Source organism: Elaeis guineensis, chromosome 15 (assembly GCF_000442705.2).
Source record: "Elaeis guineensis isolate ETL-2024a chromosome 15, EG11, whole genome shotgun sequence".
NCBI classification, from domain to species: domain Eukaryota; kingdom Viridiplantae; phylum Streptophyta; class Magnoliopsida; order Arecales; family Arecaceae; genus Elaeis; species Elaeis guineensis.
Window position 1 is genome coordinate 42,880,816 of NC_026007.2, and position 144,179 is coordinate 43,024,994.

General features: G+C 36.3%; 2 protein-coding genes and 1 long non-coding RNA gene across 10 annotated transcripts; all 3 read left to right on the plus strand.

Moving 5' to 3' along the window:
- The first annotated feature begins 34,704 nt into the window (after positions 1–34,704).
- LOC105061485 (OBERON-like protein) lies at positions 34,705–55,169 on the plus strand. 2 transcript variants are annotated; one of them, XM_010945546.4, is made up of 3 exons: positions 34,705–34,897; positions 35,407–36,531; positions 54,380–55,169. In XM_010945546.4, exons 2-3 carry the CDS (start codon positions 35,439–35,441, stop codon positions 54,976–54,978), a joined length of 1,692 nt encoding a protein of 563 aa, XP_010943848.1. In that variant the 5' UTR covers positions 34,705–34,897; positions 35,407–35,438; the 3' UTR covers positions 54,979–55,169. The 2 variants fall into 2 exon arrangements, with proteins under 2 accessions (XP_010943848.1, XP_010943847.1); XM_010945545.2 differs by having other exon boundaries at positions 34,710–34,897; positions 35,376–36,531.
- LOC105061484 (uncharacterized) lies at positions 36,547–51,244 on the plus strand. The gene is made up of 2 exons (XR_012137101.1): positions 36,547–43,656; positions 43,772–51,244. It is a non-coding gene; the product is annotated as an uncharacterized lncRNA (long non-coding RNA).
- A 16,312-nt stretch (positions 55,170–71,481) lies between the features above and the next one.
- Positions 71,482–104,070, plus strand: LOC105061482 (probable histidine kinase 5). Of its 7 annotated transcripts, XM_073249309.1 has the most exons (15): positions 71,484–71,779; positions 71,934–72,006; positions 73,919–74,199; positions 86,304–86,740; positions 87,373–87,651; positions 96,045–96,214; positions 96,330–96,542; positions 96,628–96,814; positions 97,154–97,205; positions 97,338–97,567; positions 97,680–97,778; positions 98,936–99,582; positions 100,259–100,762; positions 101,737–102,157; positions 103,465–104,070. In XM_073249309.1, the coding sequence occupies exons 4-14, from the start codon at positions 86,393–86,395 to the stop codon at positions 102,002–102,004; spliced, it is 2,997 nt and encodes a 998-aa protein (XP_073105410.1). In that variant the 5' UTR covers positions 71,484–71,779; positions 71,934–72,006; positions 73,919–74,199; positions 86,304–86,392; the 3' UTR covers positions 102,005–102,157; positions 103,465–104,070. The 7 variants fall into 7 exon arrangements, with proteins under 7 accessions (XP_073105412.1, XP_019701661.1, XP_073105411.1 ...); XM_073249308.1 differs by having other exon boundaries at positions 71,484–72,006; XM_019846099.3 differs by lacking the exon at positions 73,919–74,199.
- Positions 104,071–144,179: the final 40,109 nt, after the last annotated feature.

The window sequence follows — 144,179 nt, forward strand, 5'->3', positions numbered from 1 at the left end:
CTCCCTTGTTGGTCCAGTTTTGCTCTACTGTGACAGCTCTGGAGCCATTGCTCAGGCGAAGGAACCAAAGGCACACCAGCAGATGAAGCATATTCTGCGCCGCTACCATCTCATCCAAGAAATTATGGATCGAGGTGACATCGATCTTCAGAAGATTGATGAAAAGGAGAACCTGGCTGACCCATTCACTAAAGCCACTGCGGTGAAGGAGTTCGACGACTACAAGTCGAAGATGGGTATTAGATACTACACCGATTGGCTTTAGGACAAGTGGAAGATTGTTGGAAATAGTGTCCCAAAGCCAATCGTCAGCCTGTTGACGGTTGTGCTCATTTTTTGTATTTATACATGAATTATAAATTAATAAAAATTATTTTGATATTTTTTCATCGCAAAATATTTCATCTTCTAATGAACTTCTATGTTATGGTGAAGTCCTTAGGACTATTTAGACTCGACAAAGGAGGATTTATCGTTTAGTCCTTAAATCTGTTTGCGATCAAATGATACGTTGTTACCAAGGACGACAATGTTTATCAAGCATAGGTCGTTGTGTGCCATATAAGTTGGTTGTCCTCTTAACCAATGAGTGTGGAGACACTGGTATGGCATACAAATGAGATGTAAGGGTACATCTGTACTGAACGTGACCGACTCCGGAGCTATTTCTGCTATCAAGATTTGCTCCGATGGAATATGGGTATAAATATTCCTCCAACCTGAGACCGCCACGGTGACTTGCAAGCAACTCACTGCACTTAGGCACTGGACTACCTGAATTTTTAATTCAGTGACGGAAGGCTGCTGGGTGTAGTCAAGTACTTGACTTGTCGGTGCGTGTGTCAAGATGGGATTGACCACTCCAGTTTAGGAGCTGTATACAGTCGTATTTCAATTTAGCAAAATCTTGGCCAGGGTAGTCCTTGTGATGAGTCACAGGACTGTTTGAGTTGAGCACGATTCGGATGATCTGATCAGGGTTGACAGTTTAACCCTAAGTCATCCTAAACACAGGGGTCAAAAGGATGAATTATACAGTAACCATATTCATATAGGTTCTGAGTGTTGCGATTGTGACTATTTGATCTATTCGAACATCGGGTACCATTGCTAGATGGTCACTTCGATTAGTACAGAAATTGGTTCCTGTGCTACCGGCTTAGGTTCGAACCTGCGGGATCACACACATTAGAGATTCCTATCTGATCTGATAGCTGATGTAGAATCCTACATGTTTGGGACTCAGTGATCGAGAATCAGGATTCTCTAATCACGAGTTTCACACATTATGGGTACCGGGGTCAAGAGTCCCATTGGTTGGGACTTTTCGATCAGGGTTACATATCGATGAATTCTGATGTCCGGTTGCCCATCGGATTTGGACTCAGTATTTATGAGAGATTTAATTAGTAATTTGATCATTAATTAACTTAATTTAATTGAGTAATTATTTTTGGATCAAGTCCAATTGAATTGGATTCAGTTGGGTTTGACCCGATTAGGTTAAGAGTTGACCTAATCGTCGAGATGGTTTGATCCCTGATTTGATCAGGAGTTGGGCTTAGTCAATTTCTGATTTGATTAGAATTTTATTGAGCCTAATTAAGTCTAATTAAGTTAGGTTTAAATTAGTTTAATTGGACCTAACTTATTTGGTTCAATTAGGTTGGTTTAAATAATTAAACCACCTTGACCCAATCTCCATGCGCCACCTCACTTCCATTGCACCCATTTGAATTCATGAGAAGAAACTTCTCATGAATTTTTTTCTCATGCCAAGCCCTCTCTACGCCCCACTTTAATGTGCCAAATGAATAGATAAGGATGATTGGTTGGCCATTCAAATTCAAAATAAAGTTTGAATTTGAATGGGCAATCAATCTTTGCACCTTATCCTTTTTTTACGCCCCATTTATTACATGAGAAAAAGTTTCTCATGAAATCACTCCATGCATAATTTTAGCCATGCCTCACATCTTTAGTGGATAAGGGATGAGTTGGTATCTATTTGAATTCAAAATTTGATTTGAATTCAAATGTGCAATTACTCATCTTTATCTTTTCTTTTGGATAAGATATTTGACGTTGTTATAAAAGGAGGAGAAGAGTGGGGCATGCAAGAAGAAGATTTTTGAAGAAAAATTTTGGGGCATGAGAAGTCTTGTGCATGAGAAGGAAGTCTATATCTTTCCAAGAGAAAAAGAAAGAAAAGAAAGAAAAGTGGGTGCAAGGTTTCCAGTGAGTTCCCTAGAGCTTTAGCCTGGGGTTCGGGAAGTGAGAAAGTGAGCTACGAGTGTCGTGAGCCCACAAAATCTCAGGAAGATCTTCAACATCCTCTCAAGCATGTCTGTTGATGATCCAGAGCATCCGAAGAATCGACAGACATCGATCGAAGGAGTTCGATCAGCACCAGCCATCAAAAGGGCTCTACAACGAGCTAGCACTCGTGAGGAGTCGATCAGATCGGGAGCTTTGTGTGGATGATCCGCAGAGGTCAGACATGCTGTGTGGCTGTATCGTGATGATCAAACTCTCCCGATGGTGATCAGATTACGACGATCTACTATCCGCACAAAGGTATTGTGTTCTGAACATATTACAGTAAAGTGTTTACTGTTCGAATTTAAATTTTAAATTTAAATACATGCATGCTATATATCATATTTAGATCCTAGTGTAGGATAAATTTATATTAATTAATTAGATTAATTAATATTTTTTTACTGTAAAATCATAATTTTGAAAAAAATTTAAAATTATCATTTTAGCCCTGCACTGAATTTCCCCACAGGGATAGCACAGGCGGGCGCATAGCCCATGCAGTGGCCTCGTGGTGCTGCCCTATGCACGCAGTTGGTGCAGTTCATGGTGGACCACATGGGATGGCACGATCCACGCAGCCGCCGTTGATCAAAGTGGTGCAGGGATGAAAAATTATGGTGTATAGAGCTTTTGTTAATGATCCAACAGCCCAAGAAGCTCCACGGGGCGATCCTACAGTTCTTAGTATGATCAAGCTTGATCTGGTGGGCAGGAGCGCGATCTGACTGCTAGGAAGACCTGAGTTTTCTGGTCTACAAAAGGGGACTGATGGCCCTATGGAACAGATGTAGCCAGCTGGAGTCGGCAGAGAGCACCTTAGAGGCAGAGGAGCTGCAGAGAGAGCTAGAGCAGCGACCAGAGCCTTAGGTGAAGTTGGCAGAAAGTCTTCTTAGATTTTTTATGAGAGCTTTTGTAAGGAATGAGAGGTGAGAGCTTTTTTTTGAAAGTGAGAGATTTATGAGAGTTAAGAGTGTATGATCTCTTTTTGTAATTATTTTCTTTCATAGTGAAGCCGTTGCATGCCCCGTGAAAATAGACCTTAGTCTAATCCATATATTTTATTATCTCTTTTATTTCTTCTTTCTTTCTGCTGCAATAATTGGTGAGAGGGCCATAATAATTGGTACCAGATCTCCAATAATTGATATCAGAGTCAGGTGGTACCAGAGTGCGCAATTATCCAGGTTGCAGCAATGTTGATTAAGATTGAAGAAGATGGAAAAGAGAGGCTCAATCAAGGTGGAGATCAATCGGTATGATGGAAAGAGTAATTTCTCCCTATGGCAAGCGAGGGTGAAGGATGTGCTCATCTAACAGGTGTTGATCGATGCTCTCTTGTGCGAGAAAAAGTCGACTATCATGAAAGTAAAGGAGTGGAGGTGGCTCCAGATATAGGCAGTGAGTATGATCCGCTTATACTTGATGGATGATGTAGTGATCTATGTGCTTGGTGAGACTTCTCCGACGACGATGTGAATGAAACTCCAGGAGATGTACATGACGAAGTCACTCACCAATGCGCTCTTGCTCTGAAAGTAGTTCTACCAGCTGCAGATGAGCAAGAGACAGAGCGTGCAAGAGTATCTCGACAACTTTTAGAAGATTTTCACCGATCTCCTCAGTGTTGGCGAGAAGGTTGTAGAGAAGACCAAGACGTTGGTCTTGCTTTCGTCGCTTCTCTCTTCTTTTGAGTCTTTAGTGACTGCTTTTCTTGTGGAAAAGAACACCATCCAGATGAAGAAGGTTTTTTTTGCACTACTCTAGAATGAGGTTCTCAGGTGGGAGAGCCGAGCTTCGAGTTCAGATGACGACTCAGCTTTGGCGATGACTAGAAGTGGTAGTGGTAGAAGATGAAGCAGTAGAGGATCGTAATGTGGATGGTCCAGGTCCAGGTCAAAGGACTCAAGCAAGATCAGATGCTACCGGTGTGATGAGTTGGGGCATCGAGTTAAAGATGGCCCGCAGCTCAGAGATTAGATAAAGGCTATTATGGCGATGGCGAGTAGCGATACAGAAGACAGTAATGATGTTCCTCCAGTGACTGACGAGGTATCTACTTCTTTTTCTCAGTGAATTTTAGATTCTGCTTATTCACATCATGTATATTGCAGAGAGGAACCGTTTGAAATCCTAGAGAGCAGTGAGAGCACTGTTCACTTGCCGGATGGATCGAGCTGTGAGATCAAGGACAGTGGAATGGTCATCTTACAGACACATGATGGAGCAGTGAGGAAGTTAGATGAGGTCTGCTATATATCCAGCATCAGAAATAATCTAATTTCATTGAGCAAACTGAATTCAAACGACAACAGGTAGAGAGCTGATAATAGAATCCTGAAGGTCATGCACGGTAGTAGGATTGTAATGAAGGAAAGAGAGTATGAAGGACACTATCACTTGGCAGGAAGCTCAGCATGAGGTGAGCTTCAGGAGATGGTGAGAGCCCAGTATGAGGTAGAGCTTGATAAGTCATATATTTTTATATTTATTTTAGATATTTTTTGATAATTAATGGTGCTAATATCTCTTAAAAATCCTATTTTCATAAATAAATTAGATTTTTTTATAAAAATAAATAATTTTAAAAAATATAAAATTATAGCATATTTATAAAAAATAGATATCAAGCTAATTGAGCAATTTAAGCATCAAAATAATTGAAGAATTAATAAAAAATTTAATTCATATTTTTTTTTATTTTTCAGGTATAAAATCCAAGAAAAATCAAGCAAAAATATCAAAAAAATTATTTTAAAAAGCCTTCGGTGCATGATGGACCGATCGATCGGTCCACAGAACCTGGGTCGTGGTTCACAGCACAGTTTCGTAGTCTTTGTCGTGATCCATGGGAGAGCGACTGAGTTTTGCATGATCGAATGGGTGGGATTGATTTTTGCACACGATCGGACGGTCCAGAATACGCTATCCCATATCAAGCGGTGGTGGCCCACAACTTTTGCACGATCCAACAGTTCCAAGCAATCCTGAGTGAGATCGAACGATCATAGTTTCTTTGCCAATGGAAAAATTAAACAGAGAAGGATTTTTTAAGCGCCATCCAACTGTTGAAATAAAATCCATTGCTTGATCCAACGGTTTGTGTTCGATCCAGCTGAAAACATAAATAGAGAAGAGATCTGGTGTGTTGATCGATGATCCAAATTCAATCTATCACAAGATCCAATGGCTGGCATCGAATATGACTGATAAAAAGCTTCATGCGGTGATTTTTTGGGCTGATCTCATGCGTTGGATCAAAATCCGATGGTCAAAATGCAGGGACACGGGTTGGATACGTTTTGGAGGACTTTTGGGACTCCATTTTCTATCAAAAAAAGATAAAAAAATTTATCTATAAATAAGGAGGTCTGAGTACAAGAGAAAAGAGTAGGAAAATAGTGAAAAAAATAAGAAAAAAATAAAAAAAATAAAAGAAATGTAGAGATCCAATTAAAAAAGAAGAAAAGTCAGTTCGTTCCATGAAGTACGAAGAAAGAAGGAGAGGTCGTCAACTATCTTTCTGACGAAGCTACATCGATCAATTTCAGATCTTTATTACAATTTTATTTTATTTTATTTTATTATTTTTTTAAATTTTTTATAATTAGACTTCACTTTTAATTAATATAAAATTTATTTTATTGTACTTTAAATTTTTATTATTTATTTTTATTGCAAGTAGAAGCTAAGATCTAAATAGTAGATCTTAGTATCAAGTTTATTTTTTATATTTTTTAATTTTTAATTTTTAATTTAAATTACTTTCTCAAATTTTTTTCTTTAAAAATTCAAAGATTTTACATCAAAATACTATCTTCTCTGTAAATTCGACCCGACTTACTACTTTCTATATATTTTTAATTTTTTTAAAAAATAAAATTAATTTGATAATTACGATGTCCTAACGACAACATCGCAAGCTATCAATTTTTGATACCATTGCCAAAGAAAGCACCAATTTTAATGTTTGATTTCTTTAATTTTCTTATGAATATAGCTTAATAATTTTTCTAATTTTTTATCTTTTTTTGTAGAAAAAGAATAAAAAAAAGAGAAGAAAAGAAGGATGAAATGCTTCAAGTTGGTGAGATCAATCCTAACCCTAAACTACTTTTTTTTAGTATCAATTGCTATTTTTTTTAAATTAATATAAAATTCACCCACATAAACCTAATAAAAATCACATGACCAGAGTAGAAACTTAATTGTTTAGAAGCATCCATCATCTTAAATTTACTTTTGATGATCGTTGGAGACAAGGTAAGCTTTTAAGTTTGATTAATTTCATGCATATAATTTAGTTGCATAGAACCCCTTGTTTGAAATTGGTTGTGCATATTTATCTTAAATCAACTTAAGGGCAACACCCATTAACAAGATAAGGTGAAAATTTCATCACTCTTTCTTAGCCTAAAAACAACCAACCAGCATCCATTATTAACCCAAGCCTAATTAAAATTTAGTAGACGTTGACCCCTAGGATCAATTGAGTTCAGTTTGAGTATTGTAGTGAAGTCAAGTACAAAGTAAGTTTAGACTCACCTCTGAAACTGGTGTCTAAGACAAGAAGTTACAAAGACTAAGCCTAAGTGAACTCGTGGTTATTTAATTGACTCCATTAGCTTACTTGGCCAATCTAATTGGTGTCTAAGGCAAGCAACGGGAGAACTCCCACAACCCCACCTCTTATTTGGCTAGTTGTAGGAAGTGAGAATAAGACCCAACTTGTATCTAGACCAAGCCATTCTATATCAAATTGTTAGGTCTAAGAAATCCGTAGGTGTCCTAGATTTAATTGCTTGCTAACTTGATTGCAATTAATACATAACCATAACTAATTCTTCTCATCTATCGTCTCTAGATCTAGAGCATTCTTAAGATTCTCACCTTTAGAACTTCTCTCTTTCTTTCTCTTCTCTTTCCTTTCTCCCACTTCTTAAAAAAAAAATCTGAACCACACACATTAGGATTTGCACTGGAACATGCACAGTAGGAGATCTCTTTATCCTGACTTAGTTGAATCTAATCCTGAAATTGAACGGCTGATCTATATTAAACCTGAAAATCAAATGGTTGGAAATCCTAAAGAACCACCTAGGTAGATGAAGGAATATTTTATTTCTTCCACTTATAACCCATCGACTTGTATCCACTTATCTGATATTCTTGCAAGTCATTATAAGATCAAATCGACCACAATCCAAATGCTTCCATCTTTTTATGGGAACACCAATGAAGATCCTTACAAACATCTAGATGAGTTCTTAAAAATTTGTTCCACGATGAAGATTCAAAATTTTACTGATGATGCACTTAGACTGGCCCTATTCCTCTTCTTACTTAAAGACAAAGCCAAGTACTGGCTTGGCACAATAGGGAGACCGATCCAAACTTGGCAGCATGAGTTTCTTAAGAAATTCTATCCCATAGATCGAACCAACACCATGAGATGAGCCATCACTAGATTTGCTCAGCTTCTAGGGGAACAAATTCATTAGTTATGGAAGAGACTTAAGAAACTTCTTAGAAAATGCTCACACTATAGTCTATCTAAGTGACAAATTGTTCAAGCTTTCTATGAGAGTTTAGGTGACCAGTATAGACAGATGGTTGATGCATCTTGTGGAGGTACTTTGATGAGTAAGAGTGAGGAAGAAGTCTATACCTTGTTTAAAATTTTGAGTGAAAACTTGATCAACCATTCTTCATTATCTTCTTATGAAAGATCGATCTCTCACCAAAAGTGAATGAGAATTTTTGAGATCCAACAAATAGACTCTAATTCTAAGGCTGACTTGAACTTAATAGCTCAAAAATTAGATAAAGTTAACCTTCTTGTCCAGAAGTTAGATCAGTTCCTAACTCTTAGGTCAATAATCTCCTGCGCAATACACACCACCTCTCAATTATCAGGAGATCTATTCTATTTGTTCTAGTCTAGCCCATCATGTGAGTGAATATTTCATGGCTGCACAGTTTTCATCTTTCATTCAAGAACAAGTTCAAACTGCCCAAGGTTACTCCAAACATGTCAATGATCTATTCTCAAATACATATAATCCAGGTTGGAGGAACCACCCTAATTTTTTTTTGAAAACCCCAACAGACTCAAGCTCAGATCCAAATTTCTCCTATATCAAACTTTCAAAATAGGTCCCAATACTAGAATTATGTCTATAATAAAGGTTAGCCTAATCAGCCTACCCAGCTATCATATCACAATCAGCCATCGTACCCACCTCTTCAGTAGACCAATCTAGCCGATGATAAATTTAATCAACTCCAACAATTGATTGACCCAACAGTAATCCATCACCAGGCTAGAAGCACAAATAGGACAGTTAGCTGAGCTTACCATGAGGAGATAATCAGGTCAATTGCCAAGCCAACCGATATCAAATCTCAGAAATAATCCATCCACCCACCAACCACCTGGACCTAGTCATCAATCTAATGTCCCACCTAAGAATCTCTAATTTGAGAATGCCAAAATAATTTTTGAGCTTAAAAGTGGTAGGATTCTTAAGAATCCATATCAAAACTAGGTGAGAGAGACTAGTACTGATGCTAGTCGAAATGAGAACTTGAAAGAAGAGGTTAGTACAGAGACTAACCCAATAGAAGAACTTAAGTTCGAAACTAGTACTGATGCTGATTCTAATCTGAGTGAGAAAGACAAAGAAAAGAAGAGAGCAAATGAGTAATCCGAGACATATAAATCAAGAGTCCCATTTTCTTCAATCCTAGAAGTCGGTTCTTTCCATAAAAAGCAAGGAGCATGCAAGGAGGAACTAATGGAATTATTTAAGCAAGTTCATATTAATCTACTCTTCCTTGATGTGATTCAACATGTTCTGACTTATGCTAAATTTTTTAAAAAATTTTGCACCCAAAAGCGTAAGTCGCAAATCACAAAGAGAATTGTACTATCTAAGGATGTAAGTATAATTCTGTTGAATCCATTGCCTCAGAAAATAAAAGATCTTGGTGCTCCTTTGATTTTATGTATTATAAGAGGCATCATCTTTGATCGAGTCTTGTTAGATTTAGGAGCTAGTGTTAACCTACTTCCAACCTTGATCTACGAAAAATTTAGGATAGGAGAACTAAAACCCACGTCGGTTATTTTGTAATTAGCTGATAGATCTGTAAAGATGCCATGTGGTCTGATTGAGGATGTCATAGTCAAAGTAAACACATGCTATTTTCTAGTAGATTTCCTCATAATTCATATGGAACCATCCCAAGAGCTAAATCAAAATTCTAGAATTCTAGGTCATCTATTCCTAGCCACTGCCAAGGCCAATATCAATTATAAAATAGGATCCATAGATATTTCTTTTAGAGATCAAAAGGTGAGAATTAATGTTTTTAATGCCTCGAAGTATGCTCAAAAGGAGGAAAGCTATTCGGTAATTGATCTGATGGATGAGATAGTTGAAACTGATTCCTCCTTAGATTTGATGGAAGATGATTTTCTGGATGAGCCCAAAATCCAAAATCAGGAGGTGAACACCTTGCTTGATTCACCTCACCTATTACATTCTGTTGCCCAGCTATGCAACCCAAGAGGGGGGGGTGAATTGGGTTTTTAAAAAATTTAAGCTTAACTAATTACTTATGAAAAGTATTTGTTAAAAGCTTGATGAATGAGGAGAAAGACTTTAGTTCAAGATTAATTACCTAAAGTAAGAATGCAAGGATATAATAAAGAAATAAAGAGAGCAATAAAGCACACCACAAACACAAGGATTTATAGTGGTTCGGTGCCAACCTTGCACCTACATCCACTCTCCAAGCTCCTACTTGGGAATTCCAATCCACTATATTTGTATTCAACCCGAATACAAACGTTGGAACCTCCGACACTAGCTATCCCAAGCTAGTCCACTTGTTTCTCGGATACAAGCCAACCCAATACACTCCGATTTCAGGTTCGGATCAACCTTCTCTTGTTTGGGAAACCCTCCAAAAACAAGAATAATTACTCACAAAGAGTAAGACAGTTTAGAGCATAAATAAGTACAAGAATAACTCCTTAAATGAGCGAATATAACATTAAATGTACTTTACTCAAATGAAGAATTCCCTTTTTGATTTCCTCAAGGTGGATGAAGAGTTGAATGAACGCTTGAGGAATAGGTGAGCTTTGATTGAAGGCTTCTTGAAGGCTTTGAAAGAGCTCTTGATCAAGGTTGAAAAGTTGGCTTGAAAAACCCTCTCTTTGAATGCTCTTGAATGCCCTTTTGAACGCTCTTGCTTTTCTCTTTCAAAATCTCTTGTATCTCTCGTGTATATTGTAGATCCCCTTCTTGTTTTTCACCTTTTGAAACCTTTTATAGCTTTAAGAAATAAGGAAAAACATTTTAGGCAGAAAAAGAGCCGTTAGAGTATTTAACGTGAGCATTAAAGGTAACTAAAATGGACAAAAAAACTAGCCATTGTGGATAATTCCCGTCGCAGGGGTCGACTCATGAGTCGACTCATGCTTTAGGGGTCGACTCATGAGTCGACCTCTGTTGCAAAAATCAGAGATTTGGGTTTCTGGATATTTTGGCCCAAAACAGCAGAAGTCGACTCATGAGTCGACTCATGCCTTGTGGGTCGACTCATGAGTCGACTCACAGGTCGTGCCAAGCCAGAAAACCAGCGTGCCAAGGAAAATTTTAGCGTGCCAAGCAGCTCATTGTGCCATGAGTTGACTCATGAGTCGACTCATGCACTTCAAACATTCATAACTTCAAAAGTATAAGTCCAAAAATAATGAAATTTTCACCAATAGATTACAAATCATTTGTTCTACCAAATGATACTATCAAATCAGGGTTTTAGTAAAATTATGATTTTGCCCCTGAAGAGCATAAAGATTTTTTCAAATAAAAATATTTATATCCCTTCAATCTGCTTTGTAATCATCAAAATCAATCTAGGAGCAACAATCTCCCCCTTTTTGTTGATGACAAAACACTTGAACAAAAGCATTTATGTGAATGCATTATAGGTTTATATGCTTGAAAAGAGTATGATTCTTTTGGCATGTGATATAAATGGTCATATACAAAAATAGTCTGTCCATTTTCTTAAAGATTTGAAGATATGCTCATTGGATTATGTGATTTTGGTGTTAGAGCAGAAAACTTGTTTTTGTTATCAGAGCAAGCTGTATTTTGAAAATTTGCTCATTCTCATTTGATTTTAGTTTTAGCATTAGAGCAAAAATAATTATGTGTGCCAAAGCATGTTTAAGAGTTGATTTGGAAAGTGTATTAGAGCATTTTGAGTTTAAGATGTATCAGAGCAAGAGAAAAATAAATTTTGCAATGTATCAGAGCAAGAAAAATAATTTTACAATGTTATCAGAAAAAAAATTTTACAATGTATCAGAGCAAGTTAAAAATTTTAAGATGTATCAGAGTAAGTTAAATTTCTTAAGATGTATCAAGGTAAATAAAATTTCAAAAGATGTATCAGAGCAAGTTGGAATTTTAAAGTATATCAGAGCATATTTAAATTTTTAAAATAAATCAGAGCATATGTAAAGAAGTAATTTAAAAGTTACTTATTTGCATTATACTTAGCATTGTATTTTTGATATTGTTCTTTAAATTCTCCAATTCATTCATTAATTTCTCATAATTTGTAGTTTTGCTTTTGATGGGTTGTTTTTTTTTTTTTTTTTAATTGCTCATAATTTGTGGTTTTGCTTTTGATGGAATTTTTTTTTTTTTTGTTTAATTTCTCCCCCTTTTTGACATCATCAAACATGGTTAACTCCTCCTTTTTCTGAAACATTCTTTAATTTCTCCCCCTTTAGAGTTTATCACAGATGTTTGCTCCCCCTTAATACAGCAATTATTAACAGCAAACAACAACAAAGAGAAGACAATATTTCAACAAGGAGAATATATATAACCAAAATATGATCGACATCATTACAAAAGGTAGAAATATAAGTAAAAGATGATACCATAAAACCATAATTGTTTCAATACATAGTTCATAATATAAAAGTCAACCAGCTAATTGTCAATACATGGCCCCAAAATACAGATCCTAGAACAAGACACTAACACCTAGGATCTAGTAATGATCATGAGAAGTCATGGATCGGAGTCATCAGATATGGGATGAGAAGCTGATGGATCTCGATCAGAAGTGCGTCCTCTACCCCGTCTGCCTCTGGCATGAGCAGGAGAGCGAGATGAACTGGGTGGCTGAGAATGCTGAGAGGCTAAGGACTGAACAGAAAGGGTGAGTCTGATGGAATCAAGTACGTTCAGTGCTCTGGAAACAGACTGAAGTAGAGCAGTGAACTGAGTGGATGCATGCTCACTCGATCCTTGGATCTCTTTCTTCAGTAACTCATATCCACCCTCCAGTGCTCCTCTGAGCCTGCCAGCCTCTGCAGTGAGGTCTGTGACCTCAATAGTGGACTCCTGTGGCTGAGGATGGGCCAAAGCAAGGATTTGCCCCTGCAAGTCAAGAACTCTACCAGTCAGTCTCCAGACGGTGTCCTCAAGCTGCTGAATCCAGATGGACTGATCTGATATCATCTGAAGCACAGTGGATATGTGGGGAGTCATGGTCTGATCAGAAGAAGTGGCTCCTGGTGCAAAAGTAGTATTGCTCCACTGACTAGATAGCAAAGAGGCCACACGCTGTGATATCTGCTCGATCTGATCGTCAGCCAGTCTGAACTCTGATTGAGATGCTCTGCTCTCTGGCTGATACACTGGTGTGGGCATCCTAGTAAACTCTGAAGGGCCAGCCTCTGTATCAGGAATGAACTGGATATTTGGTGATGCTGCCCTGAAGTCATGGATAGGAGATGATGGACTTTCTTCTTCAGCTCTGTCTTCAATTCTCTCCCCAGCTCTCTCCTCAGCTCTCTCCTCAGATCCCTTGATCCAACCACCATTAGTCTTTGTAAATCCCATTCGGTGCAGGGTGTGTTGGTTGAAAGTGTCCACATGAGAGAGCTTAGTAGATACCTCCCCCTCACAGCTAACTCCAAACCTCCTAAATACTCGAGTAAGGGCCATACCAAAAGGCAAGTGTGCCTTGGATCTGTTCAAAGTCTCTCTCATGGCCTCTATCATAAGTGCAGGGAGGTTCAGGGGGGTCTGAGTGATGACATGAAACATGATACATACATCTCTGCTGGAAAGTAAATCATGCCTACCACTCCTAGGAAAGAAGAGCTTCGTTACCATCTGATGTAGGATCCTCATCTCAATAGACAAAATCTTTGCTTCCAATTTATTTAAACTCCCTGAATAAGTTCCTCCTAGAATAACACTGATCCCCTCTTCTTTTACTGGGAGTTCCATATAAGAGTAACCCTCACTAGGCAAATGAAGTATTTCTCCCAATATACTAGAATCCAAGCAAATATCAATACCCTTGACTGTTGAAGTCACTGACCCATTTCCATAATGTAGATTCTGGTAGAATTCTCTAACTAGGTCAACATAGGTGACTTCCTTAAGGGAGCAGTAGAAACCCCATCCTTGGTTTTTAATCTTGGTTGCAAATGTAAAATCCTCTTTTTCAAAGAACCGAAAATCTATATTCTTCCCGGTTTCAACTTTTCTATCAGATAGAGGATTCTTACTAGGGCTTAGGGAGGATTGAGGGGGACCTTGAGCAGATACTGAAGCTGGAGTGGGAGCAGTGGAAGACTGAGCAGCTTGCCTTTTCTTTCGGACATTTTCTTCAAGCTCACGGATTGACTTTCTTCTTTGGGGAAGCTTCATCTTCGGAGCCATATTCACTACAGTAGCAGGCAAGGAGACTTGGAGGAACAAGTGAATGAGTGGAGGAGGGATCACAAGAGAGTGAAGAGGGATTTTGGTGGAGAAAAGAGGTGGATTTGGGAAGAACGGTGGAGTGCTAGGGCACGCTCCAACCGTGCCAAACAATGGGAGAAAGCACAAAAATCCCTTTCCAAGGTGGCGATTTTTGGTGGAGAGGAGGAGGGAGAAGTGCCTCGAGCTAGATCCTTGGATTTGGACCAAATGGAAATGGGGAAGTCGGCTTTTGGAAGGAGGAAGATGAAAGGATGAGTCGGCTCACGAACAGGATCCCGTATAAAAACAATGAGCCCGTGGGAAGTTTGAGGAAATAACAAGTTTGCCATTGAGTCGACTCGTGGGGGTCGACTCATGAAGTTCAGAAATTCAGAAAAAATATGAATAAATTTTAAAAAAATTTAAAATTTTGAGAGAAGGAGTTTTGCTTAAAGATAAGTTTTTAGAATGATAAATTTGAGCTTTTGGGATCAGGATAGATGTTGAAAATTGAGCTCTAAGAATTTTTGACATCAATTCTTGGAAATTGAGAAAAATTTAGGCATATGGATCTAGAATTCCTAAATTTCTCCTAATTTCACAGAATCTATCCTCACTAAGGGCCTTTATAAAGATATCAGCTGATTGATTTTCAGTGCAAACATATTCAAGAATTATATTTTTATTTTGAACATGTTCTCTTATAAAATGATGTCTTATTTCAATATGTTTGGATCTTGAGTGTTGAATTAGATTTTTAGATAGATTTATGGCACTTGTGTTATCACATCTTATTGGTGTTTTATTAAGTTTGATTCCAAAATCTTCAAGTTGTTGCTTAATCCACAAGATTTGAGCACAACAACTTCCGGCTGCAATGTATTCGGCCTCAGCCGGAGACAGTGCCACCGAATTTTGTTTCTTGCTAAACCATGAGATTAGGTTAACTCCAAGAAATTGGCAAGTTCTACTTGTGCTTTTTCTATCTAATTTACATCCAGCAAAATCAGCATCTGAATATCCTAATAAATCAATTTGTGAGTCCTTAGAGTACCATAACCCTAAAGTTTGAGTACCATTTAAGTATCTAAGGATTCTTTTAACAGCATTCAAATGAGATTCTTTAGGATTAGATTGATATCTAGCACATAAACAAACACTAAACATGATATCAGGCCTACTTGCAGTTAAATATAATAATGAGCCAATCATACCTCTATAGTATTTTAAGTCTACACATTTACCTTCATCATCCTTGTCAAGCTTACATGAGGGACTCATTGGTGTGCCAATTGGTTTGGAGTTCTCCATTCCAAATCTTTTGAGTAGTTCCTTGGTGTACTTGCTTTGGGTGATGGAGATTTCCTCTTTTGATTGTTTGATTTGGAGTCCGAGGAAGAAGGTGAGTTCTCCCATCATGCTCATCTCAAACTCCCCCTGCATAAGCTTAGCAAAGTCTTGACAAAGGGATTCATTAGTAGACCCAAAAATTATGTCATCAACATAAATTTGTATAACTAGCATATCATTTTGATTTCTTTTAATAAAGAGGGTTGTATCTACATTACCTCTTGAAAAACTATTATTTAGTAGAAATTTGCTTAGCCTATCATACCATGCTCTAGGTACTTGTTTTAATCCATATAAAGCTTTATTTAATCTAAAGACATGATTAGGAAAAGCATGATTTTCAAATCCAGGGGGTTGTTCTACATATACTTCTTCAGCAATATATCCATTTAAAAATACACTTTTAACATCCATTTGAAATAATTTGAATTTCATAAAGCAAGCATATGCAAGTAGAAGTCTAATAGCTTCTAATCTAGCAACAGGTGCAAAGGTTTCATCAAAATCAATTCCTTCTTCTTGATTATATCCCTTAGCAACCAGTCTTGCTTTATTTCTAATTACATTACCATGCTCATCTAATTTGTTTCTAAAGACCCATTTTGTGCCAATTATTGAATAATTTTTAGGTCTTGATACTAAGGTCCAAACATTATTTCTTTCAAATTGATTAAGTTCCTCTTGCATTGTATTAATCCAATTATGATCATTTTCAGCTTCTTCAAAAGTTTTAGGTTCAAGATGAGATACAAAAGCACAATGATTAACTACATCTCTAAGTAAAGAACGGGTTTTTACCCCATGCATAGGATCACCAATAATTAACTCCTTAGGGTGGTTGTGAACATACCTCCATTCTTTGGGTAGGTCATTTGTACCTTGAGGTTATTCTTGAATTTCTTCACCTCTCTCATCTTATTTGTCTTCTTGATCCTTATCTTCTGGAGTTGCTAAATCTTTCAGAGTGATCTCCTTCATACCTTCTATTAGTGGATCTGCATCATCAACACCCTCATTCTTCCTTGAAGGAAGATCGTTAGATTCATCAAAAACAACATGTATGGACTCCTCAACTACTAAAGTTCTTTTGTTGAAAACTCTAAATGCTTTACTAGTGGAGGAGTAACCTAGAAAGATTGCTTCATCTGATTTTGCATCAAATTTACTAAGTCTTTCTTTGCCATTATTTAATACAAAATATCGGCAACCAAAAACATGAAAATATGCAATATTTGGTTTTCTTCCTTTCCAAAGTTCATAGGGGGTTTTCTTTAAAAATTGTCTAATCAAAGCACGATTTAAAATGTAACATACTGTGTTAATTGCTTTCGCCCAAAAATATCTTGGAAGGTTGCTTTCACAAAGCATGGTACGGGCCATTTCTTCTAAGGTTCTGTTTTTCCTTTCAACTACCCCATTCTGTTGGGGTATCCTAGGAGCAGAGAAGTTATGGCCAATTTCATTTTCATCACAAAAATTTTCAAAGTCTTGATTTTCAAATTCAGTTCCATGATCACTTCTAATATTTTGAATTGAAAACCCTTTTTCATTAGTGACTTTTTGGTGAAATTTAGTGAAAATATGAAAAGTTTCATCTTTGTGTGCCAAAAAGAAAACCCAAGTAAAACGAGAGTAATCATCTATAATTACAAAACCATATCATTTTTCTCCTAGACTAGTAGTTCTAGTTGGTCCAAATAAGTCCATATGCAAGAGCTCTAAAGGTCTAGAAGTTGAAACAATATTTTTGGATTTAAATGAAACTCTAGTTTGTTTACCTAATTGGCATGCATCACAAATTCTATCCTTTTCAAAATTCAATTTTGGCAAACCAAGAACTAATTCTTTCTTAATTAATTTTGAAAGAGAATGCATGCTAATATGTGCAAGTCTACGATGCCACAGCTAACTAGTCTCATTAACTTTAGCATTCAAGGATACTAGGCATTGCATGTCTAATTTGGCTAAATCATTCAAATCTACCATATAAACATTGCCATGCCTATGTCCTATAAATTTAATGCCATCGTTAATAGGACTAGTCACAATGCAAACAAATGATTCAAAAATAATTTTATACCCTTTATCACAAAATTGACTAATGCTAAGTAAGTTATGCTTTAAACCTTTAACTAACAAAATATTTTCAATGTATTTGGAGGGAGTGATACCAATGTTACCTATCCCGATGATCTTTCCTTTGCCATTATCTCCAAAGGTGACCATCCCTCCATCCTTAGAATCAAGCGTGATGAATTGTAATTCATCACCAGTCATGTGTCTCGAGCATCCACTGTCAAGATACCATTTTCTATTTCCTCCTTGGGATGCTAGACACACCTGCAAGCAAAAGTCAAGTCTTAGGTACCCAAGCTTTCTTGGGTCCTTTTAGGTTAGTCAAAATGGTTCCTTTTGGAACCCATATTTTCTTTATAGTTGTGTTTGCAGATTTGTTAATAAGGCATGTGTATGATTTATGTCCTATTCTATCACATTTGAAACAAGTAATATTTGTAGACTTGTTGCTTGAATAATTTACATAAATATTCTTCAGAAATTTTTGTTTCTTCAAGGGGTTATAGCCAAGTCCAGCCTTATCATATACAGCTTTTTGATTATCAAGAATCATATTTAGTTTGTTTGAACTTAAGGTGAACTTATCTACTATAGGTTTCAGCTTGTTAATTTCATTCTTTAAGCTTTGATTTTCTTGAATCAAGGTGGATTTTTCAATTGAAAGGTTTTCAGCTTGTTTCACTAAGGACTGATTTTCCAATTTTAGTTCTTTGTTTTTCATCCCTAGTTTCTTAATTCATCAATTAAATCATAGAATGCTTCATGCAATTCTTCAAAAGTAAATTCACTAGGAAATTCAGAAGTTACCTCATTTTCGTGTGCCATAAGGCACAGGTTGGCTTGTTCTGTTGAGGTTTTCTCATCGGAGCTTGAGTCATCACTCGCACTCCAAGTCACCATCATTGCTTTCTTTTTGAACTTTTTGGGACCTTTCTTCAGTTGTGGACATTCGGATTTGAAATATCCCAGCTTCTTGCACTCGTAGCATGTAAGGGGTTGATCTTTCTCTTTCTCTTTGTTTTGTTCTCCTTTTGTGAATGACTTCTTTCTCATCCCCTGTTTTTTTTTTCTTAGAAACTTCTTAAATCTCTGGGTGATGAGTGCCATCTCTTCATCCTGTTCTTCATCTTCAGTGTCATCCATTTCATCATCAGGCGAAGCTGTGGATTTGAGGGCAATGGTTCTTTTCTTTTTGACTTCATCCTCTTGATGTTGCTTCATGCTAAGTTCATGAGTCATCAAGGATCCAAGAAGCTCTTCTAGAGGTAGAGTGTTCAAGTCCTTTGCTTCTTGGATGGCAGTCACCTTGGCTTCCCAAGTTCTTGGCAATGACCTGAGAATCTTCCTTACAAGCTCACTGTTAGTATAAGATTTGCCAAGACTCTTCAAACCATTAATTATATCAGTAAAACGAGTAAACATAACAGTTATGGACTCATCATGCTCCATTTTAAACAATTCATATTTATGCACAAGCATGTTTATTTTAGACTCTTTTACTTGATTTGTTCCCTCATGGGTTACTTCTAACCTATCCCATATTTCTTTAGCAGATGCACAAGTAGAAATGCGATTAAATTCATTTGCATCAAGTGCACAATAAAGAACATTCATAGCTTTAGCATTTAATTGTGCCAATTTCTTATCAACCTCATCCCATTCTTTCTCGGGTTTGGTTGACTCCTCACCATCTATAATCTTGGTGTGTGTGTGTGAGGACCGTTCACTATGATACTCCACATATCATAGTCGAGTGCTTGTATGAATATCTTCATCCGAGCTTTCCAATAGGTGTAATTAGACCCATTAAAAAGTGGAGGTCGGTTGGTAGATTGCCCCTCGGCTAGAGAAGTACCGACATGGGTTGCCATAGATCTTTGGCTCTTTGATTGTTAGATCAAAGAAGGGCTAGAGCACCGGGCTCTGATACCACTTGTTGCCCAGCTATGCAACCCAAGAGGGGGGTGAATTAGATTTTTAAAAAATTTAAGCTTAACTAATTACTTATGAAAAGTATTTGTTAAAAGCTTGATGAATGAGGAGAAAGACTTTAGTTCAAGATTAATTACCTAAAGCAAGAATGCAAGGATATAATAAAGAAATAAAGAGAACAATAAAGCACACCACAAACACAAGGATTTATAGTGGTTCGGTGCCAACCTTGCACCTACATCCACTCCCCAAGCTCCTACTTGGGAATTCCAATCCACTATACTTGTATTCAACCCGAATACAAACGTCGGAACCTCCGACACTAGCTATCCCAAGCTAGTCCACTTATTTTTCGGGTACAAGCCAACCCAATACACTCCGATTTCAGGTTCGGATCAACCTTCCCTTATTTTGGAAACCCTCCAAAAACAAGAACAATTACTCACAAAGAGTAAGACAGTTTAGAACATAAATAAGTACAAGAATAGCTCCTTAAATGAGCGAATATAACATTAAATGCACTTTACTCAAATGAAGAATCCCCTTTTTGATTTCCTCAAGGTGGATGAAGAGTTGAATGAACGCTTGAGGAATAGGTGAGCTTTGATTGAAGGCTTCTTGAAGGCTTTGAAAGAGCTCTTGATCAAGGTTGAAAAGTTGGCTTGAAAAACCCTCTCTTTGAATGCTCTTGAATGCCCTTTTGAACGCTCTTGCTTTTCTCTTTCAAAATCTCTTGTATCTCTCGTGTATATTGTAGATCCCCTTCTTGTTTTTCACCTTTTGAAACCTTTTATAGCTTTAAGAAACAAGGAAAAATATTTTAGGCAGAAAAAGAGCCGTTAGAGCATTTAACGTGAGCATTAAAGGTAACTAAAACGGGCAAAAAACTAGCCGTTGCGGATAATTCCCGTCGCAGGGGTCGACTCATGAGTCGACTCATGCTTCAGGGGTCGACTCATGAGTCGACCTCTGTTGCAAAAACCAGAGATTTGAGTTTCTGGATATTTTGGCCCAAAACAGCAGAAGTCGACTCATGAGTCGACTCACAGGTCGTGCCAAGCCAGAAAACCAGCGTGCCAAGGGAAATTTTAGCGTGCCAAGCAGCTCATTGTGCCATGAGTGGACTCATGAGTCGACTCATGCACTTCAAACATTCATAACTTCAAAAGTATAAGTCCAAAAATAATGAAATTTTTACCAATAGATTACAAATCATTTGTTCTACCAAATGATACTATCAAATCAGGGTTTTAGTAAAATTACGATTTTGCCCCTGAAGAGCATAAAGACTTTTTCAAATAAAAATATTTGTATCCCTTCAATCTGCTTTGTAATCATCAAAATCAATCTAGGAGCAACACATTCACTACCTTGGTCAATAAGAATTGAGCCCTTACGTAAGCTAGAAACTGAACCACTACGTCCTTCAATTCAGACCCCATTGTAACTTGAACTGAAACCTTTGTCTAAATCACTAAAGTACATATTTTTAGGATCTAAGAAAATTCTGTCAGTAATCATTGCTTTTAACCTAACCCCTGAGCAGGAAGATCAATTGTTGGATGTATTGAAAACACACAGAGAGGTAATAGATTGGACCATTGCTGATTTGAAAGGTATTAGTCCATCAATATCCATGCACCATATTTATACAGAGGATAATGCCAAACCCATCTGAGAAATGGAAAGACGACTCAACCTGAATATGCAGGATATAGTCAAAAAGGAGATAATTAAATGGTTAGAGATTGGTATCATTTATCTTATTTCTGACATCCACTGGGTGAGTCCCACTTAAGTTGTTTCAAAAAAATCTGGACTCATAGTTGTCCGCACCGACCATGGGGATTTAGTACCAACATGACTTTTCACTGGATGGTATGTCTGTATAGATTATAGAAAACTCAATGCAGCCACATGTAAAGATCATTTTTTCTTACCCTTTATTGACCAAATCTTGAAAAAACTAGCTAACCAATAATATTTCTATTTTTTTATGGATATTCAGAATATAATCAGATAGAATCTACCCAGGAGATCAGGAAAAGACCACCTTCACATGCCCCTATGGAATCTTTGCTTTTCGGAGAATGCCTTTTGAACTGTGTAATGCACCCACAACCTTTCAAAGGTGCATGATGTCAATATTTTTGAATATGATAGAAGATTTCTTAGAGATTTTCATGGATGATTTTTCAGTCTTCAAAGAATCCTTTGAAAGTTGTCTCAATAATTTGAAGAGAATGTTAAAACGATGTATTAAGGTCAATCTAGTTTTAAGCTGGGAGAAGAGTCATTTCATAGTTCAAGAGGGGATCGTCTTAGGGCATATTGTGTCAAAAAGAGGGATTGAGGTTGATAGAGTAAAGGTTGAACTAATTTCTAAACTTTCTCAACCCACTTCTGTCAAACAAATCTGATCTTTCCTTGGCCATGTAGGATTCTACCGTCACTTTATCAAAGACTTTTCCAAAACATCCCATCCTTTGTGTAATCTGCTCGCTAAGAATATTTCTTTTAATTTTGATGAAGAATATCTTAAGTCTTATGAGTTCCTAAAAGAAGCTGTAACCAAGCTCTAATCATCCAACCTTCAGACTGATCACTACCTTTTGAGATCATGTGCGATGCTTTAGATTTTACCATAGGAGCTGTCTTAGATCAAAGGGTAAACAAATATCCCGTAGTGATTTATCATGCCAGCAAAACTCTTAATGAAACTTAAATGAATTATACCACAACTGAGAAAAAATTACTAGCTTTAGTATTTGTCCTGAAAAAATTTTGATCATATCTGTTAGGATCAAAGATCGTGATTTATTTGGATCATGCAGCTTTGAGATATCTGCTCTCAAAGAAAGATACTAAACCACGATTAATTAGATGGATCTTACTGCTACAAAAATTTGATATTAAAATTTGAGATAAAAAAAAATTTGAAAATATTGTAGCAGACCACCTATCTAGGATTCTAATTGAAGATTGTGAACTTGCATTAATTAGAGAATCTTTTTCAGATGAGCAACTTCTAGTAGTTTCACACACAAAGTGTTGGGAATAGTGTCCCAAAGTCAATCATCAGCCTGTTGATGGTTGTGCTTATTTTTTATATTTATACATAAATTATGAATTAATAAAAATTATTTTGATATTTTTTTATCACAAAATGTTTCATCTTCTAATGAACTCCTATGTTGTGGTGAAGTGCTTAGGACTATTTAGACTCGACAAAGGAGGAATTATCATTTAGTCCTTAAATCTGTTCGCGACCAAATGATATGTTGTTACCAAGGACGATAATATTTATCAAGCATAGGTCATTGTGTGCTATATAGGTTGGTTGTCCTCTTAACCAATGAGTGTAGGACACTGATATGGCATAAAGGTGAGATGTAAGAGTACATCTGCACTGAACGTGACCGACTTTGGAGCTATTTCTACTGTCAAGATTTGCTCTGATGAAATATGGGTATAAATATCCCTCCGACCTGAGACCATCACGGTGACTTGTAAGCAACTCACTGCACTTAGGCACTGGACTTTCTGAATTTTTAATTCAGTGACGGAAGGCTGCTGGGTGCAGTCAAGTACTTGACTTGTCGGTGCGTGTGTCAAGATGGGATTGACCACTCCAATTTAGGAGCTGTGTACAGTCGTGTTTCAATTTAGCAAAACCTTGGCCAGGGTAGTCCTTGTGAGGAGTCACAGGACTGTTTGAGTTGAGCACGATTCGGATGATCTGATCAGGGTTGACAGTTTAACCCTGAGTCGTCCTAAACACAGGAGTCAAAAAGATGAATTATACAGTAACCATATTCATGTAGATTCTGAATATTGTGATTGCAACTCTTCGACCTATCTGAATGTCGGGTACCATTGCTAGATGGTCATTTCGATTAGTACAGAAATTGATTCCTGTGCTACCGGCTTAGGTTCGAACCTGCGGGGTCACACACATTAGAGGTTCCTATCTGATCTGATGGCTGATGTAGAATTCTACATGTTTGGGACTCAGTGATCGAGAATCAAGATTCTCTGATCACGAGTTCCACATATTATGAGTACCGGGGTCAAGAGTCCCACTGGTTGGGACTTTTCGATCAGGGTTACATATCGATGAATTCTGATGCCCGATTGTCTATCGAATTTAGACTCAGTATTTATGAGAGGTTTAATTAATGATTTGATCACTAATTAACTCAATTTGATTGAGTAATTATTTTTGGATCAAGTCCAATTGAATTGGATTCAGTTGGGTTTGACTCGATTAGGTTAAGAGTTGACCTAATCGTCGAGATGGTTTGGTCCCTGATTTGATCAGGAGTTGAGCTTAGTCAATTTCTGATTTGATTAGGATTTTATTGAACCTAATTAAACCTAATTAAATTAGGTTTAAATTAGTCTAATTGGACCTAACTTATTTGGTTCAATTAGGTTGGTTTAAATAATTAAACCACCTTGACCCAATCTCCATGTGCCACCTCACTTCCATTGCACCCATTTGAATTCATGAGAAGGAACTTCTCATGAATTTTTTCCTCATGCCAAGCCCTCTCCACGCCCTACTTTAATGTGCCAAATGAATGGATAAGGATGATTGGTTGGCCATTCAAATTCAAAATAAAATTTGAATTTGAATGGGCAATCAATCTTTACACCTTATCCCTTTTTTTACATCCTATTTATTACATGAAAAAAGGTTTCTCATAAAATTACTTCATGCACAATTTAAGCCACGCCTCACGCCTTTAGTAGATAAGGGATGAGTTGGTGTCCATTTGAATTTAAAATTTGATTTGAATTCAAATGTGCAATTACTCATCTTTATCCTTTCTTTTGGATAAGACGTTTGACGTTGTTATAAAAGGAGGAGAAGAGTGGGGCATGCAAGAAGAAGATTTTTGGAGAAAAATTTTGGAGCATGAGAAGTCTTGTGCGTGAGAAGAAAGTCTATATCCTTCCAAGAGAAAAAGAAAGAAAAGAAAGAAAAGTGGGTGCAAGGTTTCCAGTGAGTTCCCTAGAGTTTTAGCCTGGGGTTCGAAAAGTGAGAAAGTGAGCTACGAGTGTCGTGAGCTCACAAAATCTCAAGAAGATCTTCAACATCCTCTCAAGCACGTCTGTTGATGATCTGAAGTATCCAAAGAATCGACAGACATCGATCGAAGGAGTTCGATCAGCATCAGCCGTCAAAAGGACTCTACAACGAGCTAGCACTCGTGAGGAGTCGATCAGATCAGGATCTTCGTGTGGATGATCTACAGAGGTCAGACATGCTGTGTGGCTGCATCGTGATGATCAGACTCTTCCGACAGTGATCAAATTGTAGCGATCTACTACACGTACAAAGGTATTGTGTTCTGAACACATTACAGTAAAGTGTTTACTGTTCGAATTTGAATTTCAAATTTAAATGCATGCATGCTATATATCATATTTAGATCCTAGTGTAGGATAAATTTATATTAATTAATTAGATTAATTAATATTTTTTCACTGTAAAATCATAATTTTGAAAAAGTTTTAAAATTACCATTTTACCCCTGCACTCAATTTCTCCACACAAAGGTCCCTTGATTTGTCGATATTGTGAATTACTTAGTAGTTGGATAAATTTCTGATGGCTGGTCTAAGAATGAAAAAGATTGATTCTTTACTCAAATCAAGTATTATTTTTGAGAAGATCCTGAATTTTTTTGAATTTATGCTGATCAGATCATTCGTAGGTGTATTCCTAAATCTGAACAATTGAATATCTTACAATTTTGTTACACTCTTGCTTATGGAGGATATTTTTCTAGATAAAAAATTATGGCCAAAGTATTACAAAGTGATTTTTACTAGCCCATATTATTTAAGGATGCTTATACTTTTAGCGAGAAATATCTTAAGTGTCAAGCTTTAAAAAATATTTCAAAGAAAGACATGATGCCTTTGAACCCCATCTTGGTATTTAAAATTTTTGATATTTGGAGAATTGATTTCATGGGACCCTTTCCACCTTCTAATGGTTTTGAATACATTTTGGTGGCTATTGATTATGTTTCTAAATAGATTGAGGTAATGGCAACATGAATCAATGATCAGAAGGTAGTCATAAAATTTGTTCAAAAATATATCTTTTCTAGGTTCAAATTTCTATGTGCTATCATTAGCGACGGAGGTATCCACTTTATAAACTACTAATTTTGAACACTGCTGTAAAAATATGGAGTCACACATAAGATAGCTACACCATACCATCCGCAAATAAGTGGCCAAGTAGAAGTATCCAACAGAAAGATCAAGAACATCCTGCAAAAGACTGTTAGGCCCGATCGTAGAGATTGGTCAGATCAATTAGATAATGCATTATGGGTCTATAGGATAGCTTATAAAAATTCTATTAGAATGTCTCCCTACAGATTGATCTATGAAAAAATATGTCATCTTCCGATAGAACTGGAACACAAAGCATATTGGGCAATCAAGCAACTGAATTTTGATTTGAAATAAGCTGATTCCAATTGGATGTTGCAACTGAATGAATTAGATGAATTGAGATGAGAGGCTTATAAAAATTTACGGAGTTATAAAGAGAAAATAAAAGCCTTTCATGACAAACACATTTTAAGAAAAACTTTCGAGCCAAATCAACAAGTCTGGTTATTTAATCCAAGGCTAAAATTATTTTCAGAAAAATTAAAATCTAGATGGGATGGACCTTACATAGTAAATCAAGTATTTTCATATGGTGCAATCAAACTTTATGATCCTAAATCTGAAATTTTCTTTAAGGTAATGGTCAAAGATTGAAACCATATATTGAAAGAATGTCACTAAATCGAACCATTGATCAAGTCGTATTAACAGACCCATATTGAACTAAGCTGCATTGTATCTGGTTGAAGACGATAAATTTAGCACTTGTTGGGAGGCAACCCAATATTTATTTTTTCTTTTACTTAAAAAAAATACAATCTTTATATCGATGATGAGCACCTCTTTTCAAGTTGCTTCTCTCCCTATACCTTTCATTTCATTCTCATGATTTAAATTTATTTCTTTAATTTATTTATACCATTAGGGATAATGGCATTTAAGTTGGGGGTAGAAAAATCTCTTGAAATTTTTTTTTTTAAAAAAAAAATTGAAAGTATTTTGGAAATTTTTTTGAATAAACCATGTGTCAAGAAAGAAAATCTTAAGCTAAATAGACTAAGAAAAAATAATTAAGTATTTGCTAATTATTATAGTGAGTTAAGGAGTAGATTAGTTGGTCAGACTTTTAGCAACCTACTTAAGCCACTTAAAGGCTATAGTACTTTCAATTGCACATGTACACTAACAAGACAAAATAAGTATTGATTTTAAGGTCAACTAAAGATTCAATTATCATTTAAAATTGATGGTTAATATACATTCCAATTAAAAAAATTTGAATTTGAGAAAAAAATTATTTGTTTAAAATAAAAGTGTAAAATACATAGTATATGTGGATTGTCTTAAGCTTAGTAACTGGGTCTCTGCACCTAAGTCAAGTATAGAGATTCACATCAAATGGTGGAGGGAAGGCCAAGATACTCAGCACTGCTAAAAAAAAGAAAGAGAGAGAAGCAATGTGAAAGCTACTTTAGTTCATGAGCTTAATTTGGGAGTGTATAAAAAATTAACCTAAATAGATGATAAGAGAAGATACATTTATCCTTTACAAGCTAGCATCTAAATGTTAAAATAGCCATCACAAGCACAAGTGCTGTATATGTTTAGATGAATTCTAAAAAAAATTTTAATTGTATTGACTACGAAATTTACTTTCAAAACTTAATATTTAGTTGGCAATACTTGTTAAACAATTTTTAATCCTAAATTTATTTTTGCAAAGGAGGATCTTAATGAAATATGATGATATTTTTATTGCATTGCTAAGGAACTAGCAATGAGTAAGTTGGAGGGTGTGATAAGTCATATATTTTTACAATTATTTTAGATATTTTTTGATAATTAATGGTGCTAACATCTCTTAAAAATCTTAATTTCATAAATAAATTAAATTTTCTTACAAAAATAAATAATTTTGAAAAATATGAAATTAGAGCATATTTATAAAAATAGATATCAAGCTAATTGAGCAATTTAAGCATCAAAATAATTAAAAAATTAATAAAAAATTTTAATTCATATTTTTTTATTTTTTAGGCACAAAATTCAAGAAAAATCAAGTAAAAATATCAAAAAGTTTATTTTAAAAAGTCTTCAATGCATGATGGACCGATCGATCGGCCCACAGAACCTGGGTCGCGATCCAAAGCACAGTTTCATAATCTTTGTCACGATTCATGGGAGAGCGGCTGAGTTTTACGCAAATCGAATGGCTGGGATTGATTTTTGCACGTGATCGGATAGTCCAAAACGTGCTATCCTATATCACGTGGTGATGGCCCACATCCTTTGCACGATCCGACATTTCCAAGCAATCCTAAGCGAGATCGGACGGTCCTAGTTCATTGTTGATGGAAAAACTAAACAGAGAAGGATTTTTTAAGTGCCATCCAATGGTTGAAATCAAATTCATCGCCCAATCCAACGGTCCGTGTTTGATCCGACTGAAAACTTAAACAAAGAAGAGATTTGCTGCGTTGATCGACGATCCAAATTCAATCCATCAAAAGATCTAATGGCTGGCATCGAATCCGACTGATAAAAGGCTTGATGGGGTGATTTTTTGGGATGATCTCATGCGTTGGATCAAAATCTGATAGCCAGAACACAGGGACATGGGTTGGACATATTTTGGAGGGCTTTTGGGACTCTATTTTCTATCAGAAAAAGATAAAAAAATTCACTTATAAGTAAGGGGGTCCACGAGCAAGAGAAAAGAGCAGAAAAATAATGGAAAAAATAAGAAAAAAAATTAAAAAAAATATAGAAATCCAAGGAGAAGAAGGAGAGAAGCCAGTTTACTCCAGGAGTATCAAAGAAGAAGGAGAAGTCACTAACCATCCTTCCGACGAGGCTACATCGATCAACTTCAGATCTTTATTAGAGTTTTATTTTATTTTAATTTATTATTTTTTTAAAATTTTTTATAATTGAACTTCACTTTTAATTAATGCAAAATTTATTTTATTATATTTTAAATTTTTATTATTTATTTTTATTGTAAGTAGATGCTAAGATCTAGTTAGTAGATCTTAGTACCAATTTATTTTTATGCTCTTTAAAATTTTATTATTTATTTTTATTACAAGTAGAAGCGAGGATCTAAATAGTAGATCTTAGTATCAAATTTATTTTTTATATTTTTAAATTTTTATTTTTTAATTTAAATTGCTTTCTCAAATTTTTTTCTTTAAAAAATTCAAAGATTTCACATCAAAATATTTTCTTCTATGGAGATTCGACTCGACTTACTATTTTTTATATATTTTTAATATTTTTAAAAGTCAAAATTAATTTGATAATCATGATGTCCTAACAATAACATCGCGAGCTATCAGAGCTCCAGGAGCGGGTGGATCGGGTATGAAATGGGAGACTCGGAAGGATAACGAGCGATATCATAAAGTGAAGTTCTTATTGCCGCAAAAGGCTACCCCGAGCAGATCTTAGGTCAGGCTGGTCACAGCATACGATAGAGATGGGATCGAGCAGCCTAGTTTGACTTTTATATTTGTCCATTCATGAGCAGTCAAGCGTTTGCCCCAGGATATGGGGGTGAGATTATTCAGAAGCTCTCAGAGTTAGATAGATGTTGAATATTGAGTCGAGATAGAGATTGTTGAGATTTGGTATCTCAAATTTAATCGATCCACAGGAGAAAAACTCAAGACAAAGAAGTCCGATTCAAAGAGCATGTCACAAGAAGCTCGAAAACATAGCACAGTGGGGCCGACAGCATGTGGTACAGTGGGACCCACAGCATGCGATCTAGTAGGGCCTGTAGGCTGGCCCACGGATGTGCAAGGCCTGTAGTAGTGCAGCCCAAGCATGGGCACGCGGCCCAAGAGCGCACGCACCCATGCAACGGCCACGCGGTGCTGCCCTGTGCGTGCAATTGGCATGGTCCATGGTGGACCATATGGGATGGTGCAGTCCACATGGCCGTCGAGGATCGAAGAGGTGCAGGGATAAAAAATCACCGTGTATAGAGCTTTTGTGTGCAATCTAATGGTTCAAGAAGCTCCAGGGCCTGATCCGACGGTTCTGGGCATGATTAGGCTTGATCTGGTGGGTAGAAGCGCATTCTCATGGCCAAGAAGGCCTACAATCAAGATCCAATGGATAGAAAGATTCACAAGTCCTTTTTAAAGTAGGATTTCAACCCAGATTGAGTTTTTTGGTCTACAAAAAGGGCTTGATGGCCCTGTGGAATAGATGTAGTTGGTTGGAGTCGGCAGAGAGCACCTGAGAGGCAAAGGAGCTGCAAAGAGAGTCAGAGCAGCGACCAAAGCCTCAGGTGGAGTTGGAAGAGGGTCTCTTGGGTTTTCTGTAAGAGCTTTTGTAAGGAGTGAGAGATGAGAGCTTCTCGTTGAAAGAAAAAGGTTTGTGAGAATTGAGAGTGTGTGATCTCCTCTTGTAATTATTTTCTTTCATAGTGAAGCCTTTACATGCCCTGTGAAGGTAGATCTTGATCTAATCTATATATTTGATTGTGTCTCTTTTATTTCTTTTTTCTTTTTGCTGTAACAATTGGTGAGAAGACCACAATAATTGGTACCAAATCTCCAATAAATCCCTATTTGATCCCCGTCGTCGAGTAGATAAGGCCGCCCAACGGCGACTGATGCATGATCCTCAAACAAGTGTGAATTATCGACGATCGTTGGGAGCTGGTGCAACCGACGAACGATCGATGTTAGACCAGCCTTATCCATTCTGTGGTCAAGCCCTATTTAAATCCCTCCTCCCCTATGATCAAGCCATTACTGAGCCCTCCCCCTCCTCTTCCCTCCCTTCCTCCTCTCCGGAAGCCAACGAGCTACTGTAGCCCAAGTCCGACTGCCCAAAGCATCCCCCTTTCCCTCCATCTTGCTCTATTTCGATCTGATTTTATGGTTTTTGAAATGCCAGAAAATCATTACCATCGATCGAGATTCATCGTCTCCTTTAAATGCCAGTGAGCTCTCTTCTCTCTTCTATTCTCTTTAGATCTGAGCCCCATTTTTTCAGATTATTTTAACCCATTTTAAACTTCTATTTTTCTTTCATTTGGCCTTGCTCTCGGGCTACCACCATCACTGTTGCCATCGCTGCTGCAAACCAGTGGCCACCCCGTCGTCATGACCAGCCAACCACCAAGGCTCCCTCTCCTCCTTCTCCTTCTTCTTCTTCATCTCTCTTCTTCCCTTTTCTTTCCCTCTTTTCTTTCTCTCATTTTGATTTCTTCTTCTAATTTTCCTTATTTATTAATTAATTCTATAAATTTTTGTTATTCTCTTTCACCTGATTCATACACTAGATATCGCAACCCCGACTCTGATCTTACCCAACTCGAGTCTCTCTCCATCTCTCCTCTTTCTATTTCAATTGACTCGGATCGAGCCCAAATTTTTAATCTTTTTTAGTTTATGAATTAAATTTGATTAGAGATTTTAAATGAATCGGATGGAACCACAGATTCAAATCTCGAGGAAGTATGATCGTGACTAAGTTTTTCTATATTTAGGTAACCATGAACTCCATTTTGATAATTATTAGATCCTAGGGGTGGTTGAAACCCCTGGGTATTAGATCGAATTTGATTAGAACATCTTCTACTTAGAAGCCTAATAGAACATTTAATTATTTTCGGTTTCGATTGATATTCCTGGATTGTGGAATTCATGAATATCTAAGGCAGGGATGGTAAGTTACCTTCATCCCTAATGTATTTTATTTTAATCTCTACATTTATCTATTGTTATAGTATTCTGGTTAAATTAATTATGTTATATGCTCTACAAGAAAATAATTTATGAAATGCTTGATCAAATATGCATAAATTGCATTCTTTGCATCAGAATATGTTGTGTATCGGTTCATCTCTCTCTAGTACAACTATGATCACATGGATTCAGGATCTAGTTATCTTTTGAGCCTCCAATACAGCAATCATAGGCGCACATCGACAGACAATGTATTATAGTCAAGGGTTAGTTTTCTTTCGGACCTAGTCAGATAGGACTAATCACTGACACATGCTGATGAGAGTATAATATTGATGAGAGTGTGTTTAATGTTGTGATATCATAGCTAATTTTTCTTCGAGACCTCTAGTGGGACGATCACTGGCACATGACCGATGGACGGCATGTTATAGTTAGAAAATTAGTCTCTTTCAGGGATAGCCACGAGCCGATCATGGCCATAGTCAAAGAGACTAGGAGAGTGAGAGTGAAAGATTGATCCTTGATATTTGGATAATCTATTTTAAGTGATTGCATATTTCTAATTCCATGTTGAGTGATATGGCATGCTTCTATATTCATTGAAATCTTTTTATTGAAAGATCATGCAAATTTAAAAATTATTTTCTGTATAAATATCTATTTGAATTAGAGGTTTTGGCAGCTTACTAAGCCCGTAAAGCTAACTTCTTCCTTTCTATTTATTTCAAATCTAGAAGATTCTATGGGGCTTGAGTTCAAGCAGTGAGGAGCATAGGATCCTAAATGTATTTTATTTATTTAGTTTCTAGAATAAACATCATTTTTTAAATTAAAACTTATGAATCTTTTTTTTATTCAATAAATGAATTAGAAATTTAATTTTACCTCTACCTAAGTTGATAATATATTGTTAAAAAGGCAGACCTTGCATATTTTTTAGGACCTTGTCTTAAGGAATGTGCGGCCTTCACATGCCTGATCCGAATGCTGGATTCAAAGCATGACAATTAGAAGGAGGGCTTGAACCTCCGACCTCAACTCTGGCTCTGACTCCAATTAATTGATTGGAAACACTTTAGTTCCGATTGGGATCTCCAAAATGTGCTCCAGCTCCAGCCTTATTCTGCCAATCGATTGGAGATATCCCGCTTCAACTAGAACCTCCAAAATGCAAGCTTCAGCTCCGACTCCAACTCCAACCTTGGCTCCTACCAATCGATCAAAGCCACCCGAACTCTAGTTGGAACCTCCAAAATATGAGCTTCGACCTCAGCTCTGGGCAATCAACTGCAAACCACCCGACTTTAGCTAGGACCTCCTCATGTGAGCTCGAAAGAATGTCAACATCAAATGCAGATGTAATAAGGTACAAGCACAATCAAAATCATTATCAATAACAATTAAAAATTTTTGATTATAAAATAGGTCAATCTGAGTACTTCTTTCACCTGAGCTAGAGAAAACGCCCATGCCCACATCCTTTTATTTCTCCAATGCCCACATCTTTTTCATTATGCAACGGCCATGCCCTTCCTATTCTTCAATGCCCATGTCCATTCTATTTAAAAGGCACCTTCTATTCATTTCGAGAGGGATGGAGAAGGAATATAGGGAAGGGCCATCGTGTGGGAGAGGTAGAATATCTCATCAATTCATGTGGGCTTTCACCAAACAGAGTAGTGGAGACATCTAAATAACGGCCCCACCTCAAATCCCTTTAAAAGCCCATCTCGATCATTGATTTTCTCAAGCAGTTCAATTTTGATGATGACCACATCAGAAAGATCCCATCTTTGAATCCTAGAGTACTTTGTGCTCATGTGGACAATATCCTTAAGCCAAGGATAAAGGTGTTACAAGAATTGGGATTATGACTGAAAAGAGGGAAAACAAAGGTGACCGAGGCCCTCCTCATCAACTCTAGTTCCGCTGATATTTGGATCACCATCGCCCACAATCGTGCCCTACCAACGCCCTCCTCATCAAGGGGCTTGTTAGCCTTAATGTAGCCATCCTCGATGTCTCCTTTTGCCTAGATCATTACCACTACTAGCGGCATCAACTTCATTGACCATGTCGTTTGTGTTCGTTGCGGCATTGCCATCAACGAGCCGACCATCTCTAGAGCGGCCAAATACCGACTAGACAGAACCCAAGGCCAATCATCTCTCGATCGATCAGATATCGATCAGGTCAAAATCTAAAGCCAACCATCTCCAGTTCGGCCAGATGCCAACCAGATCCAATCATCTTCAACTTGACTAGACACCGATTAGATCCGATCATCTTCAGCTGAACTAGACACTGATCAGATCCGATCATCTCCAGTTCGACTGGATTCTAACCAAATCTGAACATCTTTAGCTCAGCCAGACACTGGCCAGATCTGATCCAGGCTGACCATCTCCAGCTCTATCAAATACTGATCAAAATAGGATAACGATGCTCTGACCATCTAATATTTTCTTTGTTATTATTTTAAAGTCTGACTTGACTTAAGCATTGAAAGATTCGATCGAAAACAATTTGGCGAGCTATTTCATTCTTTTTGTATGCAGATCCATGACTCTGAGGTATATCATTTTCTACCATCATAGATCGAACAGCATCCTCTATGTCTCTAGATCCTCGATGAGATCTACCAAGCCGGATCCAATTTTGGCAGCAACAGTTGTTATATTAAAAGGCCATAACTATGCTCAATCTAACAATGATTTATAAATTTTTTTGAAATTACAGTGCAAATGCTTAACTCCCTTGACTTCAACAATGGTTTACCTTACGCTAGATATGATCATTCCACTTCTTATATTTAAATATTAGATCAACTTTGATGATGGTTAAATCTAGTCCTGTGTTCAAATAAGCTTATTAATTTCGAAACAAACTTGAGCTACTTAAGGAAATGTAGTGAAAGCACAAGATTTGCCACGACATTTTGAGTTAATTTTTCTGGTTGTATTTAGTTGTATGGTTGATATTAATTTTGATATAAAAGTAATAATTAATTAATTAATTAAATATATATATATATATATATATATATATATATATATATATATATAATTTAATGATGTCCCGATTTCCAAAATATTTATTATTTTAAGTCATCTCCAAAATATTTACTATTTTAAGTCATTAAAAAAAAAAAAAAAAAAAAAAAAGCAAGGCTGTTTGCACCAACAACCCATCCCATTCCTCCATGTCCCAGACACCACACCAGTCAAACTTGCTGTTTAGGCTGGACAAATGAGGCAGCGCCCCGTCATTGTCCGTACCATGGGCACGCTGCGAGAAGCACTTGACCGGTCAAACCCCGTCTCTGCCACCGGCCGCTCCGGTCATCCCATCTCATCTTGAAACCGGGCCTCCCTTCCCTTTTTAATGTTTTCGCTTCTCCTTGCATCGTCTTCGGGACTTCGACGTCTCTTTCCCTGGAGGAGGGGAAGAGAGAGAGGAGAGAGAAAGGCCCGACAAAAACCCTAGTTCTTCTCTTTCTTCTCTTCTTTAGACTCCTCTCAGCTCAACACCACTCGGAGGCATCTCTCTGGTTCCCTTTTTCCTCGGAATTCTCTCTCTCTGGTAAGCGATCCAGCCCTAATTACTCAATTTTTCTTCTGTCTTTGTTTTGATTTGCTGGACCTCTAGGGTTTTCGGGGCTGTCGTTTTCTTTTTACGTCCTCTTTATTTTATTTTGTTGGTCAGGTGAATCACTTGGATGTATTAGGTTCTGTGATCAATTTTGGATATTTTAGTTCGGAGTAATTGATTAAGGTGATTAGGATTTCCGATTCGTTTCTGGAGCAAGATTGGGTTTTGGTGCTGCGCGTTGGACGAATTTCTGATTTTGAGCTGTTATTTTTTCATTTGTTTTGTAAATTAGGATTTGTGATTAATTTCTGCAGCAAGATTGGGTTTTGGCTCTGTATGTTGGAGAAATTTATGATTTTGATAGTTTAGCGATTTTAGACTGAATTCAATGTGTTAGTTTTAAAGAGGTGAAGTTTAGAAATTTTAGGTGCTGTAGTTGAGATGAGTTTAAATTCATTCTTCATTACAGGTTAGGGTCATTCATATGGGTACCTCTTCAGGTGCAAATTTCCACCAGCAACCAACCTCAACAATGCGACCCCCGCGCCAGCACCCAAGGCCTGCAGGGCTGCATACCTCCTTATCACTGGCTTCATCAGATGCTGGTGGGTCCCCCGATGGGCAGGAACCTGGATCGAATTCTGATCAAGGGAACGACTCTGCCACCGAGAGTGCTAGCTCACGCGAGACCTGGCCCATCGAGACCAATCGTTCCGATGCCATGGTGGTGAAGAAAGTAGACAAGGAAGAAAATGATTGTCTTGAAACACAGGTCCTTCACAGGGTTTCCAGAGCAGATAAGTTATCACTTCGTGAAATTGCTCGGGAAAGAGTGGAGGTGATATCTGACAGAATGATGGTTATGCCAGATGAACTTCTCGAAGAGAACAAGAGTGAGCTCCGGTTGATCCTTGAGGGTGCGGGAGGATCTCAGCATATAGAAGAATTCTTGCATCTGCAAAAGCTTGTTCAAGGGAGAGTTGACTTGACAGCTAAAACCCTTGCCAGGGCTCATAGAGTGCAATTGGAGATTCTTGTTGCAATTAAAACAGGAATTCAGGCCTTTCTGCATCCGAGCGTCAGCATCCCACAGAGTCGCCTGGTTGAGATTTTCTTGTATAAGAGGTGTAGAAACATTGCCTGTCAAAGTGCTATACCGGCAGATGAATGTAGCTGTGAGATATGCACCAATAGGAATGGTTTCTGTAACCTTTGCATGTGCGTGATCTGCAATAAATTTGATTTCGAGGTCAATTCATGCCGCTGGATTGGATGTGATATGTGCTCCCATTGGACACACACAGATTGTGCTATCCATGTTGGCCATATTGGAACAGGACAATTGGTTAAAAGTGGAGCAGGCGTTTCTGAAATGCTTTTCCGGTGCCAGGCTTGTAATAGGGCATCAGAGTTGTTAGGGTGGGTTAAGGATGTGTTTCAACACTGTGCTCCTGGATGGGACCGGGAGGCCCTGATGAGAGAACTTGACTTCGTTAGCAAGATTTTCCGTTTGAGTGAGGATCCCAAAGGGAGGAAGTTGTACTGGAAATGTGGAGATCTCATTGAAAAGATTAAGAGTGGTGCCACTGAGTCAGTTTGCAGAATGCTGCTTCTGTTTATCCAAGGTATAGCCAATTTTGTGCATTAGTTATAAATATATCTCACTGTTTTAAATGTCAACTTCACTTATTCTTGAAGTCTAAGCTGGGTCTTATTAAGGAAATGTTTGAGATTTCTTACTCAGAGAATTGTGCTGATTGCTAATTTATGGAAATATCATCCTATGCAACACAAAATCCTTCTTTCATAATCTCTTTGCATATATTCCATTTATTATGTGTTCGAGTTAATCTCTAGTCATCTCTTACTCATTTGTTATAGTATGCAGGTTTGTACATTGTTTCATCCTCCCATTGAGCCTCTATCTTTTATAGATATTAATGTAGTGTTTACTTTTAGAAGCATGCTTATGAAATTTGAGAGCATCTTGTTGAAATCATGGATTCAAAAACCACACAGAATGGGACAGTACCATAGTACCATACTGTTTTGATGCAAAAGTGGCACAAGTATGGGTGTTGGGGTGTCAGAACCACCCACATCAGTATGTATCTTCCATACCGATGCAAACCGATGGTACAGCACCAACTGTACCAGTTGATATTGACAGTTTTTCATTCATTTTGATATTTTCAATTTTTACGTATTGTTGGTACCAGTACCATACTGAAACCATACCATTTCGATGAAAAATGGTACACAGTCCAATACTGGTATTTAAAACCTAGGTTATAATAGTCATGAGCTTAGGTATAGCAATATGCATTCATATTTATTCTTTCCCTCAAGTAATTTGTATGATATAATTTCATGAAAGAAGGATCGACTCTTCTTGGGCAGCCTAGATACAGTAGCTGTGAAGCTGTTGTTATGCGTGGTTAGAGTACTTTCTTCTGAAAGTAGGATAGCATCCTTATCAAACATGTATGTACATTACTTTTTAGTGTTTCTGTTGCCACATAAGACTTGAGCCCTTGTAACCTATGCATGGCCATTTTGAATTGAAAATATCAGTTAGATTGGGGTGCATAAATTGTTTAATATCGATTTTTCGGCTTTTTTTTGTTTTTGGTTATAATTTTTTGGCTATTCTTTACAACTGGCTCAAAGAACATATGTCGGGTATGTTGATGGGTTGAACATGGTCTCAATACCTCATGTGTCTGCCAGAGTGAGGTTGTTGTTTTTCTTTGTTCCATTAAAAGTTTAAGGTTTATAGTCCCCCCTCCCTATGGCCTGCACTACAAATCTGTATAGTGTCAGGTTGTACTTTCTTCTGCAGGATATCACTTGTATTTTGAATAGTATTTTGCACATTTGATGCATGTGGAAAACCCTATAGGCTTTGGTGTGTTTTGTGTAATTTACTGGCAATAGTTCAAAATGTAGAAACCAATATCTTTAGAGCTTCAAAGTCCCTTGTACATATTTCCTTCAGCCCTAACATAATTAAGCAGTATGGAATATCTGACAATTAAAGAAACATGTCAAATCCTTAAACAAAATGTCATATTATATAAAAAAACTTTTTGGTTTTCAAACTTCAAGCTCCATTGCCCATTAAGGTTGATAGTTTGATACTGAGAGTACTGTTTGATCACAAGCTTTTAATGAGTTAAAGAGAATCTGTGCAAATTAAAAAGTGATGAATAAACCTCCAATATCCCTTCTGTGTAAGAAACCTGCTTCCTGAGTGAGGTGATTGCTTATAAGTCATGCTTTTGTGTATGCATGAGTGGAATTTACAAGACACTACCTCATTTGATAAATATTTCCTCAAGTCTATCTCTCTTTAAAATAGGCCTAGAAAAAGATAATAAAATAATCAGTTAGCAAAGGAGAAACATTTACGCAGGGGCATTTTGCAATATGTATAAAATATTATAGGATATTACCTTTGAAGCTCTCTAGTTCATAGTTCTCCAATCCATCAGGCTTCTTTAACTCATACTTTATTAAATACCTCCTTGCATAAATTAGGAGTTCCTTGTGAATCATGATCCAATATTAAATTTGACATTTTTGTCAAGTTTTGCTTACCATCACGGATTTAGGTCACTAATCAAGAATCACAGAAACTTGTAGCAGTCGAGTATGCATAACACATCCAGAACCTTCCGTAAGTGATTATGGACAATGATCAAAGAAATGAGGGTTCACAACGTAAATCATTCTTTCTTGAGATATTTGATTTATGAAAAATTATTTTCCCTATCGAAGTTTTATGCAGGCCTATATTGCTGATATAGGAATATGAATTCCATTCATATGCCAGTTAAAGGCACATGCATGTGAGTTGTATGACCCATGTCCTATAAAGTGTGCTCCAAATATTTCTAGTGTAATTGGCCAAAAGACGTATTTTATCATAGCTCTCTAAAGCAACTGAAAAGTGTATAAATATCCAAGCAGAAAAGTCTAAAAGAAATTACTTGGAATTTTTATCTCCTCCAAATTTTTTCCACAATGATTCTATATCCATGAAGCAATAAATGATCAATAACCAAAAGAAAACATCTCATAGTATTGCTATTTCTCTAAACAAAGTTACAATTACTATATTTTTTGGTTCAAACTTCCATTGTATTTCAAAGATGATTAAACCATGAAGGTTCTTTATTAGATTTGTCTCTCATGCTACATTGACCGCTGGATTGTGACTTAGTGCTATGTGGTGCCAATTGATCATAATCCTCTTGTAAGTGTAAGGGTCAATCCAATGTACTACAAATCTAGGATACAACGTTACAACCAAAAAGTGGACTACATTAATTAATTCAGATCCATAATGCTTACCTCCATATTACCAGCTGTTTAACACCTTTGGAGATAGTCTCATCATTCCTCTACTTCACCAACCATCAATGAGAATATTCCCCTTAAACCTCTTAAATAAGTTATTATAGTGTTCTTTTGAAAAGGAGCTGTGATATTTGGGAAGTCAAGGGACTGCATGATGCAGCCCATGGTTTAATTAACAGAAAATAAAGGGGAAATGGGTGAGAATTTGAAGGGGGGGATGAAGTGTGGGAGGAGTCCACCTCCTTGGATAGACCTTAGATAAGATCAAATCCAGAAAACTTAGTAAACGACTCTGGAAAAAGTACCAGTTTATTTCAGACTCTGTAAATATTTTTTCACTATCTGAAAATGCATACGATGGACCTTATATAGACTCTTAGAAGTTTCAGGATAGTTACAGACCTTCAGACCAGACTTTTGACCAATAAATGACCTTGGGACTAGACTCTTAACTAATAAATGCATCCTAATAAAAACACTCTGGAAAGACTAAATGACTCTTAGGATAACCTGAAAATTTGACTGAGAAATTCTAGAATAATCTAAGGAAATATCTGCTGAAAATATCTAGCTGAATCTAAGAAACTATCTGACTTATTTTCCATCAATCCTCCCTCTGTTGGAAAGAACTCGTCTCCGACTAGTGAAAAGGTTGATATCGATCAAAAAGTTCTGGGTCACAGCACTGAAAATCTGAAGCAATAATCCAAGTACTCTTAGAAATTGGCTTTCCTTTCCATTTGATAAGAAACTTCTTGTATCTCCCATTTTTGGTGGAGACAATCTGTTTATTAAGAACATCTTCAATGACATCCATGTTCTTTGGCACCTCTGGAAGTCTCGGAGTTGAAATAACTGATGGAGCTTCCTCATTATCGCCATAACAAGGACTAAGATCCTCAACATTAAAAATTGGACTGATAGTAAGCTCCTCGGGCAGTTCAAGTAAATGAGCATTTCCTGCAAGTCGCTTTAGCACTTTGAAAGTGCCTGCTTTTCTTAAATGAAGCTTTTGGAATGCCCCCTTTAGAAAGTATTTTGGCCTCAGGCGAACAAGCACTTTATCTCCTACTTGAAACTCTACAAATCTTCTGTGCTTGTCTGCATCAGACTTGTATTGCTCATTACTGGCAGCAATTTTCTTCCTCACTTCTTCATGAATCTCATGGATATGCTTACCAAAATCCTCAGCTTCTTGACTGGTCCGGCCTTCAATAGGTAATGGAACAAGGTTGATAGGTTGCCGTGGCTTTAAACCTGTGACAATCTCGAAAGGAGACCATCCTGTACTTCTGTTAACACTACTATTGTAAGCAAATTCTGCTGTTGGCAAGATCAGATCCCATGATTTCATATTTTGCCCCACAAGACAGCGCAAAAGATTGCCCAAACTGCGATTGATGACCTCCGTTTGATCATCAGTTTGTGGATGGTAGGCATTAAAAAACTTCAGTTGTGTACCCATAAGTTTCCATAGGATTTCCAGAAGTAGCTTACAAATTTAGCATATCCATCAGAAACTATGGTCTTAGGATTTAGGAAGACCATGTAACCTCACTACTTCGTAGAAGAAGATTTGGGCAATTTTTGATGCATTTGATGCCTTCCAACAGGGAATAAAATGGGCCATTTTTGAAAATCTATGTACCACGACAAAGATTGAGTTGTACCCTCTAGTTGTTTTAGGAAGCCCTAAAACAAAATTCATATATAAATCTTCCCATGGTACTTGAGGCACTGGAAGAGGTGTATAGAGCCTTGAATTCTGCTTGTGATCCTTTGAAACTTGACAAACACGTCATTGCCGAATAATCTTTTCAACATCACACCTTAGCCGTGGCCGATAGAATCTATCCTCCACCAAGGATGTTGTCTTGTCATGTCCATAGTGTCCAGCTAGTCCTCCTGAATGTAACTCCCAAACGACAAAATCATGAGTTGAAGTATTTGGCAAGCATAATCAGTTACCATAGAAAAGAGAACCGTTCCTCAAACTAAAATGAGGATGAGTAACAGCCACGTTTTGCTGCAAATCTGTATAAATTGTCCCAAAATAGGGATCACTTGCATACTTATTTTCTAACTCTTCAAAACTAGCCTCTTTGATAGACATAACAGCCAGCACGGTTGCCTTCTGACTGAGAGCATCTGCTGCCTTATTTTCAGCACCTGAATAATGTCCGATCACGTAGAAAAATTGTTGCAAATAAGCACCCCACTTGGCATGCTTGGAGCTTAGGTGCCTCTGGGAATTAAGATACTTCAATGCCTCATGGCCGGAATATAAGATGAATTCCTTGTAAGATAAATGATGCTTCCAATGCTTGACAGCTTGGACTATAGCATAGAACTCAAGGTCATAAGTCAAGTATTTCTTCTTTGCTTCATTGAGTTCCTCACTATGATAAGCAATAGGATGCCCTTGTTGGCTAAGGACTGCACCAATGCCTAAATGTGATGCATCACAAGTGAGCTCGAACACCTTATCTAAATCTGGACTTTTTAAGACATGTTTCTATCATCTTCATCTTTATTTCTTGAAAAGCCTGATCAACTGCCCTCATCCACACAAAATTTCCTTTCTTTAGGCATTCTGTAATTGGTGCCATGATGGAGCTAAGATTGCGAATGAAACACCGATAAAAAGTGGCTAATCCATCAAAGCTTCTTACTTCACTTAATCTGGTTGGTGTAGGCCAATCAAGAATAGCCTTCACCTTTTCAGGATCGGCCTTATTGCCTTCAGAAGAAATAATAAATCTCAAGAAACTGACACAATCAGTTAAGGATGCACACTTCTTCAAATTGATATAGAAATTCTCCACCCGTAAAGTCATCAAAACCTTTTTAAGGTGAGTCAGGTGTTGCTCTCTGTTGCTGGTGTAAATCAGTATATCATTGAAGTATATTGCCACAAATATTCCGGTATAGGGCCGTAGGAGATGTGTCATTATCCTCATGAAGGTGCTTGGTGCATTTGTAATCCCAAATGGCATCACCAACCATTCATAGAGACCATCTTTTGTCTTGAAAGCTATTTTTCATTCGTCACCTGGATGAATTCTGATTTGATGATAACCACTCCTGAGGTCAATTTTTGAAAACACCTTTGCTCCAGCCATTAAGTCAAGCATATCATCAAGTCTAGGTATAGGAAGCTGGTACTTGATGGTTATTTTATTTATGGCTCGACTATTGATGCACATCCTCCAAGATCCATCTTTCTTTGGCATCAATAATGCTGGAACAGCACAGGGGTTGAGGTTTTCTCTGATGAAACCTTTAGAAAGAAGATCTTCAACTTGCCTTCTTAATTCTTCATGTCCAGTTGGGCTCATTCGATAGGTCGGCAAGTTTGGAAGTGAAGCTCCAGGTACAAGATCAATTTGCATGTTGAATTTCACGCATCGGGGGAAGTCCTTTTGGCAACTCCTCAGGAATTAAGTCAACAAATTCTGATAATATTTGCTGAATATCAAAATCTGAATTAGGTAGTTGATGTTGATTGCTCTCCTGTTTCTCCATTACAACCAATGCATAGGTAAGATCTTCCTTCTTGCTCTCTCCTTCGAACCTCTTTATGGATAACGCCTTTACTTCTTTCTTTTCGGCTAATTGCTTCACCTTGGACTCTTCATCTTTCATGGGCATCAACCTGATCTTCCTCCACTGGTACAAGGTGTCAATATTCGCTTCCCCATCATGTAGTATTTTCCTGTCATATTGCCATGGCCTTCCTAACAGAATATGAGCAACCTACATTGGAATGACATCACACCATACTGTTTTTTTTATATCGATCTCCAGTTGAAAATGTTACCAAGCATTGCTTTATAACTAGAAGAGAGGTATCATTGATCCAAGCAACTTTGTGGGGTTCCGGGTGTTGTCAGGGCTTTAGCTTGAGTTTGTCAACAAGTGCTTGTGAAACAATATTTGTGCAGCTATCTCCATCAATGATGAGCTTCACAACTTGATCGCTACGTTCAACATTGGTGTGAAATATACTGGCGCAAAGCCAATGGTCTTCACATGCTTCTTTTGGTGCTATTAAGAGTTGCCACATCATCATTGACACTTGTTTTACTCCTGCAACTTCATCGATATCATCTTCTTGTTCTTCAAGGGCTTGCACCGTATCATTTTCTTCTTGAATGTCAGCAGCCTCTTCCTCTCCACAGAAAGTCAGATTCTTGCTTGGACACAATTTTGCAAAATGGCCCTTTCTCCACACTTATAACACTCAATTTGTCTCTCCTGTTTGCTGGAAGTTTCTGCAACAATTCTTCATGCAAAATCTGAAGTTCCAGGAAGACTTTTGCTAAAATTTGCTTTTAACTGCAGTCTGTTGAGTTCCTAATTCCTGGCAACAAGGTCCCCTAATTGAGGTACAGAACTTCTTGTGTGTCTGCCTTAACTGTTCTTCAATTTTAAGAGCCATTTGATCAGTTTCATCCACACTAAAGAGGCGCACCGTCGTTAACTCCTGCTTAATTTTGGCAGGTAATCTCATCTTATATCGAGACAAAAGTTGATGGTCATCTTCATCAACATGGCACTGAATGATAAGTCATTGAACTTCTCCGTGTATTCTTCGACTATCATTGCTCCTTGCCGTGACTGCAATAATTCATCATAAATTGAGTCCTCATAACCAAGAGGAAGATACTTCTCTGGTAACTTGAGCTTCATTTCCTCCCAATGAATTATAGGAGGCTGCCCAAGTCTATTGAGCCGCTTTTCAGTGCTACACCACCACATACGTGGTTGCCCCTTTAGTTTCATTTCACAAATCTAACCTTTCGATCTTCAGACATCTCGTACCAATTAAAATAGTCTTCCATTGTCGTTGTCCAATCAGTGAAGGAATGAGGGTCAAGCTTCCTCAAAAAATCCGGAACATCAATCTTAACCTTCTTGGTAATGTCATCATAGGCCCTGTGTTGCTGGAATATCTGTCGATAGTTCCCGGCCAGCCCCCTCTCAACAACAGGCTGAGGTTGATTATGTTGGACTGGATGTTGATGCATAATTCTTCTTGGTGCGCCTGCATCGCCAGCTTCTACCTCTTAAACATCTTCATGATTTTCATTGTCAGCCTCAGGTCTTGGGTTTTCTGGAGCTGTTGCCCTTTCTATCTCCAGGTTAGTCACACAAGCAAAGAGATCTTGGAGTTGTTAAGCAATCTGTAAAAGTGAATCATCTCTTTGGTGATCCGTGAGCTTCCTGCAGTATTCCGTTCCACTTCTAGTGGCCATTAGAGCACAATTACTGATGGCAACCTTGCTCTGATACCAAACTAATGCAGCCCAGGGTTTAATTAACAGAAAATAAAGGGGACATGGGTGAGAATTTGAAGGGGGATGGAGTGTGGGAGGAGTCCACCTCCTTGGATAGAACTTAGATAAGATCAAATCCAGAAAATTTAGTAAACAACTCTAGAAAAGGTATCAGATAATTTCAGACTCTAAAATATTTTTTGACTGATCTGAAAATGCATACAATGGACCTTATATAGACTTACAAGTTTTGGGATAGTTATAGACCCTTGGACCAGACTTTTGACTAATAAATGACCTTGGAACTAGACTCGTAACTAATAAATGCAGCCTAATAAAAACAGACTCCGGAAAGGCTAAATGAATCTTAGGATGACTTGAAAATTTGATTGAGAAATTCTGGAATAATCTAAGGAAATATCTGCTGAAAATATCTAGCTGGATCTGAGAAACTATCTGACTTATTTTCCATCACTGCATGATGCATATGCAGCATGCAAGCACATATGCGGTTAGTATCTTTTAAATATATAAAAATAGATAAAATATGTTAAGTACTTAAAAACAACAATAATGATAGTGATGTTTTTCTAGCAATATGAATAACAGTAACAACTAACAATTGGTGCTTATCATTTAGTACCTAATGCTAATAGTGATAGTTGTAACATAACTGAAACCCACATTCAACCTGGCCATCAGTTAGAACATGCTTCATGCACTCGGGCCCACATAAGTGTCATAGATATTTGGCTTCATAATACTAAGTGGGTCATATAGTGCTAATTGAGCAACACGTATGGCCACACCACACTAAGTCGACTGCCTCCAATTTTGCCCCCATTGAAGCTCCATTCTAAAACAAAAAATTAATGTTTGAAACGCACAAGGGCATCAGAAGCTGAGCTTGAGTTTAAAAAAACTGGTTCACGTGATTGAGGCGAGGGGTGCAGATGAGGGCAATGAAGTTGCTAATGAATTGGAACATAATGTAGGAGAAGAGAGGCAGAGGAAGGCTTTTGTCTTTTAAAGTCTTAGGTGTTGGGAGTGGTGGCTTGGTAACATTGGACCAAAAGGCAAGGATCTAATGGTACCAGAAGCACCAAAGTTTCAAGAAACCAAGGAGGAGCACCACTAAGCCCTTCCCAATCATGTCTTTATATATGCTGATCCTGTTCACCACCACCATCTAATATTAGGGTTGAAAGTTGTAAGTTGCTAGACCTGTGTTTACTGAATAATTTTCTTTCTAGCTTGATCTGATAAAAGTTGAGTTCAGCTTTTGCCATCTTGATCCAGATCATACCCATTCAGTTGATAGGTTGGGTCTAGCAGAGTATGCTTTTGGGTTGGGTGTAAGTTATGTAGCATGACCCTTGTTTACTAAATAATTTTTGTTGAATCAAGTTGCATTCAGCTGTGCATGGTTTAATCCAATCATACACAAATCCAACTCAATTAAGGTTGAAATTTCACTTTGGGATCCATTTGACGTACCTAAATTCTAGGTCTGAGTGTCAAGCTATTTTGATTGCATACGGATCAAATCTAGATATGCCCAGTCCACTTGCAAATCTAATAATAAATGATTGCTAGAAGCCTTTATATTGTTTACTAACTTATTAATACAATATAAATTGTATTACAAAAGTTTAATATTAAAAACCAATGCAATTTTCTTAATAAATAAAACTAATAGAAGTTTTAATGATGTAAACATTGACCAAGGTTTGCTTATTACTTCATTGCGTTTATTACAAATATATTAGTCCGAATTTATCTGATACTTTTTAAATAGAACTTACAAAATTAACCCAGGAGCAGCTTAAGTATAAGTGTCTATTTGAGGACCTTTGAGCCTTGCACTATTTGATGAAAAAAAAGGAAATTATTATAAAAAAAAAAAAAAGCAACAAGGATACATAAATGGTCTTATTGTATTTTTGATACTTACCGTCCCTTTGGCCTTAACCGTCCATGATACCAATGATATTTGGAAATAAAATAAAACAAAAGTATTATTGATTTTTCTTTCTTGAGCTCCTGAAAGTAACTCAAAATAACAAAGAGAGAATAGTTAATAGATCTGGTTGTGCTTGTGCATCCCTTTGTCATAGGGCATCTTGCCACTACAAAGTGCTTTCTCACCCATGAGAGAAGATTTGGTATGAGTCTATGCATCCACTAATAACATGTGATTAGTATAGAGACAGATTTATCGAGTAATGCTTGGATCCGAAGGTGTTGTTTTAAATTTTTAATGTCATTTCAAGGGGAGTTAGGAAAGTAAAATGTAAATAAGGCAAACGCTACATGAACATTAAATAAATGGGAACATAGAAATAATAAGATGGGCAAAGCAGTGTTGTAAAAAAAGCACAATAAAAAGAACAATAGAATGAGTCATATTGTTTAGAAGTGCTGCAGTTAGCTTTATGTGTAGATGAATCAAATTTGGGCCTCTTCAGGAATAGCTTTACACTGGTTGGGTTTGTAATAGCCCACTATATACTTCTCACTGTAACCCAGATGTGTCATGCACCATTTGTTGTAGCAGACTAGCAGTAGAATTTGTTATTTTAATGGAGTCTTGCAGTGAACCAAGCCGGAGGCATGACAAGGATGATATAAGTGGTTAAGTCACTAACAAACTCTCAAAATTTCTCCTGGACAAAGATATTTCTTGATCAGCTTTGCTCACATGAAAACAGTAAGAGAGAGAGAGAGAGAGAGAGAGAGAGAGAGAGAGATTTGATGGTGGCAAATGAAGTAAGGAGGTCCTTCCCACCTGTCAAGCTGGCCTATATTGCTGCACGTCGCCATGGCTACCTCCTGCATGAGATGTCTAACCAGCACTTCTATCCAACGTATGAGTAGCCATTCAAGGCTTTCTCAGTTTGCACCTATTTGTATCACTACCAATGAAGATGTTCATCTAGGTTTAGACACAGAGAGGAACTTTATATCAAATTGATCCTCCTTAAATGGAATTATGATCTAAACCATCCAATGGAAACAAAACAAAAAGATATTTATGTTCTTGATTTTGTTGATATTAATGATTGGGCAATTAATTTACATGCTATGGGAAGGTCTATAGTTGATAAGGTAATTGAAGGAAGGCTGAAGGCATGCAAGGAGGAAACATTAAAGTGGAGGCAGAGTATTGTGGCTAATATTAAAGGTAAAGGGACCTAGTCGAACTTCAGACAGGACTTGATTGGCAACTTGGTGTGGAAGTTCACCTAGGAAAGGCTGTCTTATATGGAAGGTTGTTATTAGGCACTAATGGTTCTTAGTCCATTAAAGTAATTCATTGATGACATAATTTGATAAAGAACAGTTTTAAATCAACATTATAAGAACGCTTGCTAGGCATAAGCTTAGATTCGATGTATGGCTAGAAATTCTTGTATAGAATCCCTTTTTTTAATCTGAACTACTATGTATTTAGTGAGAATAGTGGAAGGTGTAAACATAGAAACATTATGCCAATGACTCAGTTGATGATTTAATTTGATGTAAAATTGATTGATCGATAAGGGGACGGGTATTTTTGACAATTCTGTGTGCATGACCAAACCCAATTCTATTTGATTTTCAGATTTCAGAGTATTATAGATTTTTATGAAATCCAATGCACACATCCATTTTTTTCTTGGAAAAGAATAATTCACAAGAGGGAGTAACAACACAAAATGAAACCAAACCATGAAATTGTGTTTAGCAGTTTTTGACACGAGTGATGTGCGAAAACTGGATCTGCTTTATAGTGAACATACCTACCATGGTATTCCATACCGGCTGGTACACCCCATATTGTGCCGTACCGGCAGAGAATCGGTTCGGTTCAAATCGGTTTTTTAGAGAATGATCTGAATCAGACTGAACCGGTCGGTTCGGTATGGTATCGGCTCGAACCATCCGATATTGGGTAGTTTGGTCTGGTACGGTACCGATTTGATCCGGTTCGGTTTAGTTTTTTTTTCTTTTTTTTTTTTTTTTTGGCTGTTGGTTGGGATTTTTTTGATTTTTTTTTATTGTTGGTATGGTTCGGTACGGTATGGTACTGTATCAGCCGGCAACCGGCACGGGTTCCAATACCGAGTCCGCGAACCTTGATACCTACGTACTTGTAGAAAAATTTCAGGCTCAACTGGGATTCTGAATATTATCTTCTTCTTCAAAGGTTTAGGAAAAGTAATTCTTTTTGACTATTGGATGGATGTGAAACCCTGGACGGTGTGCTGACAATATTGGCTCACTTTAACCCATTTACTTCTTTATATGTAATTATAGAAGTTAAAGGTAAACTTATCATAAATATTCATACACCTGGTGTCCTTTGTGCAGTTCAAAATTGCAATTGGAGTTAAATCTAGTTATTTCACATTGGGTTTGCCTAAGAGGCAACAAAATAAGATGGTAGTTGCCAGGTATGTATGGATCATATTGGTAGACAGGAAGTACTAGAACCTGCTAGTATGAAGAGAATTGCAAAGGGGAGGAATTAAGGTTGAATCAGTGGCAAAATTAGTAGTGATATATTTAGTATAAGAAGCCAAGAATGAATTACTAGATAATAAAGTACAAACATTTGTCCAAGATGATTATCTTATGTGCAAGAAATTCTAACAGACTCTTTTCTTTTCCTTTTTTCTTTGTCTCTTTTTTTGTGCCTTTGTGAGGGATAATAGTCTTTGAGAGATCACAATTCAAATTGTCATTCCATGAGAGGCTGTGATTTAAATAGGTAGGATATAAAATAATAAAAATATTATTCGACATACTTGACAAAGTGACATGAGTATGATTTTAGGCATTTCGTGGAAATGACTCACTAGACGAGATTAGAGCTGATAATGCCTTAAATGTGGTGCAAAGTTCGCTATTTGATGTTCTACACCTCACTTTCAGTTTACTGTGACTCCTGTGTTTAAGCTTCACACATAGGATGATAAGTTTTAGAAAAAATATTTAAATTAATAGAGATGCTTATTATGGATCAATGTTTTAAGTCTCCAGTATTGGTACCTTGTATGGTACCATGCACCCCTGTACCAACACATGTTACACTACTGTGGTTGGCGGAGCATGGGTACCATGTGTCAGTATTACATGGGTGTTGAGCCCCTGTACTGCACTGGCACTGTGTCAGTTCAGTAAATAGGCCCCATACAGCCTGCTAGGGGTTGGTTCTTAAAACCTCTATGCATATTATTCATAGCAAATGATGGTCTGGTATATAAATATATATATAACTATTTTCTGCTGGTTCTGCTTATTGAAACGAGGTTCTGGAAGAATTTGGGCTTAGTTAACACTGGTCCTGAATGCTTGCTTTTACATACTCTGCCAGCTGTTATTTAGCATCAAGTGGTTATCATTTTATGCTAAATGGAAGGAAAATTTAGTTGGCTTTCATTCACTTTTTTTTTTCTTTTGGAGATGGTTTTTCAGAAAGTATTTTTATTGAGTGTTATATTGACACATACAAACAAACAGTAAACAAAACCTTCCGGTAGAAGCTTTGAAACTTTGAAGTGGTAGATATCCTTAAACATACTAAAGGATTCTCTTTATGAGCATAGCTAGGCTGCAGGAATTAGAAAAATCTGAATTGCCTGGATGGCAAGTCTTCCGAGAATCCATTAACCGAATTATCCCATTCATATTTCTCCGTCTTTGGCTTGCTGTAGTGAGGTGTCCTACATAAAAAGTCATCTTTTTTTTTTTTTTAAATGATATCATTTATTGGTAAGATATAATATTGCAATGTATTCCTTAAAATCTGACTGACCTATGCATCGGCCTTGAGTACTATTGCCTTTGTTTCCCGAGTTGACTCTGAGGTTGGCTACTTAGAGGCCGTACGAGGTCACCATCGAGCTGGACAAGGAAGAATAGTAGACCTGCAAGACAAGTCCCTGGCTAGAATTGTTGTTGGCAGGGACCCTTTAATGTTCAAGTCAGTCAGGCATCAGAGAATTGTGGAAAGGAGGGAGCGGGAGGGGCTTGAGAGCTTACCTAGGGTCCCCATTTGCCTCCTATTATAGATGATGGCCTTTGGGAATTCCTGCGAAGGGTGGTTGGCAGCTGCAACCACGGAGATTATGCTGCTAATTCCATGTGGGTGAGCTGTCACCAAACAGTTTTGGGGCGCCTTACTGGCACCATTCGAATATGGTAACAACCCGGGGCACAACCGCCATCGAGAATATCGGTCTGGTGCAATGCCAGTTCCTCGTTCAATACTGAGGGGGGTAGGCCGGGCACTTGCTAGGGTGATCTCCACTTTGGTCACATCTGAGGTCAGAGGGACTCCCTTTGTCAAGTGCCACTCTTGAGAGCATTACCAAACAAGATAAGCCTCTGCACATTCTTTAATCATTTGCAAGAGCTGCAATTGGAAGGATTGCATTGCAGGGAAACATTATATCAAATTTGTAGCCGTAATTATTTAAACTCAAATTCAATATGCACCTTGGTTTTGGAAACAGGCAGAATTTGTAGTGTCATGCATTGTCATACCATGTCTGTCCAATGTGTGTTGTCCTTTGTTTCTTCTCTAGGGAACTTTTGTCAAGTGTTGCTGTTACCTTGCATGTTTGTCTCCTCTCAGTTGTATGGGAATGGTTGTAACTGCAACAAGATTGTTCAAGAACCTAGACCTCTGGAAAGGAACTCTTAGCATCAATTTTTCCATACGTGTTGATGCTGCATTGCTGCTCTTGAAATTTGTTTGTGTTTGGCATTGCATCCCCTTCTAAAAGTTAGGCTTAAATTAATTATTAGTCTTGCAGGAACTAAGTTTTGAAGTCTGGCTATCTGAATCAAGTACTATTATATTTCATTAGTTGGCATCATGGAATGCCGTACCATCATGTATCATCCGATATGAGGTGTACCATATCGTACCAATTTTATACTGGTACACCATTTCAGAGCATACTGACACTATCGTGGCGAACCACGTACCAACATTATAGTAGGATTTTATCGGTCCGGGTCCGATACCGAGATGGCGAACCTTGGTTGGCATATTTCATTAAGTGTTTTGTGGAAATTGGTTTTTATTAGTGATTGAATCTCTACTTTCCTTTTTTTTTTCCTTTACTTTCCCTTGTATGCTTTTGTCATTGGAATTTCAAATTCTATGCTTCCTGTTTGAATAATATCATTATCATCTTAAGGTCGAATCCATTTTATGTTTGGATTGTTTCTAGGGTTTGCTGTACTGTACCATACCGGTTCAGTACCGATATGTGGTATGGGAGGGGTACCAATACTTAGTACACCGAACCGGCCCAGTATTGACATAGTAACAAGTTGGCACCGGTATGGAGCCTGGTGTTGAGATGGCGAACCTTGGTTATATCATTGTTATAAAATCAAAGAAAATCAATTTTTTTTAGTGCATTAAAGAAACTAAATTCTGCTTTTGGCTGAAGTTTTATTTTCTGAATCCATTTTGATGCATGAAAGGATTTTAGATTGCTGGCACCAAACTGAACCAAGATAGGAACAGGGAGTGAATAGGTTTAATAGGCCTTTGTTTCTGCTTATAGTAAAATCATGAAAGTCAGAAGGATGAACCAAAAGTTGGATCAAAATATAGGCTAAAGACTCGGGTCTAGCATTATAAAATTTTGTAGGGTGTAGAAGCAGTTTGAATAGTTTGAGGGAGGATCATGTCCAGTGAAAATTAAATGGCAACCGAGACATGGTTGTAACGGCCATATAAATTCCAGGACTTTTCACCTAGGTTGTAGGCATCATCACCTTCATTCCTCTAATTACAACCATGGAACAACAAGGTGAAAGGCAATATTTACTGCATATTGATATGGAGAAAATCAAAAAGTTTTAAAAATTTGGATCCCTACACAGTAGCTTCCACCCAGAATTGGATTAGTGGAAGTAAAGGATGCACTAGACCACCGGAAAAAAAAAGAACCTAATAAAGCACTAAGATGTACTTTAAAAGTAGGCCCTGTTTGGCATTGCTTCCAGTTTCCAATTCTTAGTTCTTTTGTCAAAAGCACAAAAATTGAGCCAAAAATGGTATTCGTAATCCAGTTTCGATTTTCAGTTTTCTGAAAACTCTTAGTTTCTAGAAATTGAGAAACTGAAAAATCTGTTTTTCAAAGTTTATGAAAAGCAAAACTGCCCATTGCAACTGTTGTTGCCTCTATTGCCGTTGCAACCACTACCCTTGCTACCACTCACCAGCCAGTACCAACCACAACTGCTACTCATTGGCCACCACCTACCACTACCATCAATCACTAACCATCGCTATCGCAACACTGCAATTGCTACTTGTTGCTATCCATACCACCATCTCTACTTATTGCTATCGCCACCACCACCATCTCCACCACGAGCATTGCCAAATGCAACTTTGGGTTTGGTTTCAGAAGAAAATGATTTCAATTTTTAAGAAATTGAAAATTGCAAATATACGGAACCAAGGTTCACTATGCCAATATTGGATTCTGTATTGGTCGGTCGGTGGCTTGGTTTGATGATGCCCCCATGTTGTTCTGTGCAGGGCCTGAACCGACACAATAGAAAGAGCAGGAGAGGGAGAATCGAAGAGAGTAAGAGAGAGAGAGAGGGAGGGAGAAGGGGAGAGGGTGAGGAGCTGATGGAGGGCCATGGAGGCTCCAAGATGATCGGAGTGGAGAAAGGGGAGAATAGAGAGAGGCAAAGAGAGAGAGAGAGAGGGAGGGAAGGAGAGGAAGAGGACGAGGAGGCTGCTGTGGTCGAGGACCATGGAGGCCCCTAGATGACTGGATGAGGGCCCCTTCTTTGGATTGAAATAGGAGAGATAGGAGAGCGAAGCTGCTTCTCCAGTCATTCGGGGGCCTCCGTGCCCCTCCGATGGCCATTGCTGGCCTCCCCCGCCCTCTCTCTCTCTCCTTCTCTCTCCCCTCTCTCCCCTCTCTCTCTTCTTCTCTCTGGAGGAGGGTGGAGCTTCAGGAGCCTCGATAGCCCTCTGACGGCCTCTCTGGCTTTCCCTTCCCGCTCCTCTCTGTCTTTTGCTCTCTTTCCTTCTCCCTCCCCCTATCCTCACCGGTGTCTGATTTCGAATGCTGGAAGTGTTCCGATCGGCCACAGGCATAGTTCGGCATGTCCCGAATCAAGCAGTCCAAGATAGTTCTGCCGTCCATTTGCTAAACACTACCTTTAGATGCACAACATCCTTGCAAGAAATCCATCTCTATAAGTAGTAAATAGTAAAACACTTTTCCCAAGATTGCTTTGTCAAAATGACAGGCTATTTCCATATTAACAGTGTAAGATCATGTTCACATCCTTATTAGAGGAACACACTCTCTGAATTTTAGCCAGCAAATTTCCGAATCTTGCATTTGTTCACGCGATCTTGCACCATATTTGTTCAATATAATTTGCTAACATGTGATCAAATGTTTTGCATCTTTGATCCAAATCAATGATAAATGATTGCATCATATATACTGTAGAGTATGTCTACCAGGGGGTTTTTTGCTAGCCAGCAACTGGTGAATGCTTTCTGATCTAGGAAGTATTTCTAATTCAATGCAAATGGTAGGTTGGTAGACAAGTCCAAAAGAAACTTAATCAGTGGTCAAATTCAAGATTGATTGATATTTTTAATCCCAGGAAATGCAGCTCTTACCTTTTATTGGTCTCTTGGAATTCATTGTGAATTTTGGTATGCGTTTAAGCTAGATTTAATACCTGCCTTCAGTATTACTATTCTCTTCCACTCTTTCATGGACAGTCACACATGCATGGACAATCAACTATATGTCTATTAAAATAAATACTTATCTTTGTTCAGAGCTTGAGATAGATGCTACAAAAAATTCTGAAACTGAAGAAGCTGGGCATGTGATTTCTCCACAAGAGGCTTGCAACCGAATTGCAGAGGTGGTCCAAGAAGCAGTGAGAAAGATGGAGATGGTGGCAGAGGAGAAGATGCGGATGCTTAAACGAGCCCGTCTTGCTCTGGAGGCCTGTGATCATGAGCTAGAGGAGAAGGCCAGAGAAGTTGCAGAACTCAAGGTGGAAAAGCAAAGGAACAAGCAGCAGGTAGAGGAGCTCGAGAGCATAGTGAGGCTTAAGCAGGCTGAGGCTGAGATGTTCCAGCTCAAGGCCAATGAGGCCAGGCAAGAGGCTGAGAGGCTGCAGAGCATAGCCCTTGCCAAATCAGATAAAGCCGAGCAGGACTATGCTAGTTTGTACCTGAAGCGTCGATTAGACGAGGCAGAAGCTGAGAAACAATATCTATTTGAGAAGATAAAGCTTCAGGAGTCCCAAAGGGCTCCACAGGGAAGCGGCAGCGGCGACCCCTCACAGATGATGTTCTGCAAGATTCAGGACTTGCTGAAGAATGTCTACAGCATGCCTGGCAAATCTCAAGGGCAACAATCAAAATGACCACCTTGCTCTATGCTCAATGTCTAGTGGCATCGACTGGTAGGAATTCTGTTTTGTAATGCTTGACTAGGACCTTCTACTGATCTGCACGTAGTAGTTTGATATGTCAGTTCTATTGTCTTTGAAAGCAACATTCATGTCCTTTTAGCATGTTAGTATATGTTCTAATGTGAGTTACTTTTGCTTTGACATCTTGCTGGAATGCTCTTTGTTGTCTAGGTGAATGTCTTCTTTTTTGTATTTCTTGTCAATATGAAATAGTTAGTTTGGCGTGTTAGATTATTATGGCTTCTTGGGCACATAAAACAATTCACTTTATTACTGATGTTGTGGGAAAAAAAGATTGGATTCATCTTTTTGCAGGACAATACACATCTAGGGGCTTTAGTCAATTTATTTCCTAGATCTAAATAGTTTTTTTTTATTTATTCAACATCCAATATATACTTTCTAAATGTTGGGTATACAATTTGAAAATCTGATACACATTTGTTTAGAGTATTGTCTATCTTCATGCCATCCTTAGAGTTTGGGATAAAATTGTCCAGGATCTCTAAATACGTATCATTTTTGAAAAAACAAAAAAAAAAATGATCTGGTATTTTCTTGTAAAATCAATAATTAAGTGAATTTTGATGTAAAATTGATTTCTTGGCGTGTGGTTTCACTTCCACCTTGTATTCTGCGACAAATTTTCAGCTGCATGGAGTTTCAGTTGATATTCTGCTGTTATATTTGTTTATAGCTGCATTATACCTTTCTCTGTTCTTATAGTGTTGTCTACGCTACTGCTGCTTAAAATATTGCTGTTTTGGATCTATCTTTGCTCGGAGCTGGGACATCTGCCCCTGCAACTCCCAGCTTCGATGGTCCTTGCATCTTTCTGGCTCTAAAGAAAGGTTTAGGCCCATGATGCAAGACCAAAGTCATGAAGGCAAGATCGAGAGACGATGTTATGTGGACAAACTTTTGTGATCGGCTAAAGAGGAACCTAAAAAAAATTAAGGTTGTGCATATTCATAGCATGTGGACCAGGTTTCTTCTTCCTTTTTTTTTTTTTTGCCTCTGTTTTCTTTTTAAATTGGAGAGAGAAAGAGAGGCCTGTGCTTTCGGCTTTTCTCACGAGAAAAGCCAAAATATCAGGCTTTACTTTCTGAAAAAGAAAAAAAAAATGATCCATGATGAACGGCACCAAATGCCAGATGATTTTTTTAAATTTTATTCTTGTTTTAAGCGAAGGTTACGTCCTATAATCTACTATTAGCGATCATATATTCATTCCTGCGGACTTTATTCAGTATGTCATGTAAGGTTCACATCTTACTGTTGATCTGTTACAATGGCTGTATTATTTCTGGCAGGTAATGGCCATTATTTAATATTTGCACTACTGACCTGTATAAAAGAATATTTTGAAATTCATATCTTTATACCGGCTGAAATGAATATTTTTGTTTAGTCAAATTTTGAAAATATAAACTTTCATTGAGACTCCGCAGATCTGGATATTTGATGCCATTATTTTTTTGTTTTCGACCATTGTTTTCTGTTTAAACATTAAATAACAATCATTATAACTCATTATAACTATTATCAGTTTAATCTCCAAAATACAAAGTGAAAAGAAAAAAATCTCCCATGCAATGTTTGTTGGCCAATGGCTGATATAGCTGTTGTAATTGTTGATGGTATAGGGGTGAAAGTAGCATGGATAATATCTATTCGAATTTATTTTTATATCTAAATTTATATGAATATAAATATAAATTTTAAATTTTGATTAATATTTATATTTATATTTATATTTGTTAAAAAATAGATGACTATCTCATCTATTCGAATATCCAAATCTACTTGTAATCTTATATAGTTTTATATAATATTTATTAAATTTTAAAAAATATATAAAAATTATAAAAAAAATATTATTAATTTAATTTATGGTTTATTTAGTAATATCGTTGATTTTGTAATTATAAAATTTAGTTATTCAGTTTATATCTGTAATTATATCTATATTTTCAGTATTTGAATTGTATTTTTATTTTCAGTATTCGAATTATATCTGTATCTATTTAAATAAATATGAATATGAATTTTATATCTAAATAATATTCAGATCTATATTTATATTTATTAAATAAAATAAATATGAATATGGATATATATTATTCGATTCAGTTTCGATCTTATGATGACGATATCAACGGTGGCTTGTTATAAGTAGATGTTACTGGACCCTTGATTGTGAGGTTGGAAGAAAATAGTGTCAAGGGTTTCAAAATCTGGCTTACTACATAATGATTTGGCATGCTACATAATACTGTATTTTTATTTTATTTTATTTTTTTGGTAGAGACAATGCTGATCTATTTGATTAGAGGATGCAAACCCTTACGTATGCAGTGTTGGAAGGTCTCTCAATATATTGACATAATTAAAGAAGTACCGAAAGTTGAACTCGGATGCAGCTTACTTTTCAAAAGGTAGAACAGGCTTATATTCAATTTGGTACAGTTGAGAAAATTTTTATGCACCATGGGTAGTGTAGAAAATCTAATGTGGAGCGCACTATCTTATCTAATTGATCAATATGATCATCATTTTTCAACACACATTTAATGCCTATAGTTTTATTTTTTCATTTAAAATTTTGAATAACAAAAATGCTTCTGTTTTTTGAAAAAAATTATGACATCTTATGTTCATATTAGGACTTTCTCTACAATATTATGATATCCTGCATGCAGAAAGTCATAATTTGACACAGGATATGATAATATGTCACAAAATATCATAATTTTTTTGAAAAAATAAGAATATTTTCGTCGTTCAAAATATCCCTCTCATATTATGACATTCTGAGCCATATTATGACATCTTGCATACAGAAAATCATAGTTTGATACAAAATGTTATAATTTCCTGGATCATGTTATGATATCTTACATATAAGAAGTCATAATTTGATACAGGATGTCATAATATACCGACATAATTTTTTCAAAACAGAAGAGATATTTTCGTTATTCAAAATTTCAAATGAAAAAGTGGAACTATAGACATTAAATGTGCGTTCGAGAGTGGTGGCTACATAGATTAATCAGATAAGGTGGTGCACTCCACGTCGAATTTTCTACACCACCTGCGGTGCACAAAAAATTTTCTTGGTGCAATTTGATGGACCAGGGATTTTCCTCCCAATGTAGAAACAACAAAAGTTTAGTTATGAAATTCTTCCAAGTAGCTCTTATTGCTCCATGCCATATCGTCCGTCATTACTTAAAATCCAAACTTTTAGCTTCTTCACTTCAGAATGATCCTTCTACGATCCAGCAGCAGCTACTGGAGAATTCAATTCTGAGAGTCCATACAAAAATATCCTTCCCAACATACAAACTTAGAACGTAATATAAAATGTCAAACGTACAAAGCTAAACTACAAAGTGGCCTGTTACAACAGCTATATGATGGTAGGTTACTCTCATAGTTGGGCATATTAGCTGATTGGCTATACAGGTCTAATACCAATAATGTGCATGTCATTAGTCAACAATCAAGCAAGCTAAAAAGCTATCTTTATGAACTGTAGAAAACAAAGCTTTCATAATTCTATTCAACAACTCACATTAGAAATCAGCATGACGCTTGAAATGTTTGTTTATATTTTGTAAGCTGCTGGAGTTGGTTTGGATGCATATCATTAGGTGATCATGGTGTTTCTGAGGTTTAGGTCAAGAACCAGTTGAGTTCTAATTAGATTAGATGTCTACCAGTATCACCTACCCCATAGAAGGTAGCTTCAACTATACATCAAGTTTTTGTTGTCTTGTTGAGTCTATACATCTTGTTGAGCTTCTTGTTTGACTCAAATCCAAGTCAAGCAATGACTGGTTCAACATGGTTAATTTGGACATCTGTGGCATGTCAAGGAACTAATCTAGAAGATGCATGGTATGATGCTGTAAGTTGGGGTACACATGATTTTGGTTGGCTCAGGTAAGAATTAATTTGATCTCGATCGATTGCTAATTTGTAGAGTTGGAATTAAGCTGATCAAAATTGGAAAGGAGACAGACCAACTTGGGTGTTTTCATGTTACCCATTCTCAAACAGGCACCAGGAACTAGGGGGCTCCAGATTTGAGTATAAGTAACTACTTTTTTATATATAATATATATTTATGATGTGTGCAGTAGACTATGATCATACATTAAACATTAATTTTTTTATAACAAATTAAGAATTCCAAATTAATAGGTCATGGTAGTGAGGTTTCCAAGTGATTGACAGAGATGTAATCAAGTCAGAAGTTGAAATATACTATGTTACCATTGTTTATAGTTTGCAAGGTGGTTTGGTTTAGGTTAGAACGATTAATCTAGCACTCGGCTGATCAAAACAAGTTTTTTCAAACTATAACAAGTAGGAATTGATATATTCTTGAATCTGAAACAAATCAACCTAATGAGGCTAGCTGGTGCAATTCTTGGGTGGCTGTCCAGCAGATAGTATCTTGAGCCAATCATTAAAAATAGACATCTATAGTTATTGATACCTTCATTACAGGCTGTGATTCCAACCGTGTCTTTTGTTTTAGATGTTTTTGCATACTTCAAGGGGCTTTGATACATACGAGTGGTCATATTACTCTAGTATGAGAGCAGCCTATAAAATTTGAGTATAAAAGATCCCGTAGGGTCGGTGGGTATGTCTCGTTTCTCCAGAGTGCTCCATCATATAAGATATGATCTAATCTGCTATGCTATTCGCCTCCTGATAAACATATCGTACTAACATCGCTGCTAAAAGATAAAGAGCAATCTAGATATCATAATATAGCAAATAGGCCTCTAACTGCTTCATATTGTTTCGAATCTATTAATAACGGTGTCAGAATCTTCCTCGATGAAAAACCTCTTCATGTCTATAAAAATAATTAAATTGGCATAGATGCAAAATCTACATATGCATTTTGCGAATGACAAAAAAGTCCTTAAACGTGCCCACTTGTGCATGAAATTCCATGTCATTTTTATTGCATGTTGGCAAATTTCGCACCCTCATTGCATGTGCACATATAGTATTCTAGCTAATTTTGACCTCATTCCAATCAAGGAAAAGAACTACAAGTGTAACCAATTTGTTATAAGATTACAAACATATAATAATTGTCACGACGCATCATTTCATCATAACCAATAGGATTAACAAAAGGCATGTCTAGCTTTTGAAGGGAACGGAAACATTATCTACTACAAGGTTGGTTTCATTAATGATGCATATGATGCTATTGGATAGTCTATATGTCATTTTCCTTTGGGACAAATGACAAATATCTTCCCAATAATTTATTTCAACTAGGCAATATGAACCAAGTTTGAGCCAAAGGAAATGAGACGTATCTCAACTTGTGCTGCGTTGACATCTGGGATGTTCCTTCCCCCAAGGCCATGGTTTGTCTTTGGATCAATGGGTCCTATCAGCGTAGGTCAACCGACCTTATATCCTATATAACTTTGTATCCATGTTGATGTTGTCTCAACCTAACCTTTTTTATAATAGTGGGCAGAAACAGTTGCAGGGGTGGTATTTGTTTCTACCATAAACTCCAAAACCTATGTTCTTTGACATGATCACAAATATTTTTTTTGAATGATCCCTCATGAACCACCCCTAACATTAGGTGGACCAACGCAAGGAAGGATGAGTCTTGTTCATGTCCCACAGATTTGATCCCTTGTCACAACTCTGAGGCCCACCATGGTCTACTTGGATCCTCCCACAGGACAAGGGTTGAAAAGAGCTTACATCTTTGGGAACATATCTGGTTTTGGACATTGTTTCATTTAACAGTGTTATACCAACATAATATTTCTTTCGAGTCCAGCTTTGATTGGATCTCTTTGAAATAGAATTGTAAGTATTATAGTATTCGATCATTATGAATCATTACCATGGAAAAAAATAACTGCTAATAATAATATAATAGTAATTTTGCTCGACAAAATCAACTTCCCATTTTTCTATTAATAATGCCTATGCGTAGTTCCAAAATTTAGTTCATATTCTGAAGGACCAAAACATGACTGTTGTTCATAATATATAATACTAATAATAAATGGTTGCTATCTGCATGTTTAACATAGTGTGAGGCCTCCAAAAAGGTTATATGCTTGATGTATCACTAATTATTTAAATTATGACTTGGAACGAAACTTTGATTCATATTTTAGATTTGCTTAAAGAGATTCATATTTTAAAATTAACAATTTTGGTCTGGTGTGATTGCAGCAGCCTTACAAAAGGGTTGAGTTAGCTTATCCCATTGGTAGGTACAAGTTTAGACTATTGATATATTGTTAGGCTTACTTTGAGCTGCAACCAAGCATGTACATAACTAATTGACATGACGAGAATATTGAACTTGACTAAAGGTTCAGCTTTATTAAAATAATTTAAAATACGTGCCAAAACAAACTCCTGGATCCATTTGATGGTTTGTCATGCTGGTTTGATATCGATGTATACCAATCATATCATACTGTATTGATATCGAATCGGTATATAATATATGAGGCATATTGAACCAAATGAATTAATATCGTAATAAAATAATATCGATACAGAATCCAACATCAACCTAGCAAAACTTGATTCACCTTCTAACTTCATTGAAAACAATTTGAAATGTACACCAAATAAAATTACTTTGCTCACCGAAGGGCGACGAACTTCCCAAAAAATGTAGTTTCTTGTATAAAAGAAAAGGCATGGAGTTTATGACGCGCCTTTATTCTACCTTGGAGAATAAAATAATTCTCCATCAAAAAGAGAGAAGAGCAAAAAAGTATGACTAAATTAAGTGGGATTGATTTATAAAAGCCGGCATTGTTCCAGAGATGTTAAAAGTAGAGATGGAAAACAATGCCGCGCGTCATTTCCGGCGGGCTGCAAAAGCCGTTCACACCATATGAATAAGACGCGCATCTAACAAGGAGATAAAAAGCTACACTTGAAATATTAAGCATGGTTAGTTCTTCCCAAAAGAACAACGGCTTAATCTAATTATTTAAAGGCCATGCGTTTAATCTAGTCAAGATATATTATAGTTTTGAAATTATTTCATGTGGGGCATTGTTCGATGTCGCCATTACGTATGAATCAAGTTTGGGAACCTGGTTTGAATTAAAAATAATGCTTCATGATTACAAGACTAATCTTCACTTTTAATTATTGTTTTTTATTGGATAATCGCTTTACATGACTACATGTGAGATAATTAAAAGTGATATATTTCTAAACTCATCAAACAAACCCCCCACCCCACTCACACGAGGAGAACTGATATAACCTATTAAATTTCACAGAGGTATGACATGCAAGCATAATTTTTGGCAATAAATTTATATGGTGAAGCTAACACTAAACTGGATTGAAGACTCTAACGGCAAGCAAACCCAGCTAACCTGATAGGTACAAATAACTAATCATAAATCCAGACCGATCAAACCCAACTAACTCAATAGGTGCAAATAAATAATCATATGAATAAGCATAAACACAGACCGAACCCAGTGAGGCTATGGAAAAAGATCAACCCAAATCCCAGACAATTTGACCCATTAACTATTATTAACACCTTGGCAGCAAAAACTTTTCTTGGATACTTTTCTTCTCATCTATTATTATATGATTATTATTATTTTTTTAACATAAGCAAGAGGGTGCTCATGTTGATTTGGCACGAGCACAATCTAAAAGGTTAAGAAACAAAACATTATGCAAGTCTCAAGGGCAAATCTAACCCTGATACTAGATCTAGTCACTAGTATACTCAATCACATAGGAGACAAGACGACTTAGTCAACAATACTATTTGCCGCCCAAAAGACGTGTTAAATAGAGACGGTGGTGAAGTTGTGAAGGCAGATCCGAATGTTCTAAATGAGAGGATGAGCATCCAACTATGTCACATCACTCTGAATCCTATCTATTACAATGGCAGTCTCTCTCAATGATAATCCTTTCTACCTGTAGCTCCTATCGAACATGGACAATAGTAGCCCAAGCGGCATAGAGCTCAACTTCCAGGATGGAAGGTTCGAAGAGATATAATCCTTCTACCGCCAGCAATCTCGCGTTCGGTCTCCGGATAATTATTGAAAAATGACTGTATTGCAGCAAGACTTCAGTTGACAGTAGGCAAGGTCGATCGAAGATCAATCTGGAGAGTTACTAAGGATATAGTTGGTGTGGACCGCAAGTGAACCTACAAAAAAAGTCCTGAAATCGATGGGGTATCTTTCGATTTAGGATCTTTTGATGCTTAAGTCAGTCGGGACCTGGAGAACAAGTAGTAGAAATGAAGAAGTGAAAGTAAGAAATAGGAGTTTGAAAGTGGAAAGAAGTGGAGAGAATTCTGATTGCCTTCAGTGAGAAAATTTAATAGACTTTTATCTCTGTGAGTTATGACTTACCTTCCAGAGAGTATCCTATCCCCTTTTATATAGAGGGAACTCGCTTAGGCCTTAAGAAAAATTTGTTAAACCGTTGGAAATCTGTTTAGGCCGTTGGGAATCTATTTATGCCGTTGGAAATTTGTTTAAACCGTTAGTTTGTTGTAACAGAATGATCAGCTATGTAGAGATCGTGGGATGTTTGCTCATATGGTAATGAACTGAAATATAGCTGGAAGATAGTTATTGCTGAACTGGAGGATAGCTGCCAGATAACCGTCTATATTTTTTATGGTACATCGGTAACATGCCGATGTGGAATAGAAAAGATCAGCGATCGACTGAATTGAAGATCGTGCTTTTAGCACTAATAACCATATCTATTGAGCGCCAAAGTAATTCACTATAGATCGACTGAGACAAACATTATGTCTTTCAATAGCAGCTCTGGGTTAGGCCAATTCAAATGTTATCTTGAAGAGGCAGATCGATAATATGCCGATGTAATCTGAAAAAATATTTAGCTCAGATAACAATCTGTCGTCACGTGTCCAGATGGTGATAAAGTTGGATCACATACACCAACAGACTGTTTCTCTTCTATCTCATAAGACGATATATCTATATAGAGAGGCTAATAGTACGACTAATTGGATAGTGACATATGTGTCTAATTATATAAAAAAAAATTTTTAAATTTTTTTTATAAAATTTTATTTAGATTTTTTTAATATTTTATTTTTAATTTATATGGATGTATTTTTATTAAATTGATATAATAAATTTGATTTTGTTTAAAAAAATATTTTTCATGGATCAGTAAGGTTCACAGCTGGGGGCCAATCAATTAATTGGTGGATTCATCAGTTCATGGAAGTGATGGTGGGCCATCCTCCTCCTCATCGCATCTGGGATTCTGCTTTGGAACTTGCTAGGGTCGGGGGACTTGGGTGGTGGACCCGAGGCTAAAGATGATGCCTCCTTATCTTCATAAACATCATTTGAATTGATGACATATCTACGTATATGGTGGCTCCTTTCTTACACCCATAAACCCTCATATTTGTCCGACATCTTTCCAAATCAATCAAGGCTTCACCCACCCTTTTCTTTAACAAAAAGGTGGCCTTCAAATCGAGTGTGATGGTACTTGTTTTTTCTCCTTTTGAGCCTCTACAAGGCAGGCAAGGTCAAGTCATCTTAAAGACTATGCTGCCCTGAGAGAGAGATATACACATATAGGGTACGTGACACAATAGATGAGCTATGCTTCTCGGATACACTAGCAATTAAAGCACTATTAGGCATCATTAAGTGGGTGGCCAGAATGATTAAAAGAAGCAATAATAGCAATAGGCTCATAGGTAGCTCGCATGAATGCCATTTTTTTTTGGCTCTTATGGCAGTGATTCTTTGGCTTTTGGCACCAATGGATCAAGGCCAGACTATGATTGGAATCTTAGAAACTTTCAACGCGGGTTTTGAAGAAAGAAAAATATAAAAAGAAAAAATGATGCCTATACAACCATGGTTACTCTTTTAAAATGGACCTAACTAGATGAGTTGAACAACTCATTTGCTCATGTGATCACGTATTTGCTTTTAATTTTTCTTTGTTTTTAATTGAGACAAAGCATATATATATATATATATATATATATATAATTGATGTCATAGGATCTCATTCAAAAATTTTAATTTAAAAATATTATATAAATTTATTGATCCTATATAAATATTCAAGATTTACTTAATCTATAACCGATGTGAGACTAACGTATGTCCATAAAATCCAAAAGAACTAGTCCAAAGATATTACTTATTTAATCAATACTCTATGTAGAAATAAATAGTTTTTGACTAATATAAATTTAGCTCTAATACTATTTATAATAATCTAAGATCTTATTTAAAAAAAATTAATTAGAATGTATTGATAATATTAAAGAATCCACCTATATAGAGATTGAATCTCTATCTGTTATCAGATAAAAGATTAAATTCGAATTAAACTCTATCTTTTGTGAGATAAAGTTTAAGTTTGAATTTTGAGCTTACTTCAACTAGTAGATAGTTATCCCAACTCTATAAATAGATACTCTCTCATTTATTAAGGGAACACACAGAACTCTTCCAATAACAAAAAGTCTTTTTTCAGCTCTCTTCAAGGCAGACAAAGTATGTGGAAAGGTTGTAGCAATAAGCTAGTTCAGATTTGCAGATTTGAACTTCTTTTCGTGGATATATCTATAAAAGATAACCATAACCATATATCTTCAACTGTATTTATGTGTAATCTATATGATTCACATATCATATTCATATATAAATATTTAACAGAATATATTATTTAAAATTTATTGATTATGTATAAAATATCTAAGATTTATCCGATCCATAATATTAATTAGGGACTGAATACACACCTCAAAGCTGACTGTCCTGCTTAAAATTTATTAAGTTGCATGTCATAGCTGTGGGCATTGGCTTGCCTTTTGTTCAACGTAACCAAGGATGGAGCAATCTTTTACCTGCGGCAAACGGTGCTTATACTCCTTAGTATTATTTTATTATTTGGTTATAGGTGTCGCCAAATGTCAGTTCTTGTACCAAACAATGGTTAGCTCCCGTGTGATACGAGCAAACTGGGCATTGGGAACTCAAGAAGATGGACAGATGTTCAGACATATTATTTATATGGGCAAAAATATACTAGAGCGTCAGTGGCACAATCATAATACATCATTATTTTTTTTCTTTTTTATAACCCTTTCAACTCTAGAGATCTATTAGTTCACTCCTATCATAATTTACAATATCTAGGCACTGGGCCTAGCTCATTTTAGTCATTGAGCTGTACACCAATATCAACCAGAAGTTGCCATGAGCCTTAACCCTCCACTAGGCTTGGCTTGGGCTAATCCGTTGTGTGGCAGGTAGCGGAAGAAGAGGAAGGCAAGTGTTTAAACAAACTTATAATTGGAGAAATCTCAGCTCCACTCACCTGAGTGTTTTGTTTATATAAGAATTGTCATGATAGGATTGCTACATGGTTCCGAGTCAATCACTAGCAAAATAAACATCCTTCTCCATGTGACTGTGTTTTATGGGGCCATAAAGATTGAATCAGCAGTCATGGATGCAGCATGGCGTTATCGCAAATGGAATGGATAGATTAGTGGGCATCATCCCCAAATCACAGAGCAAACATTGTAATAATTGAAGTTCAGCAGCTGTGGTTGCAACTATACAATATTTAGCTTCACAACTAGACTATTAAATTGTATGTTGCCTCTCTGTTGACCATGAAATAAGATTGGAGCATGCGCTCACGCACACATGCATAATTTCTTTATGAAGATATTTATATAATTTTTCATATTTAGGAGGATATATATGTAAAAAAAAAAATTGATATTTTTTCAATTATACCTATGTTGGCTAACATCTTGAAATATTTGAGTCATTTTTTTTTTCCCCCTAGCATCCCTCAGTGGCTATATTAAAAGAAAGATATTATCTTGCTTTCATATGCACTCACTAAAGCTGGTAAGAGTTTTAAATTTAGAAACATTGTAGAAGTGGCGAATAGCTTTTATAAAATAGTAGACTAATTCTTTACATACTTTCTTAACTTATATCACTATGCCTTTTTCCAACCATTTGAAACCGGCTTAATTTGTAGATTCTATCGAGCTGACCCTATTGTTGACATACAATAGAAGAACAAGGTGATTTATTGCAGTTCCTGTGTTAGTCAGATTGTAGACATCATAATTTGATCTTTTAGTGTCGATATAGTCTAGCTTGGAAGACAAAAGAACTGAACTACATAGATACTATAAGATCTATTGATCCAAAGAATTGATTTTGATGATTACAAAAATTTGAGAATGATATTAATGATTATATATTTTGAAAAGGTTAAATTTTATTTTCCAAAAAGCTTATTGCATTTAAGTATGTAAAGAAGCATTGGGAAATCAATTTCAAAGGTTGGAGATGCATACAAATCATTTTAGAATTTTTAAATTACGAAGAGCCGACTCCAGCCCCTAGAGAAGTTGACCCAAGATGACCATAGACTAAAATAGAGTCTCATTTCAATAGCTTGGTCAAGAGTTAACCCTAATCCTAAAGGTATCAACCCTGGCATCTTGGAAGCTGACTTCTACATGTAGGAGTTGATCGGCACCTAAGTAAGAGTCAACTCCAAACTCATAGAAATTGACACCAAAACTATCATATAGTGGAAATAGAAAACACAATTTCTATAGTATTTTGGGAGTTGATCTAATCCAGATGTGGATTTCAGATGATCAGGCATCAAACATAGAATAGCCATAAGGTGGCAACAAAAGATCTAGTTTCTATGATATTTCAAGAATCGGCTCTACTTAAAGAGAAGTCAACCCTAAATGCCAAGGAGCCGACTACAGGGAATCAATAGTTGACTCCTCTAAATTTAATAGACTGCAATGGCTTATTTTTTAGTGTATATAATATATTAAATAGAATTTTATGATCTACTAAAGCTCTCCAATGGTCAAGAAAGCCTCCAAAGCCTCTTCACTTGATATAAAAGCTTCAAGAATTAAAATAGAATAAGTTCTTCTGGGTGCATATTAGTGTATATTATTTATTAAAAGAGAACAAGCTCTTCTTGAGCATTCAATTGAGATTCTAAGTGGGAAAGAGCTTCATCAGCGTATTTCTCACTTCTTTTTTCATTCAAATTGAGCTAAAAAATATGAACCTTGCTCAAGATATGAAGTACTCTGTTTGTTATTCATTCCTTCTTTAAATTATTTATTTTAGTGATAAGTTTCAAGTATTACATTGAAACTTTAGGAAAGGCTCAACTGTGCCTTCATACTTGTTGTTGCACAAGCTTGGGGTATTGTAGATTGATGGAAAATCAACAGATCTTGTAATTATAGGATACAATTAGTGGATTGCAATTCTCAAGGAGATTCTCTTGGAAAGATGATATAGGAGTTGAGTTTGGCTTCAATCCTCTATAAAATCCTAATGTTTGCTATGTTTGTACTTATCACCTTATTTATTTAGGCTCTTTTTGTTAATATTAGCATACATATCTATCAATTTCAATCTTGCATTAGCATATTTGTGGTTATAATGTCCTACACCTCATTTAATTACAACATAATTTTATTTCCACTGGACTTCCTGTTTAAGATTTTGAAAAGGATCCAATTCATGCTTCTTCTTGGATTGCATTTTTGAGCAACAAGATTGGATTGTGATGTCAACAATTTAATAAATATAAGAACCCTAATGAAATACCTTGTTCTTTTGTTGTGAGTCAACAAAAGAGTTGGCTTGGTAGAGTACATGCAGTTTAAATTCCATAGCAACGTAAATAGTAAGAGCATATACTATAGATACTTTATTTTGTACCTTAACCAGCTATTAATTGGCATCTCAAAATTAATGGTTGGCAGAAGAGTTCACCAACTAAAGTGAGGCATTCTATGTATCTACAAACATATGCTAAAAAGATTACGGTTCTATATCCAAGATGCTATATATTATAGCACTCTATCCGATTTTAAGTCCATATTAGAAAAATGGAGGTTTAATATTGGATAGATAAATGACATAAAAAAATAAACATCTTCTATTAGGAGCTTTGAATAATATTAGATATGGTTCTTAATAGAAATATCGAGCAAACAAGAATCTATAAAACCTATCTCAAATAGTGGGAAAAAGGCTTAGAAGTCAAGATATCCGTTATTTTGGGAAGGCTATTCCCCACTTTTGCAAGTTTCGAAACTCTTTTCAACCTCAATAGGTGGATGAAAGTAAGATAAATTGAGATCTTAGCTTAATACAGCCAAGGTAGGACCATAGGGAAAAAATGAAATAACCCAAGTATTTTGATATATGAACTGATATATATATATATATATATATATATATATATATATAAGAAATAGGAAAAGATATCAAAAGGATTTTTCATGCATATCCTTGTAAATACAAGCAATTTCATGAATACTCTTGTAAAGTTGCTATTTGCTTACATACTCTTATAAATATTTCTTTTTGTAGTTTATACATTAAGAATATTTTGGTTATTTTAATTTTAAACCACTCATTTCTTAATGGTATTAAACAATGCTATAAAAAAGAGAAAAAGAAAGGATATATTATGTAGAATAAGTATTTTATGAAGGTATACATGCAGATATTAATTTAAGAGAGTATTTATATAAATTTGAATATTTTGGTGGTTATTCATGCAAAAAATCCTAAAAATCAATATTTTAACTTTTAAATATTCATCTTTCTCAGTACTTCCATGCCTGAGCTATAATTCAGTTATACGCATTAGCCATGTGCTCAAATAAGTATTACATATTAATTCTTTGTTAATCATAATTCACAAATCACTAAGATTAAGGAAAAAACTTGATAAATTAGCTCAACTAAGCTTGGAGCAAGACCTTTGTAATGATGCATATTGATAATATATTTCTTAAAAGATGTGTCATGATGCATATGATGATTTGTTTAAGCAAAAAGAAAAGATCATAGCTAATAAATTATTGTATTATCTTTCTAAAATAGAAAAAAATCATTTTGAATTTAAATTTTCATCTAATGATATACAGTGGGAAGGGTTGGATAGGTTTAGAAGCAAAATATACTATATTGGGAAGCTGAATAATGCACCAATCTTCCAAAGATCCTAACTTGCCCATATGATGTTTGTTTGAGATCCTTTTTTTTTTTGAAATATAGTATGTTTTCAAGTTCTATGATATGATGCCACCTTTTAAGGATATAGTGCAGCAAACGATCAAGATGAAATTCTATTGTTTAGGCTTAGAAATATACAAGTGAATACAAATTTTTTTTTTTAAGAAATATTTTGATCGAACATATTTCTCAATCCAATAAGTATTAAGCAAAACAATTGAAAATAAAGTTGATGTAAAAGTCAAGATCTATTTTTTATAGAATTTTAATTATTTTTATAATTATTTTTATTATTTATATTTATTTCAAAAAAGTTATATTTTTGTTTAAACTAGAATAAGAATTCAATTTTAATTATACAAGGACTGACTTCACTGGTATAAATAGAAACCATGTAACTCATTTTCATATTTATTAATCAAAGAAAAGGGGACTTAGATCTTGTTTTAGCTTTTTTTAAATATCTTTAAATTTTTTTAAGAGATTCAAATTGAGTGGACTGAAAAAAAATTCTTTATTCTTTATGATCGAATCATATCTTGAGAACAGCATTATGCAATTGACCACACAGTTTAAGGATGCATAATTCTCTTGAAAAAAAAGATAATGAGTTTTTCTTATCTTCTCTAATCATGTGTTGGCTAGTTTTATCTTATAGGGCTCGTTTTATTTGGTGGAATATTTTTCTTCCTAAAAAGTTGATTCATAGGGATGTGATTTTCAAAAAAATAATTTTGATATGTTTGATTGATCATGCAAAAATAATGTATTCTAGAATATTTTATATTTGATTGAATGTCTACTTTCTTAAAAAAATTATATAAAATATCTATTATATTTTTAATAATTTTTTTTTCATTCTATTCATGATTTTAACGGTACTTTTAGAAAAAAATCCTAATTCTTTTCCCGTACAAAAGTCAAAATTTCATATCCCGTATAAATTCTTCTTTTCCATAAAATATCACTTTTCAATGTCTCTTTTTAAAAATTCCAACAAACAACAGAGGTTCTTTCTTTTTTTTTATTGGCCAAATTTCCCCTTCTTATTCCCATCAACCAAATGATTCTATAGTGCATGCTTTATTTTTTTCTTTTAAAGTTTTTCTCTTTAATCTTGCGACTTTATGTATTTTTTAAAAGAAAATGTCTGATGCATCCATCCTCTCCTCCCATCCGTATACCCCTTATTTCTTCTATACATGCACGTGTGTACTCCGCACGCGCCTAATTCCATCAGATTGTAAAAAAAACTTAGCAACCTTTTCTTGTTATTGCCAGCTGGTCATGTCTTAAAAGACATTTTCCCGTTCCCCACCTCCATGCCACAAAGGACCAATCGACCGGGTTCCCGTTCTTCCAAGCTTGCACTTCCACAAATACCCCTGGCCTCTTGTCCTCCCTCTCTGCTCTCCTGGCTTTGTTCTGCCTACTTTGGCAATTACCAGATCTCCATCCTCCAGGGAGCCAATCTCCTGTTTTACCCAAACCACCTCTCCCAGTCTACCACCCTGCCCCCTCTTCCCAACCTTCTTATCTTCTCTTGCTGCTTTTCTTGGGTGCCTGCGGATGTGCTTCTATGTCCTTCTCAGGTCTCCAAAGAAGAACTACAGGTTGAGGGGCCCTTTTTTCTCTCTCACAGCACTTGGAGTCTTTTGCTCTCCCCTTATCTTGTCCTTTTAATAAAAGTCTTTGTTCATAAGCCATTGTCTGTTCGGGGGCATTGCAACAATGAGCTACTGATGAAAGGTCCCTTTTTTTTTCAAGAAGCAATGATGAACAAATAATTGGAGCATGACCATGAGGATTTCTGTTAATTCTTCAACTTGCTGACCACTAGGTGAGAAGCCCATCCTATCCCTCCAGAACTTGTAGTGGTATACAGGTTGTTGTTCCTTCGTTTGGTTTCTTCCTTTTTTTTTTTTTTGATTATTTTCACTTGTTTAGAATGGTTTTATGAGAATTAATGCCGTCGTTGTGTCGGTTGCTGGGTTCTTTGGAGCGGCCTTTGGAAGCATTGAAGGTGTTGGTGGGGATGATATATTCATTCGCATGCTCATGCTGATCCGTTAGCTTCGGCCCCAAGTCATCGACTGCTGTACCCAAATCTAAGTCTTGCATAAAAAATAAACTTTCGGTCCTTAAATTCGATTCTTTATGTGATGTTGTGAATGATATTGTTAAATTAACACTATATTTTGCAACATTTCATCCAGCCCTATATGAAAATTTAATAAATTGCTGGGAAAATGAGTTTCCTCTACTGGAAATAATTGAAACTAGAAAGGTGGAGTGCTTGCGTGGATACCAGTAAGAATCGAACATAATAGAATATGTGTCCAACTAATGTTCTATATTACACTCAGCAGCTGTGTTGGTGAACCGATTGAGTTTGACTTAATTTTGATTCATCAAGAAAGGTCGCCCGTCACTCTTAGGAGTGATGTGGAGTGAATTTAAGTTTTTCCATTCTGTTTTGTCTTAGCTGACGATCTGTTGAAGTTTAGTTCAGTGCTACTGTTGCTGGCTTGCTGCTGATATGGTAATGCATTTGGGAAGGTATTATTATGGGTGCAGCAGGGTGATAGGGATATGCATGTCTCGAGTCTTATTTGTATTTTTGGAGAACATTGCCTTCCAACCATCCCTTCATTCTGGCAAACCACTTCCTTTGTGAATTTTAATGGCTGGTTGGAAATGCACATGGCTTGAAGCAGAGAAAGTCTAGGAAAACAGTGGGCCTTACAGATTTGGAAGAGAGGGAGAGAAGGGAGAAGGAGAAGAAGTACAAAGGGGAAGAGCAGTGGGTATTGGGATGCGTAGCAGGGAGGGATGGAGAATGAATAAAGATAGGTGTATTTAGCATGGTTCTAGGATGTTGTACTTGGAATATAATTGGATTTTAGGTGAAAACCTGGATGAACTTGATCTCTTGCTGCCAGTATTGCATCTTTTATAACCAATGATATGATGTCGGAGTAGGGCATGGGAAGGCTAGGCATGGCTGCTTAGCTTCTCTCTCCCCATATAGTTTAAAACTTGAAATTTTCTTTCTTTGGCTTGGTTAGAAACTAATGCTTTGGTCCACCAACAGATTCCATTCTTATTAGATGGATTCATATATACTGCAACTCCACCAGAATGGCTGAAACCAACACACCAGCTCTAAGCCTGCACAGTTGTACGATAAGCCCTAAATTTTACCTTGGAAGGGAGAAGACACATTTAACAGTAAAGCTTAATGAGCACCCAAAGAAAAATTTTTGAGATAAAAAAGCTGAATAGGTGCTTTTATATTTGCCGGTGGTTTATCTGAAAGAAAAATCTTGATAGTGTGACATATGTAGAGTAAATATTTTGAACTATTTTGTATGATATTCTACTCTTTTTCCCAAATACATCTACTCTGGAGTCTTTCCAGTTCATATCATCATGTCACATCAGTTGGCACTCAAGCCATATGACTGATCAGAGCTTTGTGGCACTTCTACATTATCATAAATGAGCATTAAGTCCATTGATCATACTGATCCCAGAGTTTAGCATGTTGTGTTTGAAAGGAGAGACCTATGACCATGGATGCCTTTTGTTGCATTGCATCCTTATGTCAGAGTCTGGAAATACTTTCTTTGATGGATAAAGGTTGCCATTCACTTCTCCAAATCTTTGAGAAGGCTAAAGTTGTTCTAATAAGTCTGTTGTCTGCAACTTTAGTGGCCAACCCTAACTTGGTCCTTTGCTTTCTATTGCAGAAAACATTCTCTAAATGCATGGAGAAATCTGTATCTCATCCAGACCATTGAGTGGTAGCCTCTCACATGTCTTAGGGGTACTGTGCTCTGAGAAGGAGCAGTCCCAAGATCAGCAAACATGGATGAGGGATAACATAGTCTTTCAGAGTCAGTGCCCTATTAGAGATGAGTGCATTTCAGGGAAGTTCAAAGTTTCATCACCTAAGGATGAATTTGTGCCACATAAAGTCCCTAAAAATATCATGCCTTCTACAAGATGCAGAAATGTGATGTGTCTAGAGGTCCGTACAGTTTCCAGTTTCAATCTGCTAAAAGGCCTTTGCGTTCATAGGCTGCATGCTTGAGTATTCTGTAATTTGATAAAATTGCCCTGTTGAAATGGCTTTAAGGCTCAACATAAACACTAAAAGTGTATGCACTAAGTTTTTTAAGTTGACCATGCATGCGAACAAGAATATATCTGGTGCATGTAATTGCTTCTTGTGTTTATTTTAAACAGAAAATATTCATTTTTTTCTTCATCTATTGTCTGCAATAATTCACTTTTATCTGTCTTCAGCACTGATATATTTATATAATGAACTCTATACCAGACAATGTCTAAGCCTCTGAATAGGAGATTATACCATTTGGGTACGATCAGAGTGACAAGAACTGCTAGCTATTGCTATAGTTTTGTAATAGTTTTTTTTTTTTTTTTTTTTTGGGGTGATGTATTAGGTTTTTGTTTAATTATGCAATAAAGATATAACAGTCCTCGAGCAATTATGTCTCCATTTATAAGAAGGCGGCAAGTGCTCAGCTTATATGGAGTACACATTTAATTCTACCATTGGGCATACCAGAAACCAAAGAGAGCTATAAGATATAGCCCTAAACAAGAATAAATGGAGAAAAGGATGCTGATGTAGGATAGTCTATGTAGAGGGAATCTATAAAGGTATAGCATAGGTATAAATTGCTGGAATTTCAGGTTCAGACCTGAATTTTCAATAGAACTAATCTAGAAAATTAATACTTTTGAAGAAAATAGGTAATGACTGGTTATTATTTACCCTAGGTTTTAGCATTCTAGGGCTTAGATTAAGCTTTTAAGGGTTTATGCTATTGAATAACTCAAACCAAGTGGATGCTAGAATTTTTTAGGAAATCCGATATTTATATAACCAAAGAAAAAATCCCATGGAAAGTGAAACTCATAGGCAAGGTTCGCCGTCTTGGTACCGACGGTTGTTTCGGCCGGCCGGCGGTACGGTTCGGTATCGTTTCATACCGTACCGAACCGACAGTGAACCGACGAAGGCACCGGACCCGAACCGAGAGAAGAAAAAGAGAGAGAAATAGAGAGAGAAAGGGAGGAAGAAAGAAAAGGAGGGAGGGGAAGGAGGGGGCGGGGCCGTCGGACAGTCTTCGACTGGCCGCCGTGGCCGTCGAACGGCGCAGTCCACGCATGCAGCACCGCGGGCGTGAAACAGGGGCGACGCCCCTGTTTTACGATTTTTTTAAAAAATCGAAACTTAAGCCGACAAATAGTTTGCCGGCTTCACTGTTAATCTTTGTTTTTAAAAAAGGAGGTCGCATGAATAAGGGCGACAGTCCTTGTTCCGCAACCGCGACACCGTCCGCTTCCATCTTTGATGATCTCCCCCCTTCTCTCTCTCTTTCTCGCTCTTTTCAAAGCCTTATCGGGTGAACTGATGAGCCGTGGATGCTTTCGCGGCCCTCCGATGGCTGTATCGGACCACCACCGACCTCCAATGGCTCCTGCCTCCCTTCCTTTCCTCTCTCTCTCTCGTTCTCACTTTCCTTCTCTTTCCCTTCCTCTTCTGCTGGTATATCGTTTGAACCAGCCAAACTGTGTTGATTCCCTACCGGTCTGGCTCGATACGGGGTGTACCGGTCGGTTTGGCACGGTACAGCATTCCATGCTCATAGGAAAGATTAATAAGGTAGATGAATAAGAGATAAGGGAGCAAGATGAATTAAAGAAGAATAAAGAATTATTGGATCAAACATAAAAAACTAAAAGCAAAGAGAAAGTAAAAGATAATAGTGCACTCATTTCAGGATGTAGGAGTCACACCTAGTGTCTGAAGGCCTCACACTTCCATCGCAGGATACACCACAAGAAGAAAAACAAAAATTCCATTCTTTCATTCATATGCTGCATAAAACCTGATTACTTTACATTCCATATCTAAACAAAGAAGGAAAACCCTAACAAGACTTTTGGACTTTTTAAAATATCCTTCATAATGCAGGTTACTGTAAAATGACAGTGGCATGAACAATAATCATACAGGATTTATTTTTTGACTAAACTTTTAATGGCTAATGTGGCTTCTATTATTAAGTCATGCATCATGTCATCATCTTATCTAATCATCTAGTATTGTTTTGAGATCATTTATGTCAGGCCTACATGCATTAAGACCCACTAAAGCTAAATAGCAATACAGCAAATTGAAAACTAAAACTAAAGCCAGGAGAAATCCCCAGTTCTGCCATCCTCTGATCTTGGTCTCCGTCATTCGCTTCTGCTGAGTAAGAACTGGCATCAAGTTCTTTGAAGTTAAAGCTGCATTTGTTGATAATCTAACTGATGGTTAGTTAATGATAAATGCCCTACATTTGATGTTGCATGATTCTCGTGGTAGAACTTGAACTCCAGCTAACATGTGATCCCATCAAATGTGATTGTTCTTCACTAAAATAAATCTTGATTTTCTTTGAATCTGCCCACCTTTCATCAATTCTGAAGTTAGTGTTTCTCATCATGGTATCACCTTGCATGAAAAAAGCATTATCAAAATGTAATTCTTTTTGGGATAGCTTTTTCAAAGTTTATCAGCCATCTTTAAATTTTGGAGGATCAAAAAGAGTAATTTTCCCAATTTGTTTAACATCTTTAGGGAATTTAGCTTCCAAACAGCCTTGTTTTAATGTATCAGTAATACATGTCACCTTTTCTTCAAACACCATATTTGAGTCACTGAAATTCATATCCTCATCATATGCTTCATTAGCTCTTCCTTAATGTGAATCTTGTGAAGCTTCTTGCATGACTGTCTATTCTTCCATCATGTCTTTAGGATCCTGTACATTTTCCAACTGAAGCTCCTCTTCTTTCAAGTCCATAGCCACACAAGTGGGTTTGATGTTCTCTTTATTGGCCTATGTCCCTAGTTGATGCAAAAACATTTTGTTTGACCAAGGTACACCATCTCGATACCAGGCCTGTGCCGGTGCCACCTTGTTACTATGTTGGTGCACCAGGTACGAGGCCAGTTTGATTTATCGAGTGTCGGTATGCCTCCGGTACTATGTACTAGTACCGAACAAGGTATGCCTTGTATCACCTTGGATAATGCGTAAAAGCCAAGAACCTAATATCATTCTAAAATACTCATCATAATGCAAGTTATTAGGTTTGAAAACAGGTTGGATAAAAGTCTGACCATATTTGTTTCCATATTAGACTCAGATAAAAGATTTGGTATTCAATACGAATTCGAATATCTTGTTAGAATTCAAGGTTTGCTGTACCGATTGGTAACGTAGTATATTGTACTAGTACCAAATCAGAATGCAGTCTCGTATCATGCGGATACTGCACGTCTCATTGTCTTGTACCGTATTGCGTGCCAATACTGTAATAGGATGTATTTGGATCCGATACTGAGACGGCGAACTTTGGTAATGAATCTTGTCGGATTTGGATTTGAATATAGATTCAAAGATTTTTCGGATTTGAATTCTGATATCTAGTAAAAAAATTTACTAAAGTAACCATTACACAAAATTTGAACCATTGACCTTTCACTTGGATGACAAACTCTCAATCACTAAGCTACAGCATTCATTCCTATTTTACATAGGCAGTTTATTTTACTTAGTTCAAGTCATTATGTAATCATTGGACATAGATTTTGATGTTTCATATATTAATCTTTTTTATAAAATTCCTTTTCTCTTTGCTAAAAATGAAAAATGAATATATTATATTTTATTCTTTATGATATTTTTCAAAAGTTTATTGTTAAAAATTTTTAACAATAAAAACTTCTATGTATTTTTATTTTCATGTATAATCTTTTTACAAGTTCTCTAGAAATAGATAATTTATGATTATTTTTATTTATGCTGTAATTAAAGAGCAATGAAAGTAATTGATCAAAAAAAATTCATTAATGTTTATATATATTTTTGGGTTTTAATATTTTAATACAAACCTAGTCGGATGAGTGACTTGGATCCTTGACCAGGTCGGTCTCTGTGTAGGTTTAATAATTATGCCTTAGATCCTTCATTACCTGTGCCACGTGTGATCTGCATAATAAATTCTGTTTCTATCATGTATGATTATGTATTCAATATTAGTATTTGTTATTGAATTCTGCTAAAATCCAATTTATATCTGAATAGTATCTGACTTATATCTGGATGTGGATAGAGAAAATATGGATATCACTAATATCCGACTTGTACCATTTTCGTTTAGAATAAATATAGATATGCTTAATATCTAATTCGTATCTTTATCCATTTAGAACAAATTTGGATGTTAATTCTAGTATCCATTTAATTTTGATATCCATATTCATATTTACCAGTATCCACTCCATTTTCAGCCCTAGTTATTCTTCGTGGTTACTCTAGCATGACAATGCCGTGAACAGCAATCATCCAATATTTATTTCCCCACTAACCTATTGATGGCTGATGTGGCTTTTATTATTAAGTCATGCCATGTTGTCGCCTCATCTAATCATCTAATATGGCTTCAAGATCATTTAATCTCAGCCCTAAACTTATTAAGACCCACTAAAGCTAAACATAAACAGAAATAAAAGACAAATACAGCAAACCAAAAACTAAAATTGAATCCAAGTGATATCTCCAAGTCATGTTGCCTTCTGATCTTAGTCCTTGTCAGACTCATATGCCTGTTCTCAGGTATATAGGAAAATGTTTGTTGGCTTTTGCTTTCTAAAAATAATATATTGACAAAGCCCAACATATGTTCTTATCTAAGAGATGAGCATGTATTCCCGCCAATTTGGGAAATTGAAGGTTGATTTTTTCTTTCGTTTTCATGAAATTATAAACCATTCTCCCTGAAGTACAAGATCTTTTTTGTTCCTCCTACTTATCAGCAGCTAGAAATATAAAACTTTGCAGAATAAAAAAAAAAATATGCCATATAGGTTGGACTTGACATATTTGTTCCATGACCCTTTTCAATAAAATTTTATATTCGCTGGATTACCCTTTGATTATGAACTATCATGTGGCCAGATCTTATGTGTTAATAGTTGTTTTCTATCCCAAGACATTTGTAGGGCTAAATAGTTGCTAATCATGTCATGACTAATGTGAATTAGAACTCTGATTGGAACTTATAGGGCTTGGTTGTTGATCATTTTGGCATCTATTTGCACCTTAGTTCGATGTTTCGATGTTGGCTGAAGAGTAATGGCTGCCACAAGATTTATATGTTAATTTTGTAGAATGTTAGAATCCTACATAGGGGGACCGTCCTGTGTCTGTCAGCCCAAGAATGAGTACCATTTTATATGATATGCATGTACAGTAGAATTGGAGAGAAAAAAAAAATTGTTAGATAATGAAAATATGGCAACTTGTCTGAACCATAGACCTCTAAATTGGATAATTGGTCTTGTTCAATCTATAAAGTGGACAAGTGGTGGAAAAAAAATGATTTTGATGTTTGTGAAATTAGCCATCATGATCTGAATATCTGATCACAAATAGAGTCCACATGCTTGCATATAGGATCAATGAATTATTGAACAGATCTTATATGGTTGGGATGTGCAATGACTCTCAACAGATCTTATGCTGAAACTGAAAGCTTAATGTAATCTTGCCTGTAGTGGCCTATGTGAAAGTAGGGCTCCTTTTCTAGTTATGTATTTTCTCTAGCGAATAATCCGTCAAGATTGAAAAGCATCAGCATCAATAACTAATTTGGAAGCACATCAAATGGTGATCTTTTACCTATCAATCTTTATCTTATGGATCCAATACAATAAAAAATTATGTGCATTTGATTCAGTCTGTGGCTCGCCAAACTGCTCCAAACCACCTGTGCTGAACCGTATCGGTGGCCGACCAGGATAGTTCTGGTGTTCAAAACGAGAAATTGGCGAGGAGGGAGAGAGGGAGAAGCAAAGAGAGGAAGAGAGAGAGTGGGGGAGGGAAGGAGAGAGAGTGTCTTTGGAGGTCGTCGGAGGGCAATCGAGCTCGTTATGTTATTGCCAATCTTTGTGAGGGAGAAAGGAGGGAAGGAGAAGAAGAGGAGAGCTGTTGGAGGCCTCCAAAAGGTCGACAAGGCCGCTGCGCTGCCCCTGAGGCTGGTGAAAGCCAGAGGAGGGCGGTTGTCGACTTCAACTGAAAATCCCAAAAAATTGAAAAAATCTGATAAATCCAAAAAGAATTACAAAATATGGGCTGAAGCCCTTGTTTCGATCAGGAGGAGGGTGGAGTCCCTCCTTCAGCCTTCATCGGTCTCGGCGGTGTTGCAGTGGCCTTGTTGGCCCTTTAAAGGCCTTTGGTGTCCTCCTCTCCCCCTGCCTCTCCTTCCCTCCCTCCGCCATCCTTCGGCTTCGCTATCCTTCGACGGCCTTCAAAGGCCCTCTCTCCCTCTCTTTACCTCCCCACTCTCTCTTCCTTTTCTATTCTCCCTTTGTCCTCTCTCTATGTCGGTTTAGGAACAGTATAGACTAGGACGGGCCATACCTAACTATACCATTGGCCAACTAGTCTGGGCTCCGACATCGGCATAACAAACCTTGATTCAATCTCTAGCCAAATCTCTGGTGGCATTTATGATTTTGGGAAGCCTCAATACACTATTGGAATTAAAACTTAAAGTGGGAAGGAAAAATCATCTCATCTCTGAGTTTATAGCATACATTGCCTCAGTGTTTAGGATCATGAGGATCAACTTAGATTTGATAAATTTTAGTTAATGGAGATCCTTGTTTGCAATGAATATTATTGAAAACCTGATTGTTGCCTGCCTTATTATTTCTTATTTCAACTTAACTTTTACTTGGTATTTGACAAGGTTTTTAGAAGCTTTTCTTGCATACTTTTTACTTTTCCCATTCTTTTCCCGATTCTTTCTTCTACAATTTTTTCGTTGATAGCATTTTATCTGACAAAAACCTTATTAAAATTATCAAATTGAAGAGTTTAATAGCTTCTTGCTAATTTTTTCTTGTAACTCCCTTATAAACTTCATGGATCATTGTCCATTGGCTCTCTAACACATTGACCTTTGTTTGAAATTCGCTGTTTTATGCTTGACTATTTGTTCAAAATCTTTATGCATGTATTGCCTCTTTATCCAAGCTTGTGGCATGTGATTCATATTGCTTTTTAGTCACAATTGACAATTTTCTTGCTACAATTGAAATTATTAATGTTGCACTTAAAGAAGGTAGAATTGTCCTGAGCCACTTGGTTCAGGGCTTATCGAGCCGTATCGGCAGCAGACCAGGATTGGTTCCAGCAATAAAATCGAGAAACCAGCAAGTGGTGAGGGAGAGATGGAAAAAGAGGAAGAGAGAGAGAGAGAGGGAGAGAAAGGAAGGGACTAGAACAGGGCTGAGGGAAGATGGAGAGAGGTCTTCGAAAGCTCTGTTTCCTCCATTCATTGAAATAGGGGCAGTTGGAATAGGGGCGGAGCTCCTATTTTGTTTTGAGACTGGGGTTTTGGCCCCTTTTTCTTTTTTTTCTTTGAATTTTTTAAGTGAAGCTGGCTTTCACTTAAAAAAAACCGAAAAAAAGGAAGAGGCTGAAGTCCATGTTTCTTTTCGAAATAGGGGCGGAGCCCATGTTCCGACACACGGAGGAGAGAGGGCTTTGAAAACTCTCTCCCTCCTCACTCGGCCTTGTTCTAGCGTCGCCCTCTCCCTCTCTCTCTTCCCTTTCTTCCTCTCTCTCTCCCCCCCTCTCTTCTTCTCTTTCCTCCTCCCTCCACCTCTCTCCCTCTTGCTCTCCCTCCCTCCCTTCCTCTCTCTCTCTCTCTCTCTCTCTATCTTGTTCCTCTCCCCCTCCCTTGCTAGTTTCTCTATTGGCTCACACTTGAACAGCATGGCACAGGAGCTTACCGTACCGTGCCACCAGCCTACTAGCACGGTGCTAGTTTTGGTACCATGGACCTTGGTTATACTAATTAGAACCACCTGTTTATAGCAAGGATGACCAAGATTAACCTGCACAAGCAATTGTGTCAGATTTTGTATAATTCTAAGGAGTTAAATAAGTTTCAAAGAGATATAGCTGGTTATCCAATATGTCAACACCCGCAAAAGCACACTTCGTCATATATGGGGACATGAGAGGTTTTTAGGTAAATGTCTTTCTTACACACTGAATTTGTCTTGACCTTGCTTATGATCCTCTCATCCAAAACTGTTTTGTTCTGTAGCTGGCTTATCCTCCTAATTAGGTGATGCAGGCAGTCATACACAATATTGTAGGTTGTATGTAATGACTTCCTTTGTATTTGCTGGTATTTTTTCAGCAAAATGGTGGAATGACCCACCATTCATCTCATTGATAGAATGAAATAGATTACAAAAACAAGAAGAAAAAGAGGGGACTTTGAGAGGTTACCACGAAGGAAACCAAAAATCCCTAAGCAAAGTCTCTTCAAGAAATCTCACTCCTACAGTCAGTCAGCTACAAAAGACTCAATTATCTTTCCCTAGACAGTAAAGAGCCATCAAAACAGACCCAAATACATCCATACAATCTTGCTGCTATATAGAGTACTAAGTTAACCAGCCAATCAACATCCAGACATCCAAAAAAAGAGTGCCTTCCACCTCAATTGAAAATGAAAAGAACTGGACACCAGACCAAAATGAGGAAGATGAAGCTGGCAAGACTAAGCCACCAGCTGTCCTCATCTTCTGGCAGCTCCAAATCTAATTTTTTACTGTCAGCTGCGTCTTGAGGTTCGCTTCCTCCTCTTCTTCTTCACAGGCACCGCCCTCGCCCATTCAAAGGCCAGTATATCAGTAGCTCCCATTAACTCTGGGTAATCCTTCCTTTTTGATTGAAAATCCTGTTGTCATGCTCCCTCCAGAAACCCTACATCAATGCTGCCACTGCCTGAACCAGTCCATTATTTTCTGCACAGTTTGCTAGTCAAGGCACATATTCATTAGTGTTGCAGACTGCTTTGGTCGGGCAGATCATCCTCAGGAGCATCTCCACCATTCATTTTCACTGTATTCCTCTCTAAAATTTAATACGTTCAAGATTTTAACATTGAATCGATAGTGTTGACTTCTAGGTTTCTAATCACAATTGCAAATTTTGACCCCTTTAATAGGATAATTCTAAATTCTGTGCCTTGTTGATTCAAATGACAACATGATTATAAAATACTAAGCTGAATTTTTAAAAAAGAAAAAAAAGAATACAATTATTTTCCAAAAGATGAATGTTTGATCTAATCCCCTTCTTGTAACAAGTATCTTTTTATGTTACTAGGTTTCCAATTGTCCTGCTAGGAATAGATACCTTATACTAGTTAGGAGCAATGATATAAACAGTTAAATAGCAAGTTGGCACGAAATCAAATTATTTGTTACTTCGAATTTTATGTTCAAATTAGTAGTATTATCTGTGCTCATTAGGCTATGGAGTATGGACATGTACATGTACTTAGTTCAATGGATGGTTAGCAGAACGTACCAGTATGTACAGTGTGTATTGACTTGTAGTAGTAGCTAACTGATACTCGGTATGCCCCAATACCAATGTCAATGCCAAGAACCGGACAACAAAGATACTGTACCAGTTGGGTACCAATACGGGGACCAATAACCTTTCATTGTGCTATGGTAGAAAGGCAGAAAACAAATGCAATGTTCTGCAATAACTAATCTATATATGTGTATCAGTAGTGCAAAACCAATGTATCACTGTTTGATCAAATTAATGAATGAATAGAACAGCAGAAATCTTCATCTCAGAAGGGAAATGCGAAATTGGGGGTGCTCATGGGGTGAAGTGGGGTGGCCGCGGTGCTGAAGTGAGTATAAGAAAACATGCTGTTGGGTGATATTGGTTCATGTTTTAATTCCATAGTCCTAAGGAACAGGCTCTTGGTCATCTCTTTCTTCATAACCTTTGTGCGGCAAATTTTAAGCTCCTAAATGGTTTACTGTTATTAAGTTCTAAGAATTACATTAATTCATTGCATAGTATTACAAACTATCCATCCATCTATCCAACAAATTATTTATCTATCTATCCATCTGGTCTGATAAACATCGAAACCAACTTGCTGCCAATTGAGATTGGCATAATTGTCATGCTCAGAAAAGAGTCTGGATCTGCTTCATCCAGATCTTGAATGTTTGTTCTGCTCTTAAATAATTTCATATTAGTTGAATTAGTATAATATATGGTACCAAAGTAAAGGATGCTGATGTCCCAGAATAGGTTAAATTGTATGTAGAGATGATGAAGAAATTTAGGGTGCGTGTGGTTGTACTTTTTGATTTTTAATTTTTAAAAAATATTTTTTATTTTTTTTTGATTTTTGCTATTAAGTAAAAGCAAAAAGGTAAAAAGTATGTTTGGTAACTACGTTGCTATAAAGCAAAAAGCGACGTTTGGGGACGACAAGTGAAGACCTCGACAAGAGAGAAGGTTCAGGAAGTGAGGAAGAAGGGGGTGGGGAGGTGAAGAGTTCGATGAGGGAAAAGAGTTTGGGCTCTTTGCTTTTTGGTTTGGCGTTTTAGATGTGTGGAAGCAAAAAAAGCAAAAAAGCAAGTTTTGGAAAGCAAAAAATTTTTGCTTTGCATATAAAGCAATTATTTTTTTGATTTTTGCTTTTTGCTTTTCATGGTGTTACCAAACATTGCTTTTTGATTTTTGCTTTATAAAAATCAAAAAGCAAAAAAAAATATTTTTTTAATGGCTAACCAAATGCACCCTTAATGTTTTTGCTTCTTGATTCTTCATTAGTAATTTATGTGTTTGCATATATAGACATATCTATCTGTCTATATATCACCTTAGGACAATGCGAGATTAAGGGCGGGCACTTTATCAGACCTTCAAATGGTCCGATAAGCATCGAACACAACTTGCTGCCTATTGAGTTTGGTATAATTGTCATGCTCAGAAAAAGAGTCTGAATCTGTTCATCTAGATCTTGAACGTGTGTTGTGCTCTCAAAAAAAAATTCATGTTAGTTAAATTATTACAATATGGTACCAAAGTAAAGGATCCTGATGTTCCAGGATAGGTTAAATTGTATGTACAGATGATGAAGAAATTAATGTTTTTTGCTTTCTGATCTTGTTTATTAATATGTATGTTTCCATATATAGACATATACATGGTATGCCATACTGTACCGAATTGGGTGATATGAGGGATATTGTACCATACCGATTCGGTACAGATACATGGTGCAAGTGGCGTACTGACACGATACGTCGAACTGGCCCCTGTACTGGGCGTACCAACACAGTGACAAGGTGGCATCAGGGGTCTGGTACCGAGATGGCAGACCTTGTGGACACACACACACACATACACACACACACACACACACACATATATATATATATCACCTTAGGAGTATATGAGATTGAGGCTGGCGTTTTGCAGACCATCACATGGCCCAATAAGCATTGAACCCAACTTGCTGCCTATGGAGATTGGTATAATTGTCATGCCCAGAAAAAGAGTCTGAATCTTCTCATCCAGATCTTGAATGTGTATTCTGCTCTTAAAAATATTTCATGTTAGTTAAATTAACATAATATGTTACCAAAGTAAAGGATGCTGATGTTCCAGAATAGGTTGAATTGTATGTTCTATGTAGAAATGGTGAAAAATTTAATGTTTTTGCTTTTAGGTTTTTTTTTTATTAATATGTATTTCTGCATATATATAGATATATGAATAAGGCTTTTCTTATTCTTCAATGAAAGCCGGGTGACCATCTCTGCTGCCCTTTCATCCCCCCAAAAAAAAGAAAAAAAAGGAAAAGAAAGTGCACAAGGCTTTTCTTATTCTCCTTCACTGTGGAATATCATTCCTAAAAAGGAGGTGCATACATATGTATCTGTTCTCTATATGCAAAGAAAGCTATCTGGCGTACTTTACTGTGAGAATATCGTTAACAATTAGGAGAAGTTTTGGATTGACTATTATGCTTTTTGTATTCTGAAACACACCATGCTTCGTTTTTGTTTTGTATCTGCATTCATGGAACACTAATTCATTCAAATTCATGCATACCTCTAGCAAATATTTTGAGATTGTGTAGATTTGGACATTATGGTTATACAGCAACTAACAAATGCATTGGCATGTGCAGGAGTGAAAAATCATACATGCTAAAAAATCAATAAACATTGAAAGTCTTCAAAGTTCTTCTCGAAGATAGTTTGGTGGGTCTTAGTGAGGATGGTGGTCTGTTGTAAAGGATCTGCTCTTAGCAGATTATGGAAGTCCAAGGATCAACAAGTTCAGCAGCTGAAGCATTATCAACCACAAAATTCTAAGGGTGGTGGGAACTGGAGAAAGAAATTTCTATTTTTGGGTATCTTACTTGGAGTGTTGGTGTCGATTTGGATATTTTTAAGCATGAATGCAAATATTATTGCAAGGAGGAAGGAGACTCTTGCAAACATGTGTGATGAGAGAGCACGGATGTTGCAGGATCAATTCAATGTGAGCATGAACCATGTGCATGCATTGGCCATTCTGGTCTCTACTTTTCACCATGGAAAAAATCCTTCTGCAATTGATCAGGTTTTGTTTACAAATACATCTCGTCAGTGTATCTTATTTTTCCTCATTATTTTAATAATATTCTTTTTTTTTAAAAGATGATGATGTTGTTTAAGTTGTGAGTTGAGAAAACAAGTATAGCATTATTTATTATATTATTTCGAAGACCTTTTCTCTTTTTCATATAATGCGCACTGTAACTTTGTGAAAACTTAAGCAACTGAATTCTTTTCAAATTTGATATGTATATCCTTTTTCAGTTGGGTGAATACTACTGCTTTTATGTTAGTCTAGTCTCCACAGTATTAACTGAGTCACAACGAATTGAATTTATCATAGTAACAGAATATGCATGAGGAATACTTGTTCATTTTATTGTCTGTTTCTGAATATATACCTAAAGCTGTGATTGATATGTGTATATTAAAGTCCATTATGTGGATTCTTTCTGCAACATCCAACATCGCTATGTAGAATCTAACTTACGTAGCATATCTTTTCGGGGAAATTGTATTTTTTACAGTAGGGAATTAGGTCTGATGTTATCATGACTTTGGAATTGCCAATACGTGCAAGGTTGTCAGATACCTCTGAGATTAGAAAATTAAGGGGATACATCAGCTATTCTGACCTTTTCGTTAACTTTCTTGCAGAAAACATTTGCAGAGTATACAGCCAGAACAGCATTTGAAAGGCCACTGACGAATGGTGTTGCCTATGCTTTAAAAGTTCTTCACTCACAGAGGGAGGAATTTGAGAGGCAACATGGATGGAAGATAAAGAAAATGGAGACTGAGGATCAGTCCCCTGTTCAAGATGACTACACACCTGAGAAGCTTGACCCTTCACCTGATCAAGATGAATATGCACCTGTTATATTCTCCCAGGAAACTGTGTCTCACATCGTGTCCATTGATATGATGTCAGGGAAGGTGAATTCATATGTTTATCTTCTTGTTTCATCCATCTTATGTCTATGGTGCATGTGATTTATGTACTCTCTCTGGATGCTCGATGTTTATAACCAGATTTGTTAGTTAGCTAACAGAATACATGGCTGTTGTACATAGAATCCTAACTACATTATACATGAAATTATGTCATTACCTTCATGTATGTATAACCTCTTCTAGCAGCCTTGCATGGTTTGATTGCTCAACTGATGCAAGAAGATAAAAAGAAAGATGTGGCTGTTTGAGTGTGACTGATTTTGATACATCCAATATGACACATTCATTTCCTTTGTCCAAGTTTGGACAAAAAGCAAGAATCACCAAGTACATATTTTAAAAGATTGTTTTCATGTCAAAATCAATAGCAGGTGCTTTAGTCACACTTACTATATAAAAATGACATAAGGATTCTCACCAAAAAATAAAGTGACTCTAGGGGTGAGAAGGAGGTGCTCTTTATAAGAAGTTGCGTCACCGTTGCATGCTAATTTGAGGAAAAAAAAGACTGTAAGAAAACAATGAGGCTAGCAATTTGTAAGGGGAGAATGCCAATTAAGACATTCTCAAATTTCATTGCATGACATCCTTTTCAAATACAATAAATAAGTGGCCTAAATTGTGGGACACTTGGGATTAGGGATTTTTATTTATTAGCTGAATAGGGAATAAGGCTAAAAGAGGATTGGGTTATGTTATGGAAAGTCAACTGTAAATATTGTATTCCTATTTAGTTAGCATAGTTATAGGGATTTATTCCCTAATTAGTTCCTAATTAGGTTGCAGGAATACTTGTGTGTGTGTGTGTGTGTGTGTGTGTATATATATATATATATATATATATATATATATATATATGTATGTATGTATTATTTCATTCGTTGAATAAAAAAAAGAAAAATTCCCAATCTACATGGTATCAAAGCAGGTTGCCTGGCTGCCGATCGGCCAGTCCCCTGAATTCGATCATCGGATTTCCGAAGAGTGGATTTCGCGCACCACTCCTGTGTTCAGTGCTGCCCCATGCGCCGGCGAGTAAGGGCGCGTCTGGCGTCGGCTTGCTCTCTGGCTTCTTCTCTGACGTCGCCTTGCACCAATTAGTGCAGTCTTGTGAGTTGCCTTAGGTATTGGTGCGTTCTTGTGGGTACTTCGAAACTAGGTATTGCTGCAACCCTCTTTTCATCAGATTTTGTCAGACATTATGGCTGAGACTAAATCTACTGTGGATGAGAACAAGGCAATAATTGCTGATGTGATTTCAGTGATTACTAAGATCACGGAATATAAGCTTAATGGCTCCAATTATCTGGAGTGGAGCAAGACGGTTCGTATTTACATGCGCAGTCTTGATAAAGATGATCACCTCACGAATGATCTACCCGGTGATGATACAAGACAAAACTGGCTAAGGGAGGATGCTTGATTGTTTTTACAACTTTGGAACTCTATTCACAGTGAGGTAATTAGCCTAATTAATCACTGTGTGCAAGGCTTTTTATAGTGCAGAAAAACAAGATAAAACTCTTATGTCTTATTTTATGGTTTTTAAAAGAGTGTTCGAGGAACTTAATATTTTATTGCCCTTTAGTTCTAATGTGAAAGTTCAGCAGGCCCAACGAGAGCAAATGGCTGTGATGAGTTTTCTGGCCGATCTTCCTCCAGAATTTGAAACTGCCAAATCTTAGATCCTTTCTACTTCTGAGATTTTCTTTTTGCATGTACTTTTACCGGAGTGCTCCATACAAAAATTTCTCAGTTTTCTCAACCTGCTAGTGGTGCTCTTGTCAGTCGCAATGATACTGGACGACAAAATAATAGAGGTGGAAATAGAGGAGGGGCTTATGGCAATAGGAGTATTCAGTGAAGTGGAGAGGCTGCCCCCATTCGTGATTCAGAAAGAATTATTTGTTACTACTGTCATGAGCCTGGGCATACAAAATGCTCATGTTGGAAACTTCAGAACAAATCTCAACGATCTCAGTGGCAAATGTGGCAATTGAGGAGTCTCCAGTTGCCTCATCCTCTGAGAAAACTGTTCAAGTGTCTGTAGAAGAGTTTGCACAGTCTCCCAATATCATGCATCTTTAAAGTCTACCAATTTTCCTATCACTGCTATCGTCGAGTTAGGTAAATCCACTACATGTCTTGTGTCTTCCTCTTCAAAATGGGTCATTGATTCTGGTGCTACAGACCATATGATAGGTAATTTTAGCCTTTTATTTGCCTTTCAGTCTCATACAACCTCTTCTAATGTTATCTTGGCGGATGGGTCTACTTCTTGTGTCATGGGTTTTGGAATTGCACACCTAACATCATCAATCTCTTTGTCATCTGTTTTGTGCTTACCGAAGTTCGCTTTCAATTTACTGTCTGTTAGTAAACTAACTCATGTCCTGAATTGTTGTCTCATTTTTCCCCGATCATTGTGTATTTCAGGATCTTACGATGACGTAGATTATTGGTAGAGGTCGTGAGTCGGGTGGTCTCTATATCCTTGACGAACAGGTGTCACGGTCTCTTGCTTGTTCCAGTATCTTAACTCCTTTTGAAGTCCATTGTCGGTTGGGACATCCTTGTCTACTTTAAAGAAGTAATATCCACTGTTTCAATCTTTGTCTGTTTTAGAATGTGAGTCGTGTTTGCCAAACATCATCGTTTACCTTCAGTGTCTCGAGTTGATAAACAGGTATTGTCCCCTTTTGAGTTAGTTTATTCTGATGTTTGGGATCCGTGTCCTATTATTTTCGAGTCTGGATTCAAATATTTTGTTATCTTTGTTGATGATTACTTTTGTGCTACTTGGTTATATTTAATGAAGAATCATTCAGAATTATTTTCTATTTTTTGTGCCTTTTGTACTGAAATTAAAACACAGTTTAATATTTCTGTGCGTATAATGTGAAGTGATAATGCCAAAGAATACTTTACAGAAAACTTCTAAAATTATATGTCACAGAATGGTATTCTTCATTAGTCTTCATGTGTTGATACTCCATCTCAAAATGGAGTTGCTAAAAGGAAGAACCGACTTGTCCTTGAGGTAGCTAGAGCTCCTCTTTTCCAAATGAAGGTTCTTAAACAAGTTTGGGTTGATACAGTTGCTACAGCCTATTGTTTGATCAATCGTATGCCTTCTTCTATCCTTAATGGTGACATTCCTTATGCTATTTTATTTCCATCTAAATCTTTGTTTCCCATTGAACCTTGTATATTTAGTAGTACTTGCTTTGTGAGAGATGTTCGTCCCCAGGTAATTAAATTGGATCCAAAGTCTCTGAACTCTGAAGTGTGTCTTCCTTGGGTATTCTTGAGTTCAGAAAGGGTATAGGTGTTTCTCTCCAATCCTTAATCGTTACTTTGTGTCTGCAGATGTTATATTCTTTGAGTCTACTCCATTTTTCTCTCCCTCTTCCATTTATCAAAGTCAGGAGAAGGAAGATGATCTCTTGGTCTATACTGTCAAACACATGCCCACTACTCAGAATCCTCAGATCCCTCCTGATCTATCTGTTCCAGCAACTGTTTGACCTCCTATTGTTCATGTTTATTCTCATAGGTTAGCAACTCCTGACTCATGCCCTCCACCAGCTTCTTCGTCGGAGGATCCAGTCACCACCAATGATCGTGATTTTGACTTAGACCTTTCCATTGCTCTTTGTAAAGGTAAACGTCAATGTACTTACCCTATCTCCTCTTTTGTCTCTTATGATCATTTGTCTTATTCTTGTTGTTTTATTATTTCCCTAGAATCTATTTCCATACCTAAAACTGTTGTTGAGGCATTGTCACATCCTGGCTGGCGTGTTGCTATGGAAGAAGAAATGGTAGCTTTAGATGCTAATGGTACTTGGAAACTGGTGGCTTTGCCCCCAGAGAAGAAAGCCATTAGTTGTAAATGGGCGTTTGCAGTGAAGGTCAATCCAGATGGTTCTGTGGCTCGTTTAAAGACTCCTCTCGTAGCCAAAAGGTATGCTCAGACTTATGGGGTTGATTACTCTGACACCTTTTCTCCTGTGGCCAAACTTGCTTCTGCTCGCTTGTTCATCTCTCTGGCAGCCACCTATGATTGGCCTCTATACCAACTGGATATCAAGAATGCCTTTCTTCATGGTGATCTACAAGAGGAGGTTTATATGGAGCAACCACCTGATTTTGTTGCTCAGGGGGGGTTGGGTAAAGTTTGCAAGCTTTAGAGATCTCTTTATGGCTTGAAACAGAGTCCTCGGGCTTGGTTTGGGAGATTCAGTGAGATGGTACAGGAGTTTGGTATGCAAAAAAGTAAAGTTTAATCATTCGATATTTTATAGGCATTCTGAGGTTGGCCTAATCTTGCTAGTGGTTTATGTGGATGATATTGTCATCACAGGTAGTGACTTTACCGGCATCTTATCTCTCAAATCCTTCCTCCAAACTCAGTTTCAAACGAAAGACTTGGGTGTATTAAAATATTTTTTGGGCATTGAAGTTACAAGATGTAAGAAAGGTATCTTCTTATCTCAGAGGAAGTATATCCTCGACTTATTGGTAGAAACAGAAAAATTAAGTGCTAAGCGTTACAGTGCACCGATGACTCCTAATCTCGAACTTACAGCAGGGGATGGTGAGTTATTTGAAGATCCTGAGATGTATAGGAGATTGGTCGGCAAGTTGAACTATCTTATAGTAACTCGTCCTGATATTGCATACTCGATAAGTGTAGTAAGTCAGTTTATGTCATCTCCTACTGTTGCCCATTGAGAAGTTTTGGGACAAATTTTATGTTACTTGAAGGGAGCCCCTGGACGTGGTCTCTTGTATAGTAATCATGGACATTCGAATATTGAATGCTTTTCAGATGTTGACTGGGTGGGTTCAAAGGTTGACAGAAGATCAACTACAGGATATTGTGTTTTTGTTGGAGGGAACTTGGTATCATGGAGGAGTAAAAAGCAGAGTGTGGTCTCTCGTTCTAGTGCTGAATCAGAATATCGAGCTATGGCACAATCCGTGTGTGAAGTAATGTGGATACATAGTTATTAGATGAGGTTGGTTTTAAGACTTCACTGTCTGTTAAGTTGTGGTGTGATAATTAAGCTGCTCTTCATATTGCTTCTAATTCTGTGTTTCATGAATGAACTAAACATATTGAGATTGACTGTTACTTCGTTCGTGAAAAGATTCAAAAGAAGATTATCTCAATAGGACACGTCAAGATTGGAGAACAGCTAGGAGATACCTTCACAAAAGTTCTAAATGGAGCTCAGGTTGACTACATTTGTAATAAGTTGGGCATGATTAACATCTATGCTCCAACTTGAGAGGAAGTGTTATGGAAAGTCAACTATAAATATTGTATTCCTATTTAGTTAGCATAGTTATAGGGATTTAGCACAGTTATAGGGATTTATTCCCAAATTAGTTCCTAATTAGGTTGCAGGAATACTTGTATATATATGTGTATTCTTTCATTCATTGAATAAAAAAAAAAAGAAAAATTCCCAATCTATAGGTTACATTAACTATATCCAATGACTATTTTCTAACAAGATATGCACATGAATGCGCATACACACACACACGCGCATGCAGAGAATCCTATTAGTAGGATCAAAGGTTTTATCTATTAGTGCAATATCAATGGAGCATTAAGAAAGAAAGTACCTATTGAAAATCATTATTAAGGCATTTAAAAATGTGTAAAGAAGGAAAACAAATGTTTTGTAGAGTTCCTCCTTACGTATCAAGTGCTTGCAAAATTGGCTATTCTAATGAAACTATGCAATGTTTTGATTTAAAATATACTTTAGTTTAGAAGCATTAAAATTAATGGAATTTTGTTTTTGTGTGTTTTCAGATGTCTAGATTATGATCAACATTGTGGATTCAAACTCTTTATGGCCTACTATATATTTTAGGGCTTTCTTTGTTTCTATATATGATCTCTATCTTTATAGATTAGTTACATATATAGGCCCCTCTCTGACATGTTTGTAGATTGTCTTAGAAAATTCCAAATGGGTCCTATTCTTTGAATAACCGACAGGCCTTAACCTGAGGTCAATGTTAAAATACTTTCATGATCTAAAATGTCAAAATGCACTTAAGCATACTGATCACCTTATTCCTTATGAGGGTTATGACGGAGATCAAGATCTTAACCCCAGCACGGATGGTGTTCAGGTGCTCAAATTCAGCAATGGGAGGCATCAAATAGCACAAGTTACTTTCTAGAAACTTCCTATGGCCAAGAGGAGAGGCATGGGAATCAATGAGAGATATGGGCTGTAATTTTGGCTGATGAGTGCACCAGTTGTGATAGATAATATGGTAGTAATATGGTCAGTTAATTTAAAGAGGTTAGTCTCAATAAGATACTTGTTTAGTATTAAGTTATAGCTGATGGAAACTTAAGTTTGTTCTTCACTGGTGAAGTTCTGAGATCAGCAAGGCATTGATTTGCAAATACGTAAATACAGGTTTGATGCAATTGATACAAGAAATCAATATTTTAATAAATTCGTTCTACGGGGACTGTCCATAAATTATACTGTTAGTGCATGGGTAAGACTTAAGAGACCTCCAAAACATATAATTTATTCTTTCTCAGTATCTAATACTTTTAATCATGATCAATGGAGTACATACTCAATTCAAGATGATCATTGTTGACTTTTATTGATAGGGTTAAGCCATAATCCATCTCAATCTCTCTGTCTATCTATCCATATATTTATGTCTCTGCACATATGCATGTATCTGTATTGGTTTGTATGTACATAATGGGGATTTCTGTATAGATTTTTTTTTTTTTTTGGTTTTATATTATGGGTTGTTAACAGGTTGAATATGGATAAGAATTTGGCAACATTTATATTCATATCTGCTTCAGAAAAAACTGATATGGAGACCAACACAAATATAAATCAGAAAACTAAAATTTATATCCATATTTCTTATGAACATCTAGAACTACGAATAGGATAAGAGAAGTATCCATGTTGTTTTAAGATAGGTTCAAATATGAATCAGATATGAATAACATTCATGTTTTTTTCAAAGAAATGCAAATACGGATATTAATATTTGTAAAATTAATTTTTCTTTAAATGGATACACACAAATATTTAGATTTTTATTTTTGTTCAAAGATAGATAACAATGGGTTAAATATTACAAGATTGGGGAATTTAATAAAATCTATTTAAAACATTGATTTTAAAGAAAACAATAAAAAAATAGAAGTAAAAACTAAAGACATTATAAGGACAAAAATGAACGATTATATCATATGCTCATAATGGTTTTTGCATTTGTAGTTAAATATCTAGGCATTTGTTGTGAGGACCCATGCAGGTGTGTGTTTAGTCCCATATTGGTTATTTGTCAGGGTCTTCGGTACTTATACAGGATCGAGGAATCCTTCTGGCTAGTCTTTTTGAGTGAGATTGTGGGTTGTAACAGCTAGTATTAGAGTAGACCTGACTCATTACCCATATCGACTAAGGGATGCTGCAGCATGGGCCCACTTGTGTTGACCATGGGCTGATCATAGTGCTTATGATCGGATTTGAACGTATTTGTACCCTTAGCCTGACGAAGATGTTTGGGCTTAAAAGGAAGGAGTATGAGAGGATCAATGCGAGCATGTGTTTAGTCGCCCATTTGTTATTCACCGAGAAGATTTTGGATACTTATACAGGACCGAGGAACTTGAATAATACCTTCCGACTAACCTTTTTGGGTGAGGTCTTGGGTTGTGACATCCGTATCCACATCCAAATAATATTCCATATCCTTATGAACATGATAAGGGATATAGCTTTTGAGAACCAACATGATGGTATGAACATATGCAGCTTGAGTGAAAGTTTTTTGGAGCTGATTGAGATGGTGTGGCATGGGTGACAAAAAGATTGAGAAACCTTGGTAGGAATAATGGCTTGAAATTGTGTGGAAAGACCAAATGAGATGAGGTGAAGACCGAAGAAAGCCTAAAGGTGGTTTTGAGGAAGTAGTAAAAAATGCGTGCATTACATAAGGGTATAGGCATATAGCACTTGATAGCATGTAGATTCTTTTATGAAATCTACTATAAATAGATGATGGGAGATGAGTTGTTGGTAATATGCAAGTTACTTAGATTTGAAATTAGTCCCATATGCTAATATAAACTTATTTTAGATATGAAATTAGTCCCATATGCTAATATAAACTTATTTTGCTGCTGTAAATTATACAAGCACTTGCTTGATGTGTAAATTTTACATATGCAGATATCTGAACTCAAAAAAGTAACTAATTTTTTCAGGAGTAAAGTTTTTGAATTTGTTGATGTGATAATATGACTTCTTGCAATTTATTGAACCTAATCACTTTTATTTTGACATTGTGCTCAGGAAGACCGTGACAACATATTACGAGCAAGGGCATCAGGGAAAGGGGTTCTGACGTCTCCTTTTAATCTTTTGAAATCCAATCACCTGGGAGTGGTGCTTACGTTTGCTGTATATAATGCTGACCTTCCTCCAAATCCTACTCCAGAAGAGCGCATTGAAGCTACTGTAGGGTTAGTTGCTTGCTTCAACATGCTGCAAGTAATCGTATGCTTTTTCCAGTTGCAAAATGGAACCAATGATTAAATTAGAAATCTTTCTAACCTTGGAAAATATTTTTTTGGACAGATACCTTGGTGCATCATTTGATGTCCCATCTTTGGTGGAGAAGCTTCTTCACCAGCTTGCCAGCAAACAAACCATCGTTGTTAATGTGTATGACACAACTAACTCATCTGCCCCTATTAAGATGTACGGACTTGATGTCAGAGGTGCTGGTGAAATTCATATCAGTAATGTGGATTTTGGGGATCCACTTCGTAAGCATGAAATGCATTGCAGGTATCCATTCTCATTTCTAGACAAATATCTTGCACCATGGAGAACTATTTTTACCTTATCCTGAATTTATTTATTTTAATGTCAGATTCAAGCATGAGCCTCCACTACCTTGGTCAGCAATAACAACCTCACTAGGTGTCGCAGTGATTGTTTTGCTTGTTGGTCATATATTTTATGCAGCACTTAACCGCATTGAGAAGGTGGAAGATGATTTTCGTGAAATGAGAGAGCTGAAAGTTCGAGCAGAAGCTGCCGATGTAGCAAAATCGCAGGTGATCTCTCTCTCTCTCTCTCTCAAATCTTCTTTCTGAAAATTATGTTTAGAAAGTGAGATTAGCTGCAAGAAGTGTCTCAGACTCTCAGTTGTGGGCTTATAAATCCTCTCTTTACTTGGGAATTACCTTTGGAGACTGGAAACTTGCACATAGAGGAAAGTTTACATGCTGATTCTATCCTCTAGCAAAACTCTCTAGTCTCTGCTTTCTCCAATGAAGCACATGCTGATTCTATCTTTAGTTTTTTCAATGAATTGTATACTTATGTTTTTGGAATGTGCATTTCTGATTTTTATTATTAATTATCAAACTGACATGCTTTATTGTGTGTTGTAGTTTCTGGCAACGGTTTCCCATGAGATCAGAACTCCAATGAATGGTGTCTTAGGTCTGTTGCTTATTTGGAAATTTTGTTGAATTTGATGCTCTGTTAGTGTTGTATGGTTGCTTTTCCACTGCTTATCTGAGAAATGGCTTTTATGAAAATAGAAAAGGTAATCAGATGCTTCTGCCAATTCAGGTATGCTGCAGATGCTGATGGACACAGAACTTGATGCAACCCAACAAGATTTTGCAATGACTGCTCAAGCTAGTGGAAAAGCTCTAATAGCTCTGATAAATGAGGTCCTTGATCAGGCTAAGATAGAATCTGGCAGGCTTGAGCTAGAAGCTGTTCCTTTTGATGTTCGTGATGTTCTGGACAATGTGCTGTCTTTATTTTCTGACAAGTCACAGGGCAAAGGCATAGAGGTAAAATGCGACTAAAATTGCTTTAATTTTAAATGCTTTTCACCCTGTAATTGCTTTTGATATAATTTGGTGTTTAAACATATATATATTTTTGCATTTTTGGTGCAACTAGTTGGCGGTGTATGTATCCGATCGGGTTCCAGAGGTTCTCATTGGGGACCCTGGGCGGTTCAGACAGATCATTACAAATCTCGTTGGAAATTCGGTGAAGGTTTGCTTCATGTTTAATCTCATCCGGCATTTCATTCATATATTCTACATTTGTATAAGATTGTTCGCTACATGCAAAGGTTGCCTTACAGCTGCATTATTGTCATGACACTAGAGAATGCTTTATAAAATTACAATGTTTGCATGTTATGTGAATTTGCAAAAGTTGCTGGTGTTAATATGCAGCTAGGTGATGTGATCATGCTGGTCTTCTATATATATATATATATATATATATATATATATATATATATATATATATATATATATATATATATATATATATATATATGCTGACCTTTTTAGGTAAATTATGAAGTTGTGCAGATGCTTTGGCTCAACTGGGAGCAAGTAATAGGAGTAGGCTGAGTGCTGAATGGGCATTATTGTAAATGACTTACTTTTTTGGTGTTTTCCACTTTTAACATTTCATCATGCATAACTTACTAATACAAATAACAAGTGATGAGCCTGTCTTACATATTTACCTCTTTGCTATTGTCAATTCTAATGCATACATTACCTTTAATAAGGATTAATCTGGACTGTCAATCGTGGACTATCCTTGACAAGGTTGGCTTTCGTATTATAAGTTAAAGGAAAACAACAACGCTTGGTCTAGCAGCATTGCATCTTTGCAGTTTTAATCCAACTGGATATAGGAATTGGAATATGAGATGTGCTAAGGATCCTAATATGTCTATTTTCGAAGGAGGGGGAAAACTATGACACCACATTATAGAACCTGGGTTCTGTATTTTGATTTTCTTTATGAAAGTTGTATATCATCTGGGAATGTATATATCATGCTGCTGTTTATGTATCTGTGCATGTATGTACTGTGTGCATGCATGCATGCATGTATGGTTGAGTTCACTGAGAATACAACCTTTACGACAAAGTGTGTAAGGTCAAAGGTAGATGTGGATTTGCAAGCATTCGACCCATACCCTCTGTAATGTTTATATGCAAACACCAGAGACAATTCAACATGGATACGTGAGGGCATCTTGCATGTCTCGATAAAATTACTTTTCTTGTGATATGTAACACATGGAATACCAGGTGCCTCTCCTGAAAGTCATAAGTACTTTTTTTACAACCTTTATGTTCTTTTTATTTATATGTCCATAGTCAATTTGTTTGTACATATTGCAGTTCACAGAAGAAGGGCATATATTTGTCTCAGTGCATCTGGTGGAGGAAGTCAAGAGCTCATGTGATTTTAGCAATCAAGTCATAAGAGATTCTGAGGATGGCATAGGCATGTCATATAACACATTGAGTGGATTTCACATAGTAGATAGATGGAAAAGCTGGGAAAATTTCAGGATGTTCAAGTTTTCAACGGAAGCTAGTGATGCAATCAACTTGTTGGTGACAGTTGAAGACACTGGTGTAGGAATTCCTCAAGATGCTCAGAGCCGTATTTTTACACCTTTTATGCAAGCAGACAGTTCTACTTCAAGGACATATGGTGGGACTGGGATAGGCTTGAGCATAAGTAAATGTTTAGTGGATCTAATGGGTGGGGAAATAGGATTTGTTAGTAAACCGGGGATTGGTAGTACATTTTCTTTCACTGCAGTGTTTCAGGAAGGGCGAAAGAATTTAGGTGATATGAGGAGGCATCATCCTGATCCCCCTGTGTCAGATTTCCAGGGAATGAGAGGGTTGGTGGTTGATGGAAGATGCATGCGTGCTGAGATCACAAAACATCATCTACAGAGATTAGGGATACATGTGGACATTTCCCTAAATTCAAAATCGGCACTTTCTGGCATATTGGAAGCTTGCAATTTAAGGTAGGTTTCTTCATTAATTACAGCAAAATTCCTCTGGAACTCATCTAATCCAATAATTCATATTTTAAGGCAATTTGAACTCACATCGAGGCTGCATGGATTTCTACTATTTAATGCTTACATGCTGTTAAAATTTCAAAAACAGAATGTCATGTATATATCTTGATCTTATTATGCTTGCTGTTTTTATTTTCCCTCTCCTAATTTTTGTTTTCCCTACTGTTCCTTTGTTTATGTTTGTTAAAGTGAATTATCAATGCTACCAGATCACAATATTTTGTCGCTTTGCATTTTTTTTGGAAAAAGTGAAAGCTATGATATTATTGAACTAGGTATTTGGTTTGGTTGTGGAATTTGGAAAAATCACTGTAATCAGGTCACAGGAAGTAGAACTTTCTGCTTCCTCACATTTCATTTCATCTTATGTTCATGCTTTTTTAAGAGCCAAATATATTCTTGTAACAAAACTTAATCTTAAGATTCAATATCATGGAATTGGAATTGAAAGGAAAAGTGTGATTTTTAAAAACCAAGCACATCTAAGTAGCATAATTATGTATTCTCTTGGTGATACTTAAGGTAATAAAGAGAACCCAATACACATGATATTTTATTTGTTGAAGTTCCCCAACAGATTATTTCTAGTGTTGTTAATTCTTATTGTATTATTTTCCAGTGGGGCAGGGCATTTGGACATGGTGCTTGTTGACAAGGAGGCTTGGGGTGAAGGCTCAGGTCTTGCATTCCCACGCCTTCTTGCAGAGTTCAGGCAAAATGGCTTAATGAAACCTCAAGAAAATCTTCCGAAGATGTTTTTGTTGGCAACCTCCCTAAGCCCCACTGAGGTTGATGATTTGAAGTCAGCAGGATATACTGATACTATGATGAAACCCCTTCGCCCAAGTATGATAGCTGCTTGTCTTCGAAAAGCATTAGGTGTGGGGAGCAAGAGACAAAGGGAAAAAGGACAAGCCATGGCACTTCGAAGTCTTCTGAGTGGGAAGCAGATCTTAGTTGTTGACGACAATGCGGTCAATCGCAAGGTTGCTGCTGGTGCTTTGAAGAAATATGGAGCTGAAGTTACTTGTGCGGACAGTGGTAAGGCTGCTATTCAGATGCTTCAACCTCCTCACAAGTTTGATGCTTGCTTTATGGACATTCAAATGCCAGAGATGGATGGGTATTCTTCTTTCCTTTTTCTTGTACACGAGATGGATTGTAACTCAAAATTTCTTTCTAGTTTATTAGCTGGCCACTTTGAACAGTTTGATATTGTTGAACTTTTTGATTTTTGTGAATATTGCCAGTCACAGGTGGGGCAAATTTCAGGGATTTCTGGGGTTATCATTTCTATGGACTTTGACCATGTTTTGCTGAGATACTAAAAAACTTTGCAATCTGTTTGTTATTCTTTTTTTATGTCTTTACTTATTTTTAGTAACCTGGTTAAAATTCAACCTTTTCTATTGATTTTGGAAAACTTTCTTTACAATTTCACAACTTGTTATGGATTTTTGTTGGATTTTTGCCATTTTAAAACAATCGTTTTCCACTATTGCAGTAATAATGTCCTTTTATTTCTTTAATCTTTGACATATTCCTTTTCCACATTGAGCTTGGAGTGCTAAGCACTTCTTCTTACATTATCTATATAAAAGGTTGATAACCCTTTTCTGGAAGGGTGAGGGTAGCCACTATTTTTTTAGTCTTCGGATCTAAATCTGGATGGTTTGAATTTCTTAAAAGCTCTATCAGTACTGTGGTAGCATTACGACATATTTAATTACTGGAGTAATTTTTGGGCTGAAATTTAAACCACCTAGGTTAAAATCCACCAGCCAGGAAAGTAAGAAGAGCGGACACACCCTCTTCTTGTAAGAGGAGGGTGTCCTATCGCTTTAATATTATGGGACCATTTTGTGTGTTGAGAAACTCTTTTGCTTGCAGTCATCTCTTTTGATTATTCAAACATTGACTTGAGAAAAATTGACCGATGGATGTGTACTCCATATTTTTTTCACTATAACTGTCAAAATCATTAATAAGATGATTGGTATAGGTTCTTCATTTTCATTGATTTTTTGATGGTTTCGTAGTGTATGTTTTCTTCAGCTTTTCTTATATCTATCTTACGATTAAGTAAGACTTTTGCAGGTTTGAAGCCACAAGACAAATCCGCTCTATGGAAACTAAAGTGAATGAGCTGATTAAGTCTGGAGAAGCATCATCTGAGATGTATGGCAATGTTGCCCATTGGCATATACCAATACTGGCCATGACGGCTGATGTAATCCAGGCAACATACGAAGAATGCATACGATGTGGTATGGATGATTATGTGTCAAAGCCATTTGAAGAAGAACAAATCTACTCCGCTGTTGCACATTTCTTTGAGTCTGGTACAGTGGATTCAGTATCATAGGAGCTATTGATTGCAGAGTCGAGTCTGGTTTTTTTATGCTAGAGCTCTTAATGGTTCAGGTGTTGAATAGTGACAACAGAGCATGTCACAGGAAGGGCCAGAAAATAGCATTTCATCAGAACTTGGCTGTATTCTATTGGGCTTCCTGATCTGGTAAATCATCTATTACAGAATTTCTTTTCATCATTATTTAGACTCCAATCATAATAGGCAAATGCAAAACAATAATATAAACAGTTCTTATTCATGAGGCCACTGAGGAGGTGGTCCCTTGGCCTAGACTCCAATCATAATAGGCAAATGCAAAAACAATAATATAAACAGTTCTTGTTCATGAGGCCACTGAGGAGGTGGTCCCTTGGCCTACATGTACAATTGTTGCATCACATAGGTTTATAGTTGCAAAAAGCATTAACAAATGATTAATCAAATCTTAGATAACTTAGAATCTGTAATTCCCAAATTCCATCGTACATATATTTGTGGACAAAACCTGCATTCCATCCATATGGGCTGGTCTTAACATACCATTGCATTTATTTCCTATACAAAATTGAATAACCAGACAATGTTAGATCATCAAATGAAAATAAGAGACATCCTTTTATCTGATTGATTGTGAACTTGAACAACTAAAAAAACTGCTTGATTTTCTTGGAGGCACAGAGACAAATCCACCTAATTTATGGCTTGTGAGACCACAACTTTGAGAGGCTGTTACTTAATTCAAACTCAACTAAGCTTTAATCCCAAATTAACTAGAGTCGGTTACATGAATTCTGTTCCTCCATTCTACTTGGTTTCGGATTAGTTTTTGAAAGATGTTGATATATCAAATTCTTCATTACTACTCCATCTCATATGATTTTCGGTACACCCTCTACCTCTCTTCGTTCCTTTTGCACGTGTCAAATCACTCCTTCATATTGATGCACCCCTTGGCCTATGTTGTACCATATCCAAAACATTTAAGTTGTTCTTCTCTTAGTTTGTTCTCAGTTGGTGCTACTCCCATCTGACTTCATTTTTTACTCGATTTTTTTTTTTTTTGTATTACTATACATTCATCTCAATATTCTTATTTCAGCTACACTCATCTTGTGCACAACTTATTTTCCAACTCCCAATATTTTATACCATACAGTATAGCTGGCCATATGGCTATTTTTTCAAACTTTTCTGGTAGATGTCCTATGATTACATAGTATTCTATTGCACTTTTCATTTCATCCAATCTACTTAATCCAATGGATAATATTCTCTTCAATCTCCCCTTTCTTATGAATAATAAATACAGCTATTGGGTGGTCTTATGAGCCATAAATAGGGCAGCATGAGCACAAAGATGCTGATGTCAAGAGTCATGCTTCTGCTGGAGCGTCTTATTAGCAACTAAAGTTGCCAGCAACAGTAATGTTACTTGCTTGATCAGATTTTCTCAATATAACCTGTATATCCAGGAATGCTCAACTACCAGCTTATATGGCATAGTCTGTGGAATACATGAGTATCGAACAAGGAGCACTCTCACAATGTTACAACAGCTGATCTCTTCGCACCTCAGGTAGTGTGATCATTGTACAAAGTTAAGAAACTGCAATTTATTCATTCATATGTCTTGAAGCACGGCATTGTAGATGGTCAGTATAAAAGTTCTTTGAGATATTCTGTTGAGAGTTGTACATAGATATGCGGGCTATAGTTTTGACTGACTGCGGGGGGATGGAATTTCTTACTGTGGTATACTACGATGAGATACCAGACCCTGAAGCAGATGTTCTTTTTCTCGAAGTTCTTATCTCCTCTGTAATATGAAATAAGTTCCTTTGTATCTTTTGTAACAAACAGCACTTCATGTAATATATATATATATATATATATATATATATATATATATATATATATATATATATATATATTATTGAAGATTTTGTTGGTATACTCCTATCATCTTCTTTGTATTAGAAATAAGATGTAATTTCTTATCCTGGCAGTTCTCTGAGTAGTATCTGAAATCCGGAGAGCAGTTAACATTTTTCTTGTTCATTTGAAATTGTTTATGGGTACACAGTGACCTTATTTGTGGCATATCTAGATACAAATATACATGTTTGTTTCTAAGATTGTTATTTTTGTATGTATTTGCAATCGGTGTTGTTGTTGTATGAGAACCATATCTGATTCTTGTAAATTCACAAAATGGAAAGAGCGTCTTTTCTTTCAACCAGGGTGATGATTTAAGCCATGCTTCTTGTTGAGTTGGTGTGGCAATGACAGGTTGCACTACTAAGAGTTTATTCCTGGCCCAGAATCAGTCATCTAAAACATTATGGAAGCCAATGCAAATTGAAGAAAACATATCTGAATTGCAGGTCAAGATTGAGATCTTGTCAGTTGTATTCCAAATAACTAAAAAAGCATGCAAAATTCTGTCCATGTGCATCGTTTCTTATTTAATTTTATGCTAATAGATTAAAACTGATCCGCGTGCATGCAGGACGTTGAATTCAAATTTGATTTGGAGTTTTTTTTGATTGCATTGTAAGTCTTATTTCAAATAACTAACAAACCATGCAAAAGTCTATCTAGTGTGCATTGTTTCTTATTTAATTTTATGCTAATAAATTAAAATGGATCCAAGTGCATGCATGACTTTGAATTCAAATTTGGTTTGAAGCTGCTTTTGGTTGCATTGCTCTTCTCAGCTGAAGACCTTTACCTTTTTCTACCTGGAGTTTGGGTTCAAATTTATGATGCTGTATTGAGCCAGATCTATGCCCTAACTCTACTGTTTAGGGTATTGAATCAGGTCAACCTTGAATCTAAATACTAATCCATTTCAAATTTAGGTTAAATATTGGGAGCAGAGCCCGACACATATGTTGAAAGGAAGAATGGATATATGATGACCCAATGGTCGGTCAGCTAGTTTAGATCTAGCATGGCCTAGACACAACTAAATCTATTTGCACTCAAATTTCGACCCTACACCTCAAAGGTCCAGTGTAGAGGTTGAGGAGAGTTGCAGCAGCAAATGGAGGCCGGAGGGGAGAAGATGTAGGGAAAAAAGATGGACGCAGAAGAGGATCATGCCCTTTGTTTTCGAGTTGACACAGCAATTATTTAGGTTGTGAATTGTTCTGATTTGTTAAAAGTCAAGCAAAGTGCAAATTGGTTTCAAATAGGGATATGAATTCTCTTAAATGACCTAGATTTTAAATTCTCCTAATTTGAAATTTGCTCAAGTGTTTCCGAGAGTATTGGGTTGGGCTTGGGTCAGAGACTGAACGGACTCCATTCGGAGTAGTTGCATTCCATGTAATTAGGGCCAATCTGAATTTTAGATGTGGTGCTTAGCCCATTTAACCTATTTAACTTGATTCAACTCATTTAGGTCACATTGGATGACTTGCAATAAAATGATCAAGTTCATATATGGATTTTTGACCAATTTAAGAAATAGGTTAGGTTCGAGTTGACAGATTTTTGACCTAAGCTACATCCGACTTGACCTATACATGGTCCAATTCGACCACATTGCCACCCCAAGTAGACCAAGTTATACACAACAAAAGTTATCTTGCAACATAGGAATATACTTCTTTAGACGCAAAGCCAGCTCAAGTGCATTTGGGTCACGCTGGACGCAGGCCGTGTATGGCGTCGCACTTGCAGCCTATGTTGGAGGTGTGGTTGTAGTAGAGGATGTAAACAGGTGATAGATCACTTTGTCTTCAAACAAGGCTAGCCTGAAATTTTTAGATATTAGTATATTAATACTATCATTTGCTGCTATGTGTTAAAAAAGAACAGAGATGCCAGACCATGCTATATCATTCACTGCTACATGTTCTAACGAAACACTGACTTGGAATTGTCGTGCTTTCATTTCTTGAAAAACATTTTCATGACTTTGTACAAACATCCTCACCCATGGATATAAGTCTTCTTTCCAATTTTTTTTTTTTTTAATCGCATTTTCATCTCGTTTCGGGAATGATAGCATGGCGGGTTTAAAGCACAACACCTAATGATCCAGTCATATAAGTTTTTGTTTCATGCTTGCCAAACAAAAGTATAGTTTAGTGCTATGTCTCATACAAAATTCAAGGCAGATGAATTTCACAATCTACTAAAACCTAAAATCATCGGCACAAAAATATCTATACATGCATATATACATACATATATATAAGTATGTATGTATGCACACATGTGAATATATATGTATGTGTGTATACAGGTGGTCATGCATAGGAATCTTTATCTCTACCAATAGCAAATTCCAATTAAGTGTTCATCAACCCAAGAATACACCTAACATAATCCAATTGATTTGAAAATCAATAATTGATATAATTATAAAACCAAATCACCTATGACCAACTATATGCAATACAGATTTAAATGATTATTTATTAATTTTCTAATTCTAATTTTTGATGCTCAAACTATCTGTAATCTTAGGTTTTTCTATCCTACCTTGAATCTTTCTAATTTTCAAAATTTAAAAAATAAAGAGATTAGGGCTTTACCTTTAGTTAAGAATTAAAGAAGAGAAATTCTTTGTGCACCGCGTCTGGTGAACGCGCGCACCGTGCGGAGTGATTGGCTCATGCCCGAGGCCGGTGATTTTTTTTTTTCCTGTATGCTGTTCGGCTCTGTGCATGAGCTAATCACCCCGTACGGTGCACAAAAAATTTCTCACTAAAAAATAAAATCTCTATTTGGATGATTTATACCCCTACATAAAAATAAAGGAAACTATATATTATTGGAGATTTGTAGGAGGAATAAAGGTAAAGATGGAAAAATATAAGGAAGAGGTGGAGGAAGGACAAAGCTAGCCTGCTGACAACATCCAACAACTCAAACAAGTCCAGGTAACAGCCATCGGCTTGTGAAATGTAGTCCAATTAAGGCAAAGACAGCACAACATGGGTTGTTGATGGTAAGATCCATTAATGCCTGATGAAGGTTAGGGTGGATGCCAATATGGTGGGTGATTGCAAGATCATTTCATGGTCCTTAACTAGGATCGACTGAGAGAAAGGGATTCACTACTAGGGTCGACCTAGATTGATGCATAGAGAGAGAGTGGGAGAAAACAAATGATAGGGGAAGGCCCTGGGGCCTTTGATTTAAGTGAGTAGGAACAAAAAGGGTCATGATGAGGAGGGGAATTCTTTTTTCTTCGACAGCGGTGTTCAGGGTAATGGTCATCAGGGGGATTATATATACTTAGAGGGAGTAGACCTAGGATGTCCTAGCTTTTGGCAAAGTCGAGAAAGAGATGGAATTGGTCTCCTTCTCTGACTCAAATAGGAGAAGGGAGGCTAATTAGACTCATTTGATGGCGAGGCTGGGCCAAGTGGGTCAAGCCTCACATAAGATCGGAACTCCTCTCTCTAATTTTACTTTATTGCTGTGCAAAGTTAAAAAATTGAGATTTATTCGGTCATATATTTTGATATATGACATTGGAGATGATCATTGTAGAAGTTCATGCTATGATGGTAATTTATTGAGAGTTGTAAATATATATTCATGCCATAGTATTGACCAGAAGATGTGCGTTATTGGATGCCTTAGTAGATTTGCTTATTTTTTTATATTATGAAACGAGATAGTGTTGTCAAATATGCCTATAATTTTATCATGTGTACCACAAATAGTACTGACATATAGAAATTTTTTTCTATTGAAAAAATTGTTGGTGTTGTTGCCAGGAATAGATTTGACTAGGCCATTGAGCTAGCTAGTACATTAGAGGGCTTGACAATACAATGTAAGGACCCAAAGAGCTGGTATGAAATCCCGATGCAACTTGAAGATGGATGATGGTAGCTAGATCTATGCTTCAATTTCTGGTCGGTCTTGCAACACCACAGGCAAAAAAAATTCGTTTGTTGGAGAGTATCTGATGGAAATTCTCAGATGCCTAAGTTAGAACACTCTTAAAGAAATAGGAGAGGTTCTAAGTGGAAAGTAGAGACTTTAATTCACTTCACTTAGCTGCTTTTAGCTTGGCTTAGCTTAACTTACGTATAGGATCTCTCTGGAATGATTTATATAGGCAAGGGATGGAGCCTATTATGATGGAATCTTGAGACATGCAGGGCAGCCATTTTGGATAACCGCTTGCACGTTCAGAAACGGATGATTCTCCCATACATCTCACGGTTATGGAGACCGTTTCACCATTTGGGCTAGTTGTAGCCGAGTCGTGGGAGATTCAGGCATCTTAGTGCACCTCCGGACTGGCCATATGGTGTTGGTGGGCTAATAAGATGAAGGCTTAGTGGCAAGCTTGTGGTGAGCTTCGAGTTGATTCTGCCATATTGGCTATAGTCCGTTCTAAGGTATATCACTTGGCCCTTATTTTTGAGGACGATGTGAGTCATCAGCTGGGATGAAGGGAGAAGAACTTTAGTTAGGACAACAAATCATGGTATTGTGTATCTGAGCCGCTGAGTTTAGTCGTGAAGCCAAGTTGTGAAGTTGTTCTACTTCAGTTATCTTCTTGAATCTGCAGTAAGAAGCTTTTGGATACTGCATTTGTGAGAGTGTGCTAGCATCTGTAATTCTCAAAGCAACGTCATGAGTGGTGGGACTTCTAATATGATGATTGGACACTTTGCCATTTGCGACTTGATAACAATCAAAGCTGAACGGCTAGCTATCACATCCAAATGATCAGACCCTATATAATGCATGGGACACATGCTGAATGGGGCACATGCTGAATGGCTAGCGAAGTTGGTTCAAATAGCTGTGTTGATTAGAGCCTTTCAAGGCCCTATATAGTGCATGGGGCACATGATTTTTCTTATTTTAGCTTTTTGCTCATTAGTGCAGGAGAAAAAGGAGAGTGCATCAAGCATCCCATGGTAGAGGTTCCTACTGTTATGCACTTCTATCACCTATCTCTAGTATGCCCATCGAATTTTTGTTAAAGCCTACTTCTGCTATAGATCTTCGATAGGTTCTTAGTTCCTTTGGTCTTCCTTACCCCTTTTTTCTTTCCTCTTCTTTTTGATGGAAACACTTGAGGAAAGCTGCATGGATAGGAAGAGAGCCAATCAAAGATCTTTGGAGCAAGCCTCCATGAGGTTCGGCAAGACTACGTCCGAAGTTGCTTTTGGCTCGAATGCTGAAGAAAGCTTTTTGGCAGAAGAGAATGTCAAGCAGATCTATGCGGAGTACCATATTTCTCATCAATATAATTTGGAGTTGCTTGGCCCTTTTGATCAAGTGACATCTCTTTGGGTGAATACTGTGTGTTAGTTATAAAATTGAATTTGATGATATCAAAAGTATTTGAGTACAAATCATGATTAATGATGATATTTTTGAGAGTGATTATAGAATTTCTCAAAATGCTCAAATGATTTATTCAAGAAGAACTCCTTTCAAGTGAATTCATGTTTTCAAGTCAAAGACTCATGTTTGGAAGCAAAGAAAGTAAGTTTAGCATGAAATAATTTGGATAAATAGAAAGTCTAGTCTAGAAGAACCTCTCAACAAGCTTAATTATACACAAATTAAGTTTGAGAAGATAAATCTAGCTTAGAATAAGTTTGAACATTGAATACTACCTAAAATCAATTTTGATGTGCTTGATATTCTTTTGAGTCGACCAAATAAAGAGCTTAGCCGATCCGGTCTTAGTTCAAGGAAAAGATAAAAAGAGTCAAAATTCAGAAAAATTTCTTTAGCTGATCAAGTTTTCATCTTAGCCGACCAAGATAGGGTCTTAGCTAACTCAAACATTTGAATAGCTGATCCAATCTCAAACTTTGGATGAAGAGAAAAAGGTGAAGATTTAAGAAATTTTTTTGAGCCAATCCGACAAATATTTTAGCTGACCAAGATTGAATTTTAATCGACTCATAGAGAAAGATAGCTAGCTCAGTCTTACAGATAGAAGAACACAAACAAGCTGTATAAATCAACAAGTTCTCTATGCCGATTTAGAAAGTTAATTAGTTAACCAAGTCATAAAGATAGCCGGCTAAAAAAATATTTAAACTGATCTAGTCTTAGATGGATAGAAGAGATAGAAAGTTGAGAAATTTACAACTGCTATTGAGTCGTCTCAAAAATTTCACTTAGCCGACTCAAAGTTTCAGATTAGTTGAGTAAGAATCTAGATAAGTTGACTAATAGAATTCTGATAGAATAACAGCTAGTTTTTTAAATTTTTTTAAGTGGCCAAAATTTATTTCTTATGGCATTTTCAAGCTTGTAATGGCTAGAATATTAATTATGGATATTTTTAGACTATAAATGAAGAGATTTCAAATGAAAACATAAGGGCATTAAGTTTTAGAGAGTTTATTGACATTATTCTTCAAGCTATTGAGTGGGACTCAAGAGAGAAAATAAAAGAAAATTAAGAGTACCTCAATTCACCCCTTCCTATATTTGTCAACTCATAAGAGAGGAAGAGTGCATTGATTTGAGCCAATCACTTCTAAGCAAAAGTATTGAAGCCTTCATCAATCCTCTCTCATGCATTCAAGAAAGAAGTCAAAATAATTAAGAGCTCAACTACTTCGACTTCTTCCAGAGTTTAAAGAGTTTTATTATTCAAAACTTTAAATTCTCATATATCTTACTTTATTTTTATTATGACAAAATTCTTGGGTGAAGAAACTTGAGATTGATCTAAGTCTTAAGTTGGATGTTATAAGATTTTGATTGGTATCTCCGTAAGAACCAACTGGATTGATTATGAATTTAAAAATAATCGATTGTAAGATTATGGTTGATGATCCCATAAAAATCAACTGGGTTAGATTGTGAACCCATTAAGATAATCAGACTATAATATTGAGAGGTTATAGTTAAAATTTCTAAGTAGATTGACTTAAAGAGTGGATATAAGTGCTGAGTTTAGCATCGAACTACTATAAAGCTTGTATGCTTGTGATTGTGTTATTGTGTTCATCCTTTATTTTTGGCTGCTTACTTATTTTCTATCAAGCACACCATAAACATTTAAATTTATTTTTGGATACAAGTTGTAAAATTAATTTTTAAAAAAATTTAATTCATCCTCTCTCTTGGGTTGCCTCCTCTAGAAAATAAGTGGCATCAAAGCAAAAACTTAGCCCAATTGATCTAACTATTAAGTGTTAAAGATCAATAGCAACCCCAATTAGCACATCATTAGTTGAAGGCCAATCAATTAATAGATTTTCATTATTTAATGGTACAAATTATACGTACCAAAAAATATAAATGAAAATCTTCATTCAAGTATAAGATTATGACATATAGAATATCATAGTAAATGATCCACACACATCTACTATTTTGCTTGATGGTATGCCTTCTTTCAAATCTAAAAGGAATTGAGATGATTTTGATAAAAGATTAGCTCAACTAAATGCTAAAGTTATAAATATTTTATATTGTGCTTTAGATGTAAATGAGTTTAATAGAATATCTACATGCATATTTGCTAAAAAAATATGAGATAAATTAGAAGTTACCCAAGATGGTACTAATCAAGTGAAAGAATAAAAAATAAATATAATTGTACATAAATATGAACTGTTTAAAATAAAATCTAGTGAAAGTATCACTAATATATTCACTAGATTCACTGATATTATAAATACTTTTAAAAGTCTTAGTAAGGACTATACTAACAACGAACTTGTTAGTAAAATATTTAGATCATTCCTAAAGAATTAGGAGACTAACTGCAATCTAAGAAGTGAAAAATCTAAATAAGTTTCTTTTGGAAAAGCTTATTGGCTCGCTCATGATCTATGAGCAGAGCATGAACAAATATGTTGAGGTAGAGATGAAGAAGAGGAAGACCATTGTTCTAAAATCGATGGCCATTGATATAGAAAGTGATACGTTGGAGGAATTTGAAAATGATGACGAAATGGCCATGATCACAAGAAGATTCAAATGGTTTATAAGGAAGAAGAGGTTTGATTTTAAAAACAAAGGTTATATTAGAGGAAAAGCAAGTAAAAAAAAGATAAGAAAAAAGAGAAGGAGCAACTAACAATATGCTATGAATGTAAAAGATCAAGATACTTTAGAGCCAATTGCCTCTGCACAAAAAGAGCTCAAAAAAATTTAAAAAGAGCACTATGATGGCCACTTAGAGCAATGATGAGGATCCTAGCTCCAAGGAAGAAGAAGGAACAAAAGAAAAAAAAGCAAACTTTTGCCTCATCACCCATGAGGATGAGATAATGCTAATAATTCTAATGATTATACTTTTGAAGAATTGCATGATGCATCTTATGAATTACTTGATGATTTTAAAAAGCTACCTTATAAAAATAAAGAACTTAAAAATTTAAATAAGTCTTTATTTGAAGGAAAAAAACTTTCAAAAAGAAAAAGAAGATCTGTGGAACAAGCAAAATGATTTACTTGAAAAGAATGAATCCCTTCAAAAAAAGTTAATAAATTAATGCCTGTTGTTCACAAATTCACTCATAGCTCAAAAAATCTTCAAATACTTCTAGAAAAATAAAAAATATTTTTGATAAAGCTAGATTAGGATTTAATACTTTAATTAAATAGAAATATCTAAAAATTATTTTTATAAAATCCTCTTTTGAAAAGTATACAGTTACATGTTTCAAATATAATAAAGTAGGTCATAAAACTATTGACTGCAATATGAATAAATTAAAAATATTAAAATAAAATAAATTTGAGTTTCAAAAGAAACTATTAATATTAATCTCAAAGGATCCAAGCTAGCTTGGATATCTAAAAGGACTTGATAATTATTTTGAAGGTGTGCTTGGTGTCCCTTGAGATAAAGAGAAAGTAACATCTAGATGGTAGATACTCAAGACACATGATAAAAGATAAATCTTAATTTATTTCTCTTACAATCAAGAATGGAGAAGTAGTTACTTTTGGAGATAATGATAAAGATAAATTTATTGATCTTGATAATATAAAGATTACTCCTACCACTTTTATTAAAAATGTATTACTTATTGATGGTTTGATGCATATTCTACTTAGTATAAGTCAGTTATGCGATAGGGGTTTTGATATTTCATTTAAATCATCACATTGTACTCTAACTAGTTATACTAACATATGAAATTTGTAGAAAAAAGATATGAAAATATTTACTTAATAGATCTTATGTTAGATGTATGTCCTAGAAGTCAGATTGGCTAATACATGTACATATTCTAGAGGTATAACTTTGTAATTAGATTTTAAAATAAATAAAATTTAGATTATTTTTTTATTCATGTTGTATTTTAATTGTGTCCATGAATCATTTGAAAAATTAACGGATGATGACACATATTCTTAAGAGTTGAGAATTTGAGACACATGTCATTAGTAATTAATTTCTAAGTACTCTCGATCGATATATTGTCACGGAGACGGTGACTGATCCTGATAGATCGATACACAGATTACTTTTTTTTATACATAGATGAGTCTCGAATCGACAGTGTGAGGATATTAGAGCAAGAGTGCAGGTGCTTGATAGAGATCAAGGGTACTGAGTATGATCAATATGAAAAATCACTTGGATAGCTATCCACTCATCAGTGACTTACTCAAAGTTGCAGTGGTGTAGATATTTTTTGACCTATGGTGCCTTAGTTGTTCACAGTGGGATTGCTGTAGTTTGACTATACAATCACTTGGTTATCTAGCCATTCGAAATCTTATGATATATGTTGGCTACAGTAAGTCTATTATAGAAATAAAGTGTGCACCTAGATGGGATTTGTCGATCATGGTAGATAGGAAGAGATCCTATGCAATTTATGAGACCGAGTCCTAAAATCTATGGCCATGGTAGGTGAATGATGGACAAAATTTTTTATAAGATTTTATTGGACTCGAATCGATTGAATCTGACATATGATGGATGAATGGGTTTGACGAGCTTTCTTTGATCTGCATCTTGTCAGGACTCATGATAGAAGAATCGAACTACATGATAACTGTACCTAGAGATTCATTATTTTTATTATGCTGGATTATCACTATATAATGCTAGGTGTCACTGGTGGATTGTGGGACTCATCGAGCGTCGTCTTGATGATCGATGATCCTCAAAGGACAAAGTTGAAATTGTTCCAACCCATCGAAAAAAGTTTCGATGATATTATGATGGAGATCATGATATATTTTACTACTAGATAGAATAAAATCTATGGAGTCACATACAAAAGAGATTCTTATCCGATCAAATGGTTGATTAACAATTATGAATCGTTGAAGGATAAAATCATCAATTTGATTGATGATTAACCCTGAGCAAAAGTTGCAATTATGTAATTTACTAAGTGTTAGTGAATTATAAGAGGATTAATTAGTAATTAAATTGCTAATTGGCTCAATTTGATTGAGCAATGAGGTTCGAATCAAGTCTAATTGAATTGGATTCAGTTTGACTTGGTTTGAATTTGATTGGATGAAGTCTGATTGCGAGGGAGACTAATTTCTGATTAGATCAAGACTTACATTCAGTTAATTTTTAATTGGATTAAAATTTTATTGAGAAGATTAAGTTTTTAATTTGATTAGGTTCCTTCCTCTTATTTGGATCAAACCAAATCAGATTTGGTTTAAAACAAAAAGAAAACCCTAGAGTCCCAACTCCTTGAGACTTCTTCCCATGTGCATGCCCCATAGTTTCCATAATAATGTTTCTCATGGAAAAAATGTTTTAGCGTGAGAGATATCAGCTTGAGAAAGGATGGGTGCAGAAACAAAGAGGGTAGGTGGTTGCATGATGAGTCATGATCCTTATCCTTTCCTAATTTAAATTTGATTCAAATCAAGTGACAAGAATAAGGATGGAAAGGAATCAAGGGATAAGAGGAAAGTTTGTGGTGCCAACCAACCTTATATTTTTTGTGCATTGAATAAGAAGCTGCATGAGAAATCAGATCTGCTTTCTCACACCACACTCTTCTTCCTTGACGCAAAAGATTTGGATGCTCCCCTTTTTGGCACTGGAAAATTTGGGCGCCCCATGTGATGTGGCATGTCATAGGTGTGGCACCCCTCCTAAAACCCTAATTCCTTCTTTCTTATAAAAGGGGTCCAAAAGTCGGATGCCCAAGCATAAGAAAATCAAGAGAGAAATTTTTTTTCTCTTAGTCGAGCCTCCTCTCCTCTTCCCTCTCTTTTTTCCTCCAAGTTCTTCTTCTCCATCTTAAGAGAGTCTATGAGATTTGAGAAGAAACTACTTCAGCCATCAAATAGGAGTCTTCTGCAAGGGAGCTAGCACCTCGGTGAAGACACCTATCTCTGATCGGATTGAGTCCCTGTGTAGATATCTGTGGAGATCGGATACATGCACGGCTAGAGGAACCATTTGGATCCATGATCATCGACTGTGGTGTAGTACGACCTGTGCAAAGATATTGAGATCCGATCTCAATAATATTTTATTTTATTTTTAAATTATATGCATGTCGTAGATCTGGATACGTATAGTTCATAGATTTGATCTATTGTATGTGGGGTTAAAAGGTTTAACCTAGGTCTACTTTCGCTGTCATTTCAAAATTATTTTGAAATCTATGCATGCAAGCCTATCCATTTCCTAATAGTGGTATCAAAGCCACTAGTTCTTCTTTGACATGCATGATCTGATTTTGTTTTAGATCTGAAAGTTTGAGATGCTTAAAATCGATCTTGTGCTGCTATAAGGTTGTCCTAATATAGGATTAACCCCCTATATTATTAAGGTTGTCCTAGCACAAGATTGATCGATTTTGAAAACTATTAAATTAATCTTTCAGATATAAAAATAGATGTATATGATATATCTTTATTCATATTTAGATCTAAAATTAGAATAATTAAAAAATATATCAGACTGCTATAAGGTTGTTCTGATATAGGGTTTATCCCTTATATTGAAAAAATTATCCTAGTCTGATTTAGCATATATGAGGTATGTGTAATTTTACTTTTAGATCTAAAAATTATATTTGTGATATATATTTTGTAGTTTAGATCTAAAACTACATATTTGAGATATATGACTTTAGGTTTAGATCTGAAAAATTTTCATAATCATAAACCATTAATGCATGCAATAAAATATAATCTAAAAAGTATTTTAGAATCTAAAAATTATGTTAATTGTATGTGGATATGGGTTGAACAAATTAGGTCTAGTAATCAAACTACAATTAGGATCAATTGATTAGATCAGATTAGAACCTATTATTGATTTTGAGCAGTTGATCGAACCTAATAATGGTTGGTTAGGATTAGATCAAAGAGGCTCAAAGTCGAGTTTAGTTGTAGTTGGTCACATCAATTTATATTTTGATGTGAATTGATTGACTTAAGACCGAATTTGGTTCTGTGGTTTGGATCCAAATCAATAAACCAATCTGATCGATTCTAATCAACCAATTTGGTGTCTAAGATAAGTATTTAGATGGTGATTCTTTAATTGGTTTTGTTGTCTGATCTGATCAATTTATTGATATCTAAGGAAAACAACAGAGAGATCCCTACTCATCTTAACTTATTTAATCATTTTGGAAGATTATATTTTGTATTAGATTACTTGTTGACTCGAGTTCACCTATGCCAACTAGGTTGATCAGACATGAGATGTGCTGATCTAAATCAGGTTAATCAGACATGAGATGTACTGAACTAAATCTGATCAATTAGACATAAGATGTGCTGACCTAAATCAGATTAATCAGACATGAGATATGCTGACCTAAATCAAGTTAATCAGACATGAGATGTGCTTCCGTGAACCTAATTAGTCAGACATGAGATGTGTTGATCTGAACCTGACCTATCATTTACATGAGATCTATGTGACTATGTAGAAGAGACCTAAACTTAAAACCTCTTCAATAATATTGAGTCGAGGGATCTTCTACCATTGTAGAGTGCCACACCCTCTTTGATGTTGATTATGCTCAGCTGGATACAGTAGGTCAGTTGCATCAAGGGAAAAGCAACCACTTTAAATGTAGAGTGGAGATAGGATTGGACTCAAGATCTATCAGGTGAGGGTCCAATGATGGCTTCACTCGCACTTAATGGTGGGTCTGACTTAACTAAAGAATGAGGTCAAGATCTGTCAGGTGAGATTTTAGGACTTAGAGATCAAATTTGCTGTAATTTGCTTGAAAAGCGTTGGACAAGAGTTGTCTACCTATTGATTGATACATTCACTAAGATCTATCAGATGAGGTGGTGTATCAATCGGTGGGACCGTAGTACCCACTAGGAACCTTAACTCATGAAAAAATTTTTGCTTCCTAACTCGAGGAGTGTTAGGATCCAAAAAATTAGTGGGAGCTCCGTAATAATAGTGAGAGCTAATTTTTTTTAAAATAAAATTTTTAAAATAAATTAAAATTAATTATAAAAATTTAATCAGAAACTTCTTCTCTTTGTAGGAAATTGTTTGCCTCTAATAGTCTAGCTCGCATCTTAGAAATCAACCAAATGTCAGTTTTCAACTACAAGGATTGGCTAAGGGACTTGAAAGATATTTTGAGTTTTAAGAATCTAGGTTGTGTCTTAGGCCTGAAAATGCTGATAGAGATCTTGAAGAGTTCAAGGGACACACCTTTAGAAGGTATGTCAGATCTACTCGTGATTGAGACTAATCTTACGGTTTCTTCTACTACTAGTTAGGTAATAGACTGATTTTAGTATACATTTGTGCACTTCAATATAGAATCTTAAAGATTATAGAAGGTTGAGGCTAGGAGAGATGACCTTACGTGTAGGCAACAGAGCAAGAGTTGCTCCTGTGATCATAGGGATCTATCCTCTTCGACTACTATCTAATTTTTGTCTAGAACTAAGGGACTGTTACTGTGTGTCTAATGCAAGCAAAAATTTGATTTCTATTTTGTGCTTAACATAGGATGATTATGAAATTAGTTTCAATAAGAAATATTATACCATTTATTTTGAAAATAAAATGACAGCATGTGGTTACTTAATCAACAGTCTTTATCATTTGCATGCTGATGCAGATGAGTCAATTAATCTATCCGAGCAAACTGTGAGTGCGGTTAGATCTAAGAGATCCAGAGATGAGGTTAACATAAAATATATATGGCACCTTAGGCTCGATCATATTGGAGAAGAAAAGATCAATAGATTGGTGAAAGATGGTCTTCTAGACTTATTCTCAGATGAGCCATTTCCAGTTTGTGAGTTTTGCCTTTAGGAAAAAAATGATCAAGCTTCCCTTTATAAGACACGGGGAAAAAACCACTGAGATACTGACTCTGGTACATACTACTATATGTGATGAAATAAGAGTGCCCTATTAGCTAATCGCAAGTATGTTGCGATGGAATTTTTCTTTATAATTTTTCAACTCATGTAATAACATTTATTATTTGATAATAAAATGAGATATTGATTCATCATTTTAGCTACATCTTATTATGTCTAAGATTATGATGAACCTCAAAGATTAGGACAATGATTTTAGTAGACATGAATGGGTCATGCTAGTGAGATCTAAAATCCTAAAACTCTAATCTTAAATATTTCTGATCATAGAAGTATGGAGTTAGAGATCAATATTCTGGATAGACTAGCACATTCTTTGTATGCTCGATGGAGAGAGTGGAGGATCTCACTAGCCATTTGTGTGTGGAACACTAATACATGGATGTGGGTGCTCATTTGAAAATGATCTTCTGAATTGACTCGATGAAAGAGAATATCTTATGAAAGTCTTACTTGCATGTTAAAGATGATTCTTTAAGTGAGAGTTGTACAAGTGATCCTCAGACCTGAGATCATCATGAAATCTTGTGCACATAACTCATATTTTGGTTCATACTCAGCTATATCATTAAGATATGTATGGAATATTCTGGATATGATGGAGTGTGTATGAAGGTTATGAGTAGGTCAACATGGAATCGATCACTCCTAGTAAGAGGAGATTGCATTCTGTGTATTCTCATCCTTAGATGACTCAAGAAAAGTCTTTTATTTTTAGAAAGAGTTTATAATACTTCATCATCAGAGTCATCATTGGTTAAGTGAGAATCAAAATGAATATATATTTGAGTTTAATATAATTTTATACTCATGAACATATTCAAAATGTAGGGATGATCGAAGGATTGAATTGCACAGTAACTTACCACTGAAGGGTATAGTTGGTATTTTTATCAAATTTCACATCTTCTGAGTAGTTATGATACATTGCTAGATATCAATCTTGACTTATAGATTTAATCAAATTAAAGAGTTTAATTCGATTATCGATTAGAAAGAATTCTAATTGTTGAACTCAGGTTAGCTTGATTGGACCTAAATCGATTAGATTGAAATCTAATCAAATTCAGTCAACTTGCACCTGAACCTACTACTGGCTAGATGTAGAATCCAATGGGTCATACACATGAAGAAATTGACCAAGGATCTTTTTAATAAGATTGATTAAAATTTTAGATTCAATCAGATTTTTCGATAAGCATGCTAGCACGTGTAGAGACCCTAGCTCCTTTGGAGATCAATTTGGTCTCATCCCTTATAAATTAGCTAGCCCAATTTGATAGACATTTATGTCTAGTCATGCCACCTGAAAGTAGCCCAATTTGTGGTGCCACATCTGATGTTAACACCAAAAACCAAGAGTCCAAGTTGTGAAGGACTCTTGGTGCAAAAATAATTGGCATGCACATGTTGGTGTGAGCAGAAGAAAGAATCCTTCTGGCATGGGATTCAGACACATGTGGTGGCCCTAATCACCATCCATTCTCTGATGCATATCTCAAAGTATGAGATAGAATTTTTTTGAAAATAATGAGGTGGAGAAAAATTGAAAACGAGAAGGGTCTCTTGCATGCACGCATTGAAGCATCACATCTCTTTGCGGTTTGGAGAGTCCTTCTATAGATTAAACTCGATTAAAATGGAACATCACCTATCAGATAATGTTCCACTTTTAATCAAATTTTTTATGGATAATTTTTTCAAAATTTTCCAGACTTATTTGGATGCTTATCGAATGCCAAATCTTCTCCTCACATGCGTGCATGCTCTGATCTGGTCTCGCATGAAGGGATGAGAGAATACATCCTTTTGTAGATTTTTTTGATCTCTTTTTTAGGTGATTAGAGATTAGGATTGAATCCTCTATCTATGTGGAATTTTGAAGATTTTTTTGATTTGAGAAGGGCTACAAAAATATCCTTTCTTTGATCATGTGTGCAGGTGAAGGTGCTGATCGATGTATCATTGATAAGAGTCATTCTGCTTGAAAAATTTTTTTATCTTTGATAATCAGATCAGATAGGTCTCTTGGATGAGGCATGTCCCTCCTTTTTGGCATCTTTTTGATGGTTATAAAAGGGCCTGGGTGCTGGGTGTCTGATGCATTCAGATCAACTTTCCAATTTCTCTCCATTGCTCTCCCTTCTTTCTTACAATCTATCTTAGTTTTAGAACAAGGCTTTGAGATTTAAGACAAAGCCTTATCTGGTCTAGAAAATGGGTTGTGAAGGTCTTAAAAAAGAAAAATCAAAAGTTCAGAGGAAGATCTAAGAGGGTCGAGTCAGGTTCTTGGAGAAGCCTGACCGATACAGGGCTAGTCGAGTTTTAGAGACTAGAACTCTGGAAGCAAGGTGAAGAAGGAGTGCTGTTTTTGATCCAATTTTTGTGTGGATTATCATTGGAAGGCAGACACTTGGATACCTCATAAAAAATGGATTAGCACTATAGGTATTCTTCTTATCCAATTTTGTATTAATTATACGTTGATTGATATAGTCAAGGGTTTCTGGTCATTAGGATTTCTGGTGCATCAGGTATTTTGAATAAAAATTTTAAACACCTAACCCTTCCACTACACCATAAAAATCCAATAGTGGTATCAGAGCCTATCTTGATCTATATAATCAAAGGTTAAAATATTATCTTAATTGTGATCAAGTATGAGTTTTTGATTTGGTTCAAGTCGGGTCAAGGGTTGAACCCAATTGAACATGCAAACCCTAGCATGTCTTAGAGATATGTTTTAATTAAATGCGTGATGTATGTATAGAATCTTTTTTAGTAGCTTAGTGATAGCCTATTTCGCAAGTGTACGAAATCGCTCAAGTAATATAATAATAAATAAGAGATCGTTCCCACGAGGACTGAGTTTAATTACCAAAAATGAACGCTGATTTTACTAATATCTAAACGATCGAAACTGAATGATAATGAAAAATAAAATTAACTCTAAAGAACTCAATGAAAGCTGAATCAAAATTCGATTGATAAAGCACTAGGGTATATCTGATTTCACTTGGACCAATTATCAATTCCAGCTATTCTGATTAATAATCTAAATTTAATTATTAATGCAAGGATAAATAATCCTAAATTATTTAATAATCTCTCCCGAGTCTTATTAAATATACTAATTAAAACTTATAATCTATCTTTCAATAGTAAAATAGATTTCAATTAGTTCAACAAGCACAGTGATTATTTTCAAGATCCCACAGGTCAAATCTTCTGCTCCCGCTCCAATTATTATTCCTATGATGTTTGTTATTAACTCCAATTTATAATCTTCCTTCCCAGTACCAATTATAAATCGAAATCAATTAAGTACCAAAGATAATAATACTTAAAAGCATTAAGCACAAATAACAAACAATTGCATTAACAAAGAAAATTAATACAAGATTCTGGAATTGAAATTTAATTCAAGCTACATCAGGTACCCTAGCTAGAAATTTAGCTTTTCATCATAACAAAATCAAACTCAAGTTTACTTGAATAAAACTCTAAAATCATCCTAACAATGAGTTCTAGAAAATAAATTCAAAGTAAATAAGAGAAAGAAAAAACTCTGAAGGAATTGCAGAGCCGAATGAATCTTCTCTTCAAATCTTCCAGATACTCCAAACTCTCCTTGCTTGATTTCTAGCTTTCAAAGATGATTCTCCTCCCTTCCTGCTGGTGTTTTAGGATCCTTAAATAGGGCTAGGGCTAGGGTTAAGGTGGTATTTTTTTCATAATTTTATTCTATATATCATTCTTTTTATTTAGTATAGAATCTCTCCTCCTTTGGATAGGCTTTAAGCAACCACCAGCCATCTACTCCTTATGCTGCCCAAATTTTTTGATTTTATTATGATTTCCATAGTAAAAGAAGGAAAGGAGGCATGGTTAATTAGAGGAGAAGAATTTCTTCCTTTCTGGATCCACAAAATCTGCAAAACAAGGTAAGGTTTTGACTGCCCAAATCAAGTTTTTCAAGAATTAGTTTCAATTCTTTCTCAGTTTGCTCCTCATGCAGAATTAGTTTGGACTTTAATTTTCTTCCATTTAATTCTTTCCAAGATAGCTCTTTGCCACCCAAAATTGGTTGCCATATCAGATCTTTGTGCGAAGAAACACTAAGAAGAATCTGGGTGTATCGGGTATTTCTTGTTGTGTCCAACATTGTTACCAACTTCAACCTATTGTAGCCACCTCATTTGGAATCCAAGTTCAATTCTGTAAATTATGTTCCTTTCTTGCTTCTCTCAAAATTCTGTAGGATCTAATCTTGCTCAATTTGGAGTCCTGTAGCTTACCTTTTAGGGGTCCTCACACCAAAATATCTAGAATTTAGATTGGTTGACTAGATGGGAGAGATTAACTGCTTGATTTATTTTCTGCATCTCTAATTTCTTTTCTGACTGATGATGCCAAAAAGGATAAGGTGTGGGGTCCATTGATATCTTGATTTGATTATTCTGCTTTGAGGTGGACTCTGATTTTGATGCAAGACCTGATGACTCCGGATGACAAACCCTGCTGAATCGAACTCAACCAATTTCACTTAATTTGACCTTTAAAACATGGTTAAGCCCATTTAGGTGTGACCTGGCTCAATTACCTGCAATTGACATAAAACATATCAGGTTCTTACATTTATTTAGTTAATTATTATACCAATTTCATCAAAATCATTAAAAACTAATAATAATAATTACTATAAAAATGCAATACATCAAATACCCCCAAACCTAAGTTTTTGGTTGTACCCAAGCAAAAGAAAAGTCCAAATCAAAAATGGAGAATCTCAAAAAAATTAATGCTAAAAACTTTATTTAACATTAATATACTCAAAATCCATCTAGACACAAAGGAGTAATACCCAAATGCCATGGCTTAACCACCCCAACTCAAAATCGAAAAGCAAACCCACAAGCTAACTATTCCAAACTCATTCATACTCAAACAAAATTACGCACAATCAATAGCTACCCTGCTTCCTTTAGGTTTTAATAAAATAATTCGGTTCAAACATCCAATCCTGAATGCAAAATCCTATCAGCCCATCTCCAATAGTGCAAACAACGTACTCAAGAGATCAATAGGACTTTTTCGGGTAAAAAAAAAAATGGAAAGCAAGCAACAAGAATGATGGTTATGGTCACATAAGTGAAAATAAATTAACCACAATAAATCAGAGCATACTCAATTACTTATGCTTTACATCCCTTCCTTTATTTGTTTTATTTTATACTTTTAGAACAGCCTATACACTTTGGCACTCTTCCTTAAGTCATCATTTGCCTTTTTACGCGAATACCGACATTGGTGATGAAGGCACCCGGTTACTCAGCAAGTCATATACTCAAAGTTCTTTGCATACTCATAATTCAAGTCACTGTTTGACGTAAAAGCAAACATGGGGCTCATGAATGCTCCTAGTTACTAGGCAACTTGAAACAGCGGAGTAGATTGTGCTTTTTTTTTTTTTTTGAAGGGAAGGAAAACTAAAAATTCAGTATGCTCTAACCATTATAATCAATTTATTCTCAAAAAATATGAACAGTAGATATGAGTATGGATGAAAAGAAAATACAAGGGGTCAAAAAGGATATGCCAAAGGAATGCCTATATCATTTCTCCCAAGTAAATTGTCTACATTTTATTGCAACAAAGCTCACAAATAGGATTGGCGAAGCAAAGTAACTATCTCCTATACGAGATTTTATTTAAGTATTTACAAGTATAAAACAGTCAATCCCTGAATTTGACTTTCAAATTTAAAGCTAAGATAGCCAAACACTAACATAAAAGTAAAATTGTCCCCCTCTATATCCTTACAAGTGATCAATGAATCAACATTCCAAATTTTTTTTTTTTTTTTTTTAATTTTATAAAAAAAAATAAAGATAAAGATGCAAACATAATGGCAATCCTATATTATTAACACGAAATGCTCATGCAAATGCACCCCCAAATCTGAATTTGACATTGTGCTCAATGACAAGATCATCCTCACAATACATATTATAGCAAGGCATTCTTAAAGGTTAGGGGTACTCCCCTTTGTAGCGTGCCTATGCGCTTGTGTGAGTTTGCAACTCGTCCTCAGTCATTTCATATCTCTTGTCTTCTTCAATGTGCCTACAAAAAGTGAACAACGTCCATTCAAACCTTGAAAATATAGTGAGGATTAAAATTGACTCAAAAAAAAAAAAAATTTTGCTTGGGTTGCCTCCCAAGAAGCGCTAGTTTATAGTCGTTAGCTTGACTATCCCAATGCATTATATCAGTGCTATGGAGGTTTCTGGTTGCTCAAATCCTCCATCTATGTATTCCTTCAACCTTTGCCCATTGACTTTGAAGGTCCTATCACCACTCTTCAGCTCAACAGCTCCATGTGGAAAAACTTGTATAATCTCAAATGGACCTGACCACCTAGACCGGAGCTTGCCTGGAAATAGCTTTAGGCGAGAGTTATACAGCAACACCTTTTGTCCTGGTTGGAATTCACGCCTCACAATATGTTTGTCATGCCATCTTTTTGTTCTCTCCTTGTAAATTCTTGCATTTTCATATGCATGGAGGCGGAACTCATCAAGTTCATTAAGCTGTAATAACCTTTTCTCCCCAGCAGCTTCCATATTGAAATTTAGCAACCTAGTTGCCCAGTAAGCTCGATGCTCTAGCTCCACAGGTAAATGGCATGCTTTTCCATAAACTAGACGATACGGGGACATCCCAATTGGCATTTTGAATGCTGTTCTATATGCCCATAACGCATCATCTAATTTTAGGGACCAGTCCTTTCTTGATGAGTTGACAGTAGTCTCCAATATTCTTTTAATTTCACGGTTGGAGATCTCTACTTGTCCACTTATTTGAGGATGATATGGTGTTCCTACACGATGAGTAACACCATATTTTATCAATAGAGAATCCAAATAACGATTACAAAAATGCTTACCTCCATCCGTGATGATAGCTCTTGGAATACCAAAGTGTGTGAATATGTATTTCTTTAAGAACTTGAGCACACTCTTGGCATCATTAGAGGGAAGTGCTACTGCCTCAATCCATTTGGATACATAATCCACCGCCACCAGGATGTATTGATTTGAATGAGAAGGTGGAAAAGGCCCCATAAAATCTAATCCCCACACATCGAGCAGTTCTACTTCAAGGATATTGGTTAGTGGCATTTCCTGTCTAAAAGAAATATTTCCAGTTCTTTGACATCGGTCACAAGAAGAAACAAAAGCAATAGCATCTTTAAACAGGTTAGGCCAATAAAAACCACACTGTAATACTTTAGCAGCTATTTTGTTGGGTCCAAAATGGCCTCCACACTCTAATGAATGGCAGTGTTTTAAAATATTTTTAATTTCATCATCAGGCACACATTTCTTAATAAGCTGATCTGGACAATACTTATATAAATATGGATCCTCCCAAAAATAATATTTTGCATCATGTAAAAATTTCTTTTTTTGCTGGTAATTAAATTCTGGAGGAATAATATCACATGCCTTAAAATTAACAATATCAGCATACCAGGGTGTACTAGATGTGAGTAATGCAAATAATTGCTCATCAGGAAATGACTCATTAATGGGTACCTCAGTGTTCTCAATTTCTTTACTTAACTCTAATCGAGACAAGTGATCTGCTACAAGATTTTCTGCTCCTTTCTTATCCCTAATCTCCAAGTCAAATTCCTGCAATAAGAGCACCCAACGAATTAGTCTCGGTTTCGCATCCTTCTTTTCAAGTAAATATTTAATTGCTGAGTGATCAGTATAAACTATTGTTTTTGCTCCTATAAGATATGGCCTAAATTTATCAAAAGCAAAAACAATGGCGAGCAACTCTTTCTCTGTGGTGGCATAGTTCAACTGTGTATTATTCAGTGTTCGACTCGCATAGTACACCACATGAAGTCTATTCTCCTTTCTTTGTCCCAAAACTGCTCCTATAGCATAGTCGCTTGCATCACACATGAGTTCAAATGGTAGATTCCAGTCAGGTGCAGTGATGATAGGAGCTGAGATTAATTCTCTCTTTAACCTGTTAAAAGCAACCAAACACTCATCAGTAATTTTAAAAGGTGCATCCTTGATCAATAAATTACAAAGAGGTTTGGTAATTTTAGAGAAGTCTTTTATAAATCTTCTATAGAAGCCAGCATGCCCTAAGAAACTCCTCACTCCTTTAACAGATGTTGGTGGTGGTAATTTCTCAATGACCTCCACCTTTGCTTTGTCTACTTCTATCCCTCTAGATGAAATCTTATGGCCTAAAACTACTCCTTCCTGCACCATAAAATGACATTTCTCCCAGTTCAACACAAGATTAGTTTCTTCACAACGCTGTAGAACTTGGGAGAGGTTAGTCAAACACATATCAAAAGAAGGACCAAAAACTGAAAAATCATCCATAAAAATTTCAATGAATTTTTCAACCATATCAGAGAATATAGACATCATACATCTTTGAAAAGTAGTAGGTGCATTACATAACCCAAATGGCATTCTCCTATATGCAAATGTTCCATATGGACAAGTAAATGTAGTTTTTTCTTGATCCTCAGATACAATAGGAATTTGAAAATATCCTGAATAACCATCTAAAAAACAGTAGAAGGGATATCCGGACAATCTCTCAAGCATTTGATCAATAAAAGGCAAAGGAAAATGGTCCTTTCGTGTGGCTTTGTTTAACTTCCTATAATCAATACACACATGCCAACCAGTGACTGTTCTAGTGGGTATCAGCTCATTTTTATTATTTGTAATAACAGTCATCCCCCCTTTCTTAGGAACTACTTGAACAGGACTCACCCAATTACTATCAGAAATAGGGTAGATAATTCCTGCATCAAGTAACTTCATTACTTCAGCTCTAACTACTTCCTTCATATTAGGATTTATCCTACGTTGATGCTCAATTGAAGGTTTGTAGTTTTCTTCCATTAAAATTTTATGCATGCATATACTGGGACTAATTTCCTTAATATCATCAATAGACCAGCCTAATGCTCTCTTATGCTTTTTCAACACATGCAACAATTTTTTTTCTTGTTCCGTAGACAAATGAGCAGATATAATGACAGGAAAAATAGATGAGTCTCCCAAGAATGCATATCTTAAGTGAGAAGGGAGCTGCTTAAGCTCAAGCTTGGGGTTTGGCTTAGCCTCTACTGAATCCTGTATTTTCTCAACATCATTTAATACATCAACATGCTGTTTATTTTTAACACCATCAATCAAGTCATATTCAGAATTGTCAATTATTTCACTAACAAATTTATTAATCACATCTAATCTAAAACATTCATCATTCTCAAGAGGATATTTAGAAGAATTAAGCACGTTAAAAATTACCTCTTCTTGTCCCACTCTTAAAGTAAGCTTACCCTCATGGACATCTATAAGTGCCTTGCCAGTTGCAAGGAATGAACGTCCCAATATCAAAGGAACCTCTCTATCTTCCTCCATATCCAAGACAATGAAATCCACTGGGAAGATAAATTTGTCCACCTTGACTAATACATCCTCCACTATGCCTTTAGGATATGTCACCGATCGATCAGCTAGTTGTAATGAGACACTGGTTTGTTTCACATCCCCTAGTCCAAGCTTCTTGAAAACAGATAAAGGCATTAAGTTAATGCTAGCACCTAAATCGCACAATGCTTTAGTGAATTCGATATTGCCAATATTGCATGGAATTGTAAAACTCCCTGGATCTTTTAATTTTGATGGCAACTTGTTCTGAATGATCACACTGCACTCTTCGGTGAGCATGACTGTCTCATGGTCCTCTAGCCTTCTCTTTTTGGAAAGGATGTCCTTCAAGAATTTGGCATAGCTAGGCATCTGAGCTAATGCCTCCGCAAATGGAATATTTATGTGTAGTTTCTTAAAGACCTCTAAAAACTTCAGAAAGTTTTTGTCATCCTTACTTTGCTTGAGCCTTTGAGGAAAAGGAACTGGTGGATTGTAGGGCTTTACTGGCTCTTCCTTTTTCTCTTTTAGCTTCTCTTTGACCATAGTCTCTTCTTGAGTTTGTTCCTTTACTTGTTCTTTAACAGGCTCTTTCCCTTGTTGTTCCCCTAGTTGTTTTCCACTCCTCAAGGTAATTGTCTTCACATGCTCCTTCGGGTTCGTTTCAGTATTGCTAGGCAATGACCCTTGAGTTCTGTTAGCTACCATGTTGGCCAACTGTCCCATTTGTATTTCCAAGTTTTTAATGGCAGCTTGCTGGTTTTGAAAGTTTGCCTTAGTCTCACCCATGAAATCAGTAGTGGCCTTAGTGAGAGTTGCAACCAATTCTTCCAGATTAGACTTCTTTTCTTGCTGTGAAAAACCAGGTGGTCCTCTATTCTGATAATTCTGTTGTTGCTGTTGATTTCCCCAGGAAAAATTTGGATGGTTCTTCCAGGCAGGCGTGTAGGTGTTTGAGTATGGATTGTTCTGTTGTCTTCCTTGGTTTGCCACATATTGTACTTGTTCTTGTACTGGAGGCATGAATGATCTGTTAATCGGGCAATCTCGAGTAGCATGTTGCCCAGTACACATCTCACAGGTCTGCACACAAGTATTGACAGCATTAATAGACAAATGATCTAATTTTTTGAAAAGAGTGTCTACCTTTGCATTGAGTGCAGTAATAGCATCTATCTCATGAACCCCAGCAGGTCTCCTCGCCATGTTTCTCTCATTGGGCCATTGATAATTGTTGTTGGCCATTTCCTCCAAAAGATCATAGGCCTCATCAAGCGACTTCCCCATCAATGAACCTCCGGCAGCAGCATCAATATTAATTCTGGTATGATTGTTCAGCCCATTGTAGAAGGTTTGCACAACCAACCATTTAGGCAGCCCGTGGTGTGGACACCTCCTAAGTAGATCCTTGAACCTTTCCCAGGCTTCATATAAGGTCTCCATATCGAATTGCACAAAGGTTTGGATGTCAGTCCTCAACTTGGCAGTCTTAGCAGGTGGAAAGAATTTTGCCAAAAATTTTTGTGCTAAGTCATTCCAAGTGGTGATCGAGCCAGCAGGAAGAGACTGTAACCATGCTTTAGCCTTGTCTCTAAGTGAAAACGGGAACAATCTTAACCGAATTGCATCATCTGACACTCCATTATGCTTAAGGGTATCACATATCTCCAAAAAGTTTGCAATGTGCGCATTAGGGTCATCATTGGGCAATCCTCCAAACTGAACTGCTGTCTGGATCATTTGGATCAAAGCAGGCTTGATCTCAAAGTTGTTTGCTTGCACAGGTGGTCTTGTGATGCTAGATGAAGCTCCATTCACGGTAGGCATGGCATAATCCCGCAGTGCCCTGGGGTTTGCCTCTCTAGCAACCTCATTATTCCCTACTAGGATTACTTCTCTCCTTGGATCTTCAGCCATTTTTGGATCTACTTTTGCCTCAGATTTCTTCCTTTCTCTGACTGCTTTAATGTTTTGTTTACAAGTGCGTTCAATTTCTTGACTTGAAATGGGATTTGATTCAATTCTTACCAGTCGACCCGATTCTCTTTCCAAGTTGTAATTTTGAAAGATTATTATCTTTTTTTTTTTTTTTTTAAGAGAAGAGAGAAGAGGAAAGAGAGAGAAAAGAGTTCTAGAGATGAGTCCTAAGGAGTCCTAAATCTAGAGATGAAAGAGAAGAGTGTTTTAATTAGGTTTAAATTTAATGGCAAACAAGTTAGCACAAAATAGACTTTCTATCCTAGGGTTAACCTAGATCTAGACAGCTCCTAACTGTTCCAAGATCGCCTTCAAGCACTCCAAGCCCAAAACTGACTAACTGTCTCGGCCAGGTAAGTGTAAGATGTGGGAGGTCCCCTGCTTGTTGCTTTCCTTAGACACCAACTGAGTTGGCCAGGTCAGACAACGGAACCAATTGAAAACCACCTTCTTAAACCACTTGCCTTAGACATCGAGCAATTAATCAATTCGAACCCGGTCTAACTTTAGGGCTTTCTTGTCCTATTGAGCTCGAATATCCTAGGGCCAACGTTTAATTGATTTTAGATTAAGGTCTAGGTTATGCAGAATGAAGGATGTGGTTTTTGGGCTAAGGAAGGGTGATCAAATCCCCACCTTATCTGATTAATGGGTTAAGTGCTCTTAAAGTTAATTATGGAGATGCAATGCAAAGAAACAAGATGTCCAATCAAGTTTGATTTTTTTTTTTTAATATTTTTGGTTATACTATATTAGTTCAGCATTATGAAATGTCAGTAATTTTTTTTTTTAAATATCCAAGAAATAAAATATCTAGATTACTAGTAAAATCAACTATTCTTGATATTAAAGCACCAGTCCCCGGCAACGGCGCCAAAAACTTGATAGCCTATTTCGCAAGTGTACGAAATCGCTCAAGTAATATAATGATAAATAAGAGATCGTTCCCACGAGGACTAGTTTAATTACCAAAAATGAACGCTGATTTTACTAATATCTAAACGATCGAAACTGAATGATAATGAAAAATAAAATTAACTCTAAAGAACTCAATGAAAGCTGAATCAAAATTTGATTGATAAAGCACTAGGGTATATCTGATTTCACTTGGACCAATTATCAATTCCAGCTATTCTAATTAATAATCTAAATTTAATTATTAATGCAAGGATAAATAATCCTAAATTATTTAATAATCTCTCCCGAGTCTTATTAAATATACTAATTAAAACCTATAATCTATCTTTCAATAGTAAAATAGATTTCAATTAGTTCAACAAGCACAGTGATTATTTTCAAGATCCCACAGGTCAAATCTTCTGCTCCCGCTCCAATTATTATTCCTATGATGTTTGTTATTAACTCCAATTTATAATCTTCCTTCCCAGTACCAATTATAAATCGAAATCAATTAAGTACCAAAGATAATAATACTTAAAAGCATTAAGCGCAAATAACAAACAATTGCATTAACAAAGAAAATTAATACAAGATTCTGGAATTGAAATTTAATTCAAGCTACATCAGGTACCCTAGCTAGAAATTTAGCTTTTCATCATAACAAAATCAAACTCAAGTTTACTTGAATAAAACTCCAAAATCATCCTAACAATAAGTTCTAGAAAATAAATTCAAAGTAAACAAGAGAAAGAAAAAACTCTGAAGGAATTGCAGAGCCGAATGAATCTTCTCTTCAAATCTTCCAGATACTCCAAACTCTCCTTGCTTGATTTCTAGCTTTCAAAGATGATTCTCCTCCCTTCCTGCTGGTGTTTTAGGATCCTTAAATAGGGCTAGGGCTAGGGTTAAGGTGGTATTTTTCTCATGATTTATTCTATATATCATTCTTTTTATTTAGTATAGAATCTCTCCTCCTTTGATAGGCTTTAAGCAACCACCAGCCATCTACTCCTTATGCTGCCCAAATTTTCTGATTTTATTATGATTTCCATAGTAAAAGAAGGAAAGGAGGCATGGTTAATTAGAGGAGAAGAATTTCTTCCTTTCTGGGTCCACAAAATTTGCAAAACAAGGTAAGGTTTCGACTGCCCAAATCAAGTTTTTCAAGAATTAGTTTCAATTCTTTCTCAGTTTGCTCCTCATGCAGAATTAGTTTGGACTTTGATTTTCTTCCATTTAATTCTTTCCAAGATAGCTCTTTTCCATCCAAAATTGGTTGCCATATCAGATCTTTGTGCCAAGAAACACTAAGAAGAATCTGGGTGTATCGGGTATTTCTTGTTGTGTCCAACATTGTTACCAACTTCAACCTATTGTAGCCACCTCATTTGGAATCCAAATTCAATTCTGTAAATTATGTTCCTTTCTTGCTTCTCTCAAAATTCTGTAGGATCTAATCTTGCTCAATTTGGAGTCCTGTAGCTTACCTTTAGGGGTCCTCACACCAAAATATCTAGAATTTAGATTGGTTGACTAGATGGGAGAGATTAACTGCTTGATTTATTTTTTGCATCTCTAATTTCTTTTCTGGCTGATGATGCCAAAAAGGATAAGGTGTGGGGTCCATTGATATCTTGATTTGATTATTCTGCTTTGAGGTGGACTCTGATTTTGATGCAAGACCTGATGACTCCGGATGACAAACCCTGCTGAATCGGACTCAACCAATTTCACTTAATTTGACCTTTAAAACATGGTTAAGCCCAATTAGGTGTGACCTGGCTCAATTACCTGCAATTGACATAAAACATATCAGGTTCTTACATATTTTTAGTTAATTATTATACCAATTTCATCAAAATCATTAAAAACTAATAATAATAATTACTATAAAAATGCAATACATTAATCATTAATCGGACAATTCGATGCATCTATTCCTAGATCATGCCATCTCACCATTATCTATGTGAATAGCTCAAAGCCAATGATGTTTGAACATGGGGCCAAGATCTACTCAAATCATCTAGATTCTCCGAACACCAAATTATCTTCCCGAAATAACATCCCAATGATGATCTCACAGATATCGAAACAACAAAATAGCTGGAGACCTCTTGTATTTCAAAAATTATTAATGCCAACAGTCAAATTGGAGCTTGAAGTAGCACATGACATGATAACTTTTTTCATCCAACGTGATAGACCACGTGACAATATGCACGTCAGGCCACCTTGGACTTGAAAGTGGGGGGTAACTATTGAGATAATTTAACCGACCAACCTCCAATTCTGACTCTAGATCGACCTCACAAACATAATATGCCGACTAATAATCAATTGACCGATCGATAGTCAGCTATTCTCAGTCATCAGTGGACAACCACGATAACTTGGTTAATCTCTAGCCGATGACCATCGACATATCAGAGTTACCGACCAATGCTCGTTTGGACCTTTATGACTACCAACATACTATTATTACCGACATATAGTCGGCTTATCTGAAACTACCAGCACAGAAAGTGCATAATGGCCAGAATATGATCAGTAGCAAGTGTAACCACCCATCCCACGTCACATAATGCCGAAATATGTGGAACCTACGTGTCTAACCATTGTAAATAGTTATCAACTATATATCACGATCATTAGTGGCATAAACAGCCCATTAACTCTATGATTATGGCCCAATAATTGTCCATTAGTCATAAAAAGTAAGACTACGTGCTCGACGGTTACATCTAAATTACCTATAAAAGGGAGGTAAATGAATAGCATTAGTAAAGCAATTCTGAGCTGATATTTTATCAATTTTAATATTCTATCTGCAGTTCACCACTCTCCACTGACTTAAGCATCAGAAGATCCCTGTCGGACATAATTTCGATCGGTGTGGACTTCTTTTGCAGGTGCTCTTCTTCGACAACGGGCGCAATAGGGGATTGGCTGCAACAAGAGGTTATAAGATTTTTTTCTTAAATCCTAAACTTCAATCCATCTGATATCCAAAAACTTGATCCTTTCCTTCTTTAGAGTTGCAAAAGATAGATAAGATAGAGTAATTAAGTCGATTTGGATTCGAACTGATGTTCTAAAACAATCAGATAAGGGATCTCCATCTCTGCACCTTCAACTAATTAATGGTTCAGCCCATACAAAATGAATATAGGGATCTAGATTGGATCTTTTTGCCTCTGGCACAGATGGGAACTTTTTCACTCTGCTTGACTCACTCCGCTCTAAGAAAAAAGATTTTAGTTGGCTCTCTAAGACATGTAAACCCAACACAAACTTTGCCTAGTTCCTTTCTTACATGATCTCCTTTGGCTGGCTCGAAACTAATACTTCCATCATAGCCAAACTAAATAAAATTGTCCCCTGACTTAACGTTTGGTCCCTTTCTCGTATGTAGTCTCCTTTGGCTCTCTTGGAACCACAACTTCCACCTACTAGACTAGCCAAACTAATTGTGCCATCAAGAACCTTTTGGTGTAAAGTTCGCTATAAATGCCCCCACTTCAGCTTGTCATTCTTTCTAAGAGGGACGACTTATGATGTTTGTGGCACCAGAGAAGAGTGTGCAAGTAAGCAAGTATTGAACCAATTTATGGAAGGTAAGCATCAAACTACCAAACCCTATAATTATTTTTCTCCTTTTTATTCTTTCATTTTTTTTCTTTTCCTTTTTTTTTTTGAGAAGGAACAGGAATTACTTGAAAGCTAGCTAGAGTTCTTGCTGAAATTAGGAGTAATTATGTTTGGCTCCACAAATCATTCAGTTTTGGTCTAACGTGGTAGAAATTGCTTGGTGTGTTAAAAGGTGTTGAAGCCATTTATAGGGTGCCACATTGACATGATATAGGATCAATAACTTAGCAGATAATTCGGTAGAGCAATATACCAAATTTTCAAAAATAATTGGTCTAGTTTAAAAAGGAGATTAGAATGTTACATAACTGGATCAATGGCAAGGTGTTGGTTTATTATGGGTGTTGGCATCCATCCTTCTTCAGGACCAACCTTCTCTATTTTGATGTTGCTTGATGTGGCAAAATCCGACCTCCAAATCACGAGCCAGCATACGGCATGGCGAAAGAAAGCCCACTTGATTCAAGACTCTGAAGAGTCCAACCCTAGTGGCACAAGAACTCCCATGTATAAAAAGATAGCTTGGGTACCAGGTATTCATCTCATATTACTCTATACAATACACTCTGTTCTTTATCTTTTGTTGCTTCTCAAAGGCCAGTCTAACTGAAACATTAGAAGCTCCTCGATCGGATCAGTTCTAGTGATTCCCATCGTTCTTTTTCTTCCCTAGTGTGCAAGTTGATTGATGCTCTCCAGACCTCTACCATTATCAGATGCGATTTTAGCTGCAACTAATTGGCATTGCCCATGGGAAACAAGAATATATCCCATCTTCTTTCTTTGTTGGATTTGAGCATGTTCAACAATGGTCTCATTATCAGCATATTTATAAGCACATCTATGGCCAACTCCTCTACAACTGAAGCCACTGCACCATGCTCGTCATGCCATCATAACCACAACCATGGCTGTGGTCTTTATATCTAACATCCTCCACATCCCCACAGCTTACGAAGCCCCTTGAGTAGCCCATCATCAAGCCCATCTACATCGTCGAGTTCAAGGTTGGTGTTAAGGACTGTTCCCCCTCTACCTTGCCTTCGACCCATTGCCCATCTATGGCGTTGCCTGCACTGGCTACCTCCATCATGATAAAATAATGCTCTTGGACTTGCTGTGGTAGCAAACCCACGAGATCTCGACCTTTGATTCTTATAATGAGCAACACATGCGATACACACATGGATCGATGAGTAAGACCATTAGATCTTCATGAGGGCCATGATCATGTCCCTTACACTCCAAGACAGCAACCAAGTGCCACCTCTATAACACAGTGGATGCTCTTAGCCATGTCAACATCTTTGATGAGATGATTATTTTCCCTTGACCAACATTGACGATGACATCGCTATAGACATGCTGGGCATGATCTTCTCCATGATGTACTTGGCTGAGTCCACCATGCCACCCATCATCCATCAGCCTAAGTAATTCCTAATCAGGAGGGTCTCCATCCTTATAGTCCTTTCGAGAGCCACCTAAGCAATCTCCACATCATCTTCATAAAGTGCTCCTCTAACCTTTCCACTAGGGCATCATCAACTCCCCACTCCACCGATCTTCTCTATGCTATCACCTACACTTATACATCTCTATCAGACCTTTAAGTCCAACCTCAACCCACTGGAGAGTGCTTCCATCTCCAACAAACAAAGATATGTCATCTATCTTTGCCCTCGGCTCTTGACCTTTGCACTTGGTGCTCGTTGGCCTTCACCCTCGACACCCTCACCATCATCTCCTATAATTAGGGCAAGAATTAGACTGCATCCTTTCACTTGTGGGTTGGGTCAGTCTGTTCCAAGCAGATCAAAGAAAAGGATCCAATTCGGATCTAATTAACCTAATAAGAATCCGATCAACTACCACATCAGTAGCAACCACATCATCAATGCAAAGGACATGCCAGTGCCATATTAGCTGACCATAGCAGCTACCATATTAATATCAATCTAGCTATCACATCAGCAAAGGTCACATCATCAACAGTTAGCGACCATGTGATTGACATTAGTCCACATTATCTATGACATCGTCTGCCATAGCAGCATGGGTGACATATAATTAGCATCTAAAGTTTACTGATCTACCCCGACTACATAGATCTGAATTGTCCAAACAGATATGATTTCTTTGATCACCCAATTCATCCATTTTTGGATTGATTTTAGCCCAATTCAAGATTAGTTCCTTATGTTTTTAGGTGTGTTGTTTTTATTTTTGACTTTGTTTGCTGTAATCTATCTTTCTATTGATTTTTGGCATATACTATCAATTCATGATCATATACTTACAATTATGGACAAATTTTGTATCTCTTTGTCTATTTTTACCACTTTAGATGGATCCAATATATTAGTTGGCTTCACTAGTGTGCAAAATGGCAAAATATACCAAGCTCAATGACTCAGGTTTGAAATCTAAGCAAGGGCAACAAGAAGATGGCAGTCAGATCAGGCTATGACATATCTCATGAATCTCAAATAGGTATGTACACATATGCCATGTGTGAATTGAATATTCATTGATCTAACCACTTATGAATGGTTTAAAAGCATGGGGCTTATCTTTCATAGTTCACATCTCACCCAGAATTCATATCCTAGATCCATTTGGGTCTCCTAATGTCTCCTTGAAACTAATTTATAATGGCTTCTAGAAATCAACCTCTAATAGCTCTTTGAGGCCAATCTAAAATGGCTATTGTAGAATGACCTCTAAAGGCTCCTTAAGACCAATCTATAATGACTCCTAGAAACTGACATGTATGGCTCCTTGAGATCGATCTGTAATGGCTTCTAGAGATCTACATTTAATACCTCTTTAGTTTGATCTATGATAGCTCATGGAGACCACCCTCTAATGGCTTCTTAAGCTAGATCTATAATGGCTCTTGGAGACCAACCTCTTACGACTCCTAGACATCGACCTATAACAACTCTTGTAGACCGACCTCTTTAAGACCAACCTCCTAACAGCTCTTTAAGACCAACCTCCTAACAACCCTTAAGACTGACCTCCTAATGGTTCCTGGAGACTAAGCTATAACAACTCTTTAAGATCGAGCTATAATGACTTCTTGAGATCGATCTGTAATGGCTTGTAGAGACCGACCTATAGCAACACCTTGAGACCGACCTATAATAGCTCTTAAAGATCAATCTCCTAACGGCTCCTTGAAACCGATCAATCATGACTCCTAGAGGCCAATCTACTAACGGCTTTTTAAGACCAACCCTTTCATGGCTCCTTGAGATCAACCTACAATGGCTTCTTGAGATCGACCTTTAGTAGCTTCTTGAGACTGGCATCCTATAATAGCACCTTGACATCAACCTATAATGGCTCCTGGAAACTAACATCCTAATGGATCCTTGACCAACCTTTAATGGCTTCTAAAGATTGACCTCCTAACATTTCTTTGAGACCCACCTAACTCAATAATGGCTCCAACTATCTATAGCACCGAGGCAAAGATAATTTGACCTCGCATACAACTATAACTCTTAAAGTCAACCTAAAGAAAAAAGACCCAACAAGCTGAACTCTAAGGCTTCACAATCTCCAAAGATCGAGCTTGGGGGCAAGGGTTTAGAAGCCACATTATATACAAATAGCTATCTGAAGTCTACATCAAAAGAAATGGTGTCCTCTAAAAGACAACCTCAAGCAATAACAGCTTATAGAATGCTGACCTTCGAGCTTGAAGCATACAAAAGCTGAATGGGGGGAACAAAGGTCAAAGAGTTGACCTCAATGGTTCTTAGGTTAAAGAGCTCGAGGGGCAAAGGTCAAAGAGCTGACCTTAATGGCTCTTAAGCTAAAGAGCTAACCTCAATGGCTCTAAGGTCAAAGAGCTAACCTCAATGGCTTTAGTTCAAGAAAACAATCACTATGGTTCTCAATACAAGAAGCCGACCCCAATGGCTCTTAGAACAAAAAAATCTTGATAGCTCGAATCCACCAAAGATCTTACATCTAATCAAATTTCTGACTGACAAGCTGAAATGTGTCACACCAATATTAGCTACTAAGTAGTCGCATGGATTGAACCATTACATCACCTCGGGTTCATGCCAAACCTCCTCATATGAGATGGGTGACCCATGATCTAAAAAGATGGGTGAGCCAAGGTGAACACTATCTAGATTGCTATTAACTAATTTGCCTACTTAGATCAAGCCAAGAAGAATGGTTAGAACTCAAAAGTGGGAAGCATACGATCTGGCCAAAATCTAACCTCTTGATCATGAGCTGACACATGGCCAGATTGAAAAAAGAAAGCCAAGAGGTAGTTTTCCACTTGATTTGGGACTCTGTGTCCAGCCCTAGTAAGACAAGAGCTTTCTATCTATAAAAGGGAGGCACAGGGTACCAGGTATTCATCTTATATTTTTTTATACGAACTCTCTTCTCTCTGTTATATTGTTCTCCAAAGTTATATCTAACTTAAGCATCGAAGTCTTCCCGGCTAGATTAGCTCTGACGACATTGTTGGTTCTTTTTCTTTCTTGAGTGCAAGTCGACCTGTGCTCTCTAGGCCTCCACCATCACCAAATCAGATTTTAGCTATAATATTACTAATGAAATGAATCTAGTTTTTCAAAATTATCTATGTGCATATCTTCAAATTGAAGTAAAAGCTTGGATCTATATGACCCATAGTTATATATATATTTGAGATAATCTTCATTAACTTCCATGATCCAAAGGAAAGAACTATGGTCATTGTGGCACTTATGATAAAAACATCTTTTGGTTTCAAATTATATCAAAAGTAGATTTCTTCAATGGGGGTTCTACCATGAATTTCCTTAAATACAACGAAATTAGTAGAGAAACAAAAAAATTGGGAAGATCCATTTTTCTTATCTACGAAGCAAGACAGCATTTGATAATATATAGAAATAAAACAATCAAGATGGTTAAAGATGTTGTGTGAGAACAACATTGAATAATATATAAAGAGATAGAACAATCAAGGTGTGGCAAATGTTATTGATTGATAAAAACTTACAAGTAGCAAAGGATGCATCAAGAATTAGAAGTTTCTATCTTGTTACCTTAGATTCCACATGGTTTAAGAATAGTACCCTTTTAGATTAACGATAATATAATGTTCATCTCATAAACATAATGAAATTTGGGAAAAACTAAGAAAAAGAAAAATATCTTTCAAATATTTCCAATATTTCATAATCTTTCTCACAAAAAGGAAAAGAAAAAGAAAAAATGGGATAATACAAAAACTTATATATTTCTTAGTTTGAAAAGTAAAACTAAATACATCCTTTTATTGACAATGGTAACTATAACTTTTTTTGGATAAATTGGGTAAATTAAACCATTCTAGAATAAATGCATTCATGAGAATCAGAAAAAAAAAATCTAAAAATTAGATTAGAGAACTACTATAAAGTCTCATAGAATAGTCACAGTGTTATTAGCCACATAAGCCTTCATCTAGTCAACCACACTATCAGTCTTCTTATAAACAAGAGATAATTCAAGTGAAAAGAAAGTGTGTGCATTATTCACCAGTAGTCTGTAGAAGGGGATTTAGTCTGAGAACAGAAGATGAAGGATCTAAAACCATCTGATAACAATCAACGAATCTCCCTCTAGACAAATATGGGAGGTATTGAATGTCTGCTTGCAAAAGTCAGCCCCTTTCATGCAGCACGTAGTTCAATCATTGGCACTATAGTGTCAAAAAGCCAAGCATCACCTACAACCAATAAAGCACTACTAGCATCTCTAATGACAAAAGTAGCCCTATGAAAAATAGTATTCTTATGTATACTACCATCAAACTTGACCCTAAGGAAGCAGAGGGTGGCGGCTTCTGAGAAAATAAATTACTTATGAAAATATAGAAACTACACTGGAAGAGCCACAAGTTAGCTACTATCAAAAGTTCCTCTGAAGTAGCCACATGCATAAACTCCTAATCTTGGGTGAATGTTCTAAGAAGAATCATTCTTGGACTTGGTCGTACACCCTCGAAAATATGGTTGCTCCTAGTTATCTAGATATGGTAAGCAACATGACACATTAGAACTGCTTCAGATCTTCTGCTATTATTGGTCTCTAAAATCCAAGGACGAATTAAGGGAGAAAGAAGAGATAATAGGTGAATTATGGAGTTGGGGCTGCCTCCAAACCTAAGATGCCAATCTACATTGTAGGATAATATGAACTATTGACTCCTCTACATCTCGGCATACATCATAATGATTTGGTATATAAACCATGTTGATGTAAAAAATCTCGATATGGAAGTCGGCGGCAAACAATTTTCCACATATGACTTCGTCTTATCAAGAGATAACCATTTAGGTTTCCATATGACTTCACCTTATCCTTGTCTCGAATGAAATTTTGAGGTAAGGAACCTAAGAAAGTTCTTTGAACAATAGTTGGAAAAGAAGACCATTGCGTTAGTGTTGATGGTAAGCTATTACAAGGAGACTCAAATCCATCACATTAGTTCAAATCCATCACATTCATTCCTTAGTCATTGCTTCCAAAGAGATGATTAGTTTGTAGTAGTCAAAGAAATATGAGGCCAGCCAAGTTTTACAGATTTGCAGCTACCATATTATTTTAAGATATCCACTACTTTCACATGGAGCACTTGCGAATAATCTGGTTTGAAGTTATTCTTTCAAGAATGGAGGAAATGAGAAACCTCCCCCTATTTGTTGAAACATGTAGAGCATATTTACAACGTAGGTGTGGAGGAAAAGAAGTGTGTGGACTAGAAAAATACACCATTTGTCATAATGGAGAAGTCAGCATAAGAGGAGATAAGGAAGTTATAATAAATCTGGTTCAGAATTCAAAACAACAACACTATAAAATTTTAATTAGGATGACACTTCTAGTTCATCATGGCTATCTTTTATGCAGAATAAAATCCAATGAAATCCTCCTTTTCACCTAATTTGCTTGACTATCGATTAAACTTATCCATTCTTATCAGTCATTGTCATCATTATTACTGCTTAATCTTCAAAATTCCATATCCAGTCCATGATTATGCCTTGCATATAGATACCTAATCGCATTAGATAATTTTAAATCCAAGTATATAGAGACCAAGCATAGAGCTCTGAAGTTTCAAGTACTCAAGAAGCATCAAGGAAGAATGGTGAGTCCTGAAGTCATCAAGAGCTTGACAACATGGAAAAAAGAATGTCGTTGCCTAGCTCGATCTGCCACTTGTTTGGTCGGATCTCTTTACTGCGGGATTGAGCAACACTTTAGTGCATTCAGTATTAAGCTAAACACTTTAGTGCATTCAATTTTTAGCTATCAAGGTATCTATTAATTAATTCACAAGAAAGTTTTATGGTTGAAACGTATGGAGCTGCTCATCATTGGTCCCACTCTATTAATCCAGAAAATAGGAACAAAAAGGATAGACTTTAATTATAGAAAGTTTCATTGAGTATTAATTATTAACTGCAAAGACATCAAAAGATTAGTTTTCTCCCTAAGCTTTTGGAAGAGATGAATTACTTGATCCTTTGCTAAACTTTCTAGTTTAGTGCAACAGATCATGAAAGATGTCGCACATCCGAGAACATGCATGCAAAAATCAGAACATGCAGATTTTTAATTTTTAAAAATTATGAACATAACGGAATAAAATCTGATCTAAATTAAAATCCTTTTTAATCTATCTAGCATGCATTAAGTAGATCTAATCTATAGCTAACAGGATCGGTCACATGTAAGATTTAAGATACTGAAATTAAAATCAAATTTAATCAAGAACAAAAAAATTTGGAGATCCAATCTCTATACCTTTGTGCGGGTAGACTTTCACCATAATTTGATAATCGTGACAATTTGATGAGATCCTCATCGAGCCGCACATGTGTCCGACCTCTACAGATATCCACACAAAGCCTTCATTCTGATCAGAGATTTGCATCTTTATCGGGGTGCTAGCTCCCTTGTAAAAGATGTTTGTTTGATGGTTAATTCGAATCATTCCCTGGATCTCTCAGACTTTCTAAAGAAGAGAAGGAATATAGGAGGAAGGAGAAGAGATAAAAAATCTATGAGAAACCTTTCCCTTTGTTTTCTTTTCTCTCTTCTAAATCCCAACACCCAAGAGAACCACAGCTAAGAAGATCTCTCTTTCTTTTCACGCCCCAAAAGGATATTGCACCTTTTTATTTTTCATGCCCCAAGAGGTTTCTTTTCACCATGGAAATCTGTTGGTTTCTCACAGTTAAAACCTGATCTCATGTCTATATTACACGCCCCACACCCCACTCAAATAGGTGCCCAAGAAGTTATAAGATGACTAGGTTTAAAAGTTCAAAACCTAACCAAATTAGGACATTGGTTTTCATTCAAACTTAAACTAATTTAAATTCAAATTAAACCTAATCTAAAAGGGAAGAAGTAGGGACGCATGGAGGGTTGTTGGCGTGGTGATTTAATATGAAAAACATAGGGAACATAAAAAATAAGTGAGGCATCCCATGTGTGTTTGGCAGTTAGGAAGAAAGGGATTCTTGGTTTAACCTCTAACCAAATCTTGGACCAATCCTAATTAACTTAGAAATTAGTTATAATCAATTAACTAATTAGGTCCTAGCCCAATTAGAAATCTAATTAGGCCCTAAATCAATTAAGAAATTAGTTAGATTAAATTCTCACCAAATTAGAGATTGATTTTTTGGTTAAAGGTTATATCATAATCAATAAGACTTGATCCAATCAAATCCAAATTAAATCAAATTAAGTTCAATTCAATTAGATTTAATTCTAACCCCATTGCTCAATCAAATTGAGTCCTATTACAATCCAATTGCAAATTAAATCCTCCAATAATTCACTAACTTTTAGCGAATTATTTTATTGCAACACTTTCACTAGATTAATTATCAATCATATTGATGATTGAACTCAATAATGATTTATAATCGCTAATCAACCATCTGATCGGATAAAGACCTCTTTTGTATGTGACCCCATAGATTTTATTCTATCTAGTACTGAGATATACTATGATCGCCATCATAATATCATCAAAACTCTTTTCGATGGGTTGAAATAATTTCAACTCTACCCATCAAGGATCATCAATCATCAAGATAACTCTCAATGAGTATCATAATCTACCAGTGACACCTAGTAGTATGTAGTAGTAATTGATAGGATCAAGATGCTGTCGTTAGGACACCGTGATTATCAATCAAATTCTGACTTCAATAAAAATTAAAAATATATAGAAAGTAGTGAGTCGGATCGAATCCACAGAGAAAGCAGGATTTTGATTTGAAATTTTTGATGTTACAAAAAAAAAATAAAATTTTGGAGAAAGCAATTTAAGTCAAAAAATAAAAATTAAAAGTATAAAAAATAAATCAGGTACTAAGATCTACTAACTAGATCCTAGCATCTACTTGTAATAAAAATAAATAATAAAAATTTAAAAAGTATAAAAATAAATTGGTACTAAGATCTTCTAATTAGATCCTAGCATCTACGTGCAAAAAATAAAGACAGGAATTTAAAGTGCAGAAAAATAAATTTTACATTAATTGAAATTGAAAAGTACAAACAAAATTTAAAAAAAATAATAAAATAAAATAAAAATAAAACTGTAACAAGGATCTGAAATTGATCAGCCAAGCTTCGTTGGAAAGATGGTTGATGACCTCTCCATCTTCCATCGTATTCCGTAGAGCGAACCGGCTTTTCTCCTTCTTTTTCTTGGGTTCCTAAAGCTATTTTATTTTTTTTTCTAATTTTTTCTATACTTTTTACTCAATTTTTCTGCTCTCAAAGCTTATTCCCGGACCTCCTATTTATAGATGAATTTTTCATAACTTTTTGGTGGGAAAAGAAGTCCTAAA

Bases quoted from the DNA above. Each gene is read 5' to 3' on its own strand.
- LOC105061485 (XM_010945545.2), top strand. From the start codon at position 35,391: ATGGGTACCTCTTCAGGTGCAAATTTCCACCAGCAACCAACCTCAACA. The intron at 36,532-54,379 runs GTATAGCCAATT...ATCTTTGTTCAG, and splicing joins GCTGCTTCTGTTTATCCAAG to AGCTTGAGATAGATGCTACA.
- LOC105061482 (XM_073249308.1), top strand. From the start codon at position 86,393: ATGGTGGTCTGTTGTAAAGGATCTGCTCTTAGCAGATTATGGAAGTCC. The intron at 97,568-97,679 runs GTAAAATGCGAC...TGGTGCAACTAG, and splicing joins CACAGGGCAAAGGCATAGAG to TTGGCGGTGTATGTATCCGA. The intron at 100,763-101,736 runs GTATTCTTCTTT...AGACTTTTGCAG, and splicing joins CAAATGCCAGAGATGGATGG to GTTTGAAGCCACAAGACAAA.